General features: G+C 51.9%; 4 protein-coding genes, 1 long non-coding RNA gene and 3 other non-coding genes across 17 annotated transcripts; 7 read left to right on the top strand and 1 right to left on the bottom strand.

Annotated features, from left to right (window-relative positions):
• The first annotated feature begins 17981 nt into the window (after positions 1-17981).
• TBRG4 (transforming growth factor beta regulator 4) lies at positions 17982-28332 on the top strand. Of its 2 annotated transcripts, XM_087430011.1 has the most exons (12): positions 17982-18040; positions 19652-20116; positions 21474-21596; positions 22852-23175; positions 23849-24020; positions 24306-24463; positions 25082-25192; positions 26033-26177; positions 26555-26800; positions 27059-27170; positions 27288-27402; positions 28034-28332. In XM_087430011.1, the coding sequence occupies exons 2-12, from the start codon at positions 19703-19705 to the stop codon at positions 28133-28135; spliced, it is 2022 nt and encodes a 673-aa protein (XP_087286137.1). In that variant the 5' UTR covers positions 17982-18040; positions 19652-19702; the 3' UTR covers positions 28136-28332. The 2 variants fall into 2 exon arrangements, with proteins under 2 accessions (XP_087286137.1, XP_087286203.1); XM_087430077.1 differs by lacking the exon at positions 21474-21596.
• On the top strand, positions 23545-23681 carry LOC147918115 (small nucleolar RNA SNORA5). The gene has a single exon (XR_015553587.1). It is a non-coding gene; the product is annotated as a small nucleolar RNA SNORA5 (small nucleolar RNA).
• On the top strand, positions 24071-24206 carry LOC147918114 (small nucleolar RNA SNORA5). Its single transcript, XR_015553583.1, has one exon. It is a non-coding gene; the product is annotated as a small nucleolar RNA SNORA5 (small nucleolar RNA).
• A 10615-nt stretch (positions 28333-38947) lies between the features above and the next one.
• NACAD (NAC alpha domain containing) lies at positions 38948-48910 on the top strand. Its single transcript, XM_087433984.1, has 8 exons — positions 38948-39014; positions 41219-46933; positions 47053-47165; positions 47246-47320; positions 47782-47928; positions 47999-48145; positions 48354-48476; positions 48565-48910. The coding sequence occupies exons 1-8, from the start codon at positions 38948-38950 to the stop codon at positions 48577-48579; spliced, it is 6402 nt and encodes a 2133-aa protein (XP_087290110.1). The 3' UTR covers positions 48580-48910.
• Positions 48911-50509: 1599 nt separating this feature from the next.
• Positions 50510-102557, bottom strand: CCM2 (CCM2 scaffold protein). Of its 8 annotated transcripts, none has more exons than XM_087429618.1 (11): positions 102424-102545; positions 90152-90266; positions 83246-83419; positions 62535-62618; positions 61271-61454; positions 58105-58241; positions 56893-57028; positions 53658-53715; positions 53028-53166; positions 52293-52431; positions 50510-51049 (listed from the first exon to the last, which is right to left on the bottom strand). In XM_087429618.1, the coding sequence occupies exons 2-11, from the start codon at positions 90248-90250 to the stop codon at positions 50775-50777; spliced, it is 1425 nt and encodes a 474-aa protein (XP_087285744.1). In that variant the 5' UTR covers positions 90251-90266; positions 102424-102545; the 3' UTR covers positions 50510-50774. The 8 variants fall into 8 exon arrangements, with proteins under 8 accessions (XP_087285744.1, XP_087285698.1, XP_087286048.1 ...); XM_087429572.1 differs by having other exon boundaries at positions 90152-90307; positions 102424-102473; XM_087429922.1 differs by lacking the exons at positions 90152-90266; positions 102424-102545 and adding exons at positions 100027-100087; positions 100999-101793.
• Positions 102558-110598: 8041 nt separating this feature from the next.
• On the top strand, positions 110599-114228 carry LOC106803124 (uncharacterized). Of its 2 annotated transcripts, XR_015551922.1 has the most exons (4): positions 110613-110760; positions 112716-112944; positions 113286-113381; positions 114106-114228. It is a non-coding gene; the product is annotated as an uncharacterized LOC106803124 (long non-coding RNA). The 2 variants fall into 2 exon arrangements; XR_015551926.1 differs by lacking the exon at positions 112716-112944 and having other exon boundaries at positions 110599-110760.
• LOC147918113 (small nucleolar RNA SNORA9) lies at positions 111641-111772 on the top strand. Its single transcript, XR_015553597.1, has one exon. It is a non-coding gene; the product is annotated as a small nucleolar RNA SNORA9 (small nucleolar RNA).
• Positions 114229-117344: 3116 nt separating the features above from the next.
• On the top strand, positions 117345-137585 carry MYO1G (myosin IG). The gene is made up of 22 exons (XM_014793639.2): positions 117345-117699; positions 119105-119313; positions 119485-119578; positions 120422-120587; positions 120857-120910; positions 126354-126449; positions 126566-126685; positions 127262-127486; positions 127594-127739; positions 128171-128285; positions 128445-128615; positions 128817-128887; positions 129938-130012; positions 130229-130361; positions 131181-131347; positions 131690-131897; positions 133970-134193; positions 134779-134923; positions 135731-135835; positions 136090-136203; positions 137057-137211; positions 137297-137585. Exons 1-22 carry the CDS (start codon positions 117605-117607, stop codon positions 137451-137453), a joined length of 3045 nt encoding a protein of 1014 aa, XP_014649125.2. The 5' UTR covers positions 117345-117604; the 3' UTR covers positions 137454-137585.
• The last annotated feature ends 3267 nt before the right edge of the window (positions 137586-140852 follow it).

Raw genomic sequence — 140852 nt, 5'->3', positions numbered from 1 at the left:
TCCAGGGCTTGGGGCACAATTTATGGGATGAAGCACAGGGCAATCTGAAGTGTGGAGATAGATGACTGGAGGTAAGGAGAAGTGAGATAATTGATGATCTGCACAAGCGTAGTCAAGGTTCATGTTTCTTCATAGGATGCACGTTCACAAAATGACAGTGTTACCATGATCTGAGGATGGAGTTTTTAGCTCCTTGATGTCAAAAAGGCCATGTATCACAGAGTGACATCAGCGTCATGGCGGAGAGAGTTGTTCCCTTTGTCTCTTCCCTCTAAGTTACAACTAAACGGACATTCGTCAACCAAGAGAGGATTCCCTACATGACACAATAGGACACCTGATAGATTCATGCAGCTATACATCTGAAAGCAGGTGGACTGGACCCCCGGAAAGCAGTGGAACTAGGGGAGCAGCCCCCTCTGCCTCCCCCGCAGCACTGATCCAGGTCCTGGACCCTCACACAGCGGCCAGTGCAACTGTGAGTGGAGGTGGGGGCAGCCCAGCCCACACACCAATACTTGCAGAGTGGCAGTAGCCCAGCCCACAGGAGCACCTACCATGCTGCAGCAGCCTCACCCACATGAATGCAGAGTGGCCAACTGGCACAACTACGAGCAGACAGGGTAGGAACAGAAAAACAGCCTCTGCCCCCCTCCAATGGTGGCAGGTGGAATCTATGACCAGAAGCAACAGGAACCACAGCAGACCCACTGACCCAGCCCCCAGTGGTGGCAACCCTAACACCAGCTCCCCCAGCAGCAGGGGCTGTATACAAGTCCCTGTGTCTCCAGGACCCCACCAGCAACAGTGACACCCATGAACCCAGCATCCCTGGCAGTGGTGCAACCAACAACTCCAGACAACCTAGGAACAGCAGCACAAGTGGTGCATGGGACAGCAGCATCCAAGCCCGCGGACAGCCAGTGGAGGAACACAAGACCCAGGTGACCAGAACCAAAGTAACCAAAGCTGTACCCAAATAAGAAAAGGTGATTACTACTACAAATGCACTGGCAGAGGATCAATTCATCAAACACCATGAAGAACTACAATAACAATGCAGAATAGAAGGAAAATGACAACTCTCTAGAAACCAAACCTGAAGTCACAGAAGACTACAGTCTAACTGACAGAGAATTCAAAATAACTACCATAAAGAAACTCAATGTGTTACAAGAAAACTCAGAAAGACAGTTCAAAGAGCTCAGGAATACAATTAGTGAACAGAAGGAATACTTCACCAAAGAGATTAAAGCTCTGGGGAAAAAAAAAAAACCCAAACAGAAATTCTGGATATGAAGAACAGAATTAATGAGATAAAAAATAATGTAGAAAGCATAAAAATGGAGTAGAACTTACGGAGGAGAGAATTACTGACCTCGAAGACAGAAACCTAGAAACGCTTCAGGTGGAGGAGGAGAGAGAACTAAGATTTTTTAAAAATGAAGAAATTCTTAGAGAAATATCTGACTCAATTAGGAAAAGTAACATTAAAGAATATAGATATATATCCCAGAGGGAGAAGAGAGGGAGAAAGGATCAGAGAGCTTGTTCAAAGAAATAATAGCTGTTATCTTCCCAAACCTGGAGAAGAAACTGGATTTACAAGTACATGATGCCAATAGAACTCTTAATTACATCAATGCAAAAAGACCTTCTCCAAAGCAGATAATATTAAGTGTCAAAAATCAATGACAGAGAAAAATATTAAGGGTGGCAAGAGAGAAGAAAATAACCTACAAAGGAACTCCCATCAGGTTCTCAGTGAATTTCTCAGCAGAAACCTTACAGGCTAGGAGAGAATGGAATGATATATTCAAAATACTGAAAGACAAAAACTATCAGCCAAGAATACTCTATCCAGTGAAATTATCCTTCAGATATGACAGAGAAATAAAAGTTTTCCCAGATAAACAAAAGCTGAGGGAGTTCATTGACACTACAAGAAATGATGAAGGGAGACCTCCTACCTAAAACAAAAACGCAAAGGTTTACAAAGCTTTGAGCAAGGAGATAAACACACACACAAAATCAGAAAATTGCAGCTCTCTATCAGAATAAATCAGCAAACAATTATAACATAAAAGGGAAAGGGAAAGAAAGCACCAAAAGTAACTGTAAACACTTCAATTCAGTCACAAACTCACACCAGAGAGAAGAATAATTTGTGACAACAAAAACATAGAAGGGGAAGAGGAGATAGATGGAATCTGCTTAGGCTAATGGAGATAAGAGGCTATCAGAAAATGGACTATCTCATCTATGAGATATTTTATACAAACCTCATAGTAACCACAATACAAAAAATCACAGCAGAGTCACAAATCATAAATAAAGAGAAAATTGAGAAAACTACCAAACTGAAATGGTGGTCAGAAATACAAGGGAAAAGAAATAATGGAAACGTAGAACAACTGTGATAAAATGGCACACAAAATCAGAGTATTAAGCCCTCATACGTCAATAATCACTCTAAATGTAAATGGATTGAACTCACCAATCAAAAGACAGAGTGGCTGGATGAATTTAAAAACAAGACCGAAAAATATGCCACCTCCAGGAAACACATCTCAGCTCTAAAGACAAACATAGGTTCACAGTGAAGGGATGGAAGACAATACTCCAAGCAAATGGCAAGCAAATGAAAGTGGGTGTAGCCATACTTATAGCAGACAAACTTGACTTCAAGATAAAAAAGATAGTGAGAGACAAAGATGAGCACTATATAATGATAAAAGGGACATTCCACCAAGAAGACATAACACTTATTAAAATATATGCACCTAATACAGGAGCACCAGAGTATATAAAGCTACTATTAACAGACCTAAAGGGAGAAATTGACAGCAACACAATAACAGTAGAAGACCTCAACACCCCACTTATGTCAATGGATAGATCATCCAGATAGAAAGTCTACAAGTAAACTGTGGTCTTAAATGAAACACTAGACCAGATGGACTTAATAGATATATATAGAACATTCCATCCAAAAACAGCAAAATATACATTCTTCTCAAGTGCACATGAAACATTCTCAAAGATAGACCATATGTTGGGAAACAAGGCATGACTCAATAAATTTAAGAAGATTGAAATCATATCAAGCATCTTTTCTGACCACAATGCTATGAAACTAGAAATCAACTACAAGAAAAAATCTGGGAAAGTCACAAATATGTAGAGACTAAACAACATGCTTCTGAACAACCATTGGATCAATGGAGAAGTCAAAAAATGCCTGGAAAAATCAAAAAATTAAAATGAAAACACAATATACCAACTCTTATGAGATGTGGCAAAAGAGGTACTAAGAGGGAAATTTATAGCAATACAGGCCTACCTCAACAAACAAGAAAAATCTCAAATGAGTAATCTTAAACTACACCTAAAAGAACTAGAAAAAGAAGAACAAGCAAGCCCAAAGTCAGCAGAAGGAGGGAAATAATAAAAATCCAAGCAGAAATAAATGAAATAAAGACTAAAAAAAAGTAGAAAAGAACAATGAAACTAAGAATTGGTTCTTTGAAAAGATAAACAAAATTGACAAACCCTTAGCCAGACTCACTAAGAAAAAAAGAGAGAAGACTCTAATAAATAACATCACAAATGACAGAGGAGAAATTACAATGGATACCACAGAAATTCAAAGGAGTATAAGAGAATACTTTGAAAAGCTATATGCCAACAAATTGGATAACCTAGAAGAAATGGATAAATTCTTAGAATCATACAATCTCCCAAAACTGAATCAAGAAGAAATAGAGAGGGCCGGCCCTGTGGCTTGGTGGTTAAGTGCGCGCGCTGCGATGCTGGTGGCCCGGGTTCGGATCCCGGGTGCGCATCGAGGCACCACTTCTCCGTTCATCCTGAGGCCGAGTCCCACATACAGCAACTAGAAGGATGTGCAGCTACGACACACAACTATCCACTGGGGCTTTGGGGGGAAAAATAAAATAAAATAAAATCTTTAAAAAAAAAAAAAAAAGAAGAAGAAATAGAGAATCTGAATAAACCAATCACCACAAGTAAAGAGATTGAAACAGTAATCAAAAACCTCCCAAAAAACAAAAGTCTAGGACCAGATGGCTTCTCTGGTGAATTCTACCAAACTTTCAAAGAAGATTTAATACATATCCTTCTCAAACTATTTCAAAATATTTAAGAAGACAGGACACTTCCTAACTCATTCTATGAGGCCAACATTACCATGATACCAAAACCAGACAAGGGCAAAACAAAAAAGGAAAATTACAAGCCAATATCGCTGATGAACACAGATGCAAAAATCCTCAACAAAATATTAGCAAATTGAATACAATACGTTAAAAGGATCATACACCGTGATCAAGTGGGATTTATTCCAAGGCTGCAGGGATGGTTCAACATCCACAAATCAATCAATGTGATACAGCACATAAACAAAATGAGGAATAAAAATCACATGATCATCTTAATAGATGCAAAGAAAGCATTTGACAAGATCCAACATCCATTTATGATAAAAACTCTCAATAAAATGGGCATAGAAGGAAAGTACCTCAACATAATAAAGGCCACTATATGACAAAACCACAGCCAACATCATACTCAATGGGGAAAAAGTGAAAGACATCCCTCTGAGAACAGGAACAAGACAAGGGTGCCCACTCTCTCCACTCTTATTCAACATAGCACTGGAAGTTTTGGCCAGAGCAATTAGGCAATAAAAAGAAATAAAAGGCATCCAAATTGGAAAGGAAGAATTAAAACTCTCAGCGTTTGAGGATGACATGATTCTATATATAGAAACCCCTAAAGAATCCACCAGAAAACTATTAGAAATAATAAACCGCTACTTTGCTACAGCTAAGTTGCAGGGTTCAAAATCAACATGTAAATATCAGTTGCATTTCTATACACTAATAACGAACCAGCAGAAAGAGAACTCAAGAATACAACCCCATTTACAATTGCAACAAAAAGAACAAAGTACCTAGGAATAAATTTAACCAAGGAAATGAAAGATCTATACACTGAAAACTATAAGACATTATTGAAAAAAATCGGAGAAGACATAAAGAAATGGAAAGATATTCCATGCTCACGGATTGGAAGAACAAACATAGTCAAAATGTCCATATTACCTAAAGCAATCTACAGATTCAATGCAATCCCTTCAAGAATCCCAATGACATTCTTTACGGAAATAGAAAAAAGAATCCTAAAATGTATGTGGAACAACAGAAGACCCAGAATAGCCAAAGCAATTCTGAGAAAAAAGAACAAAGCTGGAGGTATCACAATCCCTGACTTCAAAATATATTACAAAGCTATAGTAATCAAAACAACATGATACTGGCAGAAAAACAGACACAAAGATTGATGGAACACAATTGAGACCCCAGAAATAAAATCACACATCTATGGACAGCTAATCTTCAATAAAGGAGCCAAGAACATACAATGGAGAAAGGAAATCCTCTTCAATAAATGGTGTTGGGAAAACTGGACAACCACAGGCAAAAGAATTAAGTCGTGTAAGACCACTGTCTTACACCATACACAAAAATTACTTCAAAATGGATTAAAGACTTGAATGTAAGACCTGAAACCATAAAACTCTTAGAAGAAAATAGAAGAAGCACACCCTTTGATGCCGGTCTTAGCAGTATCTTTTTGAATACTCAGGCAATGGAAACAAAAGAAAAAATAAGCAAGTGGGACTACATCAGACTAAAAGGATTCTGCAAGGCAAAGGAAACCAAGAACAAAACGAAATGACAAGCCACCAACTGGAAGAAAATATTTGCAAATCATGTATCTGACAAGGGGTTAATTTATATAAATATATAAATTATATTTAAAATATATAAATTTATATATATATAAATTATATTTATATATAATTTATATATATTAAGTATATAAAGAACTCATACAATTCAACAACAAAAAAACAAACAACTCCATCCAAAATGGGCAGAGGATGTGAACAGACATTTTTCCAAAGAAGATATACAGATGGCCAACAGGCATGTGAAAATGTTCAACATCACTAATTACTAGGGAAATGCAAATCAAAACTACAATGAGATAACTACCTTATGCTCGTCAGAATGGCTATAATCAACAAGACAAGAAATAACAAATGCTGGGGAGGTTGTGGGAACCCTCATACACTGCTGATGGGAATGCAAACTGAAACAGCCACTATGGAAAACAGTATGGAGAGTCCTCAAAAAATTTAAAATAGAAATACCATATGATCCAGCTATCCCACTACTGGGTATTTATCCAAAGAACATGAAGTCAACAATTCAAAGAGATTTATGCACCCCTATGTTCATTGCAGCATTATTCACAACAGCCAAGATGTGGAAGCAACCCAAGTGCCCATCAGTGGAGGAATGGATAAAGAAGACGTGATATCTATATACGATGGAATACTACTCAGCCATAAAAAAGACAAAATCGTGCCATTTGCAACAACATGGATGGACCCTGAGGTATTATGCTAAGCAAAATAAGCCAGACAGAGAACGACAAACACCTTATGATTTCACTCATATGTGGAAGATAAACAAACACGTGGATAAAGGGAACAGATTGGTGGTTACCAGAGGAGAAGGGGGTGGAGGGGTGGGCAAAAGAGGTAAAGGGGCACATATGTACGGTGACAGATAAAAACTAGACTATTAGTTGTGAACACGATGCAGTCTCAACAGAAACTCATATGTTATAATGTACACCTGAAATTTACACAATGTTATAAGCCAATATGACCTCAATAAAATAATTTTTTTTAAAGTCACTTATCGAGCATTTCTGCAGGCCCAGTTGATGGGTTCGTGGTCTCAACCAACCTGAGCTTGGACAAGGGGTCTCAGTTCCTGAAAAACCACTCTTAATTACTCTGTTGATAAGATGGGGTCAGTTAAACGGGTCCTGGAGGGCCCATGGTTACAGTAAGGCCCTAAGTTCTATTTGCCTTACAGCCCTAACTGGGGGTGCTGCTGCCCTGTACCTCGAGTCTCCCAGTCTTGAGGAAGGACCATAGTTCCCAAACAGGGTGGTGGGGTACTAATGGGGTGGAGGGTTATGCCCTTGTCTTGGGCCTCAGTCTCCCAGTCAGATCAGCGGGGCTACAGATGGATTTGCCAGTCCCCATACGGCACTCAGAGTTTACAAAGGGAAATGTGCGCCTTGGGCGTCAGGAGCAGCGATGGATTTGATCTGTTTAGTAGAATTTGCTGAGGGCAGCGATTGGGCTCCCTTGGCCGTGTGTGCGAGGTTTTGGTGCTGGGCAAGCTGTGCCAGCTCCGACAGTCTCTGGGACGAGGCTTCTGGGACCCACCTACTGCGTGGGTCCAGTAGCACATCCCTGAGAGACAGTGACCGCCCCAGGGGCGCTGAGCTCTGCGTCCACACATGGCTGGCAGCACGTGGCAGGTGATGCGGCTCTGGTGGTCATCAAGGACTACATTGCTGCCAGCTCCAGGATGTTGGCCATCGAGAGCTCCAGGAGGACAGCAGGGAAGACAGGAGTCCAGGAACTGGGCATGAAGGGAATGCAGCTGGCCATGTGCAACAAGACCCGGCAGGACATAGGAAGACAGGGGGATCCTGGGAAAGCCAGAGGAAGGGGTCCACTACCTCTTCTGTTCCAGGTTCTGGGGGAGCTCCGGGGCCCCAAGCTCAGGCTTGACCTGGGGTCAGCCCCGTCTGGCTCACCAACCAGCACATCAGGTCAAGGGAATGACATGCCATCAGACTGGCTGAGACGAATGGGACACAGGGATATGGCTCACCTCCTCCATCCCTGCCATGGGGAGAAGGTCCCCTCAGAGCTTGGAAGGGAGGATTATGAGACTAGACACGGGGAGCCCACACCACAGTACATGAGCTTGTGAGGTCGCTCCTCCCAGGCTTCAGTGCCCACGAAGTCCTGTCCGTCGTCACACTGTGTCCGTGACGAGGAAGGACAGAGTCTTGACTGAACTTCAACCCATAGCACCAGGCCCTTTGCAGGTTGCTGGCCTCAGGGTGCAGTCTCCCACAAGAGAGGGGCCTTCCTGAATCACAGCAGCCCTGGAACTGCTGGTGTGGGAAGCGGGGGTGTGGAGCACAGGGCACTGGGGGCTGTCTCAGAAGGCGCTGGTGTCCAGGCACCAGGAGTGTGAAGGCCGTGTGAGACCTGGGCCCTTGCACTGCCTTCAGTTTGACTCTCTCCATCACTGCCTCTCTGGGTTCGCTCAATATGTCACCACATGTTGGAGTTTCTGCCACGTGCCAGCTGACGTATCAGGAGTAGGGAGACAGGAGGAATTGCCCCGAATGAAAAGGGCTTCAATTGGTGGCTAAATTTTGCTTCTGAACCATTCTCCACTTAAAGGAGTCAGGGTTCCTCGGAGAAATCCTGAGTGCAGAGAGAAGAAGGGAGCATGGGACGTCTCGTGTCAGAAAGCAGGGATCCAGCTTCGAGTCCTCGCCAGCCAAACTCGAGCACCAGCAGGGGACCAACAGTAACATGTTTCAGTGGAGAAAAAGGGACAGCTCTTCTCCACAGGAAGTGCTAGTCACTACACAGAGAAGAGGCAGCGGGGTTAGAAAAACCACCATTTTGCAACACCCAAAGTAATAATTAATCCAGGCAAGGATAGTCAGATGACGGGAAAACCACTGGGAGAAAGGCTCTTGGGGAGCAAGACATTCACAGTCTCAAAGTATCCCCTGTAGATTGCTTATTATTCACAGAGGGGAAAGCTTCTTCCACAACAGAGAGCTGGTCCCCATCTGAACCAAGCAATCAAACCTGGTGCCACACACCCTGGGACCCACCACACAACACTCACATGTGGTGGTCTTGCGAGAGATGTCCACCAACAGGCATCACTAAGACTCCGTCAGATGAGTGCAGAATTCCATGAGACCAGCGAGCTGGGCTCTTCCAACACAATGTTACAGAAGATGGGGGCAGGAGGAAGGGGAGGAGGAGGAGGGGGAAGAGATGGGAGGAGGAGGAGGAGGAGGAGGGAGAGAGGGCAGAGGAGGAGGAGGACGAGGAGCAGGAGGAGAAGAAACAGATACTAAGGAGACAAGAGACAGCTGCAGAAATTCAAGTGTGGACCAGACATTAGTTGATCTGATTGAATCAATGTTAATTTTCTTAGTGCAATAAAGATATTGGGGTCATGTAGAGAATGTGCACTGCTGAATTATTTAGAGAAGTTCGTGATGCCTGCAACTCACTTTCAAAGGATTTAGCAAAGAAACAAAATATATATACATATATACACACATATACATATGCTTATACACATATGCACACGCACAAACACATATTACACTTATGCACAGATATACACATGCGTGTGGTGGGAACAAGAGAGGGAGAGGCAGGAGAGGGAGAGAAAGAAGATTCACTGGCTGAATCTAGGTGATGGGTATGCAGATGGGCACCATCCTGTGCTCCTAGCTCTTCAGAAAATTTGTAAATTTTCAAAGCAAGAAGGGAAAGGCCCATGGGCTGGCCTTCCAGGCCTGGAGCATGTTGGGGACTGGCTGGTGGGAGGGCCTTCAAAGGCCCTGGGTTGGGTAATGCACAGCCTGGAAGGCAGCATAGGAGAGGAGAGGAGAACCCCTGTCTGAGGAGGGGCCCCTTAAGGACACACGAGAGGGAGGCTGGGATGCTAGGCAGGTAAAGGGGCCACCCCAGGATGTGGGAAAGATGGGTCTGCAGGTCCTCAGGGAGCTGCACCCGCCATGCAAAGGGACTCTGGACCCTCATCAGGGACACACGGTTCAGTGCTGCTGCACCAGTCCGGCCTCTCCCCGTCCTCAGGAGGCCCTGCAAGCTGGAGGACAATGGGCATACCCTCCCCCACCCCCTGCCTGCCCCTGCCCACCACGTCCACTAGCAGCCAGTGCTGGGCAGCTGCTGAAAGAGCTCCTGGGGAGAGAGGTGAATGCGAGATGGAGCTGTACCCCTGTAGACAGGGCTGTAGCTCACGCTGAGGCACAGACCCAGGGAAGATCCCTGGGCACCATGAGCCCAGCCTGGGCACCTGGACCCACCCAGCCCACCCTGCCTCCAGCTCAGAGTGAACCGGGCGGGAGACACTACAGGCCCCCACCCCCATGCTGAGGGACTCCTCCCCTGCAGAGAACACCCATCCCGCCCCTGGCCCTGCATTAACCATGAGTCTAGCTTCTATACACTTGATGCTCTTACATCTGCCCTACATGCATACACTGGCCCCCCTGATAATATGTCTGAATCATCTCGCCGGGCCTCCTGTCTTTCCCACCCCCTCCTTGGGAGAAGTCTTCCTCTTGCGGTGGGGGGGGTGCACTTTTCTAATGCAAATCAACCAATCCAGAGTCCACACCCCCTCCACCTCCTCTACAGGGGTCTTACATTCCAGGCAATTCTCCCCTGCCCTAATCACCCCAGGGCAGGGACCAGACAACTAAGAACAGCCCCTATACCCCAGAGCCCACTGACATTATTCACACTAGCCAATCCTCAGCCTGCGTCTTCCCGCAGAAACCACAGTAAAGGCTCCCTCTGTCTCCTGATAGACCTAGTGCCTCCCCATGTGGCCTTGCGTGGAGTGGCATGCCTCCTTTTCTTGGGGATTGTGAGTAGTAAACTATATTCAGTGGCAGGCATCTCCTGATGTGTTGTCCTTACTACACCTCACATTTTCTATTAATACACTATATTTTAAAACAGTCACTTTCAGGGGCTGGATGCCCATCCCAGAAAGATCCACAGAGGCTGTGAGGGGATTCTCTTCCCACTCCACCATCTCCCACTGCATGTTCACAGCAGCCCACCGCAGGGCTCCCAGGGCCCTACTCGGCTGATCCCCTGGCCCTGCTCCAGCTCTATCACCCCCTGCACTGCCCCGAAAGGCCTCCCCACCCACATATGCTTCACCCTGCAACATAGGTCCTCAGTGCCAGTGGCCCCCAGAGCAGGAACACAGGGGGGCTGGAAGCCAGAAGAGGCTGTAAAGAGGGCCCCATTGGCGCAGCTCAGTGCCAGGCCCACAGGCTGCCACCATCAGGCCCCACTCCATACACTGTACTGTGCACCTCATCGCACTGCAACAAGAGGGCTCTGCAGGACTTCCTGGTGGACAGGGTGGAAGGACAGACGAGAGGGAAAGATGAACATGATGGAAGGATAGAAGAGGGGAAAGGACAGGAAAGGTAGAAGGATGAACACAATGGAAGGATGGACGAGGGGGAAGGATGGGCAAGGTGGAAAGGTGGACACAGTGGAAGGAAGAGCAAGGGAGAAGATTGGATGAGTCATTACCTGGGGTTTGAGGGGCCTGGCAGCTGGCAGGATTCAGGATTCAGGAGGGCCCATCACCCTACCCCAGCTGGAAGGGAGCCTCTGGTGAGGATGAAGAGGTATCAGGAGGTTTGGATGGTAGTAAGCGACCTGGGCACTCCCTCTCCACGTGCCCTTAGGCAGTCCTGCCCTCCCTGGACATCAGTTTTCCATACCTAGAGGACGGTGGATGGGACAGGTTCATTGTGCCCAGCCAGAGCTGGGGCCAGGCTGACTCTGGAACAAGCCTCCAGGTCTGATCCCTCCTCTAATTTGGGTTCTGGAGAGGTGTTCATGCAGCAAGGCCCTGAAGGAGGGTCTTTCCCTGAGAGAGGAAAGCCCCTGACCAGGTTTTTGGGGGTCCCCAAGATCACCCCCAGGTTTTGTGATTCTCCAGAAGGACTCAGTATAGAGTGGCTAAGATTTATTGTAACAAAGGAGACCAAGCACAATCTGCAAAGAGAAAAGGCACATGAGGTGAAGTCTGGAGGAGACCAGGCATGAGCTTCCAGACCTCTCCCGGTGGAGTCACCCAGGAAGCACCCAGCAGCACAGAGCTGGGACAACACGCATGAAGCGCCGTCTGCCAAAGAAGCTCACCAGAGACTCAGGGCCCAGGGTTTTTATTGGGCGCTGGTCTTTTAGGCACCCTCTGCCCAGCGTGTACAAACTCCCGACTTGGAGGGAAAGCAGGAATCAGCATAGCACCTTGCTTGTCCAAACAGTTTAGGCACAGGGAGCCCTTCTTATCCTTGAGGGAAAGTTGTTATCAGTGTAGAGAACTGTTTAGCATCCACATTCCCAGATGCCAGCCGGAGGCCAAGCTCCCAGCAGGCCCCTGTAGGACAGGCAGCCGCGGGTGAGCTGTGTTGATGCTCTTCTGCACACCCAGGCCCCAGTGGGTTGTGGTTGGACTCCACCTGAGGGAGATGAATGGGCAGGTTGGGGACAGAGTGATTGACCATCTCAGTTTGCATGGAACTGGGGGGTTTCCCGGGACGTGGGACTTTCTGTGCTAAAACCAGGACAGTGCTAGGCACACCAGGATGACTCGTCACTCCAGTTGAGACAGAGTTTCAGAGGAGGAGACACCATTAGCAGAGGGCAGAAAGCAACAGTGGGAGGCCCAGCCTGGCAGAAGGCAGAGCAAAGAAGGGAGAATAACTGGGTGGGGACTTATCCTAAAAGCTCTGGACAGAGGCCTGTCTCCCTTCCTCTGACCACTCAGCCTGGAGTAGCACATTTACAGACCTGGAGACCAAGCCAGGCAGGTTCAGTACCTGGCCCGAGTTACAGGGTCGGCAGGTGCCAGAGCCCAGTTGGAAGCCTACACGCCCTCACTGCCAGCTCATCTGGCCCTGGTTCCGATTGGAACGTGAACAGTCCTTGGAAGTCTGTGCTGCTCTGGGCTTCAGTTTCTCCATCTGTCAGCAAGCTTGTCAGATGAGATGGGCTCTGAGGTCTCCCACCTCTTGTTCCCACCCTCCCTCTGGAGGGGAGACAAACGCAACTCATCCAGCTCTCTTGTCAGCCTGATGACCTTTGCCGTGAGGTCCCACCAACTGAACCCACAGCATCATCCGTTGCCAGGCACCTTACCATGTGAGGACAACACTCAGCTGGGATCCCCGCCCCACCACTCCATGCCCTCAAGTCACCAACAGGCCAGGGTTAAGGAGGAAGGCAGAAGCAGTGAGGCCAACGCTGGCGACTCTAGGAGGGGTAAAGGAGACAGGCAGCAGTGGAGGAGGGGGCAGGGACACAGGAGGCTGGTGGAGTAAGGTCAGGAAGGAAATAAGCATAAACACCACAGCCGATTCTTCCCCACATCAGATCCCATTCCACTGCCTCTGATGACCACAGCCATTCTACTCTCAATACTCAGGAACATAGTTTGAAAATCTCTTTAAAAGTCAGATCCTCTCCCCCAACCCACAAAACTGACTCACTATCTTTTCCAACCCCCCAAAAAGGCCATAAGTTTCTCTGGAGAGGGTAGCAGAGGGCATCTGGAATGAATTGCCTCAGCCCTCTCAGAGAGTGGGGTTACCCTGCTGAAATCTGAGTGACCGTGGCAGCCCTAAATAGAGCTTCAAATCCCTGGATGCTCCTCCTCTCAAGAGCGAGGTTGGAGACCCGCTGTGGAGTCTGGGCTGCATGACCACTTCCACCGATGGAGAATGCAGGCCCTGTGTGCCTCCCAAGGCTGGTCATAAAAGGCGACAGGGCCTCCCTTGTTTGCTGGAGTGCTGGAACCGCTGAGCTAAGTAAAAGAGGCTGCCATGCTGTGAGGATGCCGAGCCGGAGAGGGGTCACACGCAGGCTCTCCATCGCTCAGCTCTCTCTGGTGTTTAGCCATTCCAGTTGAAGCCCCAGACATTGTGCCGCAGAAGCAAGCCATCCTCACGACATCCACAAGCATGATAAAACAATTGGGGCCATTTGTTCCACAGCAACAGTGACAGTGATGAAGGAAACATGTGTATGTTCCAACCTGAGACCACCCACTTCCCCCACCCAGTTGTCCTCCCCAACCAGGTTTCCAAAATGTTGGCAGCTCTGGAAACGCCTCTGCAAAGTCTCGCCAGCCCAAAAGACCTAAAATGATGACAGCAGTAGTTACCCCACAAAAGGGCCTGATGGCGAGGTTCACTGCCAACAAGTTTACTTGTGTGCTAGAGTTCTCCCCATTAGCCAACCATTCTTCTTTTTAATAGAACAGCTTTATTGATGTATAACTCATATAACATAAAATTCACCCTTTAATGTGTAGAACTCAGTGGCTTTTCCTATATTCACAGTTAATTGTGCAACTATCTAATTCCAGAAGATTTCATCACTCCAAAAAGAAATCTCACACCCCTTAGTCACTCCCCATCCCCCCTCCACATCCCCACAGCCCCTGGAAACCACTAATCTACTTCTGAGTCTACGGATTTCCCTCTTCAGGAGATTGCATATCAAGAAATCATACAATATGTAGTCTCATCTGTCTGGCTTCTTTCACATAGCATAATGTTTTCAAGGTTCATCTATATTAATTTTGGCTGACTAATATTCCATTTTATGGATACACTACATTTTGTTTGCTCATTCATTCATTCATTATCATTTGGGTTGTTTCTACTTTTTGGCTTTTATGAAAATGCTTCTGTGAACATTTGCATACAAGTTTTTGTGTTGACATATATTTTCCATGTTCTTGGCTATTTACCTAGGAGTCACATAGTAAATCTGTGTTTTGAGAAACTGCCAAACTGTTTTCCAAAGCAGCTGCACCATTTTACATGCCCACCAACAAGGTATGAGTGTTCCAACTTCTCCACATCCTCACCAACGCTTGTTATATTCTGGGGTTTTTTTGTTTTGTTTTGCTTTAATTTCAGCCATCCTAAGTGATGTGAAGTGGCACCTCATTGTGGTTTTGATTTTTATCTCCCTAATGACTAATGATGTCATGCATCTTTTCATGTGCTCATTGGACATTTGTATATGTTCCTTGGAGAAATGTCTATTCAAATTCTTCGACCATTTTTTAACTGAGTATTGCCTTTTATCGTTAAGTTGTAAGAGTTCTTTCACTCAACATCATTTTGAGATTCATCTGTGTCCTTGTGTGTATCAGTTGTTCATTTCTTTTAATTAATATTGTTTCTTAGAGCAGTTTTAGGTTCACAGCAAAGTTGAGTGAAAAGTATAGAAATGTCCCATATACCCCTTGTCCTCCCCACACACACAGTCTCCTCCACTGTCAACATCCCCCTCCAGAGTGGTACATTTGTTATGGTCAATGAACCTACACTGACACATTGGGTGACACCCAAAGTCCATAGTTTACATTAGGGTTGACTCTTGTTATTGCACACTCCATGGGTCTGGACAAATGTAAAAGTACATATATCCCCCATTATAGTATCATGCAGAATAGTTTCACTGCCCTAAAAATTCTCTGTGCCCTGCCTATTCATCTCCCCACTTCCCCCTAACCTGTGGCAACCACTAATCTTTTTACTGTCTCTATAGTTTTACCTTTTCCAGAACAACATATAGTTGGATTCATAGAGTATGTAAACTTTTCTGATTGGCTTTTCACATAGTAGTATGCATTTACATTTCCTCCATATCTTTTCATAACTTGATAGCTCATTTATTTTTAGCACTGAATATTCTATTGTCTGGATGTACCACAGTTTATTTACACACTCACCTACTGAAGGACATCTTGGATTCTTCCAACTTCTGGCAATTAGGAATACAGATGCTATAAACATTTGTGTGCAGGTTTCTGTGTGGCTATAAGTTTTCAACCCCATTGGGTAAATACCAAGGAGCATGACTGCTGGATCATATGGTACCTTAGTCTGTTCAGGCTTATATAACAAAAATACCAAAAACTCAGTGACTTATAAACAACAGAAATTTATTTCTCACAGTTCTAGAAGCTGGAAGTCCAAGATCAGGGTGCCAGCACAGTCAAGTGAGGGCTCTCTTCTCTATCGCAGAATTCTCACTGCGTCTTCATATGGGAGAAGGAGCAAGGGAGCTCTCTGGGTTCTCTTTTATAAGGGCACTAATCCCATCATGAGGACTCCACTCTTGTGACCTAAGCACTTCCCAAAGACTCCAACTCCTAATATCACCTTAGGCACTAGGTTTCAACAAATGAATTTGGGGGGGACATAAACATGTAGCCCATTGCATATGGTAACAGTACGTTTAGTTTTGTAAAAAACCACCAAACTGTCTTAGAAAGTGGCTGTACCATTTTGCATTCCCACCAGCAATGGATGAGAGTTTCTTCTCCATCATTCTTAAATATTAACAGATATCTGAGGATAGAAACCAACACAATATGAACAACAACAAGAGAAAAAAATAACAGCAACACTACAGGGAGAAAAAAGACTTGGAAAAAAATCCCTATCATCAAAATCCTCACAGAGATAAGAGAAAATATTGCAATCATGAAAAAAAAAAAAAAAACATTCAAAACCAAAAAGGAACTCTTGGTAAATAAAAGTATGATAGCAGAAATCAAATCTGCAGGAGAAGAGTTGAAAGCTAAAGTTGAGGAAATCTCCCAGAAAGTACAGCAAAAAAAAAAAGAGATGAAGGGTAGGAGAGACAAGACAGGACAACCAGAAAAAATCAGAAATAGTCCAGAAGAGCCAATATTCAAATCTGGGTTTTTCAGAAAGAGAGAACAGAGAAAATAGAGGAAAGGAAATAGTCAACAAAATAAACAACAGCAAATTCCCAGACTGAGAACATGACTTTTTAGACTGAGGGCCTGTCATGTCTCAGGCAATAGATGCAGACTCACACCAAAGAACATCACCATGACATATCAGAACCCTGGACATAATGAAAAGACACAAGCTTTTAGAAACTTAAAAAGAAAAAAAAAGGGAAGGAAGGAGCAGCAAAGAAAAGGAAGAAAGGAAGGAAAGATGGTAGGAAGGAAGGGAGGGAGGGAATAAGGGCATGTCACACACAGATTTGTACTCTTCATCAGAAAAATGAGAAGCTAGAAAGCTGGGGGTTCATGGAGCAAGCCTTCAAAATCAGGAAATGATTTCTAAATATACCCAGCCAAACTATCAATCAAGTGGGAGAATATAATAAAGGCACGTTAGACCTGCAAGGTCTTTACAATTTACCTCCCTTGCATTATTTCTCAAAGAGCGACTGGAGGATGTGCTCCACCCAAACCAGGGCGTAAACTAAGAAATAAGATACAGAGACAGGAAATAGGGCCAGCATAGAAGAGATGCAAAAGGAACACACAAGACGAGGGTAACGGAGATGCCAGCATGACACGCTCAGAGCAGGGCAATGATAATCCACACTGGAGGTCCCAAGGCTCAGTGAAAGACTTCTTCAGTAAAATTAAACTGGTCACTTATCCGATGTGTAGGAACATCTTGAGAGATTTAGACAACCGATGAAGGATTGTGGGTAGAATTTTTTATAAACACATAGAATCCTAAGTAATCAAACAAAACACAAGGCAATTATTAATTCCATGGAAAATAACTTGTGTAGGAAGGAAAATCCATCAGGTCCATATATAGACCTCAGATGCATTTGCTTGGCTTACCCCAAACAAATTATTTTATAATTAAACATCAATACTTAAAAATCAGAAGATTGCACATAAAATTCCAGACTTCTAGATTTGGCTTTTAAAAAAAAAATTACAAGATCTAGGCAAATTGTGCCTGCATTTTCGCAAGAAGACTTTCCGCCGAGGCCGCAAACCCAGGTCACAGCCCGCCCGCCCTGGCGCCGTCTACACCCCAGTTCCTTTACAGGCTGGGAGAGGCCGGCGGGGCTGGGACGCACCGACTGACAACCAAGTGTCGCCTCCCATACTCCGTATGAGGACCGAGCACTAACTGGGGGACGCCCAAGCCTCCCGCTTTCACTCCTGGGCTCTTTGTTCTTCGCCCCCCCCATTTTTCCTAAATTGCCCTTCACTTGTCTCTCATTCCACTTCCCATCACGTAGTTCGCGCCCTCAGCAAAGATGGCACCCAACCGAAACAGGGCAGCTGGGCTAACTTCCGGCGGGAAGCTCGCGGCGAGGCTCGCTTCCGGCGGCGCTCCCAGTGACGTAGGCGAGTGCGCCGTGCGGCGTGGGCCGAGGACGGTGCAGGGGCGCATGGAGGTCAGCGTCCGCGCTCGCGGCGGCGGCGGCGGCGGCGGTGGCGGCGTAGGTCTCGTGGCGGGGGCAGGGGCTGCTGAGCGTGGGTCCTGAGGGCATGAGGGCGTGGCCGGGAGAGGAGACCCGGCGGGAGGCCTGGGGTGGGGCCGGGCCGAGGTGGCGGGGAAGCGGGTGGCAGGGGGCTTGGGCCGACCCCGGGACCGGGACGCGGAGGGGCATGAGGGCGGCTTCCGGGACGCGGGCGGGCAGGGCAGGCGCCAGAGGCCGGGCCCGTTCGGAGCCGCACGAGCCAGTCTCCCGGGACCCCGCGTGGCGGCTGCGTGGCCTGCGAGCTGCCCGCACTGACCCTCCCGGTCTCCGCGAGCTGGCTGTCGTGGCTTGGTGCAGGTGGTTCTGTCTCTGCATCTGAGGGCTGAACTTCCGTGTTGGTGTCAGCCTAAACCCAGTTGGCCTCTGGACCTCAGTTTCCTCCCTAGCTCATAGGGTTGCCATCAACCGGGAGTGTTCCCAGTGCTCCCCCGCTGCCGTCCCCCGCTGCCGGGGCTCAGTGAATAGGGGATGTTGCCCTTGAGCCAGTATTCCTCCTCTCTGAGCGTATGCTTGTGTGTAGAGCTGGACTAAGCTTTTTACAGCTGCAATAATCCGGTCACGTAAAAATAAAATGTGCCGGCGATATACCAAGTTTCAGGAAATCGAAGATCAAACACGTTCTCTGCTTTGGCGGGAGGGGGGTCCGGGTTAACATTTTATGGTGCCCTGGTCACGTGCCGTACCTAGGTCTTTTAATCACCCTGGTGAGCAAGTCTGACATAGAGTTGTTAAAAGCAACATCGTTGGGATATGTAACAAATTCTTGGAGGAGGTAACATTTTGTCTGGGCGTGGAAAGATGAAGGGTGATTTCCTGGGCGCTGTGGTAGGGATAAAAAAACCAGGCAGCAGGCCCTGCCCTGCCCAGTTGTAATGAAAGTGCAGGGCCTGTTTAGAATGAGGTAGTGTGTTGCCGGGAGGAAGAAGAGGTAAAACTGGAGAGAGAATTCCAGGCCATGTTGTGAAGTGCTTCTTGTGATCGATCCAGGACTTTTGCTCTTAGAGGGTTTTGTGTGTGTGTTTTTAAGTAGGATGGTTTGGAGAAGCTCACTCTCCTGTTATAAGTGTTATAATATATCCACAGAAGCTATGGGGTATGGATTATACGTCCAGGGTTTTCCAGGAGCAGTCTGATTTGAAAATATCCTGTCCCATTGTCTCTGTAAGCTAATAGTTCTTAATCCTGGGTACTCTTCAAATAAGATGAATGCTGCCCAAGCCTGCTTGCAGAGACTCCCCATCAAAAGGTCTTGGGCCCAGCCTCGAATCTGAATTGTTGAATCACTCCCTGGGTGGTTTTGAAGCACAACCAGGACTAAAATCCTGCCCACCCAAGCTGTAGTGCTCCTGAGTTTTGATATTTGGTTACATTCTATGCTGAAACAGAAACCCTTCGAGATTTTTGCTTCAGAAAATGCTATTGTATGTATGTGGGCAGTCAGAAAGGAGAGGTTTGGACTGGTTTGTGGAGAGCATGGCTGTGACTCCATTTCATGTGTCGTGTTCTTCTCTTGTGTTTGTGAATCTGGAATTGGCCCTGCACCACTCCCTTCTCTCTCCTTCTCTTCAGGGCTTTGGAATCACTTGCTAGGAGTCTTACCTCCCTGCCACCCAGGCCATCATGGCAGCTCGCCTGGTGAAGCGATGCACATGTCTCCTGCGAGAGGCTGCTCTTCTAGTCCCTGCCGTGTCTCCAGCTGGCCGACTGAGACTTGCCGGCGTAGCCCATAAGACTCTGACTTCCTCAGCTACCTCACCCAGTTCACACTTCCCAGGTTCCTTGTCAGAGCTTGTGGAGAGGGAACAAGTGTTTACTCCCTACCCAGAGCGCCAAGAGGTGGACCTGCTCATCGAGAAGGCTACCGGGCCAGAGGAGCTCCTGGAGCTTCTTGGTGGTGGTCACTGCCTGCACCAGAACCATGCAGCCCTCATCCTCATCCGCCTCTCTCGTCTGCTGTCTGAGAAGCCAGGAGACAAAGCCTCACTCATACAGGATGCTCGCTTTCAGCAACTTCTCCATCTCCTCAACAGTCAGGTGGGTTCTGCAGTGTTCTCTGAGGGTTCCACAAGCAGAGAACAGCACAGGCACTGGAGTCCAAGGCAGTTAGTCACTTTTCGGGTATAGACAGGAGTTCTGCTTAGTGCTTCAGCATCCCGTGATATTTTTTCCTTTTGTAGATTCCAGAGTACTTTTGTGTGCTTTCTCTGTCAGTCCTCACAGCAGCCCTGGTAGGTGAATATTGCTGTCCTCATCTCAGACAGCCGACCAGGACAGGGTAATGGAAGTACAAGAAGTCAGCCTGGTTCTTCTTGGTTCGTTGGGTGCTTCCTCCTCACCACACGGTCTTGATTTGTGTACCTCCCCCTCCACTGTCTGGCTGATGCTGGGCGTGCTTTTGAAGCAAGAGGAGATGCAAGGGTGACTGGTGGAGGATCCCAGAAACTTGAGCTGAGCTTAGGCGTTATCCAGCCAGTCAGAACCTTAAAGGATGAGTGCAGAGAGAAGGGACCTGTTTGTGTGGCACTGGGGGTCAGAACTTAAGCCGGTTTCTGTTCGGTTGAGGAAGGACTCCCTTCATGCAGGCTCTTCCCCAGGTGTCATGGGGTTTGCTGGACTGCCAGAGGGGTCCATGGCACAGAAAGGAGGTACAAACCCCCACTCTGGCCATGTTGGCCCTCACTCACTCCCCTGATCTGCGCTGGAAGGGAGAGGCTGCTCTTCTGTCATTCAGCATTGAAACCCTATGTCCGGTTGTTGAGGAGGAGGAGATTCCTGGTTCAAGGAAGGGGTCACACTAAATGAGTGTCTTTTAAACTGCAGGTTATGAAAGCAGTGTAGTGGACATGGCCAGCCATTTTTTAATGAGATCAAGTAATGTAGAAGATGCCTACCCACCTTACACATAGTGAGGAAGTACTGTTTCGTGGAACTTTGTGTTGTAGTTAAATATGTAAATGTGCATGCATGTGTGTACTGGGGTCACAGTACAAATTTATTTCTTGCTGAGAATAAAGCTCATAAAATTACCTTAATTAGGTCCCTTGTTCTAAGACTATAATTCTAATTGTTATTTAGTAAATATTTTATGCAAGCTGTTAAAGCACGTCTCACAAAACAAGACTGAACCTTATAACAAGAGTGTAAGCCAGTAACAAACTGGTAACAAAATATTGACAACGTAAATGGTGACCATGGTTTCTTTTAAAGTCTTAGTACTGTCCAGGAAACCTACAGAAAGATGCAGGCACCCAGGTGTCATATGATAATGAGATCAAATTCAGTACTTTTCTCCTTGCTCCCCAGCCCTTCAAACAACAGCTTTTCTGTTTCCCATTCACCTTGTGTGTGTGATTTCAGTTCCCTCTCTCAGCAGTGTTGTCCCCTTTCACAGATGGAGAGACTGAGCCGGAGGGGCCAGGAGACTTGCACCACCAGTAGAGGCAGAATTGAGAGGCTAAGCACAGCCAGCAACCAAGCCATGCTTGAACTCAAGTGTTCCAACTCCAGCCCATGTGTCTGTGACCACATACTGTCCTCCTTGTGGGTGGGGTCTGGCCCAGAGGGTCCTGGAATAGCCCCCGTATTTCTCTAAGGCCTGGGAACAACTTACAGAGAACAGCGGGGTCACCCTTGTTCGGAAACCGAGCAGGAGCCCAAGGAGGAGGGAGGCGCCCTCAGGCAGAGGACAAGACTGGTTTCAGACAGCCCAGGTGCAGGTTGTGGTTCTGCCATTCCTGCTAAGACTTTGGGGAAAGGATGTGTGAAGTGGGGTGACGATGCTTCCCAGGCTGTTGGCACCTGACACACAAGAGTGTAGAAGAATGCCTGTGTTCCGTAAGAGCTGATGCTGGTGGCAGCAGGCAGCCAGTCCCTGCACATGCCTCGATGCCTGGGGGCTTGGGGGTGGGCAGGACTCATTGATACCAGGGCATCTTTCTACCCATATATCAAAGGGCTTTCCTGCACAGCTTCACACACCAGGGACAGTGGGCTGGCTAGCTTTGGTCACCCTACTTGACGTGGTGGTGCACTGGCACCTAGGCCTGCTCTGCAGGTGTGCCATCTTGGCTTTAATGCAGCAGTTGCGGTCCTGGGGAACTCCACATTCCCAGAAACCGTGTTATGACTGCTTCATTGGAGGGGAGGGCTTTAGGGTTTGGGGCCTCTCGGACTCAACATAACCACTGTTTTCTTGTAGAAAAGTCAGTGTGTTTTTAATAGCTAAAAATTGTAATTGTCGTTGCAAGCAGAAGAATGAGTTGGTTGACCAAACTGACCTTCCAAAGCCTGACGGTCCCTTCCTGACCCCGAGTTACACTCCCACAGGCTTCACTCTACCTTCTGGACTTCAGAGGTTTGCTTGCCCGTCAGGTCTGTGCATGTGAGAAGAGCAGAAGCCAGGCGCGCCCACCGCAGGTTGCTGAGCCAGGTGTCTGTTTAGTCAGCCACAGTTGAATTTGTGTTAGGGAAACTCTAGGAGGATTTCTCTTATCACGCTGAGTTCTTGCTTGCAGGTGATAGCAAACGACTGGCTGACTGGAGTGGAAGTAGTATTTATGGGAGGCTGGAGAACAGGCTCAGAAAACAGGCCCAGGCAGAGGCTGTGAGGAGCAGCCTGGTGCAGCCCATTAGGAGTGCCTGCCTTACGATAATAGCTGGGGAGTCGAGTCTGGGGAGTCAGCTTCAGGCTCAGACCCTTGGCCAGCTCTGTAACAACACGGGATCTACGGGGTCCCAAGTGTGACCTTGCCTGTGTCCTCCCCACCCAGATAACCACAGTCTGGCACGGCACCCTCGTGAAGCTGCTCCGGAGCCTCTATGCACTGGCGCTCCCCGCGGCCTCCAAGGAGCTGCAGTCGGTGGAGCAGGAGGTCCGCTGGCGAATGCGCAGACTCAAGTACAAGCACCTGGCCTACCTGGCCGAGTCCAGCACCACCTACATGCAGGAGCGGGAATCCCAGGAGCTGCTGGCTGAGCTGCTGGTGCACCTGGAGCGGCGCTGGGCGGAGATCGAAGACGGCCGCATGGTGGTGGCCATGATGATGAAGGTGGGGCACCTCTCGAAGTCACTGATGAACCGCCTGGAGGACAAGGTACTGGGGCTGAGAGCAGGTCTCCCTGGGACCTCGGGTTTGTTTCCTTGGGTGATGGCCTCTGGGGAAGGAGTGTGGGACGGAAGCCCTGGGAGCTTCTCTCCACAGAGTCTGGGGCATGGCACTGGAGGAACCAGAGCTCTGGGCAGTGGCCGTGTTAATGAGCACTCTATGCCCACCCACTGATCTAGGTCCTGGGGGGAGAGTGCAGAGCCCGAACCCCTTTATCTTTCTCCAGAATTACCTCATGTCCGTAACCTGGAGAGGGCATGGCCAGCAGCTTCTAAAGTGTGGCCTGTCCAGTGGGCTCAGCTTCTGGCTGGCACTCCCTAGAGACATCGTGCCCCCGCCTCCCTCCAGCCTCAGCCCTGCAGTCAAGTCAAATTCAGCCCCTGTTCCCATCGTAGCAGGGGCTGGCCCAGATGGCTGCCACAGCAAGCTCCACAGCTCATGGGCCCTGGGTCCCCTTCCCTGGGACCTGGGGATAAGTTTGGCTGCGGACAGAGCACTGCAGGCCTGGTGGTTCCCTGGGGTGGGAGCGGAGGCAGGCCCTGCACAGATGGGGCCTGTGTTTAGTAAGCTCAGGCCCAGTTGCTGTCTCGCAGGGGCTGCACTGCATGGGACTCCTGGCCCTCGGGCCATCGAGCTGACCCCTGCCGGCTGTGGTTGACAGTGCCTGGAGCTGGTGGAGCAGTTTGGCCCCGACGAGCTGCGGAAGGTGCTGGTGACGCTGGCAGCTCAGAACCGGAGGTCGGTGCCCTTGCTGCGAGCCGTCTCTTATCACCTGGTCCAGAAGCCCTTCCCCCTAACGAAAGGCATCCTCCTGGACCTGGCCTATGCCTATGGTGAGCCCTCTGCACAGGGAGTAACAGGGAGGGACGGAGGGAGCTCTGGCCGCAGCTGTGTCAAATTCGGTGCCTGCCCCACCCATGGCAGGTACTGGCCCAAAAGGCTGCCATAGAAAACACTGTGACTCATGGGCCCTGATCCTCTCTGCTGGGCCTCAGGGATAAATTTGGTTACAGACACCAAGCTCCTGGACCTTGAGGCCAGGGTAGAGTGGTGGGGTGGGCCCGAGGGCAGCCTGCCGAACCTCACCAGGTAAACCCCGGGTCTGCTCTGTCCCGAAGGCAAACTTGGCTTCCACCAGACCCAGGTGTTCCAGCGCCTGGCCGCTGACCTGCTGCCTCACACGCCCAGCCTGACGTCTGGTGAGGTGGCCCGCTGCACCAAGTCCTTCGCCTTCCTCAAGTGGCTCAACCTGCCCCTGTTTGAGGCCTTTGCCCAGGTGAGCCATGGTGCACACCTGAGGCCTCGGCTTGAGGGCCCTCCACGCCTGACCCTCACTTTGAGGAGCCGGTTCTCGGGTCATTTCCTCGGGGAAGCACAGCCAGCCTGGAAATGCTCTCCCTGGTGGCAAATATGGAATTCTTACTTTCTGGCTTATTTGGAAAGAAATGGTAGAGCTCGATAGTGCAAGGAAAAGTAGTTGAGAACAATCTCGTCTTCTCCGTTCTTTCACCAAACTGTGTAGGTGTTTCCGTTTGTCTTTGGGTGGCTGTAGCAAGGAGAATGCAGATGAGAATCCATTCAGAACTCTCCTTAAACTTCCAACTGCCCCAAAATGGAGTTGTAAAAAAAGACGTTGCTGGTGCTCATATTTAGCGGATAAACGTGGTTCCAACCAGTTTCGCATAAAGAGTTTTTAGAGCCGTTGTCAGGGAGCAGTTTCCAGGGGTCCTAGTCCTTTGTGAGTAATTGCTGTTGGGATGATAGAATCTGGTCCTCAAGCTGTAACACTGTGTAAATTACCCTGTGTGGCCATGGGTTCGTGGGCCCTGGGGGAGGTCCAGGTCAGCCTGGGGCCCCTCTCATCCTGCCTTTCTGCCTCACCTGGCTGGCCTAGCACATCCTGAACAGAGCCCAGAGCGCCACTGTGCCGCACCTGTGCAACATGCTCCTGGCTTTTGCCCGTCTGAACTTCCGTCCAGAACGAGAGGATCAGTTCTTCAGCCTGGTACAGTCTTCATGCTCCCATTCCCCTATCCCCCACCCTCTCCCCGCCGGCTGATGCTCGGCCCTCTGGGGAACAGCTTGGGGATGGGCAGGAGGGAGGGAAGAGGCCGGATTTTTGCACAGGAGCCCTGGGTGCAGAGACAGCATGGGAGAAGGCCTGGCCAGGGGCACCCGGGGAGGCGTTGCAGGGAGCCATCTGGAACCAGATGTCCCAGGGATTGTCTGGGAACAAAACTCACGAAATCCCAGCATGCCAGCTGTGTGGCCAAGAGCAGCCATGGGTCAGGAAGACATCGGCTGGCGGGCTTACCATGCAGGCAGGGCTGGGGGACCGCTGGTCTCACTTTCTAGCACACCGTTAACGCCCTGCTAAGGTTCAGAGACCTTAGTGGTCCACTTCAGAGACCTGCTGGCAGGGCCAAGGGGTGTGCGGGCTGCCAGGCCAAGTGTGCCCACACAGTAATGAGAGCATCCTGTGTGCGGAATGGGTTTGACCTTAGGCCCCGGCAGAGTGCACTACCCGGGCCAACCAGCTGCTTCCCTTTACGTACCCTCCAATACCTCTCGGGGCTAGAAGTACCTCCTCCCGTGTCCTAGAGGTCCACTCAAGATGTTACTGGATTCATAACTTTGTGCCTTAAGCCCCTGCCAGTGGGAGGGGTGGTGGGAGAGCCCAGCTGAATGTTCCTGCTGTCAAGATTCCCTAGGGAATGAGGAGGGTTTCTGGTATCTTCCATCAGGGGTACCCCAGCTGCTGCCCACCCAGGGGTTCTGCAGCTGCTGAGCAGAACCTGCTTTCTCCACCACCACCCCCACCCCACCCCACCCCGTCCTTGCCCAGGTGCGGGAGAAGCTGGTGTCGGAGCTGGCAGGCCTGGACCCAGCCCTGCAGGTGGACGTGGTATGGGCCCTTTGTGTGCTGCAGCAGGTGCAGGAGGCGGAGCTGCGGGCCGTGCTCCGCCCTGAATTTCACACCCAGTTTCTAGGTAAGCAGTGGTGGGCATCCCTCCTTCTGAGTGATGGCAAGCCCATCACCACCACCCCCAGGACTGCTGCAGCTGGGGCAGCTGCCCAGTTCTGTCTGCCTCGAACCAGGAAGGAGATTGTGGGCCCCCAGGCTCTGCTGATTGTCAGAGAGGAGGGGAGGTGGACAGGCCAGGGCTTACCCAGCATTTGCTCTTTCTCTGTCCACTTCTGTGGGTGACCAGCAGACCCTCTTTCTGCTGCTCTTGACCCAGAGTCCAGGGTGGGGCTTGGGTGTGGGGGTGCCACTGCCTATCCCACCTGTCCCCCCGTGTCCCTCCATCCTGGTCCTCCTGGCCCTCGGCCCACCCCTCCCTCTTACTCCATCCTCTCCCCTTAGGTGGCGAGTCCCCAAAGAATCAGAGCACCTTCCAGAAGCTGCTCCACATCAATGCCACTGCCCAGCTGGAGCACCCCGAGTACACCAGCCCCCTTTTGCCGGCCTCGGCCTTGGTCCCCAGACTCTCAGCCCTTGACAGGAAGGTGACCCCCTTGCAGAAGGAGCTGCAGGAGACACTGAAGGGACTGCTGGGGAGTGCCGACAGGGGCAGCTTCATGGTGGCCACGCAGTATGGCTGGGTTCTGGGTGAGGGCTTCCCCCTGCTCTCTCCCACATGGTTGGCTTGGGGGCTGATTCAGCCTGAGACCTACCAGGACCCCCGCAGTCTCATCTGAGGGCTGTTCTAACCTGCCCCCTCCACAGCAAGGGCTGGCCCAGAGAGCTGCAGAGACTCCAGCTCTCCTCTCTCCAGGGTCTCTGCCCATCAATTGCTGGGGGCTTTCAGCCCAGTTGGTCTCCAGGGAACCGTCCCCAATGTGTTTTCATCCCGTGCCCCTTCCTTAGATGCTGAGGTGCTGTTGGACAGCGACAGCCAGTTCCTGCCCCTAAGGAACTTCGTGGCCCCTCATCTTGCCCCGCCCTCTGGCAGCCAGCCACTTCCTCCTGGGGCCAAGAGGTAGGTGGTCCCGTAGCTCTAATGGTGTGCGCATTTGGCTCTTCTCTGGCATTCCCTCTTCCGGCCAAGAGCCTGGCAGAGCTGTCAGCACCCACTGCGCCCCTCTCCCCCTACCAGGCTGGCCTTTCTGCGCTGGGAGTTCCCTAACTTCAACAGCCGAAGCAAAGACTTGCTGGGACGCTTCATGCTGGCCCGGCGCCACGTCCTGGCTGCTGGCTTCCTGGTGGTAGATGTGAGTACATGGTGGGTGGTACCTATGCGGGGCCAGGAGCTGGGTAGGGAGCAAGTTCAGGCCTCAAGCCAGAGGGCACACAGATGCCCAGCCCCCAGCTGAAGGTCGGCGGTGGTAGGGTTCCCTATTCACACATGAGAAAAGGGGAGCTTGGAAAGTGTTGTATTTTTCTCAAGATCACACAACTTTGAAGTATCAGAGCAAGGCCTCAGGTATGGCTCCCATCTCCATAGCCAGGGCCTCTTGGAGAAGGTAAGGCTGGCAGGATGTGTGAGCCACATGCGTGTGCCTGGCACAGAGCTCTGCTCTGTGGTCTGGCCCTGGGGCCTTCCCTCCAGGTTCACCAGGGAAACCTCTGCCACCTCTTCCTGCTCCCTTCCAGAGAGCAGACTGTCCTGTAAGGGCCAGGCAGTACATAAGTGGCTTTATGGACTACACAAGGGTTCTGTCACATTTTTTACTTTGGGTGGTGGGAGTGTTTTTTGTTGACAACTCTTTAAAAGCCATCCTTAGGTTCCATGTAGTTGCCGCTGGCCGTTGGCTTGGGCCCTGCAGCTCTGAGCACTGACGAAGCCAGGGGATGTGGTGCAGAGCAGTAGGCCTGCCCTGACCCGGCTCCTCCCTCTCCCAGGTCCCGTACTACGAGTGGCTGGAACTCAAGTCTGAATGGCAGAAAGGTGCCTACCTCAAGGACAAGATTCGAAAAGCGGTGGCAGAGGAGCTGGCCAAGTGACCTGTCCCATAGCCTGGACGGCGTGCCCAGGGGGCTGGACTCACCTAGCTGTGGGCGCTGGGTGGGCAGGAGGGGGCACACTCGAGGACAGACCTTAGTGCAGGACCTTGGCCAGAAGTGGGGTGCTGGCCAGCAGCTCCAAGTGGCAGGTTGCCTTCTCATGGGAAATAAATCTTTAATTTTGGTTTTCAACACCACAGGCGTCCCAGGCTTTCTCATGACTCTCCACCATCCACCCTGCTTTCTCACCCATCTGTCTCTGCTTTGGCAGGCAGGGAATGGCTATCCGAGGCTCTGCCCCGGCCCTGTGCACTCTCTACCCCCATCAACAGAACCTGCTTGCCCGAGAGGCAAGGAACCTGCCAAGGGGGGCTGACTCTTCAGACTTTCCCGGGCACTCCAGCTGCTTGTCTGTCCCAGCTTCTCTCTGCCACCCGTGGAGACCCTTCTCCTGTACATTCATACATGGCTGGCCTGTTGCTTAGGGCCTGTAGTCAGCCCAGCACAGACTGAGTCCTAGGATTCTGAATCTCGGCATGAGGACCTTCCCAGGGGAGGCCAATTGGGTTTTCAGTGCTTGGCTTGGGGTTCTATTCATGGTGTGGTTACTGATCACAGTTATCCTGGGAGGTCCCCTCCCATCCATGGTCTCATGTGAGTGGGGGGACCCCAATGGGCTGTACTGATGGGTAGCATGAGGGCTGGATGCTCAGGAGGCACTGGCTCTGGAGTACAAGAGGAGCACACTGGGCTGACGCTGCCTGGCCAGGAGAGATTCCTCACTGTCATCAGACCAAAGTGTCGTGTCTGAGCAGCCATGGGCTCCTTCACCCCAGCAGCAGTGCCGCCAGATGCTGGAAAAAAGCAGGCTTTCTTCCTGCCTTCCTCCTTCCAGCCTCTTGCTAGAGACTTCCCCTGGCAGAACACCACCAGAGGGGAGACTGGGTGCTGGCGTTTGCCCCCAGCAGGACAGAATGGAGGGAGAATGGTGGGAGTGGAGCTGAGCAGAGAAGGGCCGTCATGCCACCCCAGGCCCCCAATTGCAGCCGTTCCCCTCCCACTCCAAAGAGGTCCCTCAGAAAGAGCAAGTCCAGTCCCTCCTGCTTAAAGCCTCACCGCCCACACGGCCGTCAGGGTAGGTGGGGAGCCATCAGACACGAGGGCACAGAACGCGGGTCCTTGTCATTTGCATTGGCCGGCAGGGTATGGCTGGTGGTGGTCCCTCCCCGATGGGAGGGAGCAGCCAGGGATGGCTTTCTAAAGCTGGTGACAAAACCCAGGCAAGATGAAGGAGCAGGGAGAGCATTCTAAAGTGAAGGACTGATGTGGACAAGCACCCGGGGTGCAGAGCCAGTTCAGGAGGGCCTCTGGGAGAACCCACTAAGGAAATGAGAGCGCGTCCGGCCCACCACTCGGGACCACTGACTTCTGTTTGAGATACTCACGGGTTCCCATGTGCAGTGGCCCCTGTGCCCTCTACAGGTTTCCTCAGTGGTAACATCCTGAAGAACTGCATACGTGTCACACCAGGACACTGACGGAAACAAAAGTCTGCATGCAGGACGTCTGCATCACCACGAGGACCCCTCCTGTTGCCCTTAATACGTATGCCTCCCCCTTGTCCTCGGCCACTCGCAACCACCAACCTGTTCTCCGGTTATGCTTTGTTACTTCAAGAACGTTGTATAGAGGAACCATACAGTACCTACCCTTTAGGAACTGGATCTCCTCACTGGCACAGTTCTCTGGAGGCTCATGCACTAGTAGTTCTTGTTACTGCTGTTGGACTGCTTCAGCCCCATGTGCGGGTGTTGGTGCGAACCTAAGGTTTGTTTCTCTGGGATAAGTGCCCGGGAGTACAACTGCCAGGTCATATGGAATTTGTGCTTAGTTTAAGAAACTGCCAAACTCTTCCAGAGTCGCTGTCCCTTCCTACATCCCCACAAGCAGTGTGAGGAGCAGCATGTGGCCTCACTGAGCACAACAGCGTCTCAGATCCATGTGGACTGAGAGCTCTTGGCTTTCATTTGCATTTCCTTAATGGCCAGTGAGGTTGACCACTTAACCTGACTTAGTTATTCTAGTCATCTTAGCAGGTATGAAGTGGTATCTCATGGTTTTTATATTCATTTCCATGATGACTAATATCTTTTCATGTGCTTGCTGCCCATTTATATAATCTTGGGAGAAATACCTATTCAGATCCTTTGTCCAATTTTTGATTAGGTTGTCATTATTGCGTTGTAAGAGTTCTTTATATGTTCTAGAAACAAGTCTCTAATCAGATAGATGATTTACAGATATTTTCTCCCATTTTGTGAGTTGTATTTTCACTTTCTTGATGGTGTCCTTTGAAGCACAAAAGTTTTAAATTCTGGTGAAGTCCAATATATCTTTTTTCTTTTTTTTTTTTTTAATTATAATTTCATTTATTTTTCCCCCAAAGCCCCAGTAGATAGTTGTATGTCATAGTTGCACATCCTTCTAGTTGCTGTATGTGGGACGCGGCCTTGGCATGGCCGGAGAAGCGGTGCGTCAGTGCGCACCCGGGATCCGAACCCAGGCCACCAGCAGCGGAGCACGCACACTTAACCGCTAAGCCACGGGGCCGGCCCCCAATATATCTTTTTTCTTTCGCTTGTCCTTTTGTTGTCACATCGAAGAATCTTTTGGTGAATCCAAGGTCGTGAAGATTTACCCCTATGTTTTCTTCTAAGAATTCTATAATTTTTGCTCTTACATTTTTACCTTTATCTGTTTTGAGTTAATTTTGCATTTGGTGTGAAGTGTCAACTTCATTCTTTTGCATGTGACTGTCCAGTTGTCCCAGCACTATTATTGAAAAGACTACTCTTTCCCCGTTGTATGGTCTTGGCACTCTTGTCAAAAATCAGTTGTCCATAGACGTTTGGGTTTATTTCTGGGCTCTCAATAGCACACTGTTTCTTGATTGCTGCTTGGCAGTAAGTTTTGAAATTGGAAAATGTGAGTCCTCCTACTTTATTCTTCCTTTTCAAGATTGTTTTGGCTCTTCGGGGTCTCATGCAATTCCACGTAAATTTTAGAATTAGTTTGCCGATGCCTGCAAAGAAGTTAGTTGGGATTCAGATAGGGACTGCAGTGAAGCTTTAGATCAGTTTGGGGAGTGCTGCCGTCTTAACGAAGTTAACTCTTCTGATCCATGAACATGGGATGTTTTCCTATTTATTGAGATATTCCTTAATTTCTTTCAATGGTGCTTTGTAGCTTTCAGAGTATAAATTTTAAGCTCCTTTTGTTAAATTTATTCCTAAGTATTTTATTCTTTTTGGTGCCATTGTGAATAGAATTTTTTTATTTCAATTTTGGATTGTTCATTGCAACATTGTAGAAATACAATTGATTTTTATAAATTGATCTTGAATCCTCCAACCTTGCTGAACTAATTTATCAGTCCTAATTACTTTTGCTGCTTTTAAGATTTTGTGTTTGACTTTCAGCATTTTTATATTATATGTCTGTTTGTGGGTCTATTTGCATATATCCTACTTGGAATCCATTGAGCTTCCTGATTGTATAGGTTATTATTTTCAATAAACTTGGGAAATTTTCAGCCATGACTTCTTTGAATATTCTCTTTTCTCTCTCTCCTCTCCTTCTGGTATTCCCATTATGTGTATGTTGGTGCACCTAATGGTGTTTGTTCCACATTTCTCTGAGGCTCCGTTCATTTTTCTATTTTCTCTCTCTTCTTCAGCTTGTCTAATCTCCTGTGATCTATGTTCAAGTTCACTAATTTTCCTGCCAGTTCAGATCTTCTTTTCAGCCCCTCTAGTGAATTTATAATTTCTGTTCTCTATTGATATTCTCTGTTTGATGTGACATTGTCATCAAACTTTCTCTTACTTCTTTAATCATGCTTTCCTTCAGTTCTATAAAGATGTTTATAATGGCTGCCTTGGAAGTCTTTTCTGTTAACTGTGGCATCTGCTCCCTCTCGCAGGCAGTTTCTGTCACCTTTTTTACCAGTGGTGTGTGGGTCATATTTTCCTGTTTGTGTGTGTGCCTGGTAACTTTTTGTTGGAAAGTGGACATTTTAGATAAAATATTTAACAACTCTGGGTCTTGGATCAACCCCTCTCCTCGCTGGGGCTTGTTATTGCTGCTTGCTTGCTTGTTTAGTGACTGGCTGGATTATCTTGGTGAAGTCTATTTCTCTTCCCCTATAGTACTCAGCCTCTGATGTTTTTGCTCAGGGAGGTGCATGGATATGCCTACAGTCATCCTGGCCTATAGTCATTGGATCCATGTATCTCCTCCCAATTGCCTCTAACCACAACCTCCACTGTTCTTGAGAACACCTCTAGGTTTAAACTTTCCATGCTCTGTTGCAAGTGAAGTCAGTTCCTATGGGAAGAGATCAGGAACTTCTCCCCCAGGCAAAATCTCTGAGCCAGGGCTCAATGGCAAGCTTCTGAGAGACACCCCCATCTAGGAGCCGAGCCCTCAGTGGATGGGGAGCAGCAGCCTCTCCTGGCATGGAATCACTGCCTCATGAGCTGAGAGAGGGGTGCCAGTATTCTCAGCATGCCATGCCCAAGGTAGAGTCTCCCTCCCACAAGTGGGGGCTGAACAGAAGAAAGGAGCCCCACCTCTCAGCCACGCTTGGCCCAGGACTCAGCCTCAGCAAGAGGTATCTGGGGGCAGGATGAGAAATGCTGAAGTTCTTCTCCCGGGAAGAAAGCCCTGTGACTGGGGGCAGGAGCAGGGGGTGAGAGGGCCTTGTGTTCTTATGTTGGAAAGAATGGTGAGAGTAGACGTCCTTGCCTTGTTCTCCATCTGAGGGAGAAGCTTTCAGTCTTTCACCAAGTATGATGTTAGCTGTGGGCTTTTGTATATGATCTTGGTCAAGTTTATTTTCACTTGCTGAGAAGTTTTTTTTAAAAATCTAAATGGCTGTTGGATTATGTCAAATGCTTTTTCTGTTATCAGTTGATATCATATAATTTTTCTTTAGCCTGTTGGTATGGTGGATTACATTGATTTTCAAGTGTTGAACCATCGTTGCATACCTGGAATAAATCACACACAGTCGTGATGTATAATTATTTTTATACATTGTTGGATTTGATTTGCCAACATTTTGTCGATAATTTTTGTTCCTAAGTTTATGGGAGATATTGATCTGTAGTGTTTGTTTTTCATACTATCTTTGCCTGGTTTTAGTATCAGAGTATTTCTTGTCTCATAAAATAAGTTAGGAAATTTTCCCTCCTCTTCTAGTCTCTGGAAGAGTTTGTTTAAAATTGATGTTAATTCTACTTTAAATACTTGGTAGAATTCTCCAGTGAAACCATCTGGACCTGAAGATTTCTTTTGAGAAGTTTTTAAATTACAAATTCAATTTTTTTCGTGGTTATAGGACTATTCAGATTGTCTATTTCATTTCACCTGAATTTTGGTAGATTTTAATTTTCGAGTAATCGGTCCATTTCTTCAAAGTTGTTGAATTTATGAACATTCAGTTTTTGTAGCATTCTCTTAGTATCCTCGCAATGTCGTCACGCTCTGTTGTTAGTCAGCATTCTCCAGAGAAACAGAACTAACAGGATATATACAGATGGATGTAAGAGTAGATTTATTATAAGAATTGGCTCACCCAGTTATGGAGGCCAAGAAGTCTCACAATCTGCTGCTCGAGAGCCGTAGCCAGTGGTAGAATTCCATCCAAGTGCAAAGGCCTGAGAACCAGCTCCACTGGTGTCAGTCTTGGAGTCCAAAGGCCCAGGATCCAGGAGCTGCAATGTCCGAGAGCAGGAGAAAACGGACGTCCCAACTCAAGAAGAGGGAGAGAGAATTTGCCCTTCCTTTACCTTTTTGTTCCTCTTGGGCTCCCAACAGATTGGACAATGTCCACCCACATTGGTGAGGGTGGATCTCTTCACTCAGCCCAGTGAGTCAGATGCCAATCTCACCAGAGACGTCCTCCTGGATGCACTCAGAAATAATGTGTTACCAGCCAGCTGGGCACCTCTTAGCCCAGTCAAGCTGACACATAAAATTAACCATCACATGGGCCGGGCCAGTGGCATAGTGGTTGGGTTCGCATGCTCCGCTTCAGCGGCCTGGGGTTTGCAGGTTCAGATCCCAGACACGGACCTACACACCGCTCACCAAGCCATGCTGTGGCAGCATCCCACATACAAAATAGAGGAAGGTGGGCACAGATGTTAGCTCGGGGCCAATCTTCCTCAGCAAAAAGAGGAAGATTAGCAATGGATGTTAGCTCATGGCCAATCTTCCTCACCAAAAAAAAAAATTAATCACAGCCCCCATTGCATTCCTGATGCTGGTCATTTGTGTCTTCTCACTTTTTATTTTTGTCAATCTTGCTAGAGGTTTATCAATTTTATTGATTTTTCAGAGAACCAGTTTTTGTTTCATTGATTTCCTCTATTGTTTTCCTGTTTTCAATTTCACTGATATCTGTTTTTGACTTTATTATTTCCTTCTCTCTGTTTGTTTTGGTTTATTTTGCTCTTTTCCTAGTTTCATTAGGTAGGGAACTGAGATGATTGATTTGAGACCTTTCCTCTTCTGATGGCTGTAAATATCCCTCTCAGTCCTGCTTTAGCTGCAGAACACATACTTGGATGTTTTGTTTTGTGTTTTCATTCAGTTCTGTGTTTTTAAAAAACTCCCTCAGGTACTTCCTCTTTGACCCAGGGGTTATTTAGAAGTATTTTTATTTACTTCCCAGTGTTTCAGGATTTTCCTCTTGTCTTTCTGTTATTGATTTGTAGTTTGAGTCCATTGTGGTCTGAGTACATATTCTAATTTCACTTATTTTAAATGTGTTGTTGTTCATTTTATGATCTATGTTGGGGAATGTACCCCACTTTAAAAAGAGATGTATTCTGCTGCTGTTGGGTGAAGAGTGCTATGTCGACTGGATGCTGTTGGGTGGTGGTGTGGTCTAGATCTTCTGCGTCCGTGCTGTTTCTGTCTAGTAGTCCTATCTGGTGTTGAGAGGAGTGAGGTAAAGTCTTCAACTGTAACTGTGGATTTGTCTCTTTCTCCTTTCAGCACTATCAGTTTTTGCTTCATGTATTTTGAGGCTCTGGTGGTTGTTGCTTACACAGTTAGGATTGTTAGGTCTTCCTGGAGGATTGATCTATTATATAATGTGTCATTACATAATGTCCCTCTTTGTCTCTAGTCATTTTCTTTGTTCTGACATCAGTTTCCTCAGATATTAACATAGCCACCCTGGTTGTTTGTGTTTGGTTAATATTTGTATGGTGTATCCTTTTCTGTTATTTTTACTTCCAGCATACCTATGTCAATGAATTTGAAGTGAGTTTCTTATAAACAGCATAGAGTTCAGTCTTGCTTTTTTATCCACTCTGCCAAAATTTGTGTATTTACATTTTAATGTATTTAATGTAATTTGTGTGTTTAGCTATTTATATTTACATATGTTAAGGTTAAAGTCTGCCATATTGTTATTTGTCTTCTGATTCACCTCTGTTTCTTGTTCCTTTGCTTTCCTGTAGATTATTTGAACGTTTTAATGGACTCCATCTTGATTTATTTAGAGTGGTTTTGGGTGTCTCGCTTTGTATGGTTCTCTTAGTGGTTATTCTGGGTATTGAAATATCCACGTGTGGTTTGTCACAGGCTGCTGGTAGCAGTGTTACCACTTTGAGTGACGTGTAGAAACTCTGCTCCCACTTCAGTCCCGACTTTTCAGTGGTGGCTTGAATATCAGATGGTGTTATAATTTGTTTGTTTCAGTCATCACATATGCTTTAGAAAACTCAGGAGGAGGAGGAGGACTGCCTATCACATTTACCCATATTTCTGCTCTTTCCACACTCTTCCTTCCTTCCTGATGCTGCAAGATCCCTTCTGTCATTTCCTTTCTTTTGGAAGAAGTTCCTTTAGCTAGTCTTAAGGGTAGGTCTGCTGGTGATAAATCACTTCAGTTTTCCTTCATCTAAGACTGTATTTCTCCTTCATTCTTGGATGATACTTTCTTTTCTTTCAACACTTGAAAAATGTGCTGCTTCCTTCTGACCTCTGTGGTTTCAGACAAGAAGTCCGCTGTTGTTCTAATCGATGTCCCTATAGGTATTGTGTCATCTTCCTCGGGCAGCTTTCATGATTTTGTCTTTGTCCTTAGTGTTCAGAAGTTAAATTGTGATGTGTCTTGACGTGGGTTTCTTTGGGTTTATCCTATTTGAGGTTTGCTCATCTACTTGAATCTGTAAGTTTCCATCTTTTGCCTAATTTGGGAAGTTCCAGCTACCATTTTTTTTTTTAATACTTTTTTCAACCCTGCTTTCTTTCCCTCTTTTTGGCACTCCAGTAATGTGAACAATGGATCTTCTGTTATTATCCCACAGGTTCTTGAGCCTCTGTTCAATTCTTTTTCAATGTGTTTTCTTTTTGTTATTCAGTTGAGTAATTTCTATTGACCTGTCCTCAATCTCACTAATACATCCTCTGTCATTTCTATCTACTAATAAGCCCATTCAGCAAGTTTTTCACTTCAGCACTTGTTCTGTATTGTTCTATGATTTCCATTTGCTTCTTTTTTATGTTTATTTCTTTGCTGAGATTTTCCATTTGTTTCACAATAACTTGTTATTACTTGTTGAACCACTTTTATTATGGCTAATTTTACAATCCTTGTCAGATAATCCAGCATCTTCCTTACCTTGGTGCTGGCGTCAACTGATTACTTTTTCTTATTCTAGTTGTGATTTTCCTGGTTCTTGGGTTCCTCCCTGACTTTCCTGGTATGACAGGTGATTTTTTTATTGTATCCTCAACAGTTAGGCTATCACATTCAGATTTTTTATTTTAGCAGGTGGTCATGTGTGGGTTCAGCATGCAGGTCCGGGGCTACCATCCTGGCCTGTGGTTCCAATGACAATGCAATATTCAGAGGCTCTGTGGCAGTGTTGTTCTCGTGCTGCTGGTGACTGCTGGTGCTCTGGAAGGGGTGGAAGGTGCTTTCTGGCAGGGAAGCTATCTTGTGCCTATGGGTGAGGCGGGGAGTGCTTCTTGGGCTGAAAGCCTGTTGTGGTGGGATCTCCCTTGCCAGTGCCCCCACCCCCATCCAGGCCTCAGGGTTGGGGGGCCTTGGGCCCTGTGGGGAGGGAGTGTGCATCCCTTGGCCCCGTGTCAGGAGGGCCTCTCTTATCCTCCTGCCAGTGCTGCCAGGCTTCCCTGGAATTGTCAGTGGGATCCAGTTCCACATGGGGATGAACCCGCCCACCTGGTCCTCCTCCTGGTAGTAGGCTGGGGGTCATAAAATGCCAGGCCATGGTCCCCTTCTGTTGGGTGGGCTACTCTGCTGTTCCTCCAGTCCTGGGGACCCTCACCAGCTCACCTTCCTCTTTTCATCTTTAAGAGTTCTGTTTTGGTTGTCTCTTATTTCCTGCTTTTATCGTTGGATTAGTCAGGAGGAACAGAGAGACAAGCCTGGAAGCCCCTCAGGCCCTGATGAAGGGCTTTTGATTTCTGAAAAGTCGGTGGTGTTGGCCGGATTCTACGTGGCTGGCAGAGCAGTGGGAGTTATGAAGGACTCAGCTAAAGCAGGCCAAGGGAGGAGGCAAATTAGGAATGCTTGGGAGGTGAGGATGAAGGGAGGTGTGGAGGAAAGGAAGGAAGAAGAGGAGGAGTCCCCCTCTAGCCAGGGGCATAGATGGACAGATTTCCAGCTACCGAGAGGGATGCAGGATGCAGGGCTTAGGTTGGGGCGAGGTGGGCCTGGTGCCCCGTGAGGTGGAGAGATGCCCAGCAGGCAGCCCCTGGCTCCGTGGCCTCCGGGATAGAGCCAGCAGAAGGTCGAGGATGGAGAAGACTCCCCCACAACAATGGCTGCCTTATTCCCTTCCCCACCCCCGCCCCCGTCTAGCTCTAGGGTAGTGACAATGTTCATCTGTCTCCCGGAGCCTGGCACAGGGTGGGTGCTCGGCGAATCTGAGCGCAGGAGGGCCTGTGTGGAAGCAAGGGCGCATCTCAGGAAGGCTCGGGAGGGTTTGCATCCTGAGGGGTGTGGCAGAGGCGGCCGCCGAGAATGGAGGAAAGCCTGTTTCTCCCTCTCCTTCCACGGCCCGAGAGCTGAGGGTGCGGCAGCCCCGAGCTGCGGGGAGCCCCAGGGAGCCGTCTGCCCGGAGCCCCGCTGGGGCCGCCTCGCTGCTGTGCTGCCGCGGGCCGGCTCCGGTTGCCATGGAGCAGGGAGGCGGTTGCCACAGAGACCGACGTGCGAGGACCAGCCAATGAGTGCGGAGCTGCGGTTTCGGCTCACTTCTTGGATAGAGGCGCCGAGCTGGGCGGGGACCCTCCGCCCAGACAGCCGGAGGCCGGGAGGCTGGGCAGGAGGACTGCGCTGCCGCCTCCCCCAAGGCGCCCCGGCCCTCCAGAACCTCCAACCACCCCCTAGACCCCGCACCCCAAGTTCTGGCGACCCCCCGCCTCTTCCCGACCCAGCTAAGGGGTGATGCCACCCTGAGGTCTGCCCAGCCTCCGACTGGCCCTGAACCCCTCTCCCGTTAAGGAGGGGATGCTGCGGGCAAGGCGGGGCCGCGCACCGTGGGAGGAGCGCGCAGCCTGGTTAGGGGGAGGCCCGCGCCCCCCGCGCTCCGCAGTGCCTGGCGCGCCCGCGCACGCTCACTCGGGGCGCCCTGCGGGCGGGGCGGCGCTGACGTCATCCACTGACCCCCACCCTTACCCCCTGGCCGAGGGGCGGTGGCTGCTCAGGCTCCGCGGGACGGACTCAGAGACGGACCGGCGACGGAGGGACGGGCGCACGGCCAGGCCATGCCCGGGGAGGCTGCCCGCACCGAGCTGCTGCTGCCTGAGGCGGGCGGGCCCGGGCCCCGCACAGGTGAGGCCGCGGCGGTCTCCCGCCTGCGTGCGTCTCTGCTGCCCTTCTCGCTTTGCATGCTTGTCCCCTCTCCATGCCTGTTCTCTCTCTGTCCCCTCCCGGATCCTTTCGGCACCCTGCCCTTCCCGTGCACCTGAATCCCGACCGCCCTTCCCCGGCCCGGCTCGCACTCAGGACTGCGGGGAAGGGCGGGGTGGAGCAGGGATGTCCTCCAGGAGCCAGGAGCGACGCGAGGGCTCCGTGCGCTCCCTGTCCGGGTCCCGCCCGCTCGGCCGCCGCGCCCCATTGTTAGAGCGGAGCTTCGGGCCTGGCGGGCCCGGGCCGCTCTGGACCGGAGGCGGCGGGTTCTGAACTGCACCTCAACCTCTGGGACACGCGGAGCGCGGGGCGCCTGCCCCGGAGATGCGTGAGGGCTGCCTCAGGGTGAGCGACTAGCCCCAGCTCAGGAGGGAGGAGCAGGACGGGCGTTGGAGCCTGAGGAAGCCACAGGGGGAGGCTGTGGGTCTGGGAGGTCAGAGGCACTGGGGGAGCATGGCCTGGGAGCAGTGGTCCCCGAGTGCAGGCCCGCGTCCTTGGAGAGGCTAGGTCAGCAACTTTCAGTGGAGGCTGAGGGATCTGGAAGAGCAGTCAGGACGCCCTGGCAGGAGGTCAGCCATGTGTGGCCAAGGGCACCTTGCTGTGGGTAAGTCACCTGGAGATGGTACCAGTGCTGGGTCCAAGGGGCTGGCCTCCCTCTGGGGTCCAGTAAAGGAGATGGGGGCTGGGACTCCCCAGACTCAGGCTGGGTCTGCTGGGACTGCTTGGTGACCTTGAATGAGTCATTAAACCTTTGACCTTTGGCTTCCCTTCCACTGCCCCCTTGGCCCATCTCCCCCCTTCCCCTGCCCCAGGGCTCTGGAATCCGATGCGGTAGGCAGGGGTACCACGCCAGATTCAGTGCCAAGAGCCCAGTCTACAGCACCAGCCCTGCCTGCCACACCCACCTCCAGGCGTTGGGTGCCCTTTAGGGGAACCAAAGGACCCCCTTCTCAGGACCTCCTGGCCACCACACTCCCAGCGGTGTGGCCCAAGGGCCTGGGGCTCTGCTGCTGCTGCCTGGGGAGAGGCCGCCCCTTCATAAGCTTCACCTCTAATCCCAGCAGATGTTCCACTTTGCGGACAGAATGCGGAGGCGCAGGAGGTGTTGTGCTTGTGGGTGGTCGTGGGTGAGCATGGTAGAGCAGGAACCCCCAGAGAATGCGGCCGGGACTGGACAGCCCCTTTGCACAGCCGTGGGACCCGCTCACATGTTCCTGACAGAGGGAACAACCCTGCCAGCACTGTGGGGTGGCTACCACCATGGAGAGACCCGGCCAGATGCTCCTGCAGCCCCCAGAGCCGACGGGCCCCCCACAGCTGAATACAGGGCAGGGCAGGGCCCCCTCTGTGCTCCATGGGACGGCCATCAACACTGCCAGCACCGCCCCATGGCCTAATGCTCCAGCTCAGCCTCAGTGGGACACCTCACCTGAGGACACGCACGGGGTGGCCCCTGCTTCCCCTCCTCCTTGTGCCAGCTCTAGGAGCAGGAGTGGGGCAGAGCCTGGTGAGACCCTGACAGGTTGGCCTCAGGTGGAGGCAGCAAGGAGAGGAGAGAGATGAGGCAGAGAGGCGAGACCCCCACTTCGCAGCAGGCATGAGACCTGGAATGTTCCAGAGCTGAGCAATGCAGGCACCTGCTCCTGCCCCCTGGGGGCCTTTGGACCTGGGAGGTCATGAGAGGGCCTCCCCTGCCAAGCACAGCGGAGGCGGCACAGATTAAGTGCAGGGAGGCGGCAAGCCGGTGTCCGAGGAGACAGGTGCTAGTTTCATCTTTACAAGCGTCCAGGAGAAAAGCCGGAGTGCCCCTTTGTGCCCACGGCCACACCCCACGCCTTGTGACTGCACGCTGCTAACTGTGGTCACAGTGCTTGGAAATTCTCTCCCAGACAGAACAATCCCCTTTCCCTCTCCTGCCCTCCCTTTTCAGCCAAACCCCCGTGGGCCCCAGCCCTGTGCTCAGCTCTGGGCTACGGCCTGGGAGCCACTTCTCAGGGAGGATGCCTGCCCTCCCTTTTCAGCCAAACCCCAGGGGGCCCCAGCCCTGTGCTCAGCTCTGGGCTACTGCCTGGGAGCCGCTTCTCAGGGAAGATGCTTGCCCTCCTCACGCCCTCCTCTCTCCACAGATCCGTCCTGTGATGCGGCTGCAGCCACCACCCCGAGAGGGAACCAGCTGGAGCACTGTACCCTGACCCCCGGGCCCAGCGCCCTGGCCCTCACATTCCTGCCCAGCAAGCCGGGTGCCCGGCCCCCACCAGAGGGAGCCAGCTGGGATGCAGGGCCTGGCACTCCTTCGGCCTGGGCAGTCCCCGCGGAAGGTGGCGGCCCCAGCCCCAGGCCCCCCGAGGTTCGGCCTGCCGAGGGTCCTCTCCTAGCCACCCTGGAGCCCCGGATTGTGATGGGCGAGGAGACACGCTGGGCGCCCCAGCCTCCCAGGGCTGCCTTGCCAGAGCTCAGGGACCGGGAGAGTGGGCACACCAGCCTGAACCCACCCCCGGAGTTGTGTTCTCAGGGTGACCCTCCTGTGCCTTTCCCTGCTCTGGACCCTGATTCCTACTTCACGCCTCCCTCTACCCCCACCGAGACCGCCTCTGCCCTGCTCTCCGGCCCCGGGCCCTGCAGGGACGCCCAGGACACCCAGCCTGAGCCAGGGGACTCACCACCTGCCTCGCCCTCAGGCTCCTACATCACAGCGGATGGGGACAGCTGGGCCTCGTCCCCATCCTGCTCCCTGAGCCTGCTGTCCCCAGCTGAAGGGCTGGACGTTCCCTCCGGCTGGGGCTTCTCCCCACTGGGGTCCGTAGTGGACGAGCAGGAGCTGCCCCCTCCCGGGCCCCCAGGCTCCCTGTCCTCAGAGTCCAGCCTCTCGGCAGACAGCAGCTCTTCCTGGGGCCAGGAGGGCCACTTCTTCGAGCTGGACTTCCTGGCCAATGACCCGATGATCCCTGCCGCCCTCCTGCCCTTCCAGGGCAGCCTAATCTTCGAGGTGGAGGCAGTGGAGGTGATGCCGCTGCCCCCCGAGAAAGAGGAGGAGGAACAGGAGGAGGAACAGGAGGGAGAGCAGGAGGAGGAGGCCCCCGCCCCCGAAGGGGACCTGGCCGGGGATGGGGAGGACGACAGCACCTTTGCCTCCTCCCTGCAGTCGCTGTCTGACCTGTCCATCACCGAGGGCATGGACGAGGCCTTCGCCTTCCGGGACGACACCTCGGCAGCCTCCTCTGAGCCCGACTCGGCCTCCTACGCGGGGGCCGATGACGAGAAGCTGTACAGCGGAGAGCCCCACGCCCAGCCCACCACCCTGCTCCAGGACAGCCCTGGTGAGCCCCCGTCCTGGGGCCCGGAGCCCGCTCCTGGGGTCTCAGAGGGAGAGGCCAGCCACGCCACCGAGAGCCAGGAACCGGTGGCTGAAATAACTGGGGTGGACCCCGCCTCAGGCCAGGCGTCCACTGCAGCCATGGCCCCTCAGTCTCTGAAGGAAGTCCCAGGTCTCACCGGGCTGACCCCTCAGGCCCTGGGGGAAGAGGCAGACTCCACTGTGGGACCAGTGCCTGTTGCCACAGCCACACCTCAGCCCCTGCAGGAGGGAGACAGCGCTGCCTTAGGCCTGGAGCCTGGGATTGCGCAGGAAGAGGCGGGTTTCACGCCAAGCCCAGACTCTCTGCAGGATCTGAAGGAGGAAGCGGGCCAGGGACCTGCCTCTGCGGCCAGTCCTGAACCTCAGCCTGGAGAAGTGGACCTGGCCACACCCCTGCTCCTGCAGGATGCATGCCTCTCCTCAGGCCAGGGGTCTGCCGCTGTGGCCAGCCATCAGGCCCTGCTGACAGATGCAGGCTGCCCCCCAGGGACTGAGCCTGTGGCCACCTCGGCCTTGCAGGAAGGAGACAAGACTTTGGGACTGCAGCCAGTGCCTGAAGATAGGAACACAGGCCACACTGGAGGTCCAGAGCCTCTGGCCTTGGACCAGGCCCATCAGGGTGGCCCAGAGCCAGCTGCAGATGATGAGACACTCTGGGCCTCACAGGAAGATGCGAGCCCCCCCAAGCCTGCCACAGAGGCCCCAGACCCCACTGAGCCTGCCACGGAAGCTCCGGACCGCCGCAAGCCTGACACGGAGACCCTGGATGCCCCCGAGCCTGCCACGAAGGGCCTGGACAGCCCCGCGTCTGCCACGGAGGCCCTGGACGCCCCCGCGTCTGCCACGGAGGGCCTGGACGCCCCCGAGCCAGACATGGGGGCCCTGGACACCCCAGAGCATGCCATGGAGGGCCTAGACAGCCCCGAGGCTGACATGGAGGCCCTAGACAGCCCCGAGCCAGACATGGAGGCCCTAGACAGCCCCGAGCCGGACATGGAAGCCCTGGACAACCGCAAGACTGACACGGAAGCCCTGGACCCCCTTGAGCTTGCCTCAGAGGGCCCAGACACCTCCGAGTCTGAGACGGAGGCCCTGGACACCCTTGAGCCTGACACGGAGGACCTGGACACTCCTGAGCCTGCCAAAGAGGGCCCGAACACCCCCGAGGCTGACAGGGAGGCACTGGACACCCCTGAGCCTGACACAGAGGCCATGGACACACCCAATCCTGACACAGAGAGCCTGGACAACCCCGAGGCTGATACAGAGGCCCTAGACACCCTTGAGCCTGACACAGAGAACCTGGACACCCCTGAGCCTGACACAGAGGGCCCGGACATCCCCAAGCCTGACACCGAGGCCCTGGACACCCCCGAGGCTGACACTGAGGCCCTGGACACCCCTGAACCTGCCACAGAGAGCCTGGACACTCTTGATGCTGACACAGAGGCCCTGGACACCTCTGAGCTGGACGCGGAGGCCGTGGACACCCTTGAGCCTGCCATGGAGGGCCCAGACATCCCTGAGCCTGACACAGAGGCCCTGGACACCCCCAAGCCTGCCACCAAGGGCCCAGACATACCCGAGCCTCACACGGAGGCCTTAGACGCCCCCCAGCCTGCCATGGAGGGCCCAGACACTCCTGAGACTGACACAGAGGCCCTGGACACCCCTGAGCCTGCCAAAGAGGGCCTGGACACCCCCGAGCGTGCCACGGGGGCCCTGAACACCCCTGAGCGTGCCACAGAGGACCTGGATGCCCCCAAGGCTGACACGGAGCCCTTGGACACCCCTCAGCCTGCCACAGAGAGCCCGGATACCCCAAAGCCTGCCAGGGAGGGCCCGGACTCCCCTGAGCCTGACACGGAAGGCATGGACACCCTTGAGCCTACCATGGAGGGCCCAGACATCCCCGAGCCTCACACGAAGGCCCTGGACCACCCCCAGCCTGCCACAGAGGGCCCAGACACCCCTGAGACTGACACAGAGGCCCTGCCTGAGCCTGCCAAAGAGGGCCTGAACACCCCCAAGGCTGACACGGAGCCCTTGGACACCCCTCAGCCTGCCTCAGAGAGCCCGGAGACCCCCAAGCCTGCCATGGAGGGCCTGGACTCCCCCGAGCCTGACACGGAGGAGCTGGACACCCCCGAGCCTGCCACGGAGGCCCTGGACACCCCCGAGCCTGCCACGGAGGCCCGGGACACCCCCGAGCCTTCCACAGAGGGCCCGGAGACCCCCGAGCCAGCCACGGAGAGCCCAGACACCCCCGAGCCTGACACGGAGGCCCTAGACACCCGCAAGGCTGACACGGAGGGCCCGGACACCCCTCAGCCTGCCATGGAGGCTCTGGACACCCTCGAGCCTGCCACAGAGGGCCCTGACACACTCGAGCCTGCCACAGAGGGCCCTGAGACCCTTGAGCCTTCCACGGAGGGCCTGGACTCCTCCAAGCCTGACACAGAGGCACTAGACACCCCCGAGCCTGCCACAGAGGACCTGGACACCCCTGAGCCTGCCACGAAGGGCCCAAACACCCCTGAGCCTGCCATAGAGGGTCCGGACTCCTCCAAGCCTGACACAGAGGCACTAGACACCCCCGAGCCTGCCATGGAGGGCCCGGACACCCCTGAGCCTGCCATAGAGGGTCCGGACTCCCCCAAGCCTGACACAGAGGCACTGGACACCCCCAAGCCTGCCACAGAGGACCCGGACACCCCCGAGCCTGCCACAGAGGGCCCGGACACCCCTGAGCCTGCCACAGAGGGCCCGGACACCCCTGAGCCTGCCATAGAGGGTCCAGACTCCCCCGAGCCTGACACAGAGGCCCTAGACACCCGCAAGGCTGACACGAAGGGCCCGGACATCCCCCAGCCTGCCACAGAGGCCCTGAACACCCGCAAGCCTGCCATGGAGGGCCCTGACACCCCCGAGCCTTCCACGGAGGGCCCGGACACCCCTGAGCCTGCCACGGAGGGCCTGGACTCCCCTGAGCCTGACACAGAGGCACTAGATACCCCTGAGCCTGCCACGGAGGGCCCGGACACCCCTGAGCCTTCCACGGAGGGCCCGGACACCCCTGAGCCTGCCACGGAGGGCCTGGACTCCCCTGAGCCTGACACAGAGGCACTAGACACCCCTGAGCCTGCCACAGAGAGCCCCGACACCCCCGAGCCTGCCATAGAGGGCCCAGACTCCCCCAAGCCTGACACAGAGGTCCTGGACACCCCCAAGCCTGCCATAGAGGGCCCAGACTCCCCCAAGTCTGACACAGAGGCCCTGGACACCCTCAAGCCTGCCATAGAGGGCCTGGACACCCCCACGCCTGACACGGAGGCACTGGCCACCCCTGAGCCTGACATGGAGGCCCTGGACACCCAGGAGCTTGCCACGGAGGGCCCAGACATCCCCGAGCCTGACACAGAGGCGCTGGATACCCCTGAGCATGACACGGATACCCTGGGCCCCCCCGAGCCTGCCACAGAGGGCCCGGACACCCTCGAGCCTGACACAGAGGCCCTGGCTCCCCCCGAGCCTGCCTCCAGTGAGAAGGAAATAGCTGAGGGCCTGGTGGTGCCTGAGTGGGGAGCCTGTCCTGATGCCGGCGTGCATGCTGGTGGTGGAGCTGAGCCCTATTTGCTGCCAAAGAAGGCCCAGGGGGCCGAGAACCAGGAGGGTGGAAGCCTTGAGCTAACGCCCCGGGGTGCCGGGAAGGCTCCCAGGAGCAGCAGCCCAGAGGCGTGTCCTGCTGCCTGCCCCGAGGTCAGCCAGGCACGGTCCCCAAGCCCAGTGGAGGAGGGAAGGGCCACCCCGGGGCCCCAACTTCCAGGGGCTGTGGCCTCAGAGGCCAGGCTGGCCTCCTGCACAGAGTCTCCACTGAGGGCTGTGCCCAAGCTGGGTGGGGGCTGCCCCAAAGAGCCTGCCCCCACATCCCCACCGCCCTCTTGGCAGCTGGAGACTGTGCTGAGCCTGGACAGTGGTGAGCAGGCCCTGGCAACACCCGGAATCCCTGGCCCCTCCACACCACAACCCCCAGAAAGCCGTTCCAGAGGCCTGCCCAGGGCACCCCAGGATAGTATCCTGAGCCCTGAGCCCTCTGCTGCTGGTGTCCTCATGGAGGCAGCCCTGCCTCCTATGGCGCCCCCTGGCTCCTGCCCTTGCCAGGGCCCCCAGGAAGACTCACTGGAGGGCGAGGAGCCCCCGGGCTCTCCAGGCCTCCCATCGCCCCAGGCAGGAGCCCAGCGGGCGGTGGCTGCCTTCTCAGGAACCACGAATCCCCCTGGGGCTGGTCAGCGGGTCACCCTCCCACCCCACTCCCCCGTCCTCAGTCCCAAGGCAGCCCCCAAGGGGGGCACCCATGCCAAAGACCCAGCCTCACAGATCTCACCCCCCTGCCAAGTGCCTCCTGGCTCTGGGCCCTGGAGCCCAGCCGGCCCTCGAGGGCTCCCAGCCTCCGAGCAGCAGGATGACCAGGACAGCCTGGAGGAAGGTGAGGAGGGCCCTGGGCTGGAGCACTGTCCTGAGCAGAGGGACCAGAGGTGGTGGAGTGGGTGGGCAGGGTCCCTGCTCCAAGGTGCAGAGCTGTCCTCACACCTCGCCTGTCCCCAGACTCCCCACGGGCACCGGGCTCCGGCCAACATTCAGACAGCCACGGGGAGTCATCAGCAGAGCTGGAGGAGCAGAACTTCTCAGGACCACAGAGCGCACAGTGCCCGGCCCAGGTGCCTGGCCCAGGGGGGAGGTGCGCCCCTGGGAAGGCTCCACACCCACCCTCAGATGCTCAGACCCTGCCCTTCCCCAGGCTGCGGCAGGCAGTGGCAGCGAGGAGACCGTCGCCAAAGCCAAGCAGAGTCGCAGTGAGAAGAAGGCCCGAAAGGTGGCATGGGGCCTGGCTGCATAAGGGGACCCCTCTCACCCCATGGCTAATGAATCCCATCAGCGGGGGCCCTTGGGGAATGCCGTACCCGACACCTTCTCAAGAAACAGTGGGGCCTGAATGTCAGTTGAGATGGCCCTCTCAGCCTGGGTCCAACGCCCTATTGTACACAAGGGGGCTGCCCGGGGTCCCACAGAGTCTGTAGGGGTCCCATGAGGAGTCCCACGGAGGGCTGCCCAAGGTCCATGGGGGGGGGTCCCACTGAGGGTCCCATGGAGGGCTACCCAAGTCTGCAGAGGGTCCCACACGGTCTGCCTACAGTCCAGAGATGGTCCCCAGGAGTTGGCAGAGCCTTTGTCCCCTGGCAGTGTGCTGCCTCTCCCTTGGCCTGCTCCTTCCCCCCAACCCCCGACTGGGACCTCGGGGGCTGACACCCAGGGCTGAGCCCCCTGTGCCCCCAGGCAATGTCCAAGCTGGGCTTGAGGCAGATCCAGGGGGTCACCAGGATCACCATCCAGAAGTCCAAGAACATCCTTTTTGTCATCGCCAAGCCTGACGTCTTCAAGAGCCCGGCCTCAGACACCTACGTGGTCTTTGGAGAAGCCAAGGTTTGACTGGCTGTGGGCGCGGGGAGGCCCGGCATGAGGGCTCGGCTGACAGCTGTGCCCTGTGCTACAGATCGAGGACCTGTCCCAGCAAGTGCACAGAGCCGCCGCTGAAAAGTTCAAGGTGCCCGCAGAGCCCTCTGCCCTGGTCCCTGAGTCTGCGCCTGGGCCGCATGTGAGGCCATGCGAGGAGGAAGAGCGGGACGAGGAGGAGGAGGAGGTAAAGCACACGATGCCGGGCCCTGCCTTAAGAGTGAAGGTGGCGAGGCTCTGCCTGGGGGAAGCTCTGCCTGCAGGGGGCTCTGCCTGGGGGGATCTGGGGAGAGCTCTGCCTGCGGGAGGGTCTGGGGGGTTCTACTGGGGGGGCCTCAGAGGCTCTGCCTGGGATGGGGAGCAGCTCCAGCACGTCCCTGCTTGGCCCCCTGCAGGTGGACGAGGCGGGGCTGGAGCTGCGGGACATTGAGCTGGTGATGGCCCAGGCCAACGTGTCGAGGGCCAAGGCTGTGCGGGCCCTGAGGGACAACCAGAGCGATATTGTTAACGCCATCATGGTGAGTGACTAGGCCCCTTTGCAGACACCCTGCGCTGGCTCTGCTGGGGCCTCTCCCACATGACACTCTCTTTCTGCATTTCCTGCAGGAGCTGACAATGTAGCAGCTGACCAGTGAGCCAGCTCCATCTCTGCTCCCCAGCTCTGCTGCTCAATAAATGGGTGTCCCCTCACTGTCTCTCTGTTCCTGCTCCAACTGCTCCCCAAGAACAGGCTCTGACTGAATGGGATTTGATGAGGCGTGAAGACACTTCCTGGGGCTACACAGGACCCAAAGAGGGTGGCAGTCCAACCCTCACATCTTCAGAGGGTGGTGGTCCTTCCCACATGTCCCCAGAGGGTGCTGGTACTCCCCTCATGTCCCAGAGTGGTGGTCGTCCCCCCTAACCCCAGAGGGTGGTGGTCCTCGCCCCGTGTCCCCATAAAGTGGTGCTCCTCCCCCAGCCCCAGAGGGTCCCAGAGGGTGGTGGTCCTTCCCCCATGTCCCCAGAAGGGTGGTGGTCCTCCCCCCGTATCCCCAGAGGGTGCTGGTCCCCCTCCCTGTGTCCCCAAGGATGATAGTCCTTCCCCCATGTCCCCAGAGGGTGGTCGTCCTCCTCTCACATCCCAAGGGGGGGTGGTCCTGGCCCCATGTACCCAGAGAGTGGTGGTCCTCCTACATCCCCAGAAGATGGTGATTCTCCCCCCATGTCCCAGAAGGTGGTGGTCCTCTACTGAGTCCCCAGAGATTGCAAGCAGTCTGGTCACCTCTCTGTGATTCAAGGCATGGGCCCTGGGACTGGAGTTTCCAGACGGATGTCCCCAGATGTAGGAGACTCTGGAAGTTTCCATAGAGGCACCTGGACTGGAGAAGCTGTGGGAAAGCTGCGTTTGCTCAGGGGGCCAGTGGTTAATCCCCAAAGTTCCTGGCCCCTCACTCTGGCCCATGTCCTCTCCTCTCTTCTCCAAAGTCCAGGGACCCGCAGAGTGGGGGCCATGTCCCAGGACAGGGTGGGGGACTGTAGTGGGGGACCACGTGTGGGTGGAGACCCCTGGAGGGGCAAGAGCAGTCCTGACCATCCACACAGAAGGCTCATGTGATCCCAATACACCGGGTGGGCTCTGGGGGGCCAGGCCCTGGACCTGGGGCTGTCTTTAACCATTCCAAATGCTCTAGGGCAGGTCAATTTGCACAGGTCTGGAGACGGTATCTACCAAGAGTCTCCCTTAGCTTTGCCTGGCCTGGACTGCTCACGAACAGCTCTCGAACATCCTAGCCAGAGCGGTCTGAGATTCCTCCTGCTGTCCTGCCCTTCCCCTTGGCAGGAGGGAGGGACTGAGGGACTGCAGATCCCTGCCTGGCCCTACACGTGAGCCCAGGGCTCTGCTCTCCCTCCCTGGGGTCAGGTGCCCACCCTGCTCAGCCAGGGCTTGTACAGGAAGCCGTCGCGGGTCTGCAGGACGAAGGCGCCTTCTGAGGAATGAGTTCCAGAGCAGGGCCTGCCCACGCCTGCACACTGCAGTCTCCAGGCCCGGCCCCCAAACTGATGGCCCCGCCCTGGGGAGATCAAGGCCAAGGGGCTTGGGGAGCAGGGCCCCCTGGAGACTGGGACCCAGGCTCTGAGATAACACACTTTCAGGATGTGGACGGCACTTGTGGGGTGGGGGCGTGTACAGGGTTTGCTCTGGAGACCACCACAATGGTGGGTCAGACCGGGGAACTGGGGACTTGGGTGAGGGGCCAGAACACAGCCAGTGCCCCTCAGAGAGCCCGGTGTCTGGGTCCTGATAACCAAGACCTGCCACTCACACCTGCACGTGCCCAAGACACCTGCTCACCACCCCATGTCCACAAAGCAAAAGCCCAAATCAGGTCCTCCTCGTGGCCTCCACTGCTGCCGAGCCCAGCCCAGCTCCCTGCAGTGGCAAGAGCTGAAGGGCAGCCCAGCCCCAGACCACTGCACCCAGCCCTGGACGTGTGGGCCTGGGACAGAGGCCAGAGCAGACACCCTGGCTCTCACTCCACTGGATCAGAAACACACTGGCAACCAGAGATAAGTTATTCACATTGCAGTAAACTTCTTTTAAGGTCTCTGGGAGTTTCAATAGGAACGTCATGTGCAAAATCGACAGCTGTCCGAGGTCTGGCCAACAGGACCCCCTCCCGAAGCGGGGCCGCATGCAGGCAGCAGGGTGCAGCCTTCTGCCCCCGCACCGGGGTGTGTCCTTCACAGTAGAGGGCCACCTGCACCTGGGGCTCCTCGGCCAGCCCCAGCCCCGGCACAGGAAGGGCGGACTCGCAGGGTCCCTCCCTGCACCATCAGGCCGAGTCCTGGTCCATGCTGCAGCCTAGTGCCTCAATGTCGTTGCTGATGTCCGAGATCATGCGGTCCCACTCGTCCCCCTCTGAGGGCACGGACTGGTCATCAGAGCTGCCCGCGGCCCTGTTCCCGTTGGAGGTGGAGGTGGAGCTCATGGCCCGCCGGTACCTGCCAAAGCTGTCCGTGATGATACCACGGCCATCCTTCACTCCAATGGTCTCCAGGAAGTTCTCAAAGTGCTGGCTGTCCTTCTCAGGGATGAAGGGCCGCAGACCTGCAGACACACCGTTCACCTGACCCCATACCTCCCATAGGAAGCACGAGCGTGCCCATCCCTGGGAGCCCACAACTCGGAAGACCCCACCCCACGTCTAGCCCAACTCTGACATGCCTCAGACCCTCCACTCACTCCCATCAGTCCTCGCAGAAGCCCCACTTCACAGGTTTCCAAATGGAGGAGAAAGGAGGGAGCAGAGGGGAGGCTGATGTGGGGCTCCAAGCAACAAGCCCCCACCGCCCAGCTGCGCTCCCACCTCTAGGGGGGACCACCCATTTCCTGACAGAAGGCCCTCCTATGTGAGAACACGACTGAAAGGAACACACTGAGCTGGGGGTCAAGGGCCTTGGACCTGAGCCCTGGCTGGGCGACTAACCCCAGGGAGGCCATGAGGTCATCAAGAGCTCACTGGAGGGCCGGCCTGGTGGTGTAGTGGTTAAGTTCGCACGCTCTGCTTTGGCAGCCCAGGGCTCGCACGTTCTGATCCTGGGCGTGGACCTACGCACCACTCATCAAACCATGCTGTGGCAGGTGTCCCACATACAAAATGGAGGAAGATGGGTCCAGATGTTAGCTCAGAGCCAATCTTCCTCACACAAAAAAAAAGAGCTCACTAGACACAGCGGGTCCAGCCTTTAGCCCTTTATCCCTCCATGAGCAGAGAGTCCTCAGGTGGCAGCCAGTGCGGGTAGCACACACCCTCTTTGGATTATTGGGGGCAGAGCCCAGGACCCAGGAGCCTCCACCGCCCACCTTCAACCAGACGTGTTCTCTAGGGTCAGCACAGGGAAGCCACAGCCCTGCCACTGTCCTCGTGGTGTGGGCAGACATCCAGGGCCACATCCCAGCCATTGGTGGCGGGCCCTGACCACCCCGCCTGCCGTGCTGACCTAACATGCTGAGCTCTTGGGGCCTCAGCGCCTTTAGCAAAAGCTGGTCCTTCCACTGAGAAATGGCATCTTCTCCTCTCCACCCCGAACTCCTACTCGTCCACCAAAACCAGCTGGAGCGCCACCTCCTTGGAAGAGGCTCCCTTAGCACTCACGCCGGCAGCACGCAGCTCCTGGCTTACTCTCAGTCTAGCTTCTGCAGGGCCCTCTCCTGCTTCCCAGAGGGCAAGCCCCTGCTAGTCACTGGGAAGAGCCCTCTGGCCAGAATCACTTGGGCTGTACTGGTTGGAACCTCCTTTCCTACCAGAGCCCCGGCCCGCACCTGAGGCCCTGTCCATCCCAGGGCTCACCCAGCAGCAGGAACTTGCGGCTGTCCCCGTAGAGCTGCCGCAGGTTGATGCAGAACTCGTGCACCGAGGCCCCGTCACGGTACTCGTGCAGCAGCGCTGCAAACTGCTGGATCTCCTGCGAGGACAGCTTGGTGCGCAGCTACAGAGGGAGAGCGGGACACCAGGCAGGGCGCGGTGACGGGAGGGAGGGGTCGCCGCAGGCTGAGGCCCCCACGCCCGTGCAGAGGGCCGCAGAGGCCTGACAACAGCCCACGCCATCTGCCCTAACCTCACCAGGAGCAGGGCAGAGGTAGCATCGCCGTGCCGCTGCCAGGGAGCCATTTACTGGTGTCCTGGGGCCCAGAGCAATGCCCACACCCTCTGGGGGACACTTGTGTAGGCCAGGACACCGAGTTTTCAACGGCAAGACCACATGAGGTCAGGGGGCAGAGGAAAAGTCAGCTGAACAATGAGACGGCCTATCCAGCCCTTCTAGGGAGCATCCAATCCCTCTGCCACCGTTCACCTAAGACCCAGGGACAGACCTGTGGTCCAGCCCCAGCAGCCAGAGCAGCCCCCACACCAACTCACATGCTCCCTAATGACTGTCCGAGTGAGAAAGGCAGCGATGCCCGGCGGAGAGGGTGGAGGCATAAGTGAGGTACCCCCACTCAACCCCCATGCCTCCTTCTCCTCCCCTCCCCCTCCTCCTCCAGGAGCTTCTACCACTAAGATGCCCGGCAGTAGGCAGTGTACCGTGAGCATGTAGTCTTGCAGCAGCTCGGCGGCTGTGGCGCTCAGCTCACTCTCACTGACCGTCTTGGTGTGGGGCGCCGTTGGCACACAGAAGGACAAGGGCGAGACGCCGCCTGCATGCCCACACTCAGGGAAGGAGCTGCAAGGACATGACCCGTGGGCAGGCAGCTCCTCGGCCCCTGCCCCGTACGTGCACCCACGACACTCTGCAGGAACCCAGTTAGTGCCAGGGGTGCCAGCAGCAGGACTCAGGGCAGGTGACAGGAAGGGGAGGTCAGCTTGCCTGGACATGGGGCCAGGGTCTGAGAGAAGGTGGAGGGAGGGGCACCGGGGGGTGGGACAGAGGAGGACACGAGGGGACCAGAAGGTGACAAGGAGCCTAGCAGGGTCTCGGCAGAGCAACAAGGTCACCCGTAGCATAACCTTGGGGAGCCTGCACGCTGGAGAGCCTATGAAGGCTGGACTGGGGGGGGTCATGGGGCAGATGATGGGGAGGGGTCCCAGTGAGGGGAAGGGGCCCAACAGGGGAAGTGGACGGTGGCCAGCGAAGGAGAATGCATGGAGCCTGACCGGGGGAGGGAGGCCAGGCTGAAGTGTTGGCACCGCTGAAAGCCCGGGCCCGGTACTCACAAAGTGCTGGCTTCCGTCTCATAGGGCTCCTTCATGTCCACCTTGGTGGAGGAGTCGTCTGTACACAAAGTGCAGAAAACAGACACTTCCAGTTATGTGAGGAAGAGAGCACTGAGTCCAGTGGCCAAGTTCTAAACAGGAGATGCAGAACCCTGGCAGTAGCGCATCCGCGAGCCTTCATGGGCAGAGCTAGCTGGGCCTCTGGGGGGTGCACCTCGGACCACACCTGCACCCGCTCCTCCTGGGCTCTTGTGAGATGCACCACCTGCTGCAGTTCTGGGCTGGAGGGGTGATGCTCTGGTCCTCAGACGACCTGCCAACTGGCAGAGCTGGAGGAAGCTCCCCAATGGCCAAGAAAAAGAAAAGTGCCATTTGTGTGTGTCAGCTCTGCACCTGGCAGCATCCCAGGAGCTGTGTTACTCTGTCTTCTCTGACCCCAGCAGGTGTCATCACTGCCCTGCTTTTAGATGAGGAACTGAATCAGAGAAGTTGTGCCCCACGTAACAGCTGTGAGGACAGAACCACCATCAGAGCTGGCAGGTCTGACCCCCAGCCTAGATCCAGCCAAGTTCCACACATGGACAGCTGCTCCCCAAAGACAGAGACGAGGCCTCAGGATGCCCGAGACCCTCAGCCCAGCAAAGGGCATGGTACACAGCAGCTACTCAGGAAACCCTGGACAGATGACCTAAGGTCTGTATGACACAGATGGTGAGGGACATCGAAGCACTGTTCTAGGCAGCAAGCGAAGCTGTGAGTGGTGAGTGAGAAGGTATACAAGTGTGGGAGAGGCTGAAGAGCAAAAAGGGACGTTTCTGGCAATGGGAACAAGTAAGTGTGGTGGGCAAGGACAACGTTCCACATCCAAATTGCAGAACCTGTGAATGTGTGGGTGGCATGGCGATGGGGATGGAGGCTGCTCCATAGCTGATCTAACACAGGGAGAATGTCCTGGGCTATGTGGGGGACTTGATGTGACCACAGAGCCCTTCAAGGCAGAGCAGGGGCAGAGGGGCAGACAGAGCTGTGACCACAGAAAGTCAGAGATGCTACCGTGCCGGCTGTGAAGATGGAGGAAGGGCTCCAGAAGCTGGAAAAGGCAGGAACTGGCTTCTCCCCAGAGCCTAAGAAGGAACGCAGCCTGGCTGGCACCCTGATTTTAGCCAGTGACACCCTCATTGGACTCCAGCCCACAGAATGTGAGAGACTAGATCTGTGTTGTTTAAGCTACTAAGCTACTAGGTTTTGGTGATCTGTCACAGCAGCAGGAGCAGACAGACTCAACAAGAAAGGCCCTGAGGCAGAAACCAGCAGAAGATGCGTGTGCATGCACATGGGTGTGAGTGTGAGCGTGCAGGACTCGTGTGATGGGTATGTGTGTGTTGTGTACATATGAGCGTGTGTGTGTGACACAGGCATACCTCATTTTATTGCACTTTGCAGATACTGCATTTTTTACAAGACCCTCCACCAGCAAAAAGACTAAGACTCGCTGAGGGTTCAGATGACAGCATTTTTTAGCAATGAAGTATTCTTTAATTAAGGTATGTACATTATTTTTTAGACATAATGCTATTGCACACTTAGACTACAGTATAGTGTAAACATAACTTTTATATGCACTGGGAAACTGAAAAATTCACATGACTCACTTTATTGCAATACTCGCTTTATTGTGGTGGTCTGAAATGGAACCCGTGCTATCTCCGAGGTGTGCCTGTTCGTGTGTGTACATGATGTGTGTGCATGTGCAATGTGTGCGTGTGTGACAGGTACATGTGTACAAACGCAGATCCCACGGGGAGATTTGAGGAGAGAGGCACAATGACATCCACGTGGAGAGGAGGCTGGCAGGGAGGAAGCCCACTCAAGAAGCCCTGATCACGTACATCGTGTGTTTAAACTCACGACAGTTTTCATGAAGACTCATCCAACTGTACACTTATGATTTGTGCACATTTTAGCAAAAAATTTTACTGAAAAAAAGAAAGACCCTTTGGGAATTTTAATGCACAAGAGCCAACCAATCACACTGAAATTGGATGTTTACATACGGCTTGATAAACCACCTGGTACTGAGAGAAGCCGCCGGCCTCTGGGCCTCAACCCCCCGCCCTGCGCGTGAGGACAGACTGCCTGCCTCGCTGGGCCGTCACGTGTGGCTTCAGCACAAGCAGCAGGAAAGAGAGGCAGCAGAGAACCACCCTGGGATGGGCCCTTCCTCAAAGAGCCCCCCAGCTTCATAAACACACCAAGGAGGGTTCTCCTGGCTTTGCTACTCTTTGCTGAGACGTGTGAATCACTGGGGAGGGGCACAGGGCTGGGACTTATCTCCACAGACAGATGACACTGGAAGCTACAGCTGCACTGTCTCCAATATCTTTCTACTTACAGAAGCCATGAATCCTCAATGAACTATATATTTAAAACAGATAGGGCCAGCGCCGTGGCTTAGCGGTTAGGTTCGCACGCTCCGCTGCTGGTGGCCCGGGTTCGGATCCTGGGCGCACACCAAAGCACTGCTTCTCCGGCCATGCTGAGGCCGGGTCCCACATACAGCGACTAGAAGGAGGTGCAGCTATGACATACAACTATCTACTGGGGCTTTGGGGGAAAAAATAAATAAATAAAATTATTAAAAAAATAAAAAATAAAACAGATACTCGGTGTGGAGAATATTCAGCTGAAGTGGGCTGTGTATAAATGAAGTGTGCACTAACGGATTCCTGAAAACACTCCACAGATATCCACACGGAGGTGGTGGCTCCTGAGTGCTGGTCCCACTATGCAGCCTTGGGGCTCCCTCACTTCCTCCCACCCACCACCCCATTCTTGGGCAGCCTTCGTCCGTCCTGGAAGGAGTCCTCACACCCACCGAGAGCAGCGAGGTCTAGGCGTTTTGGAAGGGAGGCTCCTCACACCCTCTCAGCCCCAGCACTGGAAGCCCCTCTTGACCTTCTGTTCTGAGTTAGGTGAAGTGACTTTAGCCACATGTGGTTCCAGAAAAAGTGTTCTGAGCTCCCAAAGTTATGCAGGAAGCCACCAGGCTGGCCTAAGGGGATGGCCTTGACTAAACCTGCAGATTAACACGAAGTCTGGAAACCAAGGGCATTGGCTTGAACCCCCAGGACAGGGCAACAATGGCACTGCACACCAATGCTGCCCGGGGGGCGTTTCTGGGAGGATGGGGGAAGGGGAGGTGGGGCCCCTGCCACCCGCCCTCTTGCCCACGTACCACTGTGAAGGGACAGGTGGTGGGTGGGTGTCGAGGCCCCATCAAATATGGCTCTGTCCAGAAAGTCAATGGTGGACTCCGTGTACACAATCTGGAAGACTTGGCCCAGCAGGGAACACAGCTCTTCAGCGGCGACCTGCCGTGGAGGGACAAAGCTGCGCCTTCCTGGGTGGCTTCCAGGCGCCCACCACCTCAGATGCAGAACGAACACCAGGACTGAGTACTCTCTGCCTCCTGCGGCCCAGTGGGGCCACAAGGACACCGGCCCATGCCCAGGATGCTCTCCAGACCCGGGGTGGCCAGGTGTGGCCTGCAGGTGTGTCAGCTGCCAGCCCTCCTCTTTGCACTGCCCTGGCCAGCCAACACCCTCTCACCGCTCCTGTCCCAGCGTCAGGAAAGAGAGGGCAGGGAGGGAACTAGCATCTGCGGCAGCTCACATGGACAGCATTCCCCACACTGCAAAACGGCTTCACGCGTGTGCTGTTAAAGCAGGGTCCCTCCTGGGGTGGTTCTGCCCCCAGGACAGGAGGCAATGTCTGGAGGAGCTTCCAGTGGGTACAAGCCAGGGAGGTGGCCCCATGAGGAAGAACTGCCCCACTGTAAGGCGGACAGAGCTGAGGAGAAGGGATGCTGATCACAGGCTACCTAAGGAGGAGTGTCGCCTCCACTGTCTTTCAGATGTGGAAACTAAACAGAAGGATGTCTAAGGGCTCCCCAAGGCTGGCAGCCCTTGGGTGCCTGAGGGGAACCCAAACCCTAACTTGCCACTCCTAAGAATCTTCCGACAGGACACAGCTTGGGGTGGAGGAGACCACTGTCCCCATCAGCATGGGGGAGAGAGGGGCAAGGCCCACCAAGAGAATGAACCAACCAACACAGCAAAGGGGGAGGCACCAGATGGAGTGGGACTAGGGGCGGAGCCTGGGTCAGGATATAGGTGGAGCTGGGCCTAGTGTGGGCAGGGCCGGGTCAGGATGTGAGATGGGCCTGGACGGGCTGTAGGTAGGGCACGGGTTAGGTGTGGGTGCGCTGGGCCAGGATATGGAAGGAGCCTGGCCAGATTGTGGGTGGTGCCTGGGAAGGCTGTGGGCAGGGCCTGGGTCCGGTGTGGGCAGAGCTGGACAGGTTGTAGACAAGGCCTGGGCTAGGTGATGGAGGGGGCCTGGGCCAGGTGTGGGTGGGGCCTGGGTCCTAGTTCCCAACTCTGCTCACCTTGCTCTCTGCAGCCAGGATCACCAGGCAGCACGCTTCCACAGGTCCCACTCCACTCTCCGACAGGGAGCCTGCGGTGAGGCCTCTGGAACTTTCTGCACACAGACTCTGGCTGGGGGAGATGCCGGGGTCCTGGGCTGAGAAGACAACACCACAGCAGGTTAGGGCAAGCATGGGAACTCAACAGTGGTCTCTAGCCAGCCCCTACCTGGTTCAGGAGGGGACAGGCCTACAAGGGGCATGCCCCCTCCCCTAACTTCTCTAAACAAGGGGTGGGAACAAGTGAGCCAACCACCCTCATCCTCACACTGCCTGCTGAGAATTATCACCCTACGTGACCTTCTAGCATCCTTGCCAAAGACGGTGCCAATATCTTAGGCTGAGACATGAAACTGCCGATATTCAGCTGCTTTTGATCTACACAAAGGAGGGTACTCACAGGGTTCCATTCATAGGGTTAATATACGACGGACCACGAACACAATCCTGACAGATGCGGAAACTGAGGCATGGGGGACAAAGGATGGGGCTCAAGAGCATGTGAGGGGCAGAGCCCACATGGGGATCTGGACTGTGAGAGCCACAGCTGTGGTCCTAAACTCTACGCACTGCTTCCTCCAACAAACGGCCTCGTGGGATGCAGAGACAACTCCAGGCCTGCCCGAGGCAGGGAAGGAGGCCCACGTCCTGGGGAAGCTTCTGCAGGAGCAGGGCTCCAAGCACATCAGCTCGGACAGACCTGGGCGCAGGAACTGCAAGTGAAGCCTTGATCTCCCGCGGGTGCCCGTGTGTCTCACGGCAGGCCCAGCTCAGGAGGGAGAACACCTGAAGCTCACACACGGCGGGGAGACAGGAACTGGGCCAGGAACAGCTGGACTCAGGGCAAATTGGGTTGCAGAGACCAGGGCTCTCTGGGGCTGGCAACACCCTGCAGCCTGGCACCCCATGTGGAGGCTGAGCCCCACAAACCCTGGGGGGACCCCGGACTGCACTGTCCCACAGCAGCCACAGGCAATGAGCACGTGAAATGTGACAAGTCCAAACTGAGCCGAGGTCTAATTGTAAACTACACAGGGTCTCAGAGTTATACAAAGAAGAAAGTATGATTTCTCATTAATAACTGTTATATTGATGATATGCTGACAATATGTTAGAGACAGAGGACTAAATGAAAAATATTAACATTGATTTCACTTGTTCCTTTTTAGTGTGTGTGTGTGTGTGTGTGTGTGTGTGTGTGTGTGTGTGTGTGTGAGTGAGAGAGGAAGATCAGCCCTGAGCTAACATCCATGCCAATCCTCCTCTCTTCTTTTTGCTGAGGAAGACCGGCCCTGGGCTAACATCTGTGCTCTTCTTCTTCCACTTTATGTGGGACGCTGCCACAGCATGGCCTGACAGGCAGTGCGTAGGTGCACACCCGGGATCTGAACCCCAGGCCACCAGCAGCGGAGCGCGAGCACTTAACCGCTACACCATGGGGCCAGCCCCTCTTTTTACTTTTTTTTTTTTTTCTTCAAATATTTCACATGTTTAATTTTTGTTTTCAAAAGAAAATGTAAAATATAGATCTTTTTTTTTTCAGTTGACCAGTCCTATCATCTTTTGGAATCTTTTTTTTTAATTGATGTTTTAATAGTTTTTAACATTGTGAAATTTGGGGTTGTACATTTTTATTTGTCCATCACCATATATATGACTCCCTTCACCCCTTGTGCCCACCCCCCACCCCCATTGCCCCTGGTAACCACAATACAGTTTTCTCTGTCCATGTGTTGGTTTATATTCCACATATGAGTGAGATCATACAGTGTTTGTCTTTCTCCTTCTGGCTTACTTCACGTAACATAATACCCTCCAGGCCCATTCATGTTGTTGCAAATGGGACTCTTTTTACTTTTTTTAACGTGGCTACTAGAACATTTTAAGTAGCTCCATGGCTTGCACCTATGGCTGTTCACCAGGAAGCACACTTGTGCTGTCTCTAAAGAGCCCACTTCCAACCCCTCAGGAGCACCTGGCCATGAGCACTTCCAGCCGCAGTCACACAGGCTGTCCCCACAGGTCCTAAGCAACAGCTACACAAAGCCGAGGGGTTGGAACTCCGGCAGCCGCCTTCACACGACTACAGTTGCCTGTGTGGGTGGGCCCGCAGCACCCCAGCAGATTCATGAGCCAGTAGCTTCCTGACCAGTGCTAGAGCTCATCCAAGCTCAAGGGGTCAGTGCTGAGAAAGCTCTCCAGGGCCCTGGCTCTTAAGAAAAGCCTTTGGATCCTCCATGAACTACTGAGCTCCAGCAGAAAAACAACCTTCTCTCTGAGCTGCCTGAAGTGTGCTCCAGGCAGATCCATCTGGCCAGCCTCACACCCCGCCACTGGCCCTTTGGAAAAGAATGGCTTCGGGGCTCAACCCAGCCGACATCAGTGCCCGAAGGAGCCCAGAACAGAATCAGTGCTGCAGCGTCAACCTCAGATCCCCACCAGGAAGGGCACAGCACGAGCGAAACCATGACTTCTCTGCTCATTTCTCAGTAACTTGATGCCAAGGCAGAGGCTGCGGAACCTGAGAGGTGGCTTGTCCAGAAGTGCCCAGTAAGGTGGCACTGCTCTCTCACCACCAGGTGAGGGAAACGGGCTGAGTGAAGGGGGCACGTCTGGTTTAAGGTTCTTTCTGATTCTGCTACAAGGATATGCTCAGAATGTCTCACAGACCACAAGCTCCAAGACGGTCTCATCTGCACCCTCAGCTTTGGGAAGACTGCATGGCCAAAGGCAGGGCCCAGTCACTGGCTGGGCTGAGCTGAGGTCCCACCCACAGCCTTCGGTACCACCTGCTCTCAGGGCTCTCCCATGCCTGCATGCCAGAGGATACTCCAGCATCCTGGAAGGGGGCACTGCCGGGTAGAGTGGCAGACCCGTGAGGCTCCAAGTGAGAGTGGCCAGGCTCAGCACCTATTCCTCACGACCTCCTGGGTCACTGCCCTCCTCTGGCCAAGGCTGATCTCGGAGTAGGAGGGCCAGTTCTCAGGCACAGTGGGCAGCAGCAGCTGACTCAGCACTGTAGAAACTGTCTCCAGAGGTCCATTAAACCCACAGACTCACTCCTCAGGACAAAGACGTGAGCCATGTCTGCCAAGGACCCTTCTGAGCCCACCCCCCAGGTCCGTACCTGTCTTTAGGACCACCAGGTGTGAGGCATCATCCCGCACATAGGACACGGCAGCAATGTCATGGATGGGGACCCTGAGAATGGTGTCCTCCCCGTCCCGCCAGGCCAGCTTGACGTTGTAGGCAGACAGGCTGATCACAGCATCATGCTCCTGGGTCAAGTGTCCGGGGAGCTGGTGGGCTCTCTAGAAGGAACCACAGGGCGTCAGAAACACAGGGCCCTGGCTGCGGGCTCCCCTAGGAACCCTTCACCGTGTGCTGGCGGATGGAGCCCACACGGCCAGTGCTAATGAAGCAAGTGCCGCTCCCTTCAGCGTAGCCATGCTTGCTCCAGGGGCGCTGCCACATTCAAATCATGTGGGGGGTTCTTCCGGAACTGCCTTTAGATTCAGACCTATGGTGTGTGGTTGGGATATCTTGAAAACGTGAACTTTGAAAACAGCTCAAAACCTCAAGAAGCAAGTCTAGAGAATAAAGTTAATGTTCAGACTGAGGAACAGTCTTTGTTGGCCAAGAGCCAAATGCATCCATAACATGGTGGAACTGGGTCATCCTTCATAGCCATGAAGGCCCAGGTTCAGAGGACCAAGAGCTGGTGCCAGAGTACAAGGGTCAGAGGTCAGGGTGGGGAGGTGGAGTAGACCAAGGGTCAGAGGTCAGGGTTGGGAGGTGGAACAGGCCAAGGGTCACAGGTTGGGGTTGGGAGGTGGAGCAGACCAAGGGTCAGAGGTTGGGGTTAGGAGCTGGTGCAGGCTGAGGTTGGAGGTCAGGGTTGGAGGTGCTGCCGGCCAAGGGTTGGAGGTCGCGGTTGGAGGTGCTGCAGGCCAAGAGTCAGAGGTCGAGGTTGGAGGCAGTACAGGCTAAGGGTCAGAGGTCAGGGTTGGAGGTGGTACAGCCTGAGGGTCGGACATCAGGGTTGGAGGTGGTGCAGGCCAAGGCCTGGAGGTCGGGGTTGGGAGGTAGAACAGGCTGAGGGTCAGAGGTGGGGTTGGGAGGTGGAGCGGACCGAGTGTCAGAGGTTGGGGTTAGGAGCTGGTGCAGCCTGAAGGTCAGAGGCCACGGCTGGGAGGTAGAGCAGGCCAAGGGTCAGAGGTTGGAGTTAGAAGTTGATGCAGACCGAGGGTCAGAGGTCAGAGTTGGGAAGTGGAACAGGCTGAGAGTCAGAGGTAGGGGTTGGGAGGTGGAGCAGGCTGAGGGTCAGAGGTCGGGGTTGGGAAGTGGAGCAGGCCAAGGGTCAGAGGATGGGGTCAGGAGGATGGGGTTACCTTTGCATTGTCTATGAAATGCAGGATTTCGGTCCTACTGGAGGGATTCAGGTATCCTGGTATGGACGTTAACTGACCTAAGTACTGAAAGAAAGTGAAGAGAGAAAGTGCCATGAGAAAAGGAAGATCAGCCAACACCATCACGGACCCCACAGAGAGTGCAGCGAGAGCCTCATGCATTCCTGCCACCAGGCCCACTGGCCTCAGTTCTGGCTCAAAGCAGAGGCCCTCCTCTAGGAAGTGTACTCCAAGAATGCTCTGAATTCTGAGAGAAATCTCTACAGGCTAAGGAGAACGCTCCCACGCTTCCAACTATACCGCATCAGTGTTGTCATCAGGAGTCCTGCAAAGGAAATCTGAAAACTCATTTGGTGGAATCTGGATTCTAAAAGAACAGACAAGGATGGCTTGTGTTTCCAGGTCACTGTTGGGAACTGAAAACAATGGTGCTGCACAACCCTACTAAAGATAAACTTAATAAATCACAAAGGGCCAGCAGAGGAATGAGTACAAATAGAGAAATGAAGTGACACGTGGCCATGAAGGACTTGGTTAACAAAGCTCAACAACAAGGGCCTAACGAGTACAGGAGGTTGTGAATACAGACACAGCGCCATGTAGGCTGTATTCACGTCATATCTCTACCAACTAACACAGTTTTTTAATGTTCTTTTAATGGGTTACTGATTTCTTCCCAAGAACAGATCTCTTGTATTCGACATTCCTCAGTCTTCACTAACTTGCATATTTAAGGTCTCTGTTAAAAAGGGGTAATGCTGGACTCCCGTCTCTGGTTCAACATGTAAAGAGCTTGGAAGCCGTCACTCCCATCTTCATAAGAAAAATGCTGAACAAACTCAAAATCAACAACTCTTCTTAGATCCATCAGAGAACGGAGTCACAGGGCAAACCGCTGCCCCCAAAACTGGAGAGAGTGACAGGGGACAGAGAATTGCAGCTCCCTGGGAGCAGAAGCCATGGGAGCCAGCACAGCAGGAGCACCAGGAGGAAACTGACAATGTGCTGGACACGGGTGTGGACAGGCTTGAGACAAAAATTCCAGGGCCAGTTATATGGGGCCCACATTTGTGTGAATTCTGCCTCCAGAAGCCCCACCAGGTTCTCAGGGTGAAGACTGGAGAAAAATCCCCTCGTGCTTCTGGCAGGGAGAGGGGAAAAGAAACGATTTTAAACTATGACCAGAGCACCCTGTTATCCTTAACAAGTGCCTATTCTCAAGGAAAACTATTTTTCCAGCACCTGACCCACCTGGGGGAAGGGAAATACCCAACTCCAGCCCCCCTAGCCGTTCTATCTCGCCTAAGGAGGAAAAACAAAACCAAGCGAGAAGCACACATGGTGGTCACAGCCGAGGTGCACAGGCTCACTGGAGGACTGAGACCTACTACTCACAGGACTAGAGAGTGCTCCCCTCACACCCACCCACCACCCACCGCGGTCAGCAGGCTCCTATACAACAGGAGACCCTCAGATCCTATCTAGCCCCGACACCACAGCTGCAACAAACGGTAAATACAGCCCAATCCCTGGCCAGATAAACACAGCCTCACACGAAGGGCCTATTTATCATAGTTCCTTTTACGTCACGTCCAGCTTTCAACAAAAAAATTACAAGGCATGCTAAAAGGCAAAAAACAGCGTTTGAATAAACAAGGTAAGCATCTGAATCAGCTTCAGATACAGCAGGGATGTTGGAATTATCAGACCAGGAATTTATTTATTTATTTATTTATTTATTTATTTATTTATTTATTTATTTTGTGAGGGAGATCAGCCCTGAGCTAACATCCGTGCTAATCCTCCTCTTTTTGCTGAGGAAGACCAGCTCTGAGCTAACATCTCTTGCCAATCCTCCTCCTTTTTTTCTTCCCCAAAGCCCTAGTAGATAGTTGTATGTCATAGTTGCACATCCTTCTAGTTGCTGTATGTGGGACGCGGCCTCAGCATGGCCGGAGAAGTGGTGCGTCGGTGCGCGCCCGGGATCCGAACCCGGGCCACCAGTAGCGGAGAGGGCACACTTAACCACTAAGCCACTGGGCCAGCCCAGACCAGGAATTTAAAACAACTACGATTAACATGCTGAGGGCTCTAACAGAAAAAGTGGACATCATGCAAGAACAGATGCAAAATGTGTGTAAAGAGATGGAAACTCTAAAAAAGAATCAAGGGGAAATGCTAAAAATCAAAACCACTGTAACAGAAATGAAGAAAGAAGGAGGCCTTTGATGGGCTCATTGGTCAACCAGACAGAGCCAAGGGAAGAGTCAGTGAGCTTGCAGGTATGTCAATAAAACTATTAAAACTGAAAAGAAAAAAGAAAAAGACATTAAAAAAAAAATGGACCAGAATATCCAAAAACAGTGAGAAAACTACAAAAAGTGTAACATATGAGTAGTGGGACTACCAGGAGAAGGAGAAGAGAAAGAAACCCAAGAAATATTTGAAACAATAATGACCGAGAATTTCCCCAAATTAACGTCAGACACCAAACCACAGATCCAGGAAGCTCAGAGGACATCAAGCAGAATAAATAGCAAAAAAAACTACACCTCCACACATCATCCAAACTGCAGAAAATCAAAGACAGAGCAAATCTTGAAGCAAGCCACAGGAAAAAAGCACCTTACCTACAGAGGAGCAAGGATAAGAATGATATTGGACTTCTCTTCAGAAACCATGCAAGCAGGAAGAGTGGAGTAAAATACGCAAAGTGTTGAAAGAAAAACCTGCCAACCCACAATTCTGAATCCAGTCAAACTGTCCTTGAAAAGAGAAGGAAAAATAAAGATTTTCTCAGACAAACAAAAATTGAGGGCTTTCACAGTTACCTGGCAGGAAATGTTAAAAAATCTTATTGAGAGAGAAAGAAAATGATTTGGTCAGAAATTGATTTATATAAAGAAAGGGAAAAACATGAATGTAGAAATAAATAAAGGTAAAATAATATCTTTTATTATTTTAATTGATCTAACAGAAAACAGCTTTTCAAAACAAAACTAGCAGCAATGTATTAGGTGATTACAGCTTAGGGCTAAGTGAAATGCATGACTGCCAATGGTGAGGGGGCAGAGGGAGGACGGAGTGGGGGGGTACTTGGTTGCACAGTACCTGCACTACTCGTGAAGAGTTAAGTGCTATTTGAAAATGGGTTTAGATTAGTTGTAATTGTAGACTGCAAACCCTAGGGCAACCACTAAAAATATTTTTTGAAGAAGTATAACTGATATGCTAAGAAAGGAGAAACAATGGAATCATAAAATGCTCAAATAAAACCAGAGAATGCAGAAAGAGAGTCAAAAACCAAAAAAAAGAAAAGAGGGCCGGCCTTGTGGCTTGGTGGTTAAGTGCGCGCGCTGCGATGCTGGCGGCCCGGGTTCGGATCCCGGGTGCGCATTGAGGCACCACTTCTCTGTCCATCCTGAGGCCGAGTCCCACATACAGCAACTAGAAGGGTGTGCAGCTATGGCATACAACTATCTACTGGGGCTTTGGGGGCAAAAAAAAAAAGAAAAGAAAAAAGAAACAGAACAAGAGCAATGAAAACAGTTACAAATACGGTAGATATCAAATACAGTAGATATTAATCCAACTATATGAATAATCACTTTAAATGTGAATAGTCTGAACACACAAATTAAAAAGACAAAGACTGTCAGACTGGATAAAAAATTCAAGACCCAAATAAATATGTGTTGTCTACAAGAAACCCACGTTAAAGAGGAGCATTACGTAATGAAAACGGGGTTGTTTCTCTAAGAAGACATAACAATCCTTAACCTGTATATGCCTAAGCACAGAACTTCAAAATACATGAGGCAAAAACTGATAGAACTGCAAGGAGAAATATACAAATCCACTACTCTAGTTGGAGACTTCAGCTCTCCTCTCTCAGAAATGGACAGCCCCAGCAGGCAAAAAAATCAGTAAAGACATAGCTGACCTCAACAACTCCATCAATCAATCAGATATAATTGACATCTATAGACGACTTCATCCAACAACAGTAGAACACACTTTCTTCTCAAGCTCACATGGAACATTCCTGAAAACAGAGTATATTCTGGGCCATAAAACACACCTCCACAATTTAAAAGAATAGAAACTATACCATGCACCACATAATGATGATTTGGTCAAGGACGGACTGCATATATGATGGTGGTCCCATAAGATTAGTACCATACAGCCTACGTGTGTAGTAGGCTACACCATCTAGGTTTGTGTGTAAGTACACTCTATGATGTTCGCACATGTTCCCACAATGACAAAATCACCTAACAACGTATTTCTCAGAACATATCCCCATCATTAAGCCATGCATGACTGCATGTTCTCAGATCACAATGGAATTCCTTGAAAGACACAACCTACCAAAATTCACATAAGGAGAAATGGATAATCTGTTAATCCATATGAATCTGTTAAAGAAATTGAATCAATAGTAACATCTCCAAAACAGAAAGCATCAGGCCCACACAGGGTCACTGGTGAATTCTACTAAACATTTAAGGAAGAAATTAAACCAATTCTCTATAATTTCTTCCAAAAAATAAAAACAGAGAAAACACTTTCTAACGCTTTCTATGAGGCCAGCATTACTCTAGCATCAAAACCAAAGACACTACAAGAAAGGAAAAACTACGGACCAGTATCTCTCATAAACACAGAAGCAACAAAATATTAGCAAATTGAATCCAACAACATATAATAGGAATTATACACCACAACTAAGTGGTATTTGTCCCAGATACGCCAGGATGGTTCAACATTCGGAAATCAATTAATGTAACCTTTCGCATCAACACGTTAAAGAAGAAAAATCATACGACCATATCAACAGATGCCGAAAAATCACCTGACAATATCCAGCACCCATTCATGACAATAACTCTTAGCAAACTAGGAATAGAAGGGAACTTCCTCAACTTGATAAAGAGCACCTGCAAGAAACCTACAACTAACATCATACTTAATGATGAGAAGCTCAAAGACTGCCTAAGATCAGAAACAAGGCAACGATGTCCCCTCTCACCACTGCTTTTCAACATCATACTGGAAGTCCTAGCTAATGCAATGAGACAAGAAAAGGAAACGAAAGGTATAGACCGGGAAGGAAGAAGTCAAAAACTGCCTTTGTTTGCAGATGCCCTCTCCGACTGGGGAACCAAGCAGGCAGGCCACTCTGGGGATTACTGAATCCAAGCAAGGTAAACACAGCGGCCTGAGTCAGTCCACCTACTGCTCTGCCAGGCAACCCTCTGCCCACATGGAGGAGGAAACTGGCCCAGAGAGGAGAGGAACCGCCTGAAGCACACACACAGCACAGTGGCAGATACGAGCCGAGCATAGTCAGATGAGCATCCTCAACTTCAGAAACGCTGCCTTCAAAAAACTGTCAGTGTGTGCTGGGCAGCTCCACAGGGAAATGCATAATCATTCCCAAAAGGTTTAGGTTTCATCTTCTCTAAGGTGGAGCAGAGGAGAGGGAATAAAACTAAACTGTGTATTGGTTTCCCCACTCTACAGGGCTGGGAATCCTCCTCTGACAGAGCAGTTTAAGAACAAATAAGCACCATGTCTAACTACTGGCTCAACTTAGCTTGTCACCAATGAACATTCCAGAATGCTTCCACAGACCTGCGGTTAGCCGAGACCTTTCCATCCTCTTACCTGCTCGTGTACACCTAATGCAGATGCTTGCTTACATTTATCAGTATTAAATTTCATCATTTGTTACAATTTCTGATTTCAAAACTTACTACAAAGTTACAATAACCAAAACAGTGTGGGACTGGCATAAAGACATACAGACTAATGGAATAGACAGCCCAGAAATAAACACTGGCATACATGTTGGTTTATTTTTGACAAGGGTGCCAAGACCATTCAATAGGGAAGGCATAGTCTTTTCAACAAATGGTGCTGGAAAAACTGGATCTCCAAACACAAATGAAGCTGTAGCCTTACCTTACACCATGTATAAAAATTAACTCTAAAAATAGATGGAACACTTAAATCTAAGACCTAAAACTGTAAAAGCCTTAGAAGAAAACGTAGGGGAAAATCTTCATGACATTAGATTTGGCAATGACTTCTTGGATATAAAACCAAAAGCACAGATGGTAAAAGAAAAAATAGGTAAAGTAGACTTCATCAAAATTAAAAACTTTTGTACATCAACGAACACAATCAATACAGTGCAAAGACAACCCACAGAATGGGAGAAAACATCTGGAATCATATATTTAATAAGGAGCTAATATCCAGAATATATAAAGAACTCCTACAACCGAACAACAAAAAAACAAACAACTCAATTAAAAAACAGGCAAAAGACTTAAATAGACGTTTCTCCAAAGAAAATATACAAATGGCCAATAAGCACATGAAAAGATTCTCAATATTGCTAGTAATTAGGGAAATGTAAATCAAAACCACCATGAGACTTCATTTTACACCTCTCTGGATGTCTACTATCAAAACAGAAAATAACTGTGTTGGCGAGAACACAAAGAAATTGGAACCCTTGTGTGCTGCTGGTGGGAATGTAAAATGGTGTAGCCACTATGGAAAACAGTATGGCCAGTCTTCAAAAAAATAAATATAGAATTAGCATATGATCCAGTAATTCTTCTTCTGGGTATATACACAAAAGACTTGAAAGCAGACTATAAAAATCTTAGAAGAAAACATAGGAAAAAAGCTTCAAGATATTGGATATGGCAATAATTTATTGGATATGACACCAAAGGCACAGGTAACAAAAGAAAAAAGAGATAAATTGGACTTCACGAAAATTTTAAAATTCTGTACATCAAGAGACACTATCTACAGAGTAAAAAGGCGACCCACAGAATGGGAGAAAATATTTGCAAATCATGTATCTGATAAGGGATTAATATCCAGAATACAGAGAGAACTCCTAAAACTCAACAACAAAAAAACCAACAACCCAATTCAAAAATGGGCAAAGGACTTGAATAGACTTTTCTCCAAAGAATATACACCTATGTCCAATAAACACATGAAAAGATGCTCAATATCACTAATCATTAGGGGAATGCAAATCAAAACTACAACGAGCAGGGCCGGCCCCATGGCTTAGTGGTTAAGTGCTCGTGCTCCACTACTGGCAGCCCAGGTTCGGATCCCAGGCATGCACCGACCCACTGCTTGTCCGGCCACGTGAGGCAGCGTCCCACATACAGCAACTAGAAGAATGTGCAACTATGACATACTACTATCTACTGGGGCTTTGGGGAGAAAAAGGGAAAAAAAAGGAGGAGGATTGGCAATAGATTTTAGCTCAGGGCCGGTCTTCCTCAGCAAAAAGAGGAGGATTGGATGTTAGCTCAGGGCTGATCTTCCTCACAAAAAAAAAAAAAACACAAAACGAAATACCACCTCACACTCATTAGGATGGCTATCAAAAAAAACAGAAAACAAGTGTTGGCGAGGATGTGGAGAGATTGGAGCCCTTGTGCACTGTTGGTGGAAATGTAAAATCCTGCAGCCACTGTGGAAAACAGCATGGAAGGTTCCTCAAAATATTAAAAATAGAACTCCTATATGATCTAGCAATTCCACTTCTAAACAAACACCCAAAAGAATTGAACGCAAGGTCTCGAAGAGATATATGTACATCCATGTTCATAGCAGCATTATCCACAACAGTCAAAACATGGAAGCAACCCAAGCGTCCACTGACCAATAAAATGGATAAACAAAATGTGATATATTCATACAATGGAATATTATTCAGCCTTAAAAAGGAAGGAAATTCTGCAGTGTGCTACAACACGGATAAACCTTGAGAACACTATGCTAAGTAAAATAAGCCCGTCACAAAAGGACAAATACTGTATGATTCCACTTATATGAGGGACCTAGAGTACTCAAATTCATAGAGAGAGAGAGTAGAATGGTGGTAGCCAGGGGCTGGAGGAAGAGTGAATGGGCATTTAGTGTTTAACGGGGACAGAGTTTCAGTTTGGCAAGATGAAAAAGTTCTGGAGATGGATGGTAGTGATGGTTGCACAACTATGTGAATATACTTAATGCCACTGAACTGTACACTTAAAAATTAATATGATAAATTTTATGTTATGTATATTTTACCACAATAAAAAAATTTTCCTATTGACTTCACTCAATAATTTCATTTGCTAAAAACTCTCAATCATAATCAATATTATACTGTATAATGGCTATCACTTCTAGCTTTATATCATCCAAAATTAGTAATTTAGTGTTTTCATTCAAATGGCAGTAAAAAATATTGACTAAGATGGGGTCATACGCCCAGTGCTTTGCTGAAATAAAAGTGCCCTGGTATTATGTCTGCAGGACCGTACAGCACTGCCCCACTTCCACATGGCATGGGCACACAATGTCACCACTGCAGTCTCGCCTCTCTCATAATGGCACCACCCTTCAAACTCAGGCTCACAGATCTCCTAAAAGGATTCTGCTTTCTCATAGAGACAGGTGAGTCCTTACTCACTTGAGATATTTTTTGCTATAAAATATTTATTAGTGGGGCCGGCCCAGTGGCGTAGCGGTTAAGTGCACACGCTCCACTGTGACGGCCCAGGGTTCGTAGGTTCGGATCCCGGGCGTGCACTGACGCACTGCTTGTCAAGCCATGCTGTGGCGGCGGCCCATATAAAGTAGAGGAAGATGGGCATGGATGTCAGCCCAGGGCCGATCTTCCTCAGCAAAAGGAGGAGAATTGGCATCGGATGTTAGCTCAGGGCTGATGTTCCTCACAAAAAAAAAAAAAAAATTATTAGTAAAACAACTTTTATCAATAAAGGAAAACTGCAGCTCTCACCCTTGTTACAACTCCAGATGGGACAAAGTGTGCCTCCTGGACAGTTCTTACAATGGCCTTTCCCCTCTTGTGCTGGGTGGTCCCCTGCCCAGTCCTAACCAATGCCCAGTGCCTCCAATAGCAATATCAGGATATTGGGGGCTGGCCTGGTGGTGTAGTGGTTAAGCCCACAAGCTCCACTTCAGCGGCCCAGGGTTCACGGGTCTGGATCCCAGGCGTGGACCTATACACTGCTCATCGAGCCATGCTCTGGTGGTGTCCCACATACAAAATAGAGAAAAACCGGCACAGATGTTAGCTCAGTGACAATCTTCCTCAAGCAAAACAAGGAAGACCAGCAACAGATGTTAGCTCAGGGCCAATCTTCCTCACCAAAAAAAAAAGCAAAAAGCAATGTCAGGGATGAGCCCACATCCACCATGAAGAGAAATGGCACAGGATGCTGTGCTGACTCACTAATCATAGCGCACTGAGGGCACAGCTACAGAGGGATGAATGTGATGGAATGTGAGAGACCAAGGGGACATTCGACTGGCAGTCACATCAGCTCAATCAGCCCTGGTATCAATGAGATATAAGATGACACAGCCAGATGGTCTCGGGCACCTACTAACCCCACTGCTGTTCCTTACAGGGACTGCAGCCAACACAGGTGTGTGCTGGTGAGCTCAGTGTTTCAGCTCTAAACAACAGAAAGTCCTTCCAAAGGTAACTGCTGACAAGATACCACAGAAGTCCATTTTTACACCGAGCCCAAGTCAGCCTCCCTATAACGTCCACCTATTGGCCTTGATCAACAAGTTTCCCACAGCACAGCATGGGCCCTGACAGGAAGGGCGGGACTCTGAGACTTGGGGTAGGGACACCTGGGTGGATGCACTTGAGAACCTCAATCCTCCAATTCCTCTCAACACTCTGGGCCTGCAGAAGTGGCCCGTCCGTGCTTGTTGGAAGAGAGATACACACGCAGACACAGATACACACACACACACCTCTTGCTTGTAAACACACAGACCTCAAATAGGATAGGCACCTTTCCCAACACTGCTGGATCCATACCTGGGGTAAAATCTCAACGTAGCATGATTGGAGACTGCTGGTCCTAGTGAAGGACAAGGGACTGAATGCCACTGAACGGCAGGTGCTGGGTCAAGGGGGATGGAATGCTAGCTGGATGAGCGTGTCTACAGGGGCGCTCCCCATGGTACGGCACTTAACCCTGATAAGGGGCCCGAGACGGCTCTAATACGCTGCTTGTACGGCTCTTAGAAGCTCAGCAAAAGTAAGGGCCCGTGTTAAACACAGTGGAGATTGCAGAACTGCCATGGCAAACTGTGGATAAAGGTTTCGAAAGGCTCAGAGGTGGGCATGCTGGACGAGATCTACCATGTAAGACAGGGAATCCCACAGCAGCCTCTGCTCCTTGGGAGGGCCAGGAAGACACCCCTCTCAACGATAAGCTGGAACAAATGGGCTGGAAGGGGCACCCACACCACTGAGCAGCTCTGTGGTGGCCATTCTCTGAAGGTGGAGCTAACTGTGCGAGATGCTCCGGCAACCAGGCTCCCTGGAGCAAGAGGGACAACAGGACCCTGGGAGAGCACTTAGCCGCTAGGAGCAGGGGCACGTGTGGTCACTGTAGTAGGCAGCGGGCGCCTGGCATGCAGGGACCTATGGAGATGGCTCCTAGAGTGGAGGAGATCCCAAGGGCGAGAGCTGGGAGCCACCCAGGGTACTGCCTCACGCATACAAACAAGGACATGAACACTGAGGGTGCCACTCCAATGGAAAGTGTCAATCCTCGACCTGGTTTCCAGACCCAGAAACATGACTGCAGGAGAGACGAAGCCCCACAAGAACAAATCTGTCACACAGCAAGTGTACACTGCAGTGCTGCCCCCGTTCTCTCCACAGGGACTTACAGTCCTTTACCAGGGAAAGGAAAGTCTCCTAGAGGTTTTGGAATAGAGGGTCTGAGACGATGCTGATATTCAGAGGCCCAGACAGCCAACAAGGTCCTCTGCTAGCATGGGGGCAAATACGGGTCAGCCAATAATTGGACTCCAGGCCAAGGTACACCTCAGAGTGTGTCCACTGGGACCAGATCCACTTCTTAAATGTGTAATAGGGACAGACATGCTTAGCAGCCTGCAGAACCCTCACACTGGTTCTATGTCCCACAGAATACGAGCTACTGAAGTATAAAAGGTCATGTGGAAGCCCCTGAAACTGATCCCAGCCCCCTGCCCCTGACCATGGTCCTAAAGCAAGAACAGTATCATTTCCAGAGAGAAAAGCAGAGATGCACGCTGCCCTCCAAGAATTAAATGACACGGGGTCAGCTGTCTCCATCTCATCCCACCTGGCTCCTGCATAAGAGGGTGGATCGTGGTGTGTGACAATGGACCTCCACACACTGAACTAGATGGGACCTTAAGACAAGCACAGTCTTGGGTACAGGGTTTGCAGCTATCAAAGTGGGCAATGCAATCTCTTCCAAACCCATCGGGAACCATTCACATCCACATGGGACGGACGAAAGCACACAGTCATGGTCTTACCCCAGGACTATGTTAAACACATCAGCTGCAGGAACAGGAGGCCTAGAGCCAATGGCCTCAGCAGAGATGCACTGAGGCCTCTCCCTTAGCTTCCCCCTATGGCAACACAAAGGGTTCCCAGTACACAGCAGAGGGCAGAAAGCCTAAGCTTGGTTCACGTATTTGGGAACAAGTGAATGCACTACAGCCCCTCATGGTGGCAGACTCAGCAGCCCTGATAAGGCATAGTCCCTCGAGGAGACCAAACAGGCTCCGGGTGGCGAGTGGACTCTGCAACGGGAAGTGGTCTTCCCTGGTAGGACTGACATGGACTCCAGGTATGGGTTTGCCTTTCCTGCCTGCAGTGTCCCAGCCAGCCCCACTCTCACTCCCCAAGGGCTCACAGAGCATCTGAGCTCTAACATGGACACACATAACATCACCTTGGACCAAGGACAGTACCAGGCACATGTCCACGGGCTTCAACGGTCCTACAGAATCTCACACCATCCAGGAGCTGCCAGCCTAGAGAGGATACCCTGAAAGGATGCCACACCTCTTCAGAATGCATGGCATGTCTTAAACCAACAGTCATGCCACCACACTGTGTCTCCAGTCTCCAGCGGGCAGAATGCACGGGTCTGGGGTCCGATGGAAGAAACAGGAATAGCTCTGATCACCATCAATCCCACAGACCCTGGGGAACGTGGGCTCCCTGTCTCTGCAACTCTCAGCTCTGTGGGTTTTGAGAGCCTGGCTCTAGAGGTAAAATGCTCTGTCAGGGGACACAATAAGGATCTAAACTTAAAACTACAGTTGCTAGCTGGTCACTTTGGGCTCCTCATGGCAGCAGACAAGCAAGCACAGAAAGGAGTTACTGTTCTGCAAGAGCAAATGGCCTTGACCATGATGAGGAGGTGGGGATGCTGCCACATAATGGGGACAGAAAGGCACCTGTGTAGTCTTCAGCTGCCCCCACATGTCCCCTGACACTCCTGCCCATAGTGGGCAGGTACAGTTCCCGAAGACCTTCTTCCTCTGCCCTATCCTGCTTCCTTCACTTTCCTTCTGCAGAGAGCACGCCCTGAATAAGTCGTGGAACACCATCTCCAGTTTCAAGCTTTGCTTCTAAAGAACCAATGCAAGACACCTATGAACAAAGACAAGTGACAAACAAGGAACCTCACAACTAACTTCGCAGCAAAGGGCGAGCTCACCTGCCACACTGAGAGCTACGGAAAATGTGTAAGAAAACCACCAACCACTCAACAGAAAAATGGCTATAGAAAGATATTTAAGAGCTCTGACTCTTGATCGGTTGAAAAGATGCTCAACCTCACTCATAAATACAAACTGTAATGGTGAAACATCTTATGACCATCAGAGTGGCAAAGATCAAAAACTCTATGCGTCACTGTGTTGCTTCTCAGAGCGTGGAGAAACAGGTATTCTCATAGACCTAGACTGCCGATGGTATACACTGGCTTAAATCCTCCATGAAGGGCAATCTGGAAATGTCTGTCAAATTAAAAAGTAACCTAGCCTGAATTCTACATTCTACATCTGCAATTTATCCTATAGGAATAGTAAAATGTGTGTGTAACAGTTGGAGACAAATTAAATATGCAAGAATAGGTCACTGGTTAAATAAAATATGGTACAGCCATATAATGGAATACTATACAGTCAGTAAAATGGAGGAGGCAACTTTATGAGTCCTAATGTGGACACTTTCCGAGATATATGGTTGTATATAACCAGCAAGGTACAAAGTGCGCACTCTGTAATCACTCAGGAACAAATGCACGTGTGCTTATGTGTGGACAGACTATCCATGCAGGGACACACAAGAGGGAACTGGTGACCTCTTTTCACCAAGATCTCCTTGTACCATTTGAATTTTGTACCACACACATAACTTACATATTCAATTTTAAGAATACAATAAATAAGAAATAATAAACCTCATTAAGAAGCGTCTTGGGTTTGGTATCACAGAAGTGATTAATTACCCACTGCCGCCCCCAGAATTAAAAACCAGGAGCATCCATTCATAGGGCCTGAGCCTGCACTGCACTGGGCCCCGCTGGAGTAGATGACAGCCTGAGACAGAGAATATGGGAAGGATGCTTCTGCTTTATAAAGGCTGGGTGAAAATTAAATGAGAAAACGTATTTGAAATGTCAAAGTGTTGCTGTATACAGTAAGCATTCAGAAAATAGAAGCTACTATTAAGTTCTTCTCAACTTCATGTTATTAATGTTTATTATAAATACAAAATACTTGCCATAAAGAATCACACCAGAGTATGTGGGAGTAAATGTTTCTTCATCACCAGCAGACTTTGTTATTGTCACTATTTTTATTTTATCAAAGTAAAACATGTATGCAGTTTAAAAAGGCAAATAGTCCCAAAAACCATATATTAAAAACCAACAATCTCTGGTCCCAACCCAGACAACCCTATAACTCACTTTCCAGAGGCAGCCCCTCTGGGGTCTTCTAACGGATCCAGGCCAGCTTTCTACATAATGGTTTTACATTGTTGCTGCTTGAATCGTCAAGACATGATCTGCTGATTTCCAGTTATGGTAGAGAAAGGTTTAACTCACTTATATCACCACTCCCACTTCTCTTTCCTTTCTTCTTACAAGTCAGATAACTTATTACTTAATCATTACTTCGTGCTTATATCATATTTTGTTATGTATATTCTATTTCACTGCTATGCCAAGAAGTAGTGAATTCACAATTTTGTTCCTGCATCATCTTTTATTTCTTTTTAAACTTTTTTTTTTTTTCCCCCAAAGCCCCAGTAGATAGTTGTATGTCATAGCTGCATTTCCTTCTAGTTGCTGTATGTGGGACACGGCCCCAGCATGGCTGGAGAAGCGGTGCGTCGGTGCGCACCTGGGATCCGAACCCGGGCCGCCAGCATCGGAGCGCACGCACTTAACCGCTAAGCCACGGGGCCGGCCCTAAACTTTTTAAGACAATTGTAAATTCACATGCAGTTTTAAGAAATAATAGAGATCCATTGCATCCCTCATCCTGCTACACCCAAAGTGTAACATCTTGTGACAGCACACCATCACAACCAGGATAGTGAATGCACGGTCAAGTCACAGAACATTCCATCACAGCCAGGACACCAACTACACAGTCAAGTCACAGAACATTCCATCACGGTCAGGATGCTGACTACACAGTCAAGTCACAGAACATTCCATCACAGCCAGGACACCAACTACACAGTCAAGTCACAGAACATTCCATCACAGCCAGGACACCAACTACACAGTCAAGTCACAGAACATTCCATCACAGCCAGGACACCAACTATACAGTCAAGTCACAGAACATTCCATCACAGCCAGGACACCAACTACATGGTCAAGTCATAGAGCATTCCAGCACAACCAGGACACCGACTACACAGTCAAGTCACAGAACATTCCATCAGGGCCAGGACACCGACTACACAGTCAAGCCACAGAACATTCCAGCACAACCAGGACGCCGACTACACGGTCAAGTCACAGAACATTCCACCACGGCCAGGACACAGACTACACGGTCAAAGACTACATGGTCAAGTCACAGAACATTCCATCACGGCCAGGACGCCAACTACACAGTCAAGTCACAGAACATTCCATCACAGCCAGGACGCCAACTACACAGTCAAGTCACAGAACATTCCATCACAGCCAGGACACCAACTACACGGTCAAGTCACAGAACATTCCATCACAGCCAGGACACCAACTACACGGTCAAGTCACAGAGCATTCCATCACAACCAGGACACCGACTACACGGTCAAGTCACAGAACATTCCAGCACAGCCAGGACACCGACTACACGGTCAAGTCACAGAACATTCCATCACGGCCAGGACACCGACTACACGGTCAAGTCACAGAACATTCCATCACGGCCAGGACACCGACTACACGGTCAAGTCACAGAACATTCCATCACGGCCAGGACACCGACTACACGGTCAAGTCACAGAACATTCCATCAGGGCCAGGACGCCGACTACACAGTCAAGTCACAGAACATTCCATCAGGGCCAGGACGCCGACTACACAGTCAAGTCACAGAACATTCCAGCACAACCAGGACGCCGACTACACGGTCAAGTCATAGAACATTCCACCACGGCCAGGACACAGACTACACGGTCAAAGACTACATGGTCAAGTCACAGAACATTCCATCACGGCCAGGACGCCAACTACACAGTCAAGTCACTGAGCATTCCAGCACAACCAGGACGCTGACTAGACGGTCAAGTCATAGAACATTCCAGCACCAGAGGGACCCATTTCTCTTATAGGCACACCCACTTCCTGCCCACCTGGTCTCCTCCTTAACCCCAAGCAAGCCTAATCTATTCTCCATTTCAACAATTTTGTCATTTTCAGAATGTTATACAAAGGGAATCAAACCGTATGTAACCTTTTGGGAGCGGCATTTTGCACTCAGCGTACGTCTCTGGAGAGTCCCGCAGGTTGCTGAATGTATCAGTAATTCATTCCTTTTTACGCCTGAGTAGGGTTCCGTGCTATGGACAGACCTCCTTTGTTTAACCATTTACTCAGTGAAGGACATCTGGGCTGTTTCCAGTTTGTGGCTATTATGAATAAAACTGCTCTGAATATTCACGTATAGGTTCTTCTGTCAACGTAAATTTTCATTTCTATGGATAAATACCCTGAGAGCAAATGCCAGGTCATCTGGCAGCTGCATGTTTAGTTTTTTAAGAAACTGCCAAATTGTTTTCCAGAGTGGCTGTACATTTTACATTCCCATCAGCCACACACGAGTGATCCGTCGCATCCTCGCCAGCATTCCGCGTTCTCACTAATTTCTTTACTTTAGTCATTCTGAGAGGCGTGTAGTGACATCTCATCGTGGTTTTAATTTGCATTTCCCTAATAGCTAGTGTGTGGAACATCTTTTCATGGGCTTATGTGCCATCTGTAGATCTTCTTCAGTGAAATGTCTCTTCGTGTCTTTTGCTCACGTTGTAACTGGACTTTTTGTGGTTTTTTTACTATTTAGTTTTGAAAGTTCTTTATTTATTCTAGATAAAAGACCTCTGGCAGATCTGTAGTTTGCAAATTTCTTCTTCCAGTCTGTAGCATGTCTTTTAATCCTCTTAACAGGGTCTTCTGCAGAGCAAAAGTTTTTAAATTTTATGAAGTCCAGTTTATCAGTTTTTCCTTTTTTTTTTTTTTTTTTTTGTGTCAATTCTAAGAACTCTGCCTAGCCCTAGGTCCTGAACACTTTCCTTATGTTTTTTTCTGAAAGTTTTATAGTTTTATATTTTACCTTTAAGTCCACGGTCCACTTTGAGTTACTTTTTGTATGAGGTTTAGGACGATGTTCACTTTTTCTCTCTGGGTGTCCAATGGCCCCAGCACCATTTGCTGAGAAGACCATCCTTCCTCCCATAAATTGCTTTTGCACCTTTGTCAAAAATCAGTTGGGGGCTGGCCCCGTGGCTTAGCGGTTAAGTGCGCGCGCTCCGCTGCTGGCGGCCCGGGTTCGGATCCGGGCGCGCACCGACGCACCGCTTCTCCGGCCATGCTGAGGCTGTGTCCCACATACAGCAACTAGAAGGATGTGCAGCTATGACATACAACTATCTACTGGGGCTTTGGGGGCAAAAAATAAATAAATAAAATCTTTTAAAAAAAAAATCAGTTGGGTATGTTTGTGTGGGTCTGTTTCTGGGTTCATGATTCTGTTTCACTGATCTCTGTGTCAATCTCTGCTGATACCTCACAGTCTTCATGGCTGTAGCCATAAAACATATCTTGAAATCAGGTAATTGTCTTCTCATTTATTCTTCTTTTTCAAAATTATTTCATCTATTCTACTTCTTTTGCCTTTCCACATAAATTTTAGAGTAATCTTGTCTATATCTACCAAAAAATATTGCTGGAATTTTGATAGGAATTGTGTGAAGCCTGTATATCAATTTGGGGAGAACTGACATATTAACTAGTTGACTCTTCTAATCCACGAACATGGCATGTCTCTCCACTTACTCAGATCTTTGATTTCTTTCGTCAGTACTGTGTAGTTTTCAGCACACAAATCCCATCCACGTTTTGTTAGATTTATACCTAAGTGTCTATATTCACGCCTGTAATTTACTTTCGTCTTGTACTGTCTTGGTCTGGTTTTGACACCAGGGTAATACTACCCTTACAAAATGAGTTAGAAAGTGTTCCCACCGCTTCTATTTTTCTGGAAGAGATTGTATAGAACTGGTGTTAATTCTTTAGACATTTGATAGAATTCTCCAGAAACCATCTGGGCCTGGAGACTTTCTTACGGGAATTTTCAAATTAGATACTGGATTTCTTTAATAGCTATAGGGCTAGTCAAATTATCTATTTCATATTGGTGACTTGTGGGAGTTCATGCCTTTCCAGGAATTGGACCATTTGTTGGTCCTTTGAGCATGCAGAGGCACTTGTGAATTCTCTCACTATCCCTTAACTCTTAAGGAGCTCTTAGCACTTGAAGAATGTCACATCACTTCTTCTGGTCCCGTCGTTCCTGGCGAGAAATCGGCTGTCATTCTGACCGTTTTCCCCTACGGGTAAAGTGTTCTTTCTCAAAGACTTTTCTGTCTTTCTTTTCAGCAGTCTCACTATGTGTCTTGGTGTGGGCTGCTTCGGGTCTGTCCTGTTTGTGGTGTGCTCAGCTTCTTCAATCTCTAAGTTTTTCTTTTGCCAAATCAGAGAGGTTTCCATCATGATTCCTTTGAACAGTTTTTCAGCCCCTCTCTCCAGGACTCCAACGACACTCTAGTCCCACAGTGGGAAGGGAGCACAACACCCCACTGCTGCCAGGTGGAGACAGAGGATCCAATTCCCCACCGGCCTCGGCTGCCACCTGAGTAGGGGGCATGGTGGCCATTCCGGCTCCCCACACAGGCCCCAGTGACACAAGAGAGTGTGTGCCTCATCACTGCTGTCTGAGGGCATAAGTCCAGGCTTCTCTTGTGGCCCCCAATGACACCCCAGTTCCACCCAGGGTTCACTGGGGTGAAAGTCCCTGCTCCTTACTCGGCCTTCTCTGGGTGGGCCCAGGCCCCTACTTGGCCTTTCCTGGCAAGGGTAGATGTGGGGCCACGGTTTTTCTGTCACGTTTAGTTGGAGCTGAGCAGGTATTGTTAAACATGTTCTGTTCTGCTAGGCTGTCCCTTTCCTGTCCCTTTGGCCAGAGGGAGCAGCTTTCATCGGGGTTCTGTCTGCACCTGCTGGCATTGCTGGGCTGTGGCTTCTTCAGCTCCAAGTCTGGGACACATGAGGAAAAGAGAACTCCGGGAACTCAGCACCAGCTCACTCCGTGGGTCCCAAAGTCCCGGCTGGTCTGCCTTCTCTCTACCTTTCAGTCTTCTTATGGTTGTGCATATATAACATCCAGGATCTTTAGCTGTACTTAATGGGAGGAATAGGGAAAGTACATTTATTCCCCCTTCCTGGAAGCAGAAGTCCCCAACCTTTCATGTTCATGGTTTAATATGGACCCGCCCTCCCTCCACTTGCTTTCTTCTCTATACACTGTTCTAATTCTTCCCCATTCTTCAGCAGCCTCTACCTAAACATATAAAACCATCTGTGTCCCCTCTCCCAGAGCTGCTCAGGCCTATTCCTCACATTCTCGTCCTGGACCTTGGCTTTGGAATTCCCTCCGCTCTGCTGAGCCCTAGTTCTGGATCCACATCTTCCACCTCCGTGGTGTGTCCCTGTGCAAAGACGCAGCACATCCTCCAGTCACGTCCTCAGAATGGGCTCTGCGGGCTCACATTTTAGAGACCCGACTTTCTAGTCATTATGACAGGATCCTTTCAGTCTAAGAGTCGTATCCATTGGTGAATTCTGCAAAACGTTCTTGCGTCACTGTCTTAATAACTTCCTCCCACTCTTTTCTCCATCCTTTCTTCTCGTGAGTCAGATGTAGAACCTCCTGGATTGATCCTGTAATTTCCTTTTTGTCTCTTTCTCATCTTTTGTTTACTAATTTTCTCTCTCTGTGTCTTTTGGTTATTCTTTCTGGGTGATTTTCTTGATTTTATCTTTCAACTCCTCTAATGAATTTTTAAGATACACAATTAAGATACTTTTAATTCCAAAAGCTCTTGTGGCTACCTTTTCTTTATTTAAAAGTTGATCCTGTTATTTCATAGTTAACAATATTTCCTCTTATCTTCCTGACAATATTATATTGTTCCCTCTATTTTCTGCATTGTTGCTGTTTCATTCAGGTTTATGTCTCTGACTCTATCTTTGGGTTAAACATTTTCCTCAAAAGTACACTTCTCCTTGGCTGCCCATGACAGAAGCCGTGTGCACAGGCGAAGCTGCCAACCGTTGGCTGTTCCCAGGCTAGCTGGTGGTAGCCCCAGGGTCAGTAACCAGGCAGCACTTCTGCGGGCTGCCCAGCTTCCCAATAGAAGCCCCCTCCACAGATGCTCTTGTGGGAGAGGCCTGGTTGCAGGCATTCTGAAAGCCTGGCAGAGAAAGGGAGATTCTCACCTTTCTGTACAGAGGCTTTGATTTAATTTCCTGTCTTCACTCTGGGTCTCCCCCAATCTCCTCCATGCCAGGTGTCCCCACACCCAAAGTTTCCCTAACTTTGGGAGGGGAGACCTCCCACCTCCCCTCTCATCTGACTCCCAAGGTCACAAACTGCCCCACACCCCTCTCCAATCCCCAAGGTTCAGCTGACAGCTCTGTGTCCTCTGAAGGGACTCAGGCCCAATTCCGTTGGCTCTGCTAATTCCACTGTCCCACCTTCATGGGTTCCCTCTCTAAGCTTATGGGCCTCACTCATCACTGTTGTCTCCTTTCCCATTCTCTCTGACCTCGTAGCTTTATACTTTTTCATTCATTTATTCCCACTGTAGTGTGTTTGGGGGAGGGACCAAAAATACACTGGTGCACGTCATGTTTATCCACAAGGGTTTGGGCACAGGCTCTGACAGGATTCAGGAGACCCACATCCTGAGCTGTGACAATGACACATGGAACAGCTTTAAGCCTTGACCAAAGAACCAAAACACATGGCCAGCCTTCAAGAAAAAGGAGGTAGCTTGCTACTGCAGAAAGAACCAGAAATGGGGCCAGAAGACAGAAGTCTGGGGTTGGGTACCCAGTCATCAGACACAACACCACAGGCACGACCACAGGTGTGCGTGGGGACGAGTTTCTTGAGCCGCAGCATTTGGTGGATCAGAGCGGCCTTTGCTGGCGATGGGCAGGCGCATCCTGCGGCTGTGGACTTACCTTCACCTCCTTCTCGATATAGTCGCTCAGCAGTCTGTCGGGCTCGACGCGCTCAGGCAGGGACAGCACCACAGTGTGCAGAGGGCGCCTCTCTGTCACCTTCTCATGGGCTTTCTTATCTCTACTCTTTTCACCTTTTAGGAATACTCGTTTAAATGGCGACACAATTCCAGGCTGCAGGCAGAAACGGCAATGATTGGAGTTCATTATTTACAAAGGCTTTGCGTCGTACCTATGGCTAAAAAGCAGAAGTAGGCAAAACCACTACCACGGTCCCCATGCAAACAGGGGCTGGCCAGGCTGGTTTAGGGAGAAAAGCACCAAAGATGCACAGGCCGGAGGTCTAGGTTCCACGGACCAGCAGGCACCAGCCAGGGTGAGGCTGGGCCCAGTGCTGCCTCGGCACCAAAGGGCCTGTCCTTCACCTGTTCATGGACCGTGAGAAGGTCAAGGGCAAATAAATTCTCAAGGCTAGCAACCTCACCAGGTGAGAAGAGGGCAGAAAAGGGGAGAATGCCCCCAAAGACACATACATAGCATCATCGAACCCTCCCAGCTCTACTGGGTCACTTCACTCCAGGACCTCTGAGAGGACAGGGGAGGTGGGGCCAGGGTTCTGGCATCAACAGCCTACGGCCGCCAGTCCCACCTCTTTCCCTCTTCTTTAGGAGCGCAGCCTGTGCTCTCTGCACTCCCTGCCCTCCACCAGGACCTCGGTGGCTCAGGGAAAGGATCAGTACCTGGGCGACCTCACACCCTAGTCAAGGCCTAGAAGGTCCTGGAGGTTAATCCTTTAGTCAAAGCAAATCTGCAGAGTGAGACAAGGGGCAGGAGAAGAAAGTTGGCCTCGCCTGTGCATCCAGGAAAAGGCCTGTTCTCTGTCTCCGTTACGTGGCAGGAGCGCCCTCCGAGGGTACAGACGTTCCAACAGTCACGCCGCGGCCACCAAGCACACCCAGACACGAGGGTCATTGCTCCCAGTCACCCAAAGGAACATAAAACCAGAGAAAACGAGACACCAACACGCAGCCTCAGCAGGGAAACGTCACCACACACAGCAGGCAAAATCCAAAGGTGGTGGCCCGCACCAGACCGAGGTCACTTTCCCATCTTCTCTGTGATCTACAGCTACCTGCCTCGCCAGGGACCCAGCTCCCATGGCAGCCAGGACCCAAAGCAGGGCTAGCCCCAACCAACACTTACATAAAATATGTAAGTCGCCAAACATTTATTAGAAGCTCTCATTTCTGTTCCTCCTCTGCATGGGGGAAATTCAGCCATATACCGAATCCCACACCAAGCAGCATCACAGAACCTACGATCCTGTGAGGCACCTCGTCAGCCCATCAATCTAGCAGATGTCGAGGTGCAGCAACTCCCCCACTCACTAGAGGCAGATGAGGCCTCGGGGTCTCCCAGCGGACCCTGCAGGGCCCGGCCCACACCCACCAGCACACTCAGCTCTGCAACTTCAGGTCAACCAACAAGCAAAGGCCACCCCAAATAAAACAAACGTTCCACAAAGTGAACTCCAACATTCTTCCTGACCACAGTGCCTTCTTCTAGCCAGAGGCTACATTTCCTCCTCTGCTCCTCGGCTCGCACTCCTTACCTCAAAATACTCAGCCCTTGGATATCTGGCTTTTATTCCACTGATCTACTAAAACTGATACTAGAGTACCCCCTTCCTTATCCTGAAGCACCCCCCTCCTTACTCTAGAGCAGTCCCCTCTTTACCCAAGAGTACTCCCTCCTTGACTTGGAGCACCCCCCTCCTTACCCTAGAGGACATCCCCTCCTTGCCCTGGAGTACTCCCTCTTTGACCTGGAGCACCTCCTTCCTTACCCTGGAGCACCCCCTCCTTGCCCTAGAGCACCCCCTCCTCAACCTGGAGCACCTCCCTCCTTACCCTAGAGCACATCCTCTCCTTGCCCTGGAGCATGCCCCCTCCTTGCCCTGGAGCACATCCTCTCCTTGCCCTGGAGCATGCCCCCTCCTTGCCCTGGAGCACATCCTCTCCTTGCCCTGGAGCATCCCCCTCCTTGCCCTGGAGTACTCCCTCTTTGACCTGGAGCACCTCCTTCCTTACCCTGGAGCACCCCCCACCTTTCCTGAGCACCCCCCTCCTTGCCCTGGAGCACCCCCTCCTCAACCAGGAGCACCCCCTCCTTACCCTGGAGCACCCCTCCTCAACCTGGAGCACCCTCCTTACCCTGGAGCACCCTCCTCAACCTGGAGCACCCCTTCCTTACCCTGGAGCATCCCCTCCTTACCCTGGAGCACCCCTCCTCAACCTGGAGCACCCTCCTTACCCTGGAGCACCCCCTCAACCTGGAGCACCCCCCTCCTCACCCTCGAGCACCCTCCTTGCCCTAGAGCACCCCCTCCTCAACCTGGAGCACCCCCCTCCTTACCCTGGAGCACCCCCTCATTCCCACCCCACCCTATCCCAACACAGCCCCTCAGCATTCTGGCCAGGGGTGGAGGAACACTGACATGAGACCTGCAGGGCTGCTAACGATCAAAGCTGTATGTTGTGCACACGGAGCTTCATTTACTTCTCTCGGCTTTTGTTTATATTTGAAATTGTCCATAACATTAAGTTTTATTTTAAAGATGAGTATAGTTCCTGCCTATGGCTGCTTACACTTAAGCTGAGACAAGATAAAAGTGTGAAAAGCTAAGCAAGACAAGACAAGCAACATCATCATAAGATGACTATATCATCTCCACAGCCTCACAGACGAGCTGCAGAACGGACGGCAAGGGCTCCTCTGAGGCACCTGCGCTGCCTGACCCCAGCTCTGAGACAGACTGCCCCTGGGGTCCGCTCAGGCTTCCTTCTTCTCAATCCCACAGGAACTTTCAGCCCCAGGATGATTTAGGTGAGTGGTAGAGGATGGGGGCACTTCAGGTGATAGCCTGGGGGTGGTGTCTGCACCAGGTGGTCTCTGTGTGGAGTTCACATGGGGGCTGGTGAGAAATGGTCACCCACGATTTGCCAGACAAGCACCAATGGTTAACTTTAAGTTGAAAATGACCCTGGAAATGTAGTAATGCAAACATCACGTTTCACCAGCCCTACAGCAGGCAGGCCATAGTGGACTGTGACTGCCTCTCTGGCTGGCCCCCCGACGGATCAGATGGCAAACAGATGACTCTTCAGCCAGGTTCTGCTTGATCCTTCGTTTGTCTGCAGATAGCCTCCCAGTTCCTATGATGTGTGCAGCACTGCCCCAGGGCTATGGAAATACCAAGGCTCATAACACAAGCCTTGAACCTCTTAAAACTTACAATCTCCAGAGGTATATATAAGTGGAAATTGGCCAGAGGTAAACATCTGTCCCTAGACCATTTCTACCCAGCAACCCCACAAAGCTAACCCTCCTGAATCATAACTAGCTGCAGCACAGACCGTGGTTGATTCTGAACCTGAGGGCACACGCAAACAGCTCAGCTCAACCCGTGTGCTGTTTCACCCCTTTCTCCTCTACACCTGAGAGCAAGAGGAAATCAACTCTGAGACAAGGCACTGCCAAAGCCAGCCTCTCACCAAGAAGCCCGTGCCAAATCACCAGGTCCACAGACTGCATGCAACCCATGCTGTTATTTTAATGCTGAGGTGCAGGTCACACATTACAGTCTGCACACAGAAGTAGTCTGTGCTGGCAAGGACCCCAGGGCCCAAGTCCTGCAACCCACCCTAAAGAGAGACCCTCTGCGGGCAGATAAGCGGCTTCTGTCTGGTCCCCTGCAGGCCAAGGAAACCAGGACAACTCCCTGCAGATGCCTCCTACCGTCTGACAGTTTTCCCTATGTCAAACCGAACTCCCTCTCCCTCCTTCACCTCTTGGGACCCAGCACCTCTTGGGGGAGTGACAAAAGCTGGCTACTGAACATGTTTCTGGTGCCTATGCCGGCCAGGCATCAGGAAGGCCCTGAGGGTGAATGATACCTAATTCCTACCCTCAAGGAGGTCAGTCAAGCAGGGGAAATCAGGCCAAAGCAGAAGAACATGAAAACAACGAGCCAGATGCCTCAAAGGTGTGCTTTGTGCCAAACTGGCCTGTTTTTAAAGGTGCTACTCTGGCAACAAGGCACAGACCATGACAAATAGTGGTGCCAATCCTCCAGCTGCTCACAGGCTGGCAGAGGCGAAGGGAACCACCAAAGTGCTTCCCAGGGGAGGCGCCCCTCCAACCTGGGCCCCACACATGACCACATGGCTGAGCATGAACTCAGCATGACCGATTTGGGAGCAGGCACAGCTTCCCAGCCTCGCCCTTAGCCTTGAAGACACCAGGCACCATACGATTTTCAAAAAAATGGCCCAAATAACTTTAACTGGTGGAGAAGCCTTCCTAGAAAGTAGAATGTCGAAACCATTAGGTAAAGAAACGCATCACAGCAAACCCAGCAGCTTTCCTCTGCCACCTCACCGTTTCAGCACAGAACGGGGGGTGGCTGCTCTACCCGAGGACAGTGGGCGTGTTGCACTGATGCACACCCCACTCCTGCTGTAGGGAGCTGGAAAGTACACACACTGGGAGCTGGGGGGCAGCAGGCATGGTGGGGGGCCTCTCCGCTTTTCCAGAAACACAATGAACAGGAGGGCACTCAGGGTTTTGGAACTGATGTTGCTTTTGAACATGAAAATGTAAAGGGAAATTCTGGTTGAAAAAATAAACTAAGAAATAATTTTGATACACAGAATCAGGATTCCAGTAAACGATCATGGATTCTTCAATTCACTGGAATATTCTCCAGATCAACACAGAGTCTGAACAGTGGTTTTAGCCCGTGCAATCACTCATTTTTCATTCAACAAGTGTTTTTATTAAGTGCTCATGTTCATCATCACCAAAATGATCTTATAATCTTTGACCCCAAAAGACAAAAGGACCAACTTAGCCCCAAGAAGGAGCACAAAACTAGATGCCATTTCACTTCATGAATGGAGCCCCGGCACTGGGGTGCAACTGGGGTCCATGTGTGCCTAAGTCTCTCATGAGGAAATGGGAGCCCTGAGGGTTGAAGGAATCAGCCGAAGGTCCAAGGCAGGGAGACAGGGAGGGAAGGCAGGGCTTCTGAGGCACCACCCAGCATTGTGCAGACTTCTCACGTGGAACATATGCCACTTCTTATAACTGTGCAGAACCTTCTGGACTGGCTTGGAAATGATCCCTAGATCCTTACAATATTCTTGCAATATTTTCCATCTTATGCTTGAAACAACTTTTGAAGTTGGAAACCTAAAATGTAGCTCTTAGTTAGACAAACATGCACACGCTAACTCTGGTCCACTCAACATTTTCCTGGAAGAGGGCCCAGGTGCCAACAGCTGGCCCTGAGTTTTATTCAACTGAAGCTCAATTTATCAACTCACTTGGGGTGACCAGGCTCTGAGTTACTGCATCTCCTAAACAAATTCTTAGAGGCTATCTTCTCTGTCAGAGCATCTGTTTATTAATCTACAATGAGAAATGCATTTCATGGGTGGGACAGTGGCCTCTACTTGGGGACGAAAGTTAATAATAAGGTGACACATACCAACTGGCTCCACGTGCACAACACCAAGCGCAGCATTTTCTGGAGAAAGTGCATGAAGTCTAGGAGGGAAGGAAACACACTAGGTACCCAGGGCGCCTCGGGGACAGTGTTCAGGCATTCTCTCGTATGTATCTTATTTAGTCCTGTAATTTAACAACACAAAGCTGCCCCTGAACAAGGACTTTCCAAGTGCAAGGCCCGGGGGTCCTTCAGTTCAGCATTCAGCAAATGTCTAATGAGTGCTTGGTATGCCTGGCACTGGGGGTGTAATGCGAAGGAACCCCCGTCCCTGCTCCAGGGGCCCCAGTCTAGTAGGGGAGAGAGGTCTACCACACTGCAGTGATCAGGCCTAGGCAGGGGTGCGGACCACGACTGGAGGAGGCATCAAAGCCAAGTGTGGGTTGGGCAGACCGCTCCAAGAGGCCAGCTTCAGCAGAAAACTGAAGCTACAATTCTGTCCAGCTGGGCAGGTCAGTGGCTACACCCTACAGAGTCATACCTGCCCGAGGTGTACAAGGCACTGTGACAAAGCCCCTCCTGTAAACTCCATGACAAGGAGCACCTTCTGTTTTCACCTGCATTGCCACATTGCCTATCTTAATTTCAACTAACTTCCAGTATTACTCCATGACAAGGAGCACCTTCCGTTTTCACCTGCATTGCCACATTGCCTATCTTAATTTCAACTAACTTCCAGTATTTACCACAAGACAAGTCAACAGATTAGCTATCTCATTAAAAAAAGTTAAGTACTCAGGTGCCTACCAACAGAAAAAGAACCTTTCTTAGGTGCTACAGAGGCCTAAAGATGAGCACAACACAGCCAGTGCCCTCAACCCTTCTATAGACCGTGAGTTCCCCATCTCAGGACTCCGTGTGAACCGGACCTCCTGCACTGCTGCCAATTTGCTCTGTTGACAACCACACAGCGCCCCCGGTTCTCCCATGGGCGTCAAGGACGAAAGTCCAGGCTCGAGTTGGCGCCAACACCTCAAGTTGGTGTGGGCGTGCTCTTTTCCTTGACCTTTTCCCTAAATCATTTCCAACTCAGATCTTGGGTCCTAAATTGACTAAAAATCCACATGAAGATTGCTCTTGCTCGGCAGCCATGACACTCTGGCCTCTTATTCTTTGGCTTAAGATGGATGAACCCGACAACCTACAAATGGCTCCTCATCTTGCTCACTGTCCACCCGCAGCCGCTGGTTCTCAGACCCAGAAGCCAGCAGGAACTCTCCACCCAACCTTCCCAGAGCAGGGGTCACAGGATCAGGTCCTCCTGGCTCACAAATGCACCCGTGAGGGACCCAAGCAATCATTCTAGACGGTTCTTTCCTGGCTGGACTTGCACCTACCTCGTTCTCCATGGAACACCCCGTTGGAAAATCGGTTTGAAGAGGAATTTCTTTGGAGGAATTCTGGTTCCTCCCTCTCTGCCGACAGTTACTGTGCATTCTCCTGTGTTCACTTCTGATCTTGTTGAAAAATATGGTCAGATGTTAGCCCTTCCTCTAAAAAAAACATGTGAATGAACAGGAAGACCAGAAACCACAGCTTCCTTCTGCAAACCCCACTGATGCTGTTTACAGTTTTTTAAAAAGTTTAAGAGGCAGGCAGCACCCTGAAAGTGCTGGCAAAAACCAGACAAGCTGTGTACACAAAAAGACGCAAAGTAAACCAGTGCATCTTCCTTAGTAAACCGGTGCATCTTCCTTACTACCTCCAGCACACAGAGCCTATGCGTGGCCTTCCCCACATTTCTACCCACTGCTGTGTAGTCAGTTGAGGGACGTTATTTTGGAGGTCCAACTATTCTGCAAACCCAAATGCCAAAGAGTAAAAAAAAAAAGCAAACCAAGAACACTGCTGGGGCTCCCCCTCCCAGCCATAAGTCACCCTGCTGAGTGGGAGGCGAGACCTGCTAACCAGGCTGTTCTCGGAATTTGCTCCAAGGGCATAGTGGTCCGGGGACTTAGGCAGAGCACACCTTCTTCTAAGACCCTCAGCCCACAAGAGCCTCTACCTGCCTCCAGGACTCTTGAGTTGGAGCCACAACTTTGAAACCAGAGTGTCTTTCTGAGCAAGCTCGCTTTAACTTCTTCAGGGTCAAATCTCCTAATCTAGAAAAGGACAAGTTAAGTTTGTCAGTGGTAAAGACCTGTATACCCTCTCAATGTTCCAGAATATCTTGCAAATAGGAGAGGCTACAAGAGCCCAACCTGGGATGCAAGAACTGTCGGGTGGGGTAAGCAGGGGACCCCACATGTTTCTGTGTTGACTTGAACACTGGTTGTGGTTTTGCATTTGAGTTGTGCTCGCTATTTTCATTGGCCATGTAACTGGGAAAGACACTGCAGGAGGCCGGTGCAGCTGACGCTGTGCACAGCTAAGAGTAGGACACGGAAGACACTTCGTCCACACCTGAATTTTATATAACTTCCTCTCCAGTGTGGCCAAATGTGAGCATGTACCTCTACAGAAGGACATCCAGGTGGCAGTGAAGCTCCTCAGGGCTCCTGTGACCAGTCCCATGGATGCAGGGAGCTCTGGAAGAGGTCTGGTCTGGAGCTTAGGACTCCCCTAGAATCTATGTGCTTCCAACCTTCTGACCAGAGAACTTCTTCTGTGGCTGGGCAGGAAGTGCTGCCTGAACCTGGGCCGAAGGAGCCAGAGCACCCACAGGGGGAATGAGATGAAGGAGAGGAGCTCCCATGAGGGAATGAGATGAAGGAGAGGAGCTCCCATGAGGGAATGAGATGAAGGAGAGGAGCTCCCATGAGGGAATGAGATGAAGAGTAGGAGCTCCCACGAGGGAATGAGATGAAGAGTAGGAGCTCCCATGAGGGAATGAGATGAAGCAGAGGAGCTCCCACGAGGGAATGAGATGAAGGAGAGGAGCTCCCACAAGGGAATGAGATGAAGAGTAGGAGCTCCCACGAGGGAATGAGATGAAGGGAGGAGCTCCCATGAGGGAATGAGATGAAGAGTAGGAGCTCCCACGAGGGAATGAGATGAAGAGTAGGAGCTCCCATGAGGGAATGAGATGAAGGGAGGAGCTCCCATGAGGGAATGAGATGAAGAGTAGGAGCTCCCACGAGGGAATGAGATGAAGAGTAGGAGCTCCCATGAGGGAATGAGATGAAGGGAGGAGCTCCCATGAGGGAATGAGATGAAGGGAGGAGCTCCCATGAGGGAATGAGATGAAGAGTAGGAGCTCCCATGAGGGAATGAGATGAAGGGAGGAGCTCCCATGAGGGAATGAGATGAAGAGTAGGAGCTCCCACGAGGGAATGAGATGAAGAGTAGGAGCTCCCATGAGGGAATGAGATGAAGGGAGGAGCTCCCATGAGGGAATGAGATGAAGGGAGGAGCTCCCATGAGGGAATGAGATGAAGAGTAGGAGCTCCCATGAGGGAATGAGATGAAGGGAGGAGCTCCCATGAGGGAATGAGATGAAGAGTAGGAGCTCCCACGAGGGAATGAGATGAAGAGTAGGAGCTCCCATGAGGGAATGAGATGAAGGGAGGAGCTCCCATGAGGGAATGAGATGAAGAGTAGGAGCTCCCACGAGGGAATGAGATGAAGCAGAGGAGCTCCCATGAGGGAATGAGATGAAGCAGAGGAGCTCCCACGAGGGAACGAGATGAAGAGTAGGAGCTCCCATGAGGGAATGAGATGAAGGGAGGAGCTCCCATGAGGGAATGAGATGAAGGGAGGAGCTCCCATGAGGGAATGAGATGAAGCAGAGGAGCTCCCATGAGGGAATGAGATGAAGAGTAGGAGCTCCCACGAGGGAATGAGATGAAGGGAGGAGCTCCCACGAGGGAATGAGATGAAGAGTAGGAGCTCCCACGAGGGAATGAGATGAAGAGTAGGAGCTCCCACGAGGGAATGAGATGAAGGGAGGAGCTCCCATGAGGGAATGAGATGAAGAGTAGGAGCTCCCATGAGGGAATGAGATGAAGAGTAGGAGCTCCCATGAGGGAATGAGATGAAGGGAGGAGCTCCCATGAGGGAATGAGATGAAGGGAGGAGCTCCCATGAGGGAATGAGATGAAGAGTAGGAGCTCCCATGAGGGAATGAGATGAAGGGAGGAGCTCCCATGAGGGAATGAGATGAAGAGTAGGAGCTCCCACGAGGGAATGAGATGAAGAGTAGGAGCTCCCACGAGGGAATGAGATAAAGGGAGGAGCTCCCACAAGGGAATGAGATGAAGGAGAGGAGCTTCCATAATTTGTTAATATCTACTAAAATTACAAAAGTACATAAGCTTTCCAGGCAAGTGCACTTTCAGGACTTAATCCTACAGATGCATCTGCACACATGTGAAAGGTTAGTGAAAGGCTCATCACTGCATTTTTTTGTTAGAGCAAAATGACAACCTAACAGTCCATAGACAGGCTACTGTTGAAATCAATCACATGAATCCACAGGAGAAAATGCCATTCAGCCCTAAAGAAGAATAATGAAACTATATATGCATAAATGAAAGCTCTCCAAAAAATATTGTCAATAAAAAATAACCCAAAAGAGGTTCCTATTCCCATAACAGTATAGACTGTCTCAGAATAACCCTCTCACAGATCAAGATCATGAACTCTTGGACCTAAAAGTAACAATACCCCAGTAGCGATGAGCACATCTACCAACCAGATCTTGGTTTCTAAATACCATTTTCACTGAAAGCAACCAGGGCGCCCTAGACAACGTCCGGTTCAAGGTTGGGACCGGAAGCATCAGATGATCCTGGACCATCTTGCAGCAAATGGAAGCAAGAGCTCAAAGAACAACAGAGATTTGTCAAAAGACACCAGACACACAACAATGTGAATGTACTTAACAACACTGAACTGCACAGTCTAAAATGATTAGGATGGTAAACTGCATGTTATGGAACTTTTACCACAATTAAAAATAAAAAGACACCAGAGCCAGTTTTAAGTGGCTCCTACTGGCTGAGTTTGGGACAATTTGAGCTTCAAAAGAAATAATGATAGTAAAGCACTATAGTCTTATGAGTGAAATAAGATTAAATAAAAACTTTAAAATGGAGAAACCTGGCAAGTGACCATAGCCAGCATCACCAGGAATGCGGCAAACCAACATCAATCAGCAAGCGTGGGTGGGGTCCCTGAATGGATGGCAATACTGGATTCATGTTAATTTCCTGATTGCGATGGTCTTGGTAAGATGAGGCTGGAGTGCCAATGTACTGAGGAAATATATACCGAAGGATAAAGGGTCACGGGCATGCTTTCTGCAATTTATTGTTAAACGGTTTAGAAATGTTAATGATCGGAATCTGGGTGGAGGTATATGGCTGCTCGGTGTACTATTTCTGCCAACTTTTATGTAAATTTAAAATCATTTCAATAGAAAAAGGCAAAAAATCAGTTGTTTAAAGCAAAAATAATATGTTACACATATGGAAATAAAATGTATGTCAAAATTCTGCAAACGACAGGAGGAAGCATAAATGGAATGCTACTGCCGAGAAGTTGTTCTTATGTTAGACCGGAAACGGCATGACATTAATTTACAGCAGTCTGTGACAAATCTGGGAGGCGTGTTGTAATCCCTAGAGGAGATCCTGCTAAAGAGCACTTAGCAAGAGAATGGAATACAAAAATACTCAACCCAAAAGAAGACAGAAAAGGAGGACCACAGGAAGAAAGTGCAAAGAGGAGAAATGGAAAACAAGAGCACTGTTGTCAACAGACAGAGCCATGTCAACAGTCCATTAAATGTGAAGGGCAGGGTCAAGAGGCAAAGTTGTCAGACCAGATAAAAAAAGAAGATATAACAAGTGTATAAACAATATGCTGTTTATAAAAGATACAGTTAAATACAACGCTATAGACTTGGTGAAAGACACACCATGCAAGCGTGCAGCACAAGACAGCTGGCGTGGCTATACTAATACCAGACAAAGGAAATTTCAAGACAAGGACTATTACCAGAAATAAAGATGGTCATTTCACAATGAAAAAGAGCTATTTCAACAAGACATAATGATCCTAAATCTGTATGTACTTAAGAACAGAGGTTCAAAAATACATGAAACCAAAACTAACAAAACTACAAGGAGAAACAAACAAATCCAAAACAGTAACTGGAGATTTTAACACCATCTCTCTCAATAACATAGAATTAGTAGACAAAAGTTCAGGAGGGAACAGTTTGGTGGTGTCTTATAAAGTTTAACATATGGTTACCGTGTAATTTGGCAATTCTGTTATTAGGTATTTACCCAAGAGAAATGACATGTGTCCATGCAACAGCTTGTGAACAACTGTTCATAGAAGCTTTTCATAATAATTCAAAAACTAGAAAGAACCCAAATGTCCAACAACAGGTGAATGGATAAACAAATTGTGGTATATACATACAAAAGAATACTACTCAGCAATAATTGATACACACAACATTGGATACATGGATGAATCTCAAAAACCTTATGCTGAGTAAAGGAATCTTTGCACAAAAGAATATATACTGTATGAATCCATTTGGATGAAGTTCTAGAGCAGATAAAACTAATATAGACAGAACTAATTTACAGTGGGAAAAAAATCAGAACAGTGGTTGCCTTGGGAAGGGACTTCCTAAGAGGCATAAGGGAACTTTCTGAGTGATGGCAATGTTCTATTTCTTGGCAGGGGTTTACGTTACATAGCTGTATGCATTTGTCAAAATTTAGCAGATGTACATTTAAGATGTGTATATTTCATTGCATGTGAATTTTACAGCAAAAGAAATTGTAAACAAATCTTGAACCCTAGTTAATGAAATATATACTGAAGTGTTTAGATCACAGTGAACTGATGTCTGCAGTTTACTCTGAAATGCATCAGAAAAATAAGATGGGTTGATGAATGGGTAGAGGGATGAACAGATGGCTAGATATGGGATCAAACAAGTATAGCAAACATTAATGGTAGAATCTAGGTGGCAAGTGTTCAGATATTTGCTGTGAAGCTCTTTCAACTCTGGCGTATCCAAAAATTTTCACACTAAAATGCTGGGTGCAGAGGCTGGAAAAGCAAACAGTGGCTGTATACACCTCTTCCAAACAGTGGGGCTGAAGATGCACAATATCAGGGGCAAAGAGCCTTAGAACAGAGCCTGAGATGGGTCTGACACAGGATGTACGATGGGTAGGTCTGCTGTGGCTGCCACGTGTACCACAGAACATAAAATGTAAGAACTGTTGAGAGTAACATGTCTACACAGTAATAAAACAGTTAGACACAGTCAAACCTGGAACATTTCCTGACATGGGCCATGTAGGGTAACATACCTGACACGTAGGTCTGTCCAAGGCGTTAAATTAATAACCTGTATCCCCACCGTGTAAACAGCAAGGGAAAAAAGGAATATTCTAAACCACAGCTGACTGCATGTTCATGGTAACAACATGCAGGAAGCATATTAGATTTCTGGAAAAAGCTAGCATGGAATTTTAAACTATAGAATGGATAATAAAGATTCAAAGAATATAAGTTTCTCTCTTTTTCTTCTCAGAGTCACAAGTAACAACACAGGTGAAACAGCATCTCCCACCTGAAACAGGTGACTCGCACACCGGGTTTTCCTTATGAACAGCAACACAACAGGGTCAGGCTCACCACTGTTCTCGTATGTTCAGAATTCAACTAAGCTTTCCACCTCCTGGGTTACAAGACACACGGCAGTTCACTATCCTAAGCCTCAAACAAAAGCCCAAATTCCAACCTCCTACTGTACTTACTGAAGAGGATTATTTTCACTGCACGCCTGCGATCAAATGCCCTAATTTTTAACACGATCCAGCAAAAACTGCTACTGTTCAGGCACACTTAGGAGGAAAAACTGTAACATTTTTGGCACTGGCACAGAGCTAAAGAAATTTCCTTTTTATTTCTACTAAATTGACAAATACAAAGCTAAATTCCCTTACAACTGCATAATCATTAAAACTGAGCGCATTTCAAGAGCCATTGCTCTTGGATTGAGGAATAAGAAAGAGCAAGCCGAGCAGCAAACAGTGCCAAAGCAGAGCAATGACGTAGAAGCCACGCAAAGATGACACAAGGCTCAGCGCACTCCCCCCTGCAGACCTTAGGCAGAAAGCCCATCATGGACCACAGGGCACAGTGAGTGTGCGGTCTGCGGCCCACACAGAGCACAGGGTAGGTCATCCTGCTGCTCTGAGTAGCTCATCTGTGTCTGGTGCAAGAATGGAGACCAGGTCCTCAGAACCATTGGGCTAGGTTGAGACTGATTCCCACCACGCAGTCCTAGCAATGGGCCACTGAACTAGACAGACATCAGGCTGACAACTAGGATTTGCTTCAGAATAACCTGCTTAGTCTGCCTTAACAAACACCACAGACGGGGCAGCTCAAACAACAGACATTTATTCCTCACAGTCCCGTAGGGTGGAAGGTGGAGATGAAGGTGTCAGCAGGGCTGGTTCCTCCCGAGACCCCTCTCCGTGGCATGCAGACAGCTGTCTTCTCCCTGTGTCCTCATATGGTCTTCCCTCTGTGTGTGTCTGTGTCCCGATTTCCCCTTCTTATAAGGACACCAGCCAGATTGGATCAGGGCCCACCCTAGTGACGTCATTTAACCTAAATCATCTCTTTAAAGGCCATATCTCAGACCCTTTCTCCGTTGCTGGGGACTAGGGCTTCCACATATGAATTTGAGGAGTACATGGTTCAGCCCATAACACCTGGGGAGCAGGGGTGGATGAGGAAAAACTGAACCTGAAACAAGCTGCCCATGCACCGACCATGTTTGAAGTTGGGGCACGGGGATGTCATTACAACATTTTCTCTATGCTTCTACTTGATGTCTTCATAACAACAAGGTTTTCTTATTCACTCTTAGCAAAGCACGCTTCCTAAAGTTCCACCCTCACCTGTCCTCTGAGCTCCACTTCAAGCTCTGCGGCCACAGAGCACATCCAACTCACCCGTCTCCCCAGTATCTGCGCCTGGCTCACAGTCCATGCCACTGAACGGTTCTTAAAAGAATAAATAAAAACCTCCAGTGGCTTCAGCTGCACACATGACTAAACCCAAACTCCCCCACCACGCCCCCCAGCCCTCCCAGCACTGCGGGGCCTCGGTCTCCACCTCTCCTGCTTCTGAATGTCACATACATGGTCCCCCACGTGGAATTAGCGGACACCCACCCATGTCTCTCCTGACACGATGGCACTGGCCCTCTCTCATTTTCTAACGTTGTATGAGCAGCTTACTCTTCAAAAAGAATGCAGTGTCCTCAGCCCTTCTTGTCACTATAGTAAGCATGTAATAGACACTCAAATAAATAAATAGGATGATTTCATGCTGATCAGCTAAATCTACGGTACTTAGCCGTGGCTGTTAACTAACACGAGAGTGGTGATGAGGATGGAGGAGTTGGGTTATTATTGCTGACAGAAATGAAGAAATGTTAAGACCAACAGTAACTGCAGTGACCAAACTCACTGGGTACAGGAGGCACTTGTCCCCAAACTCATGGGGCAGAATGCTGAACGCCCTTCTCATTTCAGAGCAGCCCCCCACTGCAGTACCACTGCTAAGAGAAAGGTTTCCCTCTACACTATCTTCCCCTCGATGACACTCAGAGCAGTAACTGAGAAGCACTACAAGATTCTGATGTGCTTTCTCAATCTAAATCGTCACAGTCAGTGGGTAACAGAATCTGGGCCCAGGGACTATATAGATCCTTACGTGGAAAATTAATAAATACATGATACTATATAAATAGTAACTCTCCAAACCAGAGAGGAATGAGCCTCATGTTTGCCGGTCATTCCAGACTCGTCTAACCTATGGTCTCCACCAGGCACCTTCGGCCCTGGTCTTCCGGCCTCCTCACCCTGGGGCGCCACGTTGCCCCGCAAGAATCACTGTGACAACTATCTAAGAGGAAAGATATAACAAGGTATAGAGGCCCATATTCACTTTGCTAACCCATGTTACGGCTATGACAGCTATAGAATCAATTCAGTTATAAAAGCAATTTAGTAGGTCATGACCAGCAGTATTTTTAATGAGAGGAAAAAAAAAAAAGAATGGAATAAAAAAATCAGAGAGCATTGCTTGTAGTAAGCACCATTTCTTTAAACTTTCATTTCAGCTATAAACATTTACACACAAGTGCACACATCAGTGGAGAAGGTATGGCTGTCTGATGGCTGGAGTTACAAAAGTTTTAAAGGCAATGGTCCAGCCCAAGCTCCCAGTTCTTCACAGACACTGGCTGAAGGAGGATTCTGCAGGTGCATGAGCTGATAATCCGGGGCCCATAACCTAGGGGATCTTTTTCTCCCCTTTTATATGGAAACTCTCAAAATTTCACAGAAGTAGACAATATAATGAACACCCATTGCCAAAGAATTCAGCTATCTCTCCTTTTTTTTTCTAGTTTGAGTAAAGCAAATCTCAGAAATCATAGTATTTCACTTATAAATACCTCAGTATCGATGTCTATCAGATCAGAACTTGACAAAACATATTACAACTATTATACCCAACAAAATCAATAATAATTCCTAATTATCATTTAATATCCAGTCCCACATTTCTAGTGTACCTTATAACCTTTTTTTTATTTAAAGAATGCAAATAAAGTAGATCAATTTAAAAATATTTAACTTTGTTCAGGTTGAAATCATGGCCACCAGTAGTGCGACCCATGACCTAACAGCAGGAGAAGCAGCAGAAGCCATGACCCAAACAGGGTTGAGGCCCAATGGTGACCTCCCACAGCTGTGGCTTCTCATGGGCTGTGACACTCATGTGAGTCAACTGTTTTTCTAAAAATGCACACAATCCAACTCAAGTGTACACCTAAGTTTCTTATAAAAAGAAATTACATCCTAACAGAATAGTGTCGAAACACATGGAACTTGGGTGCGTTTTGTAAGGAGGCAGCCTTATTCTCCAAACCCCAAATCAAGACTTGTGGTCTGAAAGGTACCAGTCACTCTGGGGACATCCAGGCAGGAGAGTGACCCCCGTGGTCGTTCCTACTCCCCGGACCCCACATCTCTAGCAGCCAGTGGACTTCTCTGTCCACACACTCATCCCGCAGACGTACCAGGACCTAGCCATCTCCCCACTGGCTCCACCTGCATCCCCATCACCCAGCGCCTTCCACGGGACATTAATAGGGGCTCAAGTCACCCTCACCATATGTGCCAGGGTAGCCTGAGAAAGAACATGGCTGTACCTGGGGCCACTTTATATGAAATCCACTCTGGTCTACTGGGTCTCTGGCAGCTTGCTGATTCCTGCCCTGAGGAAACAGGCCACGTTAGAACAAGCCTGAATAACTGCTCAACAAAACACTAAGACAAGTGTCTGAAGACCAGAAAAAAAGCTCACCAATCCACATTTTTAAAGGTTTAAATGTGCGTTTTTTGAGGGAGCTAACTTGGAAAGAGAATTTAAATGTCTAAACTGTACTTCCATAAAACTATTGTCATTACTTCTGCTGTTTGAGCTTGAATTTGTGTATAAGTTTTAAAATAGGTATCTCTAGTTCATTTACCATAATGAGAACAACTTAAGTACCAAATTTCATGAGTTGGAAGTGACTTCACATCGACTAGGGGAGCAGGGCAGGAAGGTTCTGCCAGCTTGCGACTGGCAGAGAGCAACGGGCACAGTGTGCTAAGTTATGGCCTGGATAAGAATCCGTGCCCCAGAGCTCTCCGTCTGGCCTGCCCGTGGGAAAATGAGCTGGGGCAGTGGCAGCATAGACAACACAAAACTCCAGGCTCAGGCAACTAGCTGACAACTGATTATCTCCTCTAACAGAGACAATGAAATTCATCATTAACCTTCTCTATGCCTAATCTTTCCATTGCCCCCAACTCCAAAATTCTTGAGTTTTACTGGTTTTTTCACTTCTACTCCAAAACCTCAGAAATGTCTTACTGCTTCTGTCACTCTCAACATTACTGAATGTTTTAATGTTTCTACCAAAGCTCGTAGAAGGCTCTAGAAGAAATTCAGTCAATCCGATCCAGGTTAGCACCCACTTGAAAGGAGTGACTCTCCTTACCAGGCACTGTCTGGCCTGATTGTGGAAGATGCTGTGTGGCAAGGACTGGTGTTTGCGGGGAGTGAGCTAACTATTCTGTAGAATGCTGGCAGCCAAGAGCACTGGGGACAGGCCATCTCCTATAAGGGCCCTGGCCCACCTGCCTGTCTGTGACAGAGAAGGATGGGATTGACTGAATTTCTTCTGGAGACTTCTACCAGCTTTGGTTGAAACATTCAACTCAGCTTTCCTCCTTTGTGGTGGGCAGCATCCCTCTGCAGTCCAATGCTTGTAGGCTGAATTACTTTCTTAGGCTGTTTTCCAGACTTAAACCATCTTTGTAGGTAACCACAACAGATATGGCATTTAAATTAGACATGCGTGTTCATAACGTAACAAAACAATGAGTAAAGAAAGGGAGGGAAGCAGCACCACACAATCCCCCGAAGACCACCTGGCTATACTCGATTTCAAATACGACCTTTTTAAAATGAGGCACCTTGTAAAACGAGGTGATGAGCAATCGTCAACTGAAGGACACAGCTGGCTCTGAAGAGTGGACGGTGGTAAGATCATAGGATTTAGCAAGGTCTGTTTTAAACTTGTGCATAAAAGTGCACACACACATTTATTAAAACGAAAATGGTAAGACATTTAAGCAGATTATAAAGCCTGTATTTGAAAAATATGCATTTAATTGAAACTCACTTTCCATTTTAATGGTAGCTTATCTCACGTGGTTATTTCAGTCTCCTTACAATGTTGAGTTTCTTTACCAACTGCTCTAGCCTGTAATTAAAGCCACATTTTTAAAACTACATAAACTAAGAAGCGTCTGAACTATGTCCGAAATCCAACTGCCAAACGTAATGTCACTAACATCACTCAGCTGGTATTAGGTAGGGCAAAACTAAACCCGTGAACGGGCTGTATCGCGAAGCACAGCTTTTGCTTCTACTTGATATCAAAAACTGACGCCAACTAAGCGGTAAACGTTTCTACATTAAGCTTACACCCCATTGTCTCTAAGATACCAACCGTGGAAAACTTTCCGGGCCCTAACCGGGGCCAGCTCTTCTGCAGCCACTGGTCACTGACCCGAGGGAAAGGCCATGTGGAGAGCCTAGGTCTGGGGAGAGTCACTGACCGGAAGGGGCGGAAAGGCGTGGCTCTTTCCTCCCCCGCCCGCCGGGCCGGCGGGACCACCTAAGCCCATTGTCCAGGGGCTCGCCTCCTACCCCATCCGCGGAGACCGCCTCCCGAGGCCCCGTCCCGGGCCTGACCGGGCGCTGTCCGCCGGGGGGCCTCAGCCTTCCCGCCACGGTCACTACCAACTGTGTGCGCCCCCGGACCTCCGCACGCCGGGCCTCCCCGTCCCGGGCCTCTCCACGCCGGGCCTCCTCAAATCAGACTCCCTTCCCTGGACCTCCCCAAGCCGGACCTCCGCGCACCCCACACCAGCAGACCGAAGGGCGGCCCCGAGGGACCCTCCCCTGTCCCCCCGAGCCCTGGCCCCTCCGCCCGCCTCGCCCTGGGGTCCAGCCCGCCCCCGCCCATGAGGACGCGCCCACGCACGCTCACCTTCTTGCCCTTCTTGCCTTCCTCCTCCATGTCGCCGCGAGCGGCCCCCGCGGCCCGGCCCGCCCCGCCCCGGGAGCCCCACGTAGCCCGCAGCCGCTACATGCTCGCCGGGCCCCCACGGCCGCCGCCACTGCCGCCGCTCCTGCACCGCCCGCTCGGCCGCAATCTCCACCCGCGGCCGCCAGGGGCCGTCGCTGCCCCGCGCCCCGCACCCCGCACTTCCGGGCCGAGGGCGCGGCCACGCCCCCGCCACGCCCCGCGATCACGCCACGCCCCCCAGCCCACACGCCACGCCCCCAACCCCTCGGGGCAGCCGAGAACACGCCTGCCCTGCCCCGCCCCTTCAGGGACGCGGGAGCGCGCCTCTTGCGCCTCTTTCCCGCCCCACGCGCTTCAGGGAGGGCGAGAGCGGGTCTGCCCCGCCCTCAGCTGCCTCCCGGCCCCTCGTGGCCGTGAGAGCGACTATAGCTTTTTAATTCTGCCGCCATCCTTAGGGCAAGCCACTTCCCAACCTGCCTCGCGTTCAGGGAGGCCAAGCTCAAGCCGATGGGAAACGGAGGGCTTGGCCGGCGGGCGGAGGCGGGCGGGGATCGTGGCAGGCGGAGGGAGGAGCGAGTGGGAAGGGGCGGGGCCTGTGGAAGGTGAAGGCGGGGTCTGCAGGAGGGTGGGGCCTGTGGCAAGGGGAGGGCGCGGCTTGCAGGGGTCCACTCCCTTTCTTTTTCTCATTTTGCCCTTTCATTCCCACTGCCACAGTGTCAACTTTAAAATAAAATAGCCAATTATTTTACTAGCAAAATGAGTTTATTTGGGAATGGCAAAGGAATTGCAATTTGGGACATGCAAACTACAGCGAACCACAAGCAAGTCCAGAGAATGAAAAAGGGGAGCTGGAAGGGGCTATTCTAAACAAAAGTTCACTGGAGGACAGTAAGAGTTCAAGGTGGTGGCTGCTCCTCATTGGCTGAGTTGGGGTGTTTTCCACTGGCTGAGCTTGTTGCCAGGAGAGAAGAAAATCTTCCTTCCTCCTGCTGGGGTACTAACGTAGTAGCCAAGTTCCTGCTGGAAACACAAGGTACGTTTATTTCCATTTGGGGTAATTGATGATGAATGGTAGGTCGTGTAGAGCTCCCTCTACAGGCCTTCCCAACTCCAATTTTAGTTGAGATTTCCTTTATTAATTTTCACAACCATGAAGACCTTTTCTAAGACTTCTTCTGTTTTTTTGTGTGTGAGGAAGATCAGCCCTGAGCTAACATCCATGCCAATCCTCCTCTTTTTTTTTTTTTTTTTTGCTGAGGAAGACTGGCCCTGGGCTAACATCCGTGCCCATCTTCTTCTACTTTATATGGGACGCCGCCACAGCATGGCCTGACAAGCGGTGCATCAGTGTGCACCTGGGATCCGAACCCGGGCCGCCAGCAGCAGAGCACGCGCACTTAACTGCTACGCCACGGGGCTGGCCTCAGACTTCTTCTGTTTCAATGCCTGCGTTCCTTAGACAAACACATCAGGAAAGTGGAAATTCAATAGCAAGCATGTCTGGACCCTATCAGAATAAAATGTAGAACCTCAACAGTCACCTGGAATAACTGCCACCCTTTTACAGATGAGGTCCAGAGAATCAGGTGGTTTGCCCAAAGCACACTGCAAATTGGAGCCAGCAGCAGCAGGCCTACTATTTTGCCACTAAACCAAACTGCCAGTAGGAACCATGCAGCACAGTTAGAATGTAAACTGATGCCAAACAAACCAATATTTGTCTCAACTGATATAATTAAAGTATTGGATCCTGTGCCAGTGTCAATGTATTATCTCTCAGCTCCATATTCACTCTCATTCTCTGCTCTGTGGGATGGCACTGGGCCCTTTGAGCATTCCTCCTTTTCCGCGTGGTCCAGTGTAAAGCTTTGCCAGTAGAAGCTGCTGGGAGGCAGTGTAGGAGGAAGGGGCTTTGCTGCCTGGCTCCAGTGAGCTTTCTTGGCAGGCACCTGCAGAACAAGAGGCCTCTGCAGCACCCACCTCCCAACATCAAGGGAGCTCCTCCAGTACAGGTGCTCCGCAGCATCTGGCTCTGCAGTGCACAGCTGCCAGCAGATTCCCCCAGCATGCACCTTGGGAAGTTTTATATCCAAGTGCTTCAGCAAGACACCTCCCCACGAACAGCTTTCCCTGCCTTCTAGAGGGTGGACTGCAGGTTCTGCCAGCACTTCTCTGCCATTCGGCGAGCTGTAGCTATGCGCTCTCCAAAAGTCTGGATCTCAGCCCTGGGGGTGTAGGGGGGTTTCTTCCCTGGGAGCCTTATCTCAGCCCTCAGAATAGTAGCTGCTCCTTATGTTTACTATTCTTGCATTCTTCAGTTCTCTTCACTTTTACTAGCCAATCTCTTGTTACCCTAATCCCATTATACTTAATAATCCTTTATATTAAATCTTTCCTGTACCATGTTTCTGTCTCCTGACTGGGCGCTATTTGGTACAGATACCAAAGAAATAGTTGGTGTCTAGCACTCCCCGAAGGCATTAGGTATTCCAGTCCCTTTGGCACATAAAGCAGAGCTGCAGGAAATGACCTTTCAATCTACCTTCTGCGATAATTTAGCTTACTACATTCACAGACACACATATTGCAGGGCATTTGGTACTTATTCTCCCACCATTCTCAGAACAGAGGCCTGATATTTAAGGTCTTCCACTAAGACCTTTCCATGCTTGTCACTCTGTAATGCAGTAAATAACACTGCTAAAATTTTCCTTAACCTGTGTTTTAGGAAAAACTCAATCTACTCCTGTATTTCTCCTTTACTCTCACTACTACCACACTCACAACAGTTCTGACACCAGATGTGTGGGAGTTTTTCCCATATCATGCAATTCTGTGACACCAGCTGAAAGTCCTACACTTTAACTCCATTCTGACACTGTCTATCTGGAGATCGCATCAGATCCCACAGGTTAAGGACTCAGTCCCACAAGACTGCCCTGCCCCCCACTTCAGATGCCAATCTCAAGTTCAGGTTGTCACATGTGCTTCTGACCAATCAGCTATAAATGAGAGGTTCCCACAACCCCCTCTCTGGGTTTGATTAATTTGCTAGAGTGGCTCACAGAACTCAGGGAAGCAGTTTACTTACTCTTTACCACTTTATTATTAAAGGATATGATAAAGGATATAGATAAACATCCAGATGGAAGAGATGCCTAGGACAAAGTATGTGGGAAGGAGCACAGAGCTTCCATGCCCTCTCCTGAGCAGACCACCCTCCCAGCACCTCCACGTATTCACCAACCCAGAAGTTCTTCGCACCCCAGAATATTGGGGTTTTTATGGAGGCTTCCTCACATAGACATGATTAATTATTAACTCCATTTCCAACACCTCTCCCCTCTCTGGAGGATGGAGATGGTGCTGAAAGTTTTAAATTTCTAATCATGGTCTTTCTGATGACGAGCTCCCATCCAGGAACCATCCAGGAGCCCACCCAGAGTCGCCTCATTAGAAAAAAAGACACTCCTTCCACCCAGGAAATTCCAAGGGATGTAGGAGCTCTGTGCCAGGAACTGGGGGAGAGACCAATATGTGTATTTTCTCTTATCTCACAACCTGACCCTAGGCTGACTCTCCTCAGGCTTCTTCAAATCCACATACACAAGACCAGGCTTCAAGTAAAATTCTGCCTACTAATAATCAGATGGTGATGATTTTGGAAATAAACAAGGACCAACCAAATGAGATCAAGCAAAGGCTACGTGTTCAGAGTTGGCTATAGTGAGAGAGTCGCCCTCGTCACTTGGTTTGCAAGAGACCCAAAGGCAGGCAGGGGATGGGGAGAGCTTCATGGTGGAGAAAGGGGGGCTCAGGGGTGCCCTGGCATTGTGTGCCTGGGGAAGCTGGAGGTGGGCTAACTAGAAGTGGGGTGTCCTCATGATTGGTTAGGGGAATGTGTTTGGCTATCTCTGGTTGGTCCTAACTGGGAAGTGGGAACAAAAATTAGGGAAGTTGTCAGTTATTCACCAAGTCCTGGTCATTTGGCTCATTTGGATTGTTACAGGAGTTATTGTGTGGCTTCCCAGGTTGTCACTAGAGAAAGCAGCCTGACTTCCACCAAGTCTGACTTACAGCAGCTGGCTTCCTGTGCTGGTTGCTGCAGGTTGTGGGTCAGAGTTCTATTTTATAATTGGTCCACTCATCATCCATTTGTATACTCAGTCTCTCATAACAGACCCTGAAGAGGTCAGCTGCAGTGTTAACATGAAACAATATTTCTCCCACGGTCACACCTCAGCTGTAAAGTGTCCTAACAGCCTCCTTCTTTTTCATGGTCACTGCTTTCTTACCAATAACCTCCCTAGCCTTCTCTGTGGCCCCAACCCATGAACAAAAATAACTGAGAGCCAATTACTAAATTGTCTGCACTTCATGGAAGCAACAATCTAGAGCTGAGCCTCACTTCCCCTCTCCCCTCCTCGGAATTATTCATTGCAATCCCAAATCTTACAGAACCCCCTTTCTACTCTCATAATGAGAGGCAGCCCAGAATCCTCTGGGTTTCTCCCTTGTTGCAGCAAGTTAATTAACCGAGGTTTGTTGGACGCCTGGTTTGTCCCTGGTGGACTTGGCTGTTGGGCTTTATCACCCAGCTCAAGTATCACCTCTTCCACTAGACGTTTGGATGCAATTTTTCCCTCCTCCAGCCCCCAGAGCACTTTATTCCTATGCCTCTGATGCTGGAGTTAACCATGTTAGGACATTTCCTCTACTAGACTGTAAGTTCCTTTAAAGATAGGGACTGTATGAGATTCCTTTTTGTATCTGAGAAGTTCTGAGAGAAATGGCACACACCTGGCCAGACTAAGATGAAAGGGCACTGATGTTACCTGAACACAGCTTCATACACATGCTTCCTAGCTAGACTAGTTTTCAAGAAACCCCTGAACAACTGAAAATTACCCTCGATTGGCCTACTCAAAGACAGTTTTCCTGGACTCACATTTTTGCTAGTTTCCAGGTAATTTTTTTTAAGTGAATCTTTTCACTGTTCCCAAGGCTGACTTCAGTTTTTTCCTATTTGTCCCTCTCACCCATCAACTGTCTCCCTCATATAAGAAATAAACAGCTAGCAGATAACTAACTAGATGCCCCTGAGTTGTTCTTTGACATATGTCATGCAACACCTCATACTGTGCTGTGCATGTGATAAATCCAACGTTGACTTAATTAGCAAAGAAGAGAATTTCTTTAGAGTTGATGAAACCAGCAAACAGTTAGCCATTGATGATTAAGTAGCTAGGAACTCAAGTTTTTTTTCCTTTTTGCAATTACTGGTTATAGCTTATAGCTGTTTACCCACCCATCATCAACTGTGCTGTTTAGGCAATATGCTAGCCGACTCACACTAGGTTCCTATAGATAACATCTCCCTGGAGCTTCGATCACCATGGTAATGGGTGTTTGAGCTGTTTTTCAGGAATTAGAACCCCTTGTCCACTTCAGGCCAGTTAAGACCACCAACCCATCAACTGGGCCCATGAAGATGTCTGATAAGCAACCTTTTGATGTCAAGAGGCTAAAACTCCACCCTCAGGTCACAGTGACGCTGCCACTTTGTGAACATGTGTCCTATGAAGAGGCATGAAGTCTGACTACACTTGCGCAGGTCATCAATTACCTCACCTCCCCTCACCTCCAATCATCTATCTCCACATTTCAGACCACCTTGCCCCTACTCCATAAATATCCCTGAGTCCCCATTATCGAGGAGGTGGATTTAAGACTTGTTCTCCCGTTTTCCTCACTTGGCTGCCTTGTGATTAAACCCTCTCTCTAGTGCAATCTCGTTGTCTCGGTGTTTGGCTTTCTGGGCGACAGGCAAAAACAAACGTGGTTTGGTAACATTGATTCAAGTGAATTCTCAATGAATTTATATATCCGGTTTCTGAGCCTGTAAATGACAACAGACCAATCTGATAGATAAATGGCAAGCAATAGGATATATTGAGGAATATAGACTATAATGAGGAAGCCACTTGGTGTAAAACTAATTCAGCCTGACTTTGTTTTTCCAGAAGGGCCTGATGTGGCCTTTGAACATGCACTGTATATCTGCTTTAAGGATTTACCATGTCCCAAAGACAAGAACAAATGCCCTTAAGATAAGGATGCAATTTCCCCCACATTGGCATTTCCTCAAGGATAAGCATTCCTCCCTAGGCTAGGATTTGATTGCTGTGCTCATCCTGTGACCATCTAACTTGAGACAACAGACCTTCTACCTGCTGTGCCTATCAAGACAGCAGGCCTGATACCAGCTGCGTCCATCAATCACTGGGCCGACAGGGCCATCTCGTGACTTTTGTGAAAAGGACATTGCAATCACATGTGATACATGCTCTTTGACGGTATATAACCACTCTGTACACCCCCAATTCTTTGGAGTGCTCCATTCCTTTATGAAAGGACTCTCCCGGGCTATATGTTCCTCAAATTTGGCTCATGATAAACTCACCCCAATTTTGATTTATAGATTGGTTATGGATTATTTGCAGTGACAAGACCAACTCTAGATCATAATGACCCCTCAGAAGTACAGCCACCCCGTGTGGCCCCAGTGGAAGAAACCTTGCATGCCCTACTTTGATATCTCCTTGGCTATGACTCTCCACATTCTTCCAGAGCCAAATTGCTAATTTTCTTTTCAGGCATACATTCCAACTGGCTTCGAAGAATAATGGAGTTACTCTTTCCAGATGTGGTTTTGGAAAAAGTTCTCAAAATCCTCGTCAGCAGATAAGATACTTAACTAGTGACAGTCCTATCTCTGTGCCAGTCTCATGCGGCCTCCTATAGTATAATGCACTTGAACTTTGATTATGTAGTTTTTAATGTTTGGGCATCCTTTCTTATTACTTGGATAAAAGTTTTGATGGAGCATCTTCCCCTCTCTAGTGAATTTTGTTGGTTATCATCTTAGGAAAAAAAGCTCTTCTCTTTCAGTCGTGGGAGAGCTCACCATTTTTGATCACACATATACACGCACACCCTCACACCCATACTCTGGCCCTCCATAACCATTTACCTTCCTGGTTCTCTTTGATTATCTCATGGCAGAGTGACAGAATGGAAAGAGCAGTGAACTCTGAGCTAGAACAACCTGCATCAAACTCTAGCCTTCTATGAGATCTTGGGTGAATATTAGTTTCCACGTTAGCAATCTGGAAGTGATACTCCTGCTCTCTCTCATCAAATTTAACGAAATAATGGGATTTGTATGCTGTAAACTGCTTGAATGTATATACTAGGTGCTACACATAAAATATGAGTTTCAAGTACTGCTCTGCTTTTCCTTTACTTACAGAACCAAGTTCTCACCTTCCTAGCCTGATAGTCAAGACCCTTGACTGTGTAGTCCTTATCCAACTCCCCTTAGACTTAACTGGATCCCTAACAAGCCATGCTCTTTCCAGTCTCAGAACCTTGCGGTGTGCTTTCTTCAGCGGGGGGTGGGGGGGGTGCGGATAACTAAAAACAAAATCTCCTCCCAACTCAGAAAACCTCTTCACAAAAGGAGAAGAGAAAGAATTTTATTGAACAAGCATTAAACCAGAATGTGATGCGCATCACAGGCAATCCACTCAAGGGATACAAGGACAGACAGAAAGTTCACTCTCCTATACAGCTAAGTGGACAGAGCCCATTACACTAGATAACTTGTGCAATTTGGAGTCAGGTGACAAGTGGGCCCTTAACATTCCAGGACACCGGAGATCGCGCTTTGTCCCCCTTGACAATTACATTTCAAAGTCAGAGCTCCCGGGTCCTTGGGAAATATTCCTGACTTGTGAGACTAGCCTGGGCTTACCTAGCCATTAGGTGTTTATCTCCATTTGAAAAGTGCAGAAAATGAAATTCTGAAAGCAAAGAGGCTGTCTTCCCCCTTTTCATCGGGGACGATCCCGCGTCCCGCTCCTCATTTCTGGGGCCTTCCGCCCGCCCCGCTCCCCTCCCGGTCTCCGGTTCCTTTACAAGGCCCACCCCCGCTCCTTCCACCCCTGTCCCCACCCAGCTTCCGCCGGTACCACACTTCTGCCAGCCGTCCTCAGAGAAGACCGCGCCCCGGCCCCTACGTGACGTCATCTCCCTGGGCCGCGCCGGGCCCCCGGGTCACGTGACGACACGTGCGGCCTCCGGCGGGCCGCGTGATGACGCAGGCTCGGGCTTGCCGGTTAGCAGCTATGGCTGGTGGTTGAAGCGTGTTCCTGCGGCCGCGGGCTGCTCCTGGCCATCGTCGTCATCCGAGGCCATCGAGGGTCCCAGGCCGTGCCTGCCCTCTGCTGAGGCCGGGTAAAGATTGTGGGGCCTCGGGGCCCGGTGGGAGGGCGCGCTGGCCCCTCAGTTGTCGCGGGCTGGGCTGCGTCGGGCGGGTGGGGAGGGATCCGGAGGTACCTAGCCCGGCCCGGTCGGCCCTGCGGCGGGCGGGGGTCTCCAACCGAGCTTGTGAGGGTCCCATTCGGAGGACACATGCGGCCTTAGAGGCAGCGCTGGGGGAATGGGGTTGTGGGTACGGCCTGCCCCGAGGAGGAGGACTCGGGCGCGGTAGGAGGCCGGCTTGAGCTGGCGGCCTGCCTTCCAGGGGTGGGCCCTCGACTCGGTCGCAGTAGTTCGTCGCGGGGACGCGCTGCTGAGTGACGCTGCGCGGGTCCCGCGTCCACCCCCCCCCCCCCCGAACCATGAGCGCATGGGCCTCCTGTTCTCTCCACCGTTATTTCACCGGGAGAACCGAGCCTACTTCTGTGTCTTGGCCTACAGTTCCGAAGTGTTTGCTGAACGTAAAATACATACCGAGAAGAACGTGGAAGAAAAGGCCATTTTGTGTAATGATGTGATGATAGGAATGTTTCTGCGGTCGCATAAGTGTAGGAACCTCAGCTCTAGAATTACACGGTCATAGGGAGTACACTTAGCTCCCATCGACTTATCTGCTTGATAAGGCTGTCTCTCCCGAGCCTCCTTCCCTCGCTCCCTCAGCCAGAAAGGATCTGTGTCTGGGGTCCATCGCTTCCTACCATCGGCCCGAGTTACTTGTGCTCGTGCGCTCGTGGAAGAAACGCACGTAGGCCCAATTCAACCCTATGGTCTCTTCCCTCGGCTTTCGGTCGGGGCTGGGGCTCAGCGCATTACTGCTGCGTGCCCCGGGCTTGAGCTCAGGGTTTGAGTGAGTGGGCCGCAAGCCTCCAGCGTGCTTGGGTCTGGGGTGACCCTGTGCATTCCTACAGTGCTTGCGAGAACATTTTGAAACGGTTTGAGGCCTTGCCCTGCTCCATCCAGAGCAAGGTTATAGAAATTTCAGACAACTGCTTGCTCCCTTCCCTGTCTGGTGTGCAGAGTGTTGTATAGATCTGTACTGTCTGATGTAACCGCTTGCCACATATGGTTAAGTTGAACTTAAATAAATTTTAAAATTGTTTTTCATCCGCACTACCTACATTTCAGATGCTTAATAGCCATATTTGGCAAATGGCTACTGTACTGGACTGTGCAAAATAGAGAACATTCACATCTCTGCAGAAGTTGTTTTGGACTTTGGGTGTTTGCTGTGTTCCAGGCTCATTGCAAATGTTATTATACTCTTAAAACAAAAGCCTTAGAAAAGTTGAAAATAAAGCTCCGAGGGAGTGGTGAAGGTGGAGTTGGACCAGCAGCAGGGAGTAATGAGTAGAAAGGAGCAACAGGGATGAGCCCTGCCTTGAGGGCCTGATGGTTCAGGATATTGACAATTAAGAGGCAAACCAAAGGCTAAATTCTGCCCCAGGAGTTGACTGAGGGTGAGGTGAGTGTGCACTGATCTTAAAGGAAGACCTCATGGGAGAGGAAGGCACTAATGTTGGTTGGAGTCTTGTTTTGTGCCAAACCTCTTAATTCTTAACCCAGTTTAAATTTTTGAAGACCACTGTGAGGTGGTCTTAGGTCCAATACAAATGAGGGGCCCCTGGTCAGAATTACATGTCCAGGGTTGCCCAGCTGGAAACTAGCAGTTCGGGATTATAGGCCAGGCCTCTCCAGCCCTATATAGTCTGTGCTCTTTTCCAGGATGCCAGACCGAGAGAGAAGAATCTAGAAGCAGGTGGGAAGTTTGGGTTGGAGGGAAATGGGTTGTGTCCCTGCCTTGGTGTGAGGGCTGTAGGGTGCAGTCAGGGATGGGCCATGATGGAAAGAGTGGCCAGCGTGGTCATGGCAGGGCAGCACAGCTCCTGTGCTCATCTCAGTGGCAGGGTCACACCACACCTCTTCCCTTGAAGGTCCAGGCTTCCAGTCGACTCGGATCTCTTCGGTCCAAGTGCAGATGCTGAGCACACCAGCCTCCACAGGGCTGTGGTCCAGAGACACTGTTTGTGAGGCTCGAGTTTCTGCAGTCCTAAGAGCGAGGTGCTGGCTGCCCTTTTGCCCAGATTGTCTTTTCAAGGATGTTCGAGTAGCAGACAGGCTTGGGATGTATGAGGTGGTGCCTCCCTTCAGAGCAGAGAGCAGGTATGCCCACTGTCCACCGTAAAAGATTTGGCTTTGGTGCACCCTGGGTGCCTTTTCTGTAACGCTGCCTACTGCGTGTGCGGGTGCCTTCTAGCTCCCCTTGCATCACCCTGTAGGAATCGGGGCTGGTGGAAAACGCTGATGTTCTGGCTACTGCTGTTTTGAATAATCAACTGGCTTTGTTTCTAATTGAGGAATCTTGTGTCTCCTACCAGCATCTGTGAAACTGGGGCTTGTCTGCTCTTGGGGGTGGGGGGTAGATAAGACCCTTCACCTCCCCCCAGCAGGCTCTGCTGTGCCCCTACCCCAGCACATAACACGCAGTGTCTGCCATCCCCCAGTGTTTCAGCTGCAGAAAGCACAGGATGCCAGAACTAGAAGAGATCTGAGAGATGATCCGTTCGGTGGCTGTCAGGCTGTCCATGGAATCTGCAGGGGTATGTATGCAGGAAGGGTCTGGCCTAGCAAGTCACGTCACTTCTGTTTATTTTCCATGAATCCTCTGGCCAAGAAGTTTAAAATCATCAACTTATTCTGACCTTCCCATATTGTAAGTCAGGTGATCGAGTCCCAGAAAGGTTAATTTCCTTCAAGCCCACGAGACTGCTTTGTGGACAAACAATTTTCTAGTGTCTGGATTCATGGGGCCCTGATTCTTTGGCATTTGGTTGCCTTTGTGGTTTTGGATTCAACCCACCACATTTTCCCCAGGAATCTCATCAGTGGTGTGCTGGCCTGGAAAAGACAAGCTGCCACTCAGTCTCGTCACAGAGGCCTTCTCAGCTCAAGGTGGAGTCAGGAATGGGAACCCAAGTCCAGTTCTGTTATTGCTACTTGGTGGCAAGAGGCATTTGTAACAATCCCTGGCTATATGTTTACGTCACTTATTTTTCATAGCCGGCGTCCGAGGTGTTTTGAATTTCCTCATTTTTACAGATGAGGAAGTGGGTACTGGGGGGTTGTGGCCTGCCTACATTGACACACCTAATGAGGGTGCAGCAGAATTTGAACCAGGCCTTTGCACCTCAGTTCTCTGAGCAGCTTCGAAGCCTCACTAACTCCCCTGCTAGGAGGAGTCAGGAGTTTCTGGTTCTGCCCAGGCTGGCGTGTGGGTGGCTCAGGGCCTGGTGTGCGTATCTGACTGACATTCTCTGACCCCAGGTGTGGGCGCTGTGTTATCTGCCTCCAGAAGAAGGATCCTGGCTGTGCATCAGGACCCAGCCCCCTCTGACATTTCCTGAATGAGGAACAAGGCATATATAATAAACAGAGTTTTAAATGTGATTCAGCCTGTTTTTTTCTCCTTTTCATGTGCTAGATACAAAGAGGAGGAAGATCTTGCCCTTCCTGAAGGAGTTTCATCCCAGTCCAAGGGACCCCCAGGGTGTTTCCCATTCTCCTTGCTCGTGCTTTTGTAAACTGCAGGGGGGTTGATGGGGCAGAAAGACCCATGATCAGGGCTTTACCTTGAGATCCTGGAGTGAGTTCCGTTGGCTTGATGGGGTTCTCTGCCTCGTCATCCTCTTCACCAGCGTGGGTCAGACTTGGGAGTGTGGATCGAGATCCAAGTGTGTGAATTGATACCCTTAGTATGAGTGATGCACTCACATAATATCCTATTTCATTGGAAAAATAATCAGTCCACCAATGGGTTGCACCCACAAATTTAGCCCATTTAGCTTGATGATGGAGACATTGTGTTGTCAAGGAATGTCAGCAGGCCAGGCTTAGTTAGCTGGCCAACTAAACCAGAAAAGGTGCAAGGAACTACTTTAACTACTTTGTTACTGACGTAATGAGTGGGAAAGTCCCCAGAGGTACCTGCACCCCAAGTCATGCAGCTACACCCTGAGAGGCCCGGGCAGAAAGCCTCACGTCTCACAACCGGAAGCTAGAGGAAACCCTCCTGACCACCTCCTGGGCAGATGGGGAAGAGAGTGGGAGGTGGCCTCAGAGCAGCTCCTCACAAGCACCTTCAGAGGATGAGCTGTGTGGCCCAGGTCAGTATGCGTAGCTCCAGGGCTGCTTGGGGCCCTTCCATGCAACTAACCAACAGTATGTCTGCCCTGAGTTGTGACAATAAATTTTAAGTGCAAATCCTAAGTGGGTATAGTTGTGTAGGGAAGCTGAGAAACTGAATGAGAAACTGAAAGGGACTAGGGATCTGCTGCACGGGTCGATGGCATCAGCAAGGGGGGCCTCGGGTGGGGGCCACAAAGGGACTAGGCAGACGGAGGCATCTTGAAACTGATCTAGATCAGATCATGAGAGTGAAACTGCTGCCCTCAGCTCCCAGCGGCCCCTCCCTGCTGTCCTTCCATCCTCACTCATCCACCTGTTTGTTCCACGGTGGTCACTGCCCCAACTTCTCAGACCCTGCAAGGAGTACACCCTGGGGAAGCTGCAAATAGAGCCACCACTTGTCCTGCCTGAGACAAGGCCGAGACAGACCTGCAGGCCCAGGGGTCCAGCCACACCCAGGAAGAGAAAGGACTTTCAGTGTGATGATGTCTTTGCCTTGTGAGATATGAGGCAGTGGGCGGCAAATCTTTTGTGCAAGCTGCAAGCTGTCAGGGTGGAGAGAGCCCAGGCATGATTGCAGTTAGACTAAAGGTCACACAGCAGCAGTGTCTAAAGCCAGGACTGGCAAGCTTTGCCCATGGGCCAAATCCCCAACCTAAGAATGGTCTTGACATTTTTACGTGGAAAAAACCCAAAGAAAACTTTTTGTGACGCGTGAAAATTCTATCAAGTTCAGGTTTCACTGAAACAACCAAGTTGTTCCTTTCAAATGTTAATACAAACCCTGGGATGACTGATCCCAGAGATTGGGAGGTTGGGGAAGTGAAACCTTGCTACTCAGCTCTGAGAACTCCCCAGATTCTCCCGAGCTTTGGTTTGGAAAGCCCTTCAAAAGCACCAGCCCAAGAGGTGGGCGTTGGGAGGGTGTGCTAGAGCTTGGAAGGATGACCTGAATTTGCCCAAGAGAAACCACGGGCCTGGCGCAGGGTGGAGCCAAAGCCCTGTCCTGATGCGAGGGTCTTTCAGGCCAGGGTCCCCTGGTAGCCCATGGTGCACGGCCTGGTTTTGTCAGGAACTTGAATAAGCATGTATAAGTATGTATCCATTTTAAGCTATTTGAGGGGAAAAAAACCCTGTAACTTGCATATTGAACAATTTCAGAGTTTAAAAAATGAATTAGGGCCGGCCCCGTGGCTTGGCGGTTAAGTGCGTGCGCTCTGCTGCTGGCGGCCCGGGTTCGGATCCCGGGCGTGCACTGACGCACCGCTTGTCCGGCCATGCTGAGGCTGCGTCCCACATACAGCAACTGGAAGGATGTGCAACTATGACGTACAACTATCTACTGGGGCTTTGGGGGAAAAAATAAATAAATAAAATTATTTAAAAAAATAAATAAAAAAATAAAAAATGAATTAACTGAAAGGCAATTATTAAGTAAAGTAGCTTTTTGAGTACCGAGTCCCAAAGGTGGCTGGGATGACCCAAGTTTGGGAAATACTCTGGCCTCCCTGTGGGAGGGGAGGGATGAGAGCACTGTGTGGTCAAGGAATGCTGTTTGGAGACAAACCTTAGCCACCCAGTCTGGCCATTCCTAAAGGTGCTATGACCTCTACCGAGCCAGGTGACAGTCCACACCTCTAAGCTAAGGACACAGGTGGGACAGCAGGGCTCCTGGTGCTGTTCCTGGTCCTTACTACTGGAGGGACAGGCGGGTGGACCCCAAAGACATGTGGGAACCTGGGAAACATCCAGAGGTTCCAAATCGCAGCAGATGATTTCAGACCACCAGCCCGTGGCAGAGTCTGATGTGAAGCTGGTCTTGTCCTTTACATCCTGGCATGGTCTCCCACACTTTTTTTTTTTTTTTTAATAATTTTATTTATTTATTTTTCCCCCAAAGCCCCGGTAGATAGTTGTATGTCATAGTTGCACATCCTTCTAGTTGCTGTATGTGGGACACAGCCTCAGCATGGCCAGAGAAGCGGTGCGTTGGTGCGCGCCCGGGATCCGAACTCGGGCCGCCAGCAGCGGAGCACGCGCACTTAACCGCTAAGCCACGGGGCCGGCCCTAGTCTCCCACACTTTAAAGAATGTTATTTCCTAGGCCCCTGCCCCAAAGGCCTGGGCATGGGCATTTTTTCACTTTTTATCAAGGTACAATGTACCTACCCTAAAATCCACCTACCATTGAGGTCTGAGAATTGACAGCCACATAGGGTTGGGTAGCCACAACCACATCAAGAAATTGTTCCTTACAGTCCCACAGGTGACTCCAGTGAGGCAAGGCTGGGGACTGGGGGGTCTCCGCTGCTTGGGGTGAGGGGTGGACTGAGATCACAGATGGTTGGAGCTTCCTAAGGAGGCCAACAGGAACCCTCCAGCCTGCACCAGACCAACCGTTAGGCACGCCCGCCCTCTGGGCGTGGGGAACAGGAAGCAGGGGTCAGAGCCCCTAAGGAGGGAGCCGCAAGTGGGGAGAGCAGTCCCTCCCTGGGGCCAGAACCCACTTCCTACTTTGCTGCGCAGCCGCTGGGGAGGCGGGCAGGGAGGGCTGGGCTTGCTGGAGAGCACCCCTCCCCTCCGCCCCTCTGTACAGGAAGGTCGGGGCAACCTGGCCGGGGTGCTTCCCGCTGGCAGGATGGAGGACGAGGAAGGCCCCGAGTGCGGGAAAGCCGACTTTGTGCTTTTGGACCAAGTGACCATGGAAGACTTCATGGAGAACCTGAAGCTCAGGTAGACCCAGGACACTGGCTCCCCTTCTCGTACCCAGCCCCACTGGCCTCCATCAGTCCAGGGAAAGGGGGGGTGCATACACACCCACATGGACCACTGTCTGGGTGACTGTAGGGGGACGTGGTGGGGCAGGAACAACTGTCCCCTCAGGGCCAGGGTGGCCACCCAGCGCTGGAACCGGATCCTCGGATCCTTGCCTTGCACACAACCCCGGGTGCCTTCCAGCCCCTCTTGCTGGGCAGGGACAGGCAGGTGCCAGGCACTCGGACCAGGGGGACTCTCTATCTCCCATGTGGGGCTGTGCTGAGCCCTGGGGGCTCTGAGGGAAGCGGGTAGGTCCTGCCCTGGGGTGCAGGTGAACAAGTTGAGATGACACTCTCAGGGGAACACGTGGGGGTGCTGCAGGGTGTGGCTGGTAGAAGTGACATGGGGCCTGATTTGCCGAGGAGGAGGGCAGAGGGCAGGGAAAAGCCAGGGGTCGGGCGGTGAGATGGGGTGGCCATCCCTGAACAGCCTGGGGGAGTAGAAGGCAGCCTGCTGTGTAGAGCTTGGGCACGGCTCCACTGAGCACAGATTGTTGAAGCCAGAGGACAGGAAATGAGCTATTTTGTATGGGACACAGAGCTAAGCTTGATGTCACTTCATTCTTATAAACTAGCTTATAAACTGGGTATTATGATCTCCATTTAACAATGGAACACTGAGCCCCAGGCCACACAGCTTGCAGATGGGAAAGCATGTCTCTGAGCAGGTCCCCGGTGGGCGGCAGTTGAGGTGTGGAGGGAGCGGAGCGGGGAACCCCCGAGCCAGAGGCAGTGAGGAAGAGGAACCCAGGACAGCCGCCAGGGAAAGGGCGGTCCCGGACACCACGGAGAGCAGGCTGCCAGTGCTCCTCCCCAGGGAGGAAGGTCAAGAGAGGGATGACACAGGCACCCCGCCAGCGACGGGGTTCCTGATGGGAAGAATTGAGGAGTCTGAGGATGTGCCGGGAGGACACTGCAGCCCCAGCAGCCCTGTGCCCCTCCTGGCCCCTGCCATCTGGGTGGGGCTGGGCGGGGTCCCCTCTGCCTTTGTGTCCCCGCCCAGGCCTTGAGCCGGAAACGGGCCCCTCCCTGTCCCCAACCCCAGCTCCCAACCTGCCGCTCTGCCTCACCCAGTGTGGCTTTGGGCAAGTTGGTCCCTTCATAGAATGGGTGGTCATGATTCCTGTGACGTCAGGACCCCAGGGAGAACAATGTGGACCCCAACACTACACTGCAGTTGGGTGGGCACCGGGAAGACTCAGGTCAACCCGCCCCCCTCCTCCGCTCTCAGCCCCAGGGGCGGGCCAGGGCCTCGAGGCTCCAGGACTTGGGTGTCTGTCCCTGTGGCCCTGAGCACCGAGGAATGGCCTTGCCCGTGCCAGGTTCGAGAAGGGCCGTATCTACACCTACATCGGCGAGGTGCTGGTGTCCGTGAACCCCTACCAGGAGCTGCCCCTGTACGGGCCCGAGGCCATCGCCAGGTACCAGGGCCGTGAGCTCTACGAGCGGCCGCCCCACCTGTACGCTGTGGCCAATGCCGCCTACAGGGCAATGAAGCGCCGGTCCAGGGACACCTGCATCGTTATCTCAGGTACTCGTCCCAAGGCCAGGTCCCAGTGCTGGCTCGCAGCCTCCCTGGGCCCCAGTGTCTGCATTTGTCAGTGATGGGGAGGTGACTGGAGCACTGGGGTGGGGGTGGGCACAGGGAGCTGGTCAGGGGGAGCGGCCACTAATTCTGTCTGACTGTCCATCTGTCCGGCAGGGGAGAGTGGGGCAGGGAAGACAGAAGCCAGCAAGCACATCATGCAGTACATCGCTGCTGTCACCAACCCTAGCCAGAGGGCCGAGGTGGAGAGGTGAGGGCAGGGAGGGCTGGGGCAGGGGCGGCCCTGGGCCTCATGCCTAATGGGGAGCAAGAGACATGACTGAGCCCAGCTCAGCTCAGGCCAGGTTCAGTGGGCTTGCCTGTCAGGAGGCTCTAGGTGACCCACGCCCAGGCCCTCTAAACCGAGGAGGGGCGAGGCCCTGTGCAGGACGCCTTCTCACTAGGGACAGGAAGGAGGTGAGGGAAGAGGGCCGACAGACAGGGGACCCCACAGAAGTGGAAAATTTGGCCAGCCAGTCAGGGAGGCCCAGGATGCCAGAGGGGGTGTGAGGGTTTGAGCCAGGAACCCGGAAATCAGGGCCTGTCTGCCTGCCTGCCCACCTGCTGCTCACCAGCTGCTAACCAGCCGGGCCTTGTGGGAGCAGCTTCCTGTGTGGGAGCCCCAGCTCTTCCTGTCGAGATGGGGTGAGGTGGAGTTGGGTGGGGGGCAGCGATGTAAGTTCCTGAGCACATGTGGCCAGCAGCTGCCCACCCCTGCAGCTGGAAGTTGATGACAAGCATCCAGACCCATCTCCTCCCTGCAGCCTGCAGCTGCTGTCTGGGAAGGTAGGGAGGTGACCATATGCAACTGCTGAGGCCTTTCAGGCCCAGAGCTTTATAGCACACCCAGCACAAGCACCTGGCAGGTGCGTTTCTCAGCACCTCAGAGCAAAGGGCCATTCCACGGCCTGCAAGGGGCAGCACAGGGGGAGGCCGGGCCCTCGGGCTCCCTCTCCTCCTGCAATGAGGAGGCCTTAGGCAGGGACCCTGGACTGGGGTACAGTCCCCAGTACAAGGTCTTTGCTTTATAGCCGTGGCCCCTCACCCCACGCAGGGTCAAAGACGTGCTGCTCAAGTCCACCTGCGTGCTGGAGGCCTTCGGCAACGCGCGCACCAACCGCAACCACAACTCCAGCCGCTTCGGCAAGTACATGGACATCAACTTTGACTTCAAAGGAGACCCCGTGGGGGGACACATCCACAGCTACCTGCTGGAGAAGGTGGGCCCTGCTGCTACACACCCTGGGCAGGTGGGCTGCGCAGGCCTCCCTGGGGGGACTAGACAAACCTGCCCAACCATGCTGACCCTCCCAGGTCTGGGGCCCTGGGGGCAGGAACATACCTCTCTGAAGTCCTAGGTTCACAGGCAGGGCTCCCTCTGTGTCCAGGCCCACCATCCCCTGCCTGCACGGCCCTGAGGGCTCTGGGGCGGGTCCCCTGGGGTGAGGCCACTACACGGGCACGGGCCCAGCCACACTTCTCTCCTCAGTCTCGGGTCCTCAAGCAGCACGTGGGCGAAAGAAACTTCCATGCCTTCTACCAGGTGAGTGGGCAGGTGGGTTGGCAGGCGGGTGGGCGAGGAAGCCCTCCCATGGCTCTGTCCACAGTCCATTCGCCTCTCCACCCACACTGGGGTGGGGTCTCCCTGACACAGGCGGTGTGTGCACCGCATCTGATCCTGAGGTGGGGTCTGTCTGGACACCAGTAGAGTCTACACCGAGTCAGACCCACTGAGGTGGGGTCTTCTTGTACTCCGGCTGTATTTACACCATGTCTGACCAATGAGGTGGTTCTGCCTGGACACAGGCAGTGTCTACATTGTGGCTGACCACTGAAGTAGGATCTCCCAGGACACGGGCATATCTACATGATGTCTGACGACTGAAGTGGGTTCTCCCAGAACACGGGCATATCTACACCATGTCTGACCCACTGAGGTGGGAACTCTCTGGATGTTGGTGGTCAACACCATGTCTGACCCATTGATATTGGATCTCCCTCACTCTGGTGCTGTCTACAACATATATAACCCACTGAGGTGGGTTCTGCCTGGACTAGGGCAGTGTCTACATCATTCAGATCCACTGAAGTGGGATGTCCCCCGACTCAGTCAGTGTCTACACCATGTCTGACCCACTGAGGTAGGATCTCCCTGGACTTGGGTGCTGTCTACATTGTATCTGACCCATTGAAGTGGATTCTCTCAGGATATGGACATATCTACACCGTGTCTGACCCACTGAAGTGGGAACTCTTTGTACACTAGTGATCACACCATGTCTGACCCATTGATGTTGGATCTCCCTGACTCTGGTGGTGCCTATACTATGAATGATCCTCTGAGGTGGGTTCTGCCAGGACTCGGGCAGTGACCACACCATATCTGACCCATTGATATTGGATCTCCCGGACTCTGGCGGTGTCTACCCCGTGTCTGACCACTGAGATGGGTTCTGCCTGGAAGTTGGCAGTGTCTACACTGTGTCCTACCCACCGAAGCGGGATGTCCCTGGACTTGGTCAGTGTCTACAACACGTCTGACCCACCGAGTTAAGTTCATACTGGAAATGAGTGGTGTCTTTACCGTGTCTGACCCACTGAAGTGAGATCTCCGTGGACACTCACAGTGTACACACCTGTCTGACTCAATGAGGTAGGTTCTGCTGAAACTCAGGCAGTGTCTACACATCTGACCCACTGAGGTGGGATCTCCCTCAACTCCGTCAATGTCCACACCGTGTCTGACTCACTGAGGTAGGTTCTGCCTGGACTTGGGCAGTGTCTACATCATGTTGACCACTGAGGTGGGAACTCCCTGGACATTGGTGGTCTACACCAGTTCTGACCCATTGAGGCTGGATCTTCCCAACTCGGGCAGTGTCAACACCATGTCTGACCCACTGAGGTAAGTTCACCCTGGACACAGGTGGTGTCTACACCATTCTAACCCACTGAATTGGGTGGCCCTGGGACACGTGCAGTATCTACATAGTGTCTGACACACTGAAGTGGGATCCCTGGATTCTCGTGGTATACAACTGTGTCTGACCCACTGAGGTGGGAACTCTCTGGACATTGGTGGTCTACACTGTGTCTGATCCATTGATGTTGGATTTCCCTGACTCTTGCGGTGTCTACACTGTGTCTGACTCACTCAGATGTGTTTGATCTCCCTGACTGTGGCAGTGCCTACACCATATATAACCCACTGAGGTGGGTTCTACTTGAACACTGGCAGTGTCTACACCGACTCTGACACACTGGGGTGTGATCTCCCTTAACTCAGGTGGTGTCTACACCGTGTCTGACCCACTGAAGTGAGTTCTCCTGGGACATGGGTGGTGTCTACAATGTGTCTGACCCACTGAAGTGGGTTCTGCCTGGATTCAAGTGGTGTCTACATCGTGTAGACTACTGAGGTGGGAACTCCCTGGACATTGGTGGTCTACAGCAGTTCTGACCAATTTAGGCTGGATCTCCCTCACTCTGGTGGGGTCAATACCATGTCTGACCCTCTGAGGTAAGTTCACCCTGGACACAAGTGGTGTCTACACAGTTCTGACCCACTGAGTTGGGTTGCCCCAGACATGTGATGTGTCTACACGATGTCTGACACACGCAAGTGGGATCTTTGGATTCTCGCAGTGTACAACCATGTCTGACCCACTGAGGTGGGTCTGCCTGAACTCGAGTGGTGTCTACACCATGTCTGACCCACTGAAGTGGGTTCTGCCTGAACTTGAGCAGTGTCTGCACTGTGTCTGATCCACTAAAGTGGGTTCTCCCAGGACACGGGTAGTCTACAAAGTGTCTGACCCACTGAGGTGGGTTCTGCCTAGACTTGAGCAGTGTCTGCACTGTGTCTGATCCGCTAAAGTGGGTTCTACCTGTATTTGGATAGTGTCTATACTGTATTAGACCCACTGAGGTGGGATCTCACTGGTCTCAGGCAGTGTCTACACCATGTCTGACTCACTGACGTGGGATCTCCCTTGACTTTGGCAGTGTCTACACCCTGTCTGACACTTAGATGGGTATCCCAGGACACAGGCAGTATCTACAAAGTGTCAGACCTAATGAAGTGGGTTCTGCCTGGACTCGGGCGGTGTCTACACTGTGTCTGACCACTGAAGTGGGATCACTCTGGACTCATTTAGTGTCTACACCTATCTAACCCGCTGAAGTGGGATTTCCCTGGATGGGTAGTGTCTATACTGTGTCGGACCCACTGAAGTAAGATCTCCCTGGACTTAGGCAGTGTCTACACCATTATGACCCATTGAACTGGGTTCTCTCTGGACACAGGCATGACTACACTGTATCTGACCCACTAAGGTGGGAACTCCCTGGACTCAAGTGTCTACACTGGTCTTACACACTAGGTGGATACTGCCTGTACATGGGCAGTGTCTACACTGTGTCTGACCCACTGAAATTGGATCTCCCTGGACTTGGGCAGTGTCTACATCGTGTCTGATCCACTGAGATAAGTTCACATTTGACACAGGCCATGTCTATACTGTGTCTGAACCACTGAAGTGAGAACTCCCTGGATATTGGTGATGTCTACACCGTGTCTGACCCACTGAGGTTGGATGTCCCTCAACTCAAACAATGTTTGCACTGTGTCTGACTGACTGAGGTGGGATCTTTCTGGACTTAGGCAGTGTCTACAGTGATCTCACCCATTGAGGTGGGCTCTCCCTGGACGTCGGTGGTGTCTACACTGTTTCAGACCCAGTGAGATTTGATTTCCCTGGACATTGGTGGTGTCTACACCATTCTGACTCATGGAAGTGGGTTCTCCCTGGACATGGCAGTGTCTACACTGTGTCTGACCACTGGTGGGAGTTCAGCCTGGACACAGGTAGTGTCTACACCCTTTCATACCCACTGGGTAGGATCTCCCTGGACACTGGCAGTGATAACACCTTGTCTGCCCCACTGAAGTGGGTGCTCCCTAGACTCAGGCAGTGTCCACACTGAGTCTGACCCACTGTAGTGGGATATCCCTGGAAAATGGTGGTGTCTACACCATATTTAACCCAATGAGGTGGGTTCTATTGGGACAGGGTGGTATCTCCACCATGTCTGATCCACTGAGGTGGGATCTTCCTTCTACAGTTCTGTACTGTGTCTGACCCACTGATGTAAGTTCTCCCTGGACTTGGGTGGCATCTACACTGTTTTGACCCACTAAACTGGGTTCTCCCCAGACACGAGCATGACTACATCAAGTATGACCCACTAAGGTGGCTTCTCCCTGGACTTGGGCAGTGTGTACACTGTCTGACCCACCGAGGTAGGAACTCTCTGGACATTGGTGGTCTACACCAGCTCTAACCCATTAAGGCTGAATCTCCCTGAATCGGGCGGTGTCAACACCTTGTCTGACCCATTGAGGTAAGTTCACTCTGGACACGGGTGGTGTCCATTCTGACCCACTGAATTTGGTTCTCCTGGGACATGTGGTATCTGACACGCTGAAGTGGGATCCCAGGACACTTGCACTGAACAACCGTGTCTGGCCAACTGAGGTGGGTTCTCCCTGGACTCTTGTGATGTACAACCATGTCTGACCCACTGAAGTAGGATCTCCCTGAACTATGGTGGTGTCTACACCATTTCAGACACACTGAGGTGGGATCTCCATGGACTTGGGCAGTGTCTACACCAAGTTTAACCACTGAGGGGTTCTGCCTGGACACTGGCATATCTACACAATGTCTGAGCACTGAAGTGGGATCTCCTGGGACACAGGCAGTGTCTATACCTTGTATGACCCCCTGAGGTGGGATCTCCCTGGATTCAAGTGGTGTCTACACTGATCTTACCTACTAGGTGGTTTCTGCCTGGACATGGGTGGTATCTACACCATGTATGACCCACTGAGGTGGGATCTCCCTGGACTCATGCAGTGTCTACACCAATCTAACCCACTTAGGTGGGTACCTGGCACAGGCAGTGTCCACTGTGTCTGACCACCGAGGGGGGAATCTCCCTATACTCTGGCTGTGTGTACACTGTTTCTGACCCCCTGAAAGAGGATCTTCCTGGACTTGGGCAGTTTCTATACCATGTTTGACCACTGAGGTGAGTCTGTCTGGACTGGCAGTATCTACACTATGTCTGACCACTGAAGTGGGATAGACTGGGACACAGGCAATATCTACACCATATCTGACCACTGAGGTGGGATCTCCCCGGACTTGGTCTTTGTTTACACCAATCTTACCACCGAGGTAAGTTCTCCCTGGACTGGGCTGATGTCTACACTGTGTCTGACCCACTGAGGCAGGATCTCCCTGGCATTGGTCAGTGTCTACATCATGTCTAATCCACTGAGATAAGTTCACCCTGGACATGGGCGTTGTCTACAACATTCTCACGCATGAAGTGCGTTCTCCCGGGACACGTATGGTGTCTACACTGTTTCTGACTCACTGAAGTGGATTATCCATGGACACATGCTCCACGTCTGACCCACTGAGGCTGTTCTGCTGGAACTCAGGCAGTGTCTACACCATTCTGACCCACTGAGGTGGGATCTCCATGGACTTGGGTGATACCTACATTCTTTCTGACTCACTGAAGTTGGTTCTCCTGGGATATGGGCAGTGTCTACAATGTGTCTGGCCTCTGAAGTGGGTTCTCCCTGAACTCCTGTGGTTTCTACACCATGTCTGACCACCGAAGCAGGTTCTCTTTGGACTCATTCACTGTCTATACCATGTCTGACTACTGAGTAGTTCTTCCCTGGACTTGGGTGGTAGCTACACCATGTCTGACCACTGGTGCAGCGTCTACACCATGTCTGACCTAGAAATGGATTCTCCCTGGACTCTGGCAGTATCTACACCATCTCTGAGCTTCCATGTCATTTGGGTCAACAATGGTTGAAGGACGCGTCTGTTTGTCATCTTGCATGTGTGGGTGGGGTCTTTGGAGTTCAGAGGGCCTAACCAAGGGGTGTCTCTGTCTTCCAGATGCTGCGGGGCTGTGAGGACGAGGAGCTGCGAGAACTGCACCTGCAGAGAAACGCTGCCCTGTATAATTTCACCCGCCAGGGAGCAGGGCTCAATGTGAGTGGGGGGCAGGGCTCAGCGTGGGGACGGGGTGCAGGGGGTGAGCACACGCACTGGGATGGAGGCATCAAGGCTCAGCCTGGCACTGGGGTGCTGGGCCCTTTCTCCCTCAGCCCTTGGACAGCGACGAGAGGAGCCACCACCAGGCGGTGACAGAGGCCATGCGGGTGATTGGCTTCAGTCCTGAGGAGGTGGGCTCCATGCACCGGATCCTGGCCGCCATACTACACCTGGTGAGCCTGAATGCCAGGGCTGGGGGGCCACCTCCCGACATGGTGTCCTGGCTGGGAGCCACCCCTAGAGGAGGAGACTGGCCTCTGACAACCCAGTCAGGTAGCTGGCCCACTCCTCCCTCTGCTGAAGCCAAGTTGCTTTGGCTGTGGGTTCCCTCGAGGCTGGGCCTTGAGCTGTGGGCTCTACGTGGGCCAGAAGTGGCAGGTCAGGGCTGCGACGTGCCTGGTCCAGGTCTAGTCGATGAGCCCGCACTTAGCGTGCAAGGGCAGCCCAGGCTCAGTAGTGCCGAGCGCCATGCAGACCTGCCTCTTGCTTCTGTCATCTAAGAGCTGTGTGGCTTTGGGAGTAGGTAGCATATCCCCGGCTTTGGGAGGATGCAGTGAGATCACTCACATGATGTTCTGGGCGAGAGGCCTTGGGAAGGCTCTGGTGTGCTCCGGGGCCACTCTCACATCTCTGGCTGCATGTGTGGCAGAAGCTGGGCTCCACTGGCTTCCCTTCCTCTCGCCAGGGCAGAGGTGTGCAGGCTCCTTCAGAACATGGAGCCTGACTCTTCATGGTTCCTCCATCACCAGGGAAACATCGAGTTTGTGGAGACCGAGGAGGGTACCCTGGAGCAGGGGCGCCTGGCAGTGACCGAGGAAATGCTCGTGGACCACGTGGCTGAGCTGACAGCCACACCTCGGGAGCTGCTGCTGCGTTGCCTGCTGGCTCGCACTGTAGCCTCAGGAGGCAGGGAACTCATTGAGAAGGGCCACACTGCAGCTGAGGCCAGCTATGCCCGGGACGCCTGTGCCAAGGTACACTGGGGGCAGGCGGGGGGGGGGGTTGGAGCACCCAGGAGGCCTTCCTGGAGGAGGCAAGGCCAGAGGCAGCCAAAAGCAGCTGGCTCCTGGCCTTTCCCCAGGCAGTATACCAGCGGCTATTTGAGTGGGTGGTGGACCGGATCAATGGTGTCATGGAAGCCCGGGGCCGAGACCCCCGGCGTGACGGCAAGGACACGGTCATCGGCGTGCTGGACATCTATGGCTTCGAGGTGTTCCCTGTCAACAGGTGGGTGTCCGAGCCACCACATCCCACGCTCTGACCCCCCAACCTCTAGGACCACCTTAGTCCCAGGAAGCTCTTCTGGGCTGCCGAGTGGGATGTCTGGCATCTGTCCCAGCTGGTCCCTGGCCCCAGGCTCATGCTCCCAAGCCCGCCTCAGCTGTGCCACCCACCCAGTGGTGCTCAGGAAGGCAAAACCTCAGGCTCACTTCCCCCCGCCAGACTCCCCACTCCAGAGCATGCGTGCCGGAGGTGGGGGCAGTGGGGAAAAGGAGAGGCCCAGAGCGGGAGATGCACCCCTACTCTGGTACATGGCACCAGACCCCTCGGGCAAACTTCAGGGAAGAGACCTGCCATCGTTGCATTCGCTCCGCACGGAGCAAAAGCCCCGAGGTGTGTGGGCAAGGCATGACTCTGAACGAGCCCCTCCGCCCCAGCTTCGAGCAGTTCTGCATCAACTACTGCAACGAGAAGCTGCAGCAGCTCTTCATCCAGCTCATCCTGAAGCAGGAGCAGGAGGAGTATGAGCGGGAGGGCATCGCCTGGCAGAGTGTGAGTGCCCGGGCCCTCCCTGTGTGCTGTGGGCCCTGAGGGAGCAGGCAGGCAAGCCGGTGTGCGGAGGAGAGCCGGGCAGAGCGCGCACTGAGCAGGGCTGGTGCGGGAGAGGCTGGCTGGCCGGGCTCTGGAGCCGCCCTGCTCATTCTGCCCCAGGTTGAATACTTTAACAACGCCACCATCGTGGACCTGGTGGAACGGCCCCACCGGGGCATCCTGGCCGTGCTGGACGAGGCCTGCAGCACCGCGGGCACCATCACCGACCGGATCTTCCTGCAGACCCTGGACACGCACCACCGCCACCACCCACACTACACCAGCCGCCAGGTGCCCCCTCCGCCCCCTGCAGTCGCCCCCACCCCGCATACCCCCAGCTTGTCCCAGTGCTGGCACACGCCCCACAGGCACCATGCTGCCTGTCTTGGCAGGGCCTTGGTGGTGGCCCAGCCTCCTCTGCAGTACTGTCCCCCGACCTCCCGCAGACCCCTCTCACCTTCTGTGCCTTGACCCTGGCCTGTCCCTGCACAGCTCTGCCCCACAGACAAGACCATGGAGTTTGGCCGAGACTTCCGGATCAAGCACTATGCAGGGGACGTCACGTGAGGCCCCCTCCCCACGCCCCGCCCCCCTTCTGCCCTTTCTCTTTTTAAGACACTGAAAATGTGCTCTTAACCAGATTCACAAGTGAAAAGCATGAAATGGGGCTTTTAAGATAGTGGTTCTCAGCCCTGGCTGCACCATAGAATCCTCTGGGGCTTTAAAAAAAGGCCCATGTCTGGGCTCCACCCCACACCAGTGTCGGGGGAGGGGCAGCAGAGTCCCTGCAGCCAGGGAGGGGCCCCTGCTCCAGTCCAGGGCCAGTTCTTGTCACACTCTGAGCAAGGCGTCCTCCCTCCAGCTGCAGGTCAGTGCAGAGGGGCAAAGGGCCAGAGTCTGCATTTCTAACAAGTGCCAAGGCCCCGAGTGTCCTCTGGCATCCCCACGATTGTTGTCATTAACTTACTTGTCACTCACCTCATCCTGAAGTGGATTTGAGGGACTCTCAGAGAGAAGCATGAGTGTCTAATGTGTCCTTCCCAAGGAGAAGAAACACAGTAGAGAAGACGAAGCAGCCAGGTGTCAGATCCCACGCCTTTTGCAGGAGCTTTTGCAGGAGCTGCGGTGGAGCCAAGATTTTGGTCCTGAGCTTTCTAGCAGTCAAAGGATGAGACAATGAATCTGTGGTTGTCAGTGCCACAGGATCAAAATAGACCAATGACTCAGGAGTTCCTGGTTGTAATTGCAATTGATGATATTTATGGAAACTCGGTAGGCACCATTCTGAGCATATGATGTATAGTGAGGACAGAGAGGTTAAGTAACTCATCCCAGGTCATACAGCATGTACGCGTTAGAACCAGGATTCACTGCTGCGACATTTGGCTCTAGAGCCATGGGCGGAACCCACTGGACTCATCTAGGAGAGAAACTTCGGAGGGAAGGACTCTTATGCAATGAGAGAGAAAGCAGGCGGGAGGGGGGAAAGGAGGGCAGTACCTGAGGGGGAAGGAGAGAGCTGACCTGTGAGAGCAGAGGCAGGCAAAAGGAGGCTGAGGGGCTTCCTGGGGCTGTCAGAGGCCCCTCACCCCTCACCGGCCCTGGCCCTGCAGGTACTCGGTGGAGGGCTTCATTGACAAGAACAGAGACTCCCTCTTCCAGGACTTCAAGCGGCTGCTGTACAACAGGTGAGCTGGCTCTCTGGGCACATGTGTGGGCGCTGGAGGGCGGGGGCCCAGGGGCTCGGGCTGGAAGGGCCTTCAGACACTCGGGTCTGACCCTGCCTGACAGGCAGACAGCCTGAGGTGCAACACTAAGGCCACAAGGCTTTTGAATGGCCGAGCTGGGCGGGCGCTGCCCTCCTGGAGGGTGAGGGCGGCTGGGCATGTGGCCTGTCTCCACAGCACGGACCCCACCCTGCGGGCCATGTGGCCAGATGGGCAGCAGGACATCACAGAGGTGACCAAGCGCCCCCTGACGGCCGGTACCCTCTTCAAGAACTCCATGGTGGCCCTGGTGGAAAACCTGGCCTCCAAGGTAACACCTCCACTCCTGCCCCCACCCTGGATCCTTCCAGATCTTTCTTTCTGTGCCTGGGTGTCAAGTCGGGCCCCCACTGCCTCTGCACATCATGTGGAGGAGGGTGTTCATTTCCTGTCTGCTGTGAGTCACCACCTCCCAAGGGGAGGGACCCCCCACTGCACAGGTTAAGATGTCCGGGACCAGGCTGAGGCTTCAGTAAATACGGGATTTCTGAGCAAAGATGGGATTCCAACTGGCCTTCCCCTGGCCCTTCCCTGCCCAAGGGGCAATAGGGCCAGGGGAGACCTGCTCAGAGGTTCAGAGGTTGGCTTGGCCCAGCCCAGGGCCTGCCGGGAGCCAGGATTAGCGTCTGGAAGCTGGGGCCAGAGGGACAGGTAACCGACACTAGCTTCTTTTGGAGCTTGGGGCCCAAAGTCAGAGGGGGCAGCGGGAGGACACCAGGGGCAGCTCAACAAGAACATCGAGAGACTCAGCCGGGCCTCAGGCAAGGCAAAAGGAAGGGCCGATGGGGCTCACTGCTGCCCCGCCGGAACCTGGCTCTGGGCCCAGCCTCTTGCCCTGCACCCCACCTCCAGTGCTGGGCTTCCAGATCCTGTTCTGCCCACCATCCCCTCGTCCCCTTTCTCCTCCTGGCCCTGCCCTTCTGCCTGCCCTTGGCCCCTTGGCCCCCGCTTCCCACCGCAAGAGCCACTTCCCCACACAGACAGCAGCGTGGGAGGGACACAAGGTGGCACACCTGTGCTCACCTGCCGCCCCTGCCCGGTGACCATGGGACTGTGACATTGGCCTCCCAAGTGCCCTCTGTCCCTGCAGGAGCCCTTCTACGTCCGCTGCATCAAGCCCAACGAGGACAAGGTGGCCGCGAGGCTGGACGAGGGCCACTGTCGCCACCAGGTCGCATATCTGGGGCTGCTGGAGAACGTGAGGGTCCGCAGGGCTGGCTTCGCTTCCCGCCAGCCCTACCCTCGATTCCTGCTCAGGTACAGCCCCCCGCAGCCCAGGAGCCCTGTCACCCCCATCTCCATGGGCCATGTCCCCATGTGGAGTCCAAGGGGTGAGCAGGGGGTCCCAAAAGCAGCGAGCACTTCTCAGACATTGACACACGTGGGAGCTGGCATGCTGCTGACCTCGGGACACCGACGGTCAGTGAGGACCATCATGTGACACAGGGGTGGGGCATGGGTGGGCAGGGGCTGGGGCATGAGTGGCATGTGCAGGGGTTGGGGGGTGAGGGGGCACAGGCTGGGCATGGCAGATGGGGTGGGGTGGCTCTATACCCTTCCCCAGGGCCTGGCGCCCACTGCCCTGTCCTTTGGTGACAGGTACAAGATGACCTGTGAGTACACATGGCCCAACCACCTGCTGGGCTCCGACAGGGCGGCCGTGAGCGCCCTCCTAGAGCAGCATGGGCTGCAGGAGGACGTGGCATTTGGCCACAGCAAGCTCTTCATCCGCTCACCCCGGACACTGGTCACACTGGAGCAGAGCCGCGCACGCCTCATCCCCATCATCGTGCTGCTGCTGCAGAAGGTGTGGCTTCTGCAGGAAGGGATGCCCACCACAGAGGGTGTCGGGGGGGAATAGGTGTGCACTGTCTTGGGGGGAGGGAAGGGGAGAGATGGGTGTGCGTCATGGGGGGGATGGCTGTGCACCACCTGGAGTGGAAGGGATGTGCGTGCACCAGCAGGGCCCACAGGCACAGCTCCAAGTACCGCAGGAGTCCCCACTCGCAGGAGAAAGACCGTGGTTGAAACTGACTTAAGCAAAAAGTGTGGCTGCGGTTCAGGTCACCTCAGTCCTGTGGCTACCGGCTTCAGGCCCAGGTGGATCCAGGTGCTCAAAACAAGATTTTCAGGAATCTGCCTTCCTTCCTTCTTTCGTTTTTTCCTTCTTTTCTTCTATTTATTCCAAAAGATTTCAGACCTAGAGAAAAGTACGCAGAATGGTGTACTAAATTCCCACACTCCTACGCCCAGTGTCAGTGCATCACCTCATGACCAGTATGGTTTCATATAGATGCCTGCACCTCTATCCCAGTTATTTTGAAGCGAATCACTTCCTTTTTAATCATTTCAGTATGTATTTCCAAAGGATAAGGATTCTTCCACCTCTCCCCACAACTTTTTATTTTTAACATTTCAAACCTACAGAAAAATTGAAAGATTCGTACGATTACTCACCTGGATTGCCACAACTGTGGGCTCCTCCACCCTGTCTGTCTCTCTGTCCTTCTGTCTCTCTCCTCACCCACATACAGATACTCATATATGTACGTGCTTGCATTTTGTCCTGAAGCATATAAAGTAGCGACACCCCTAAATACTTCAGCAGGCATATCCTAAGAACAAAGAGGTTCACCTTTGTATCCACACTGACATCAGCACATTCAAGAAATCTCACACCGATAAAATATAATCTATGATCTGAGTATCTCATATGATCTGAGTATCTCATATGTAGGCCATATTCAAATTTCCACAAGTGTCCCACTATTACCCATTCTATCATTTATAAACCCAGACTCCAATCAATGCTGACACATTGCATTTAGTTGTCACCTCCAACACTAGGGGTTGTTTTTAAGAACACGACACAATGCTACTATCACAGAAACGGGACTTAGAACATTCACACTGCTTTGTTGCTGCCATGCCAGCTCCAGCGGCATCCACACCTCCCCAGTCTTCTGCTCAGTCTGTTCAGTCAGGGTCCACGCATTGCAGTCGAGTGCAACGCTGCTTAAGTCTGTTTTAACCTGCGGGTCCGCGGGCTGCCTGCCTTGTAGGGTTTTTGGTCTGGGTTTTTTTTTGTTTTTTTTTTTTTAAGTTTTATTTATTTTTTTTCTTTTTTTTTCTTTTGTGAGGAAGATCAGCCCTGAGCTAACAACCATGCTAATCCTCCTCTTTTTGCTGAGGAAGACCGGCTCTGAGCTAACATCTATTGCCAATCTTCCTCCTTTTTTTCTTCCCCAAAGCCCCAGTAGATAGCTGTATGTCATAGTGGCACATCCTTCTAGTTGCTGTATGTGGGACGCGGCCTCAGCATGGCCGGAGAAGCAGTGCGTCGGTGCATGCCCGGGATCCGAACCTGGGTCACCAGCAGCGGAGCGCGCGCACTTAACCGCTAAGCCACGGGGCTGGCCCTGGTCTGGGTTTTGATTGTTGCATTCTTGGGGTGCCCCTCCATCTCGGGGTCTCCTGGGAGTTGGAGATTAGATCTAGACCAGGTCAGACTCCAGGTGGGCAGTTGGCAGTTGCACCTGGTAGATGGGAAAGCACCGCCATCTGCCCCCCAGCTCTCTTCTCACATGCTTTCCCCCTGGGGGCACCTGAGAGGCCCCAGTGGTGCTGGGTCTCAGCGTAAAAGGCATGCAGCCGGAGAGCAGCTCTTTCCCGAAAGCAGCTCTTTCTCCAGCCAGATGTAGATGGCTCCCAGGAGCCAGGGGGCAGGTCAGCCTGGCCCAGCACCCACGGGCTGTGGGTTCCCTGGAGAAAAGAAGGGTGTTTTCAGGAATGATGGGAGAGCAGGCAGCCCTGGGGGTGGAGGGAGGGAGGCGGGCCTGGCTGTGCCTAACAAGTATCCACCTCCGGCCGGCCCCCCAGGCATGGCGGGGCACACTGGCAAGGTGGCGCTGCCGGCGACTTCGGGCCGTCTACACCATCATGCGCTGGTTCCGGAGGCACAAGGTGCGTGCTCACCTGGCAGAGCTGCAGCGGCGATTCCAGGCTGCGAGGCAGCCCCCACTCTACGGCCGCGACCTCATCTGGCCACCACCCCCTGCCGTGCTACAGCCTTTCCAGGACACCTGCCATGCACTCTTTTGCAGGTACATACCCTCGGCTGCCACCCCCTTGCTCTTTCCCATTCAGCTAGCACCCACTGAACACCTGGACCTGGTCATCTGGACCCCACGCACAGTGCCTGCTAGGAGACACAACAGCCCCATTTGATAAGTGGGAAAATAGGGGGGCTGTGTGCATTAGCTGGCTGCCCACACCCCACTTTCAATGGCAGAGCCCTGACATCCGTGGCACCAGCATAGTGCTGGGCATTCAGAGGGGACGCAGGCCTCGGTCTTCTCAATAGAGGCCTGCAAGGAGGTGGGGTGGGGGGTGGGGCCCAGGCTAGGGAGTGGAGGAAACTCTGCATCTGAGTGGGGCTTTGAAGGCTGAGTAGGAGTTCTCCAGATGAAGGAGTGCAGAGCAACCAGCATGCTCAGAGTGGGAGGGGCCACCTTCCACTGAGAGCGGGGAGGCTGGGACATGCAGGGTGGTCAGGCTGAGAGGCTTGGCCTTCTCCTGTGGGGGAAGGGGCATGAGAGGGCATTACCGTGTGTTCTAGAGAGCAGGACCAGGGGTGGGGAAGGGTGAGGCCTGCACCAGCCCCCATCTGACCACTTGTCCCTCTCCAGGTGGCGGGCCCGGCAGCTGGTGAAGAACATCCCCCCTTCAGACATGGCCCAGATCAAGGCCAAAGTGGCCGCCATGGGGGCCCTGCAGGAGCTACGGCAGGACTGGGGCTGCCGGCGGGCCTGGGCCCGAGACTACTTGTCCTCTGTAAGTGCGGGGCTACCTGGGCTGTGTGCCAAGGAGGGGCTCAAGGCTGAGACCTGCCCTGGCCTGGCTGTCCGTCTGTCCTGCGGGCGGTACCCCTCTGCCCCTGTCCCTTCCCTTTGAAGTGTGTTTCTACCCAGAACCAGCTGGCCTGGCCTTTACTGAGCTCCTCCTCTTCCGCCCTGTTCTCCCTTCCCCACTCCTGTTCTCAGGCACAGCCCCCTGTTCTTAGGCACAGCCCCCTGTTCTCAGGCACAGCCCCCAACCCTGTTCTCAGGCACAGCCCTCAACCCTGTTCTCAGGCACAGCCCCCTGGTCTCAGGCACAGCCCCCTGGTCTCAGGCACAGCCCTCAACCCTGTTCTCAGGCACAGCCCCCTGGTCTCAGGCACAGCCCAGGCCATGTGTGCCCTCGGCCTTCATACCGGCACTGTGAGCTGTGCCCCTGACCCCATTCTACAGAGGATGACCCTCAGGGGGTGTGGGGCTGGCCCAGGTGGGCTGCTTCCCTTGGAGGAGCCAGGTCCCGCCCTGGGCCCCACCTTCTCTGCATCTGTCCAGGCCTGGCCTGAGGAGCAGGGCCGGCGGGTGGGTATGTAGGGCACGGACATGCGTGTCTAGGACCTCAGGGTTGCAGGGGTCTGTGCGCTGAGCCCTCAGGAAACCCAGCGTGGGGATGGACCCAGCGGGAGGCTGGCGTACGGCTGACTCCTTTTCCCAAGGCGAAGGACAGCTGTGCCGGTAACAGGACAGCTATTAATCGAGCGTAGTCCCAAGACCTCGTCCCAAGCAGCCCCCTATCTGTCCTCAGGCAACTGACAATCCCACAGCCTCGGGCCTGTTCGCACAGCGACTGAAGATGCTTCGGGACAAAGACGGCTTCGGGGCTGTGCTCTTCTCCAGCCATGTCCGCAAGGTGAGAAGTGGGGCGAGGTCGCGAGGGGGTAGGTGCGCGTAGCCGCGCGGCGGGAGGTGGGGCGCGGCCGCCAGGTGAGAAGTGGCGCGGGGGCGTGGGGAACGCAGCTGCCCCAGCCTGGGCCAGCTCAGAGGTTTCGCAGCTGTTCCTGGAATTTTGGAAACGGTCAGCTCCAACCTAGTCAGGGAGAAAACGAGCCCGGGGAGAGCAGCCCCTAGGCCGGGCAAGTGACCCCGCCAGCGTCTGTCCCGCAGGTGAATCGCTTCAACAAGAGCCGGGACCGGGCGCTCCTGCTCACAGACCGGCATCTCTACAAGCTGGAGCCGGGCCGGCAGTACCGGGTGATGCGGGCGGTGCCCCTGGACGCGGTGAGCCCCGTGGGCGGGGGGCGCTGCCGGGCCTCCCCTCATGCCTACTTGGGATGGCTGGAGCTTTCTAGAACTCACATCAGCTCAGGATGGCAGCACCCCTGCTGAACAGCTTGCAGTGGCTTCCCGTTGCCCCCGGTGCAGGGTCCGAACCGCGCCGGCACAGCCCCTCACCCCCTCCCGCTGGACTCTCTGGCCAAGCCAAATGGCCCCTCTGCCCCACTCGTGTGCCGCCTCGGGGCCTTCCGGCTCGGACCGCGTGGACCCGGCTGCGGTGTGCGGTTGCCACCCGTGGGACCCCAGCCCCGTCGCCCCTCTGCCCAGCTCTGTAGCCCACTCACTCACTGGAAGCAGAGCTCCTGTTCCCCCGGGGGGCAGAGATCGAGGCCGGGGTCCTTGTAACTGTCAGGGTGGGGGGCCGTCTGGTACGGTGGCCGTGACTAGTGTGGCTATTTAAATGTAAGGAAACGAAAGAAAACGAAAAGTTCAGCTTCTCAGTGGCACCAGCATATTCAGGTGCTCGAGAGCCACAGGTGAGCAGTGGCCGCGGTGTTAGGTGGCGCGGATTTAGAACATTTCTCCTGTGCGGCGCCTCGCCCAACCCTCCCCTTTGTGGGCGTGGCCAGAGGAGAAAGCGGACTTGCAGGGGACAGCTGGAAGGTCGAGCCGCGGGCGGGGGGTAGCTGAGAGGGCTGAGGGCAGAGAGACTGGGTCCTGCGAGGGAGGGGGAGATGTGCGCGAGGGCAGAGTGCGCGGAGGGGGCCACGTGCTCCTGGGGTGCGGGTCCCGCTGGTGTAGGATCTCGGAGGAGGACCCGCCGCACCCCTGACCCTGAGTCCCCCGCCCCCCTCAGGTGACCGGGCTGAGCGTGACCAGCGGGCGGGACCAGCTGGTGGTGCTGCACGCGCGGGGCCAGGACGACCTGGTGGTGTGTCTGCACCGCTCCCGGCCGCCGCTGGACAACCGCGTCGGGGAGCTCGTGGGCGTGCTTGCCGCGCACTGCCAGGGGTGAGTCCCAGGATGCGGGCGGCTGAGGTCCTGCGGAGCTCGCCCACCCTAACCCTGACCTTTCTCCCTCCGGCCCCCGCTTCAGGGAGGGACGCGCCCTGGAGGTCCGCGTTTCGGACTGCATCCCCCTGAGCCAGCGCGGGGCCCGGCGCCTGGTGTTGGTGGAGCCCAGACCCGAGCAGCCAGAGCCGGATTTCCGCTGCAGCCGCGGCGCCTTCACTCTCCTGTGGCCGAGCAGCTGAGCCGGTCTGTCCAGCCTGTCCACCCGCACTTGGGCCTCCGGCCTCCCCGAAGGCTGAGGGCTCGTGCACCCCCGCCCACCCGCGCGCGGGACCACAGGCGCCTTGCGCAATAAAGGATGCTGTGTCTCTGCCCGGCTGGGCCTGCGTCTCTGCGTGGACATCCGCGTGGCGGCCACCAACTTGGCAAATATCACCCCAGCGTCCTCTGCTGACCCCTGCCGGGTCACCCAAACTGGAGGGGGTTCAGTCTGGTGGAGCAGCAAGACCCTGTCCCCCACAGGGCCCCAGCCTAGGGACAGGCTGGAGTGGAGCCCATGGTCTAAGAGGAAACGATGCCCTTTATGCCCCAGGCTGCCCCTTGTGGGTTTCAGACTGTCCCCACTGTCTCTCTCCCTTTCCCCCTTCCCATAGGGCTCAGGCCCTTGTTCCCACTGGGGCATTGGGGAAGCTGGGGGTCCCAGGGCCATGTCTGGGCGGGGCTCAGACTGGCACATGCTGGGGGCGGAGAGCAGTCCTGCCACCCAACTGGGGGCGCCCGCAGTCCCAGCTGTCTGTGTCGATGCTAGGTGTGGGCATCCCAGGCCCTGGGAAAGCCACCTCTGGAACAGGTGCAGCCAGCACTCCCGAGTCTGGCAGCAGCGCCTTGTGTCTGGGGCTTCTTTGGAAGCCAACCAAAGGAAGGCCAGAGTGGATGTATTTCCACCCCCTCTGGCTAGCAGAGCTCCTCCCCAGCCCCTTGACCCATCCTCAACCCCTCAGCCCCTCTCCAGCCCCTGCCTCTCCCCAGCCTCCTGGCCCTCTCCTCCCCTCCCTCCATAGGCGGCCCCTCTGCTCCCTTCCTCTTCCTGGGGCACCTTAAATTTGGGGGGCACCCTTGCTTGGTTGTGCCCTGTTGGTGTGGAGGGAGGTCGGCATTTGTCTGTCGTGGCCTTTGGGTGTTTCATGGAAGGGCTCAGAACTTACTGAGGCTTCTCCTCGTCACTACCACCTCACCTGTCCAAGGAGTGGATGGGGTTACACACACACACACACCCTGACATACAGGTCTGTGGCTGCTCCTGCCCAGGGAGAACAGCTTGTCTCCAAGCCCAGCCCGGAGGCCCCCAGAAGCCCCCACAAGACCCAGTCCAGCGTCTGTGCCAAATTCTCATAGTTTTGGGACAAGCCAGCACCTCCCTTGCAGAGCAATCAGATGCGAACGGTACTCGGGTCCTCTTGGATCAAGCAATCCTGAGCGGCACTTGACAGTAGGTGGTCCCAGCCCTTTGCAGGTTACCCACGGGTTGCTGTGAGTGTGGCTTGTCAGAGATCCCTAACATCGCCTGCTTCCTTTCTAAATTCCCTCACATCTCTAGGAAGCCCAGCTGCCTGGCTAACAGGAGGGCTTAGTGAGAGAGTGAAAACTTCACAGAGCCCAGAGCAGGATACCTCACACACCACCTGGCAACATTTGGGGTCCAGCCCTGCTGAGGTCCACTCTCTGCCCGGGGCCCAGAGCCAAGTACGGTTCACCCAGCCTCATGGGAGAAAGGTCATGGCTGGGTTCCTGGGGCTGTGGGATCCTGAGATCCGGTCTGAGGGGTGGGGTGACATGCTAGGAAAAGGAAGGCGATAGAACCCCATTATTGAACTCTGACCTCATATCAGGCAATTCACATACATTATACATCACTTTACAAACCCTTATATTTGTCATATATTGCTTACTAGGTGCCACCGTTCTAAGCACTCTGCAAGTATCACCTCACCCCAAACCTGCAAGGTCAGTGTTACCTTTATCTTCCCACTGTTACAAGTGGAGAAACTGAGGTTCCATGATTGCCTCCATGAGGCTACCCAGATGCTGAACAGAGCAGATCCAGGCACACATCCCCCACATCACAACAATGCGGAGCCACTCTGCCAGACAGGGGCACTCACTTTGCCGACAAGAACTGCCGTCCTGAGCGTTGACATGGGTCAGCTGGCTCTTGAGGGGTAGGGCCTCGATCAGAGTCCAGCTCCATTCATGTGTCCCCACTGGCCTCCCTTGGACATCCATGCCTGTTCAGGCTTCGCCCCAAGTCTAGGCTGGCTCTGCAAGTGGCTTTAACCAGAAGGTGGGAGTAGTTCTGGGCCCAAGCCTTAAGGAGCCAGAGACTGCGTGGAGAGACCATGTGAAGAGGCCACGTGGAGGAGGAGAGACCCTGAGAGAGAGAGCTAGACAGAGAGACAGAGAAAGACAGAGAGACAGAGACAGAGACGGGGCAGGGGGAACCCACCAGCAAGACCAGAAGATTTTGAGTAGAATCTTAAATAAACAAAATGGTCATTGTCTTAAGCCACTAAATTTAGGGGGGATTTCTTAACACAGGGATAGATCATTGAAAAAAGGGTTGAGCATTCTGACCCGTGGTGTGTCTATCTCTCCACATATCGAAGTCTAACCAATGAGCTCTTAAGTTTTATAATCTCTATAACGGTCTTGCACATCTTTATCAGATTAATTCATAGGACCATCATATTTTGATCCTACTGTCAATAGTATCTCTTTTTTTCCTTTATTTTTTTTATTGAGGTAACATTGATTTATAATATTATATAAATTTCAGGTGTACATCATTATATTTCAATTTCTGTGTAGACTACATCATGTTCACCACCCAAAGACTAATTACCATCCGTCACCACACACATGTGCCCTATCACCCCTTTGCTTCAATTTTTCCTGAAATGTTTTCAGGTTAATTATAAATATCATGCCATTTCATCCCTAAATATCTCAAAATGCACCTCTAAAAATTAAACATATTTTCTTGCATAATCAAATGCCATGATCAAAACTAACAAAAGGAATAATAATTTCCTTTATGTCATCTAATACCTGGTCAATATTCAGTTTTCCCCAAATGTCTTTTTATATTTAGTTGTTTGAAACATTATCCAATCAAAATCCACATATTCTATTTGTCTGAATCTGTATCCAAACAAGGGTCATGCATGTATTAAGTTTCCTTGTCCCGTTAGATTCCCAGAATAAGCTTGTGTGGTCAGCGTTATGGATGCCAAGTTTAAAGACAGGGAACTTGGCCAGAGCACTCTGCACGGAGCCTCGGCTCAGGGCTCTCGGCACCGCCCCAGGCTCTTCTGAGTCCTGGATGCGGGGGTTGGCCTCCTCTGCCCTTGGATGTTAACCAGGCAGTTAGACTCAGTCCAAACCTGGACTCGTGATCTTTGGCACAAACATGGAAGAGACTCCAGGGTTCTTGTCTTAGGGCCAGCACCTGGCTCACACCAGAAGCCCTCTGCCTCCCTTCCCTCTTCCCTCCACCTCCATCCACCATGTGGGGCCCCCACTAGGCAAGCTGGCTCCGCCCCTAAGTAATTTAGGGATGTCAGCTGCCTGTCACCATGGACTCC

The sequence above is a fragment of the Ceratotherium simum genome, chromosome 1 (assembly GCF_057802395.1).
Source record: "Ceratotherium simum simum isolate JZ-2026a chromosome 1, ASM5780239v1, whole genome shotgun sequence".
Classification (NCBI taxonomy): Eukaryota; Metazoa; Chordata; class Mammalia; order Perissodactyla; family Rhinocerotidae; genus Ceratotherium; species Ceratotherium simum.
This window is presented reverse-complemented; position numbering and strand designations above follow the sequence as displayed.

Coding starts and splice junctions, on each gene's coding strand:
- TBRG4 (XM_087430011.1), top strand. CDS start 19,703: ATGGCAGCTCGCCTGGTGAAGCGATGCACATGTCTCCTGCGAGAGGCT. Junction 24,021..24,305: donor GGACCTGGCCTATGCCTATG/GTGAGCCCTCTG, acceptor TCTGTCCCGAAG/GCAAACTTGGCTTCCACCAG. Junction 25,193..26,032: donor AGGATCAGTTCTTCAGCCTG/GTACAGTCTTCA, acceptor GTCCTTGCCCAG/GTGCGGGAGAAGCTGGTGTC.
- NACAD (XM_087433984.1), top strand. CDS start 38,948: ATGCCCGGGGAGGCTGCCCGCACCGAGCTGCTGCTGCCTGAGGCGGGC. Junction 39,015..41,218: donor CGGGCCCGGGCCCCGCACAG/GTGAGGCCGCGG, acceptor CTCTCTCCACAG/ATCCGTCCTGTGATGCGGCT. Junction 47,166..47,245: donor GCGCACAGTGCCCGGCCCAG/GTGCCTGGCCCA, acceptor GCCCTTCCCCAG/GCTGCGGCAGGCAGTGGCAG.
- CCM2 (XM_087429922.1), bottom strand. CDS start 101,078: ATGTTTCAACCAAAGCTGGTAGAAGTCTCCAGAAGAAATTCAGTCAAT. Junction 61,455..62,534: donor ATTTCATAGACAATGCAAAG/GTAACCCCATCC, acceptor GGTTCCTTCTAG/AGAGCCCACCAGCTCCCCGG. Junction 57,029..58,104: donor TCCTGGCTGCAGAGAGCAAG/GTGAGCAGAGTT, acceptor CCTCCACGGCAG/GTCGCCGCTGAAGAGCTGTG.
- MYO1G (XM_014793639.2), top strand. CDS start 117,605: ATGGAGGACGAGGAAGGCCCCGAGTGCGGGAAAGCCGACTTTGTGCTT. Junction 134,924..135,730: donor CCCGAGACTACTTGTCCTCT/GTAAGTGCGGGG, acceptor ATCTGTCCTCAG/GCAACTGACAATCCCACAGC. Junction 136,204..137,056: donor GGGCGGTGCCCCTGGACGCG/GTGAGCCCCGTG, acceptor CGCCCCCCTCAG/GTGACCGGGCTGAGCGTGAC.